Consider the following 144,179-nt stretch of genomic DNA (forward strand, 5'->3'; position numbering starts at 1 on the left):
GTGCAGGAACATCAGCTGGGAGGAAATACACCCTTATGTTTGACTGCATCCTCCCTCCAGCAGCACTGACAAAGAGCACCACAAAAGCTGGAGTTCTTGGAAGAAGCTTTAAGCCTTCAGAAAGCCTAATGAAATGCTTGCATTTAAATCCATAATATTTGTAGTAAGTGCTACAATAACAGTTAAGAAAACCCTGAAGCTGCTGCTGTAATAGCTTCAAAGGCAAAAAAAAAAACAACAACAAGAAAACCAAACCCAAACCACTCCAACTTCCATCTGAAAATAGTTCCACCTTGAGGATAAAAAGAGCCTCTCAAGTCAAACTACCATTATATCTAGGATGGTACTGACATTTTCTTTTGACGCACCGAGAGCCGTGGCAGTAGAACACTGTCGCCCTCCACAATGATTCTGTGTAGCAAGCCTTATGTCTGGAGAAAATAGCTACAGTTTCACTACCATGTTTGTGTTTCAAATGAGCTTCAGTTCCAGCATCCCGCTGTCTGCTGCCTGCTTCTTCCTTGTGGACTGACTCCATCAACCAGCTGTCTGTGTTGACAGCAGGATCAACCATTGTAGCATGAGCCATCTCCCTCTGAGGACTCTAGAAAGATAAAGAAATGCACTCATAATCTGACCTGATGAGGCATAAGCTAGCTTTAGGATCTTTCACTGTAAGTTCACGTGTAGCAACTGAAGTATGAGAATTAAAACAAGTTGAGGGGAGTTGAGCAAAGAACCCTTAAACAGATTCATTTCTGATAATGTTTCTGGGTTCTCCACACCTTCAAATGACCTTAAACATTGGCCTGGAATTATCTAGAGGGGCACAAAAAAGATCAGGACAGAGGAGCTCTGGCTGGAAGGCAGCTGCATTCCAGCCCTCACAGAGCAATGGGGCAAAGCTCGGCAGTAGCTGGTGCACATTAACCTCCTCCTTCCTGATCCTCGCCCGGTGCCTCATTCACAGGCACCAAATAAGCCACTAATGTCACAAAATTCTCTTTTGGCCTTTCATTCACAGAAGTGATACCTGTGCCCTGGCTGATGAGGCATTTTCATATAATTATGCCAAGGACTGCCCTGGTATGGAGGAATCCTTACTACGATCCTTACCTGGTGTGAAGTCTTTCATCTGACACTTTTTCCTGCCTTTTCCTCTTTCACACAGAGGCAGAACGTGGAAGAACTGGGCTAAACAACACCCAGCCAGTGTGACAGCGACAAAGAATGACAGCTTTTAGCTCCTTCCCAGGTCAGAGGATTAGGAATGCAGCTGAGAATGAAGTCAGAGAGTCTCCATTCTTTAAGAGCCATACATAAGGGTCACATCCAAAGCCATTAGTAATTTTCTGATACCAAGAACAGAAAACGTAAGCTAATAAAAAAGAAATTATTCACATAGCAGACTACATGTTAAGAGATGATAGTATGAAATGCTTTCTACCTTCTTAGGACCTAAAACCTCACTGTCCTCTTCCAAGCAACACTGAGCATCTTTTGGAAGATTTTCTGTCATCGAGCTCTTCTCTTCATTTTCTTCTTCCTCTCTGGAAACACTTCCTGAAGGGGAAATCCTCACTTCAGACAGCTGCTCTTCTATTTTCTTGCTGAGCTTTCCTTTACTCAAGCATGTTGCTGGGATGAAGGAATCTTCTCGCTGCACTTTGTGCTCTGTAGGCTGTGAGCTTTTACAGGCTGCAAGGCAGCAGTGGGGAACTAAGGTACACCTACAGCTGCACTCAGCACATGGCTGAACTGAACGCAGCCCCCCTGGCCAGCAGTTCAGCCCTGAGTGACCCCATCTGTAATGGCCTGAAGCTCTGTAACCCGGTGTCACAGTGTATGGGTAGTCCAAGCTTGACTCTGCCACCATCTGCCTGGCTGCCAATGGCATCTGCAGTTCGAGGATGATGCGCTCGCTTAAGGGCAGAGGGATCCATAGGGCTTGGTCTGAAGATACCTCCTTAGTTTGCCCATTCCAGAAATTCACAAGCACTCCCTCTCTATTGGGGGCTGAGCACATTAATAAAAAAAGAAGACAAAGAACCAATTAGAAACATATCAAGCTGTGCAATGTCTCTCTTAGAAACCAGGTGCTAAAAATGACTGTTTGCGTCACAGACAATTCCGTTACAACTTATATGAGCTTCTTACATTAAGGTTTAGAATGTGACCTTTTGAATTTCCTATGAAAAGATGCACAACAGCAAAACTCCCGCTAGTCATAGTGAGCCCGGAGCTCACTCCGCAGCAGCTGGAAACCAGACTAACAGCTTATCAGGTGAAACTCTCGAGGGCCAGGAATATTATTCTCCTTGTGTTGGCAGGAGCCGCCTCTCCTAGCAAACCCTCAGATGTTTAGGTTTCCATTCACAGAAGGAAGCAAAAGCTGGTGCTGGGAGCTGAAAAAGTTTGACGCTGAAAAACCAAAAACCAACCAGGAAGAGAAACCAAGAAGCAGTTGGGGATTTTTTCACAGCTGAGACTGTTCCATCTATTCTACATAGTGGCCAGCAACTGTGGCAAGACTAGTGCTAACAAGGAAGGCAGCACCCCATACCTGAAGGTGTCTGTTTGTCCTCCATAACCTTGAGCACAGTGCCTGGGCCAAAGCGCTCAGTGTTAGCCTCCCATGGGGCCAAGACTCTGTCTCCTGGAGCAAGGGGCCGCCGCGAGGCATCTTTGTAGCACATAATGTCGTAGAGAGGTGTTTCCTGCACACGAAGCGGCACCTTGCCTTTCAGCGTGAGACTTTCATCAAATTCAATTAAAAAACATTCCCTGGAGCCCTACAAGAGTAAAACATGCAGTTTGCAAGACAGGCATCTGGGTCCAATTAACGGCCAAACACAAGTGCTAAAAGGCAAATGGCAGAAATCCCAGGAAGCAGAATGTGATCTGTGAATGTAGTTGTCCTCTACCACCAGGCTTTTCACCATATTGTATCCATATTGGACTTTAAAAGGAATTAAAAAGCTGTGGCATAAGGGGCTTGACAGCCTTTCTCTTCCTTTCTTTTGGGACTTAGATTTTAGTAGGTTCACCTGGCTCAGAAGAACACAGTTAGCAAGCGCTGTGAGGAAGAAGCTCACCAGAAAAACCATCCATCAGAAGGCTAGCCAAAATAGAGTACTAGGTATAATGCAGCTAGTGACATAGCAAGCAATAGGATAAGAAATGAGTCAAAAAAGACCCACTGAGCAATAAGTACCTACCTTCACTTTTTGTGCGACGTGGCCCAGGTAGTAATAGCCATCAGCTTTTCTCCTTGCCAGCACACGAGCTCCCCGTATGAAACTGGAAGCCTCTGGGGATGAGCAAATGAAATTCCTTCTTGCTGAGGATATAAAGGGCATATAAAGGGAATCTGGGTTCCGTGCGCAAACAGGAAAGCTGTAGAAAGCAAATACAAGGAGACCCCTTAACAGTACTTCTGCAGCTTGCGGTCATGAAAACAAACCAAACCCACATGGGATCTCTCCAGCCCCCAACCCTCATAGCTGCCTTTGTTTCTCTGCATGTGACTCATCAACAGCTTTTGAACTTACTGTGTTAATGGACATCCTGGCAGCACAGAGCCACAGAGAGCTTTACTGGCCGTGTGACAACACGGGACATATGAGGTGGGCACGGAGGTTATCTGGAGGTGGGAAGAAGATGAAAGCACAATATGAGCAATATGAGGCTTTTGAACACTTAAATCCTTCAGCAGCAATGTTACTTATAAAATGGAAATTTGCTTTCCAGTGTGGTACTTCTCTCTGATATAATTATCACATCATTTCTTTTGCCATGCAACCAACCAAGGGCTGGCACGCGTGCTCTCCTCTGACACTTCTGGCTGCCAGTGACAACTCCTTGCATGTGCTTGTTGGCAGAGTTCCTTGGAGCCACACGATGGCCCTGCAGAAGCAAATACTGCTAGGCCAAGTTAAACCTGGATTTGACCCTACGTTTCTGTGACAATGTCATTTGCTTAGAAGCTATGGGGAACGTTCCCTTTCCTCTCAGACAAAGACTCCAGGTACAAGTAGTGTACAATGAGGGGTCAGAACTCCATGATCCATGAGGTCCCTTCCAACCCAGCTCATTCTGTGACTCTGAATGAGAATGGTGGCTATACCAACGCGTTGCCTTAGGCCACCGCAGAGATGCCAGATTTACTTTACTTTATAAATTACCCGGCAAAATAAGGCCACTGGAGCTCCCCTCCAGTCCTGCCAGATGAAATGCCACCCAATAAAGGCGCAATAACCAGCATGCACTGTACCTTCGCAGAAGCAGCAGGGGGGGCTCTGATCACTGGAGAGGACCCCCCTCTCTGTCTGGCAGCTTCCGCCATGATTTGTTGCTTGCCTCCTTCTCACACAGCACAGTGAGCGCGCTGTGGGTACTGCACACAGCCTGTTCTCCACAACGAGCTGATCATTTCCTCCTACTCCGCAAGTTCGCCAGCGAACAGCCACGCGGACGGGTGGGCTGCGGCTCCAAGCACCGCAGGTAGGCTGTACCTGCTCAGAGCAACGCAGGTTTACAAGGAATCCGTTCTGCAGAAGTTCCTTAGGCAATATGAGGAGCTGGCAGCACCAGGAGCTTCCCGTCCGCTCCCACAGAGCGTCCGCTTCCCGTTGCTGCGCGACCAGACGCCGTCGGCTGCACCAACTGCGTGTCCTGGAGGGGGAGAAAAGAACGCGTTGTTTCTTCATCTCCTTTCTCAAACGCTGCCACCGCCTCCTCCTCAGGGCAGAGCCAGAGGGCCCTCCTCGTCGCAGGGCCAGAAGGCCCCTTCCCACCTATTCTCTGTGGGAGATGTCAGCTCTGAAGAGCCGTCAGCCACCCCCGCCAGCGAGACGGTACCGTCCACGGCCCTCCCGGCCCAGTCAGGATGGCTGTTGCTCGGTAAGGAGAAGCTGACTAATCGGAGGGGCCGTTGTTGGTGAAGGCAGAGCGGGCCCAATCGGGGAGGTCGCGGGGCGATCGCCTTGTGACATTGGGGAGCCGCCATGCTGGCGTCGCTGGGACGTTCGGCGGGACGGCTGCTGCGGGTCGGCGGCGGAGCGGCCGGGAGGCGGCAGTGAGTGGGGCGAGAACGGGGGCAGCGAGGGCCGGGGTGAGGACGGAAGGGCTGGAAGTGAGGCGGCGGCGGCGCGTTTGTTGCAGTGCGGGCGGCGAGGTGCACATCGAGCCGCGATACCGGCAGTTCCCGGAGCTGACGCGGTCGCAGGTGGTGTGGAGCGAGATACTCAGCGGCTCCATGTGGTTCTGGATCCTGTGGCACTTCTGGCACAGCTCGGACAGCGTGCTGGTGAGGCCGGCGTAGCGGCGGGGGCCGGCGGGTTCCGTGGCCGGGGCGGGCTCTGAGGGCCTCTCGTGGCGCAGGGCCACTTCCCGTACCCCGATGCCTCGGCTTGGACGGATGAGGAGCTCGGCATCCCGCCCGACGACGCCGAGTAGGTACCGGCGGCACGCGGCGATCCGGCCCCGCCGCTGTTGCAGTTGCAGAAGTGGAGGTAGGGCCAGGTTTGGAACTCTTCCCCCCTGTCCCCTGCGGCTCTGTGTGGCTCCGTATTGAACGGCTACAGCTGAAGGCAGCTGAGCTCTTCCCTGCCCTCGGCTGTCCTGAACGTTCTTGGGAGTCAATGCGGTTCCTTGCAGGTCTGTGGAACTAAGGAGGCCCTGGAACGGACGCTTTGCTTTGCTCTGCTGGTCTCAATAAAGTGAGCTGTCGATAAATGTGTGGTGTTGTCGAATGCTGTATAATTGGGGTGCTTGAGTCCAAATGAGCCTGTTTAATCCTTATGAAGCATTTAAAGTGTGCCCCTTTAACTGAGGTGGTACGTCTTTGTTCAGGCAGTGACTTACAGCTGGCATCGACACACAGTAGGGAAGGACTTAACCATTCGATGTCTGCCAGCCACTAGAAGGGGCAGCAAAACTGAATTCTTTTCTACAGTTCTGAAAGGTTTCTTACTGAAACCTCGTCATCAGATCCAACCCTGGGGCACTTGTAGCACTTGCTGCAGGAACAGGTGCAGCTGCGTGAGGGAGAGGGGAAGAGGTGCCCAGCCCTCCTTAGGTTGAGGGGAAATCTCCTTCAGGTAGCAGAAATTCAGCACTAATGCTGGGAAGTAAATGTACTGAACACAGCCTGAGGAAGCAGCAGTCCCACGTAACAAAGAGAAAGGGAGGGGGGTTACTCTCTGGGTCCCCATTTCATTTATGGCCAGACTTATGTTCCAAACTAACCATACAGAAATCAACTTCTCCCATTAAGTTACCTCTGGAACAGCACAGAATCAGCACAGAAAGGCACGCAGGATAAGCCAGTCCAGCCACCAACAGTTCTCCAATGGAAGTGACTTGGGAATGATCTGATAAACAATCTCCTTCAGACTTTTCCATGCAGTCAATCTTTATTATAGCAGTATTCTCATATTCACATCAAGTACATAGAACTTTTTGCCTTTTATATAATACAGAGTTCTTTAAATAACTTTACACAGAAATAGTTTTCTTTAATCTGAATTCAGCTATCAAATTTTAATATGCTTTAAGTCTCCATGCTCTCTAACCAAACTGGACAATATTTCCCATTGTACAAATTTACATGAGAAAAAACTCCAAAATACAAATGAAGGGACAACGAAAGTAGAGGGGAAAGGAACAAACAAGGAAAATTAAGTTGTATTGGCAATTACAGGGGAGACTCGAGAGGGAAAGAAAGGGGGGGGGGGGGGGGGGGGGGTTTGCCATGACCTTCTATGTAACAGAAAGCTGAAAATAAACATTTTTGTTATGAATTACAAAATAAATACGAGTTTCAAAACAATGACTCCGTGGTAGGACTTGAAAAAGCAGCTATGGAAATCTGCTATTTCCAGCTATGGAAATCTATTAACACAGTTGCTTTTTTTTTTAAGTAACCGGACTGGACCTTTAGTTTTGTCGTCGTCAGCCCCTCGCAAACCTCTGGTGGTCAACAAAACACAGCTGAAAGGAATGTCGTGTTAGCACAGTTCAGATGGGTGGGACGTACGGCTCATTGCACTGAGAAACAAAGGAATCAAATCCGTGTATGAATTTCCCTTTCCTCTCCTTACTAGTTCTCCTCCCACGGACAAGCCTCTGCTTTATGAGGTAATGCCGATGTCTTGATCGTATGTAAAAAATAATGGAGTTTAAAGGATATAGATCTCTGTATCTATAAACTTTAAACACGCCAGTCCTTTCTTACTTCCCCACAGGGTCCGACAACCGAGTGCAACACCTTCCATCCCTGTTTAATAAAACCTATGCAGTAAGCCTCCTGCAGAACCCCCCGAGCAACACTGGTGCACCTTTCCTAATCTAGGAAAAGCAGCGCGTGCTCAAGGAAGAAAGAGACAGTGCAGCCAGCACACAACTGGTTACAAGCAGGGATACCTGCTCCTTCAAAACAAGGCAGAGTCGCAGAAGGCAACAGCTGGCCAATCTGCGTGTGTGTTTTGACAGAGGAAAACGGGGATCCAATTAGGCAGCTGATGACTGATGACTTCTTGCAGATGCTGAAGTGTCATCTGTCCAGCCCTGGGAGGCCGCCAGGAGAGCTGCAGCAGGGTGGGGAGTCATGGGCTAAGGGGGCAGCTGGAGGGACTGCGGAGCAGATGGGCTGGCTCCCTTACCTGAATGCTTGCAGACCTGCTCTAGCAGCACGGGCTCCCAGAGGAGTCTCAAGGCTGGCAAGCGGCAGGGAGCAGGACTTTTCCCCAGTCCCAGCAGCTGAGATGGGAAGAAAAGCAGCAGTGTGATTTGGGTTGCCAACACATGCAAGCTGGCTGCTGCCGGGTATCTGTCAGTTGAGAAGGGTGGCGCAGGAGAGGCAGGTAGGACACAAGGCTCACGAAGGAATGATGTGCATTTTTGTTTTTTTTTACCCCTAAAGGTTCACAGCTTTGAATAAAAAAGCACATTTATTGCACTTACATTTTATTTGAGACAGAGTTAATTTAAGTTATGCCCTCACGATCCCCCACCATCCCAAAATAACCCAACACCCCAGTTTGGTCCATTTTGCACCCCAGACCCAACACTTGTGCCCAGACGGCGGGCTTCGTTTCTCATTACGTTCCATTAAGCTCACGGACAGATTTTCTTTTCAACTATGGCAATTACACAAATGCAACACAGAATGACATTCAGCAAAACAAAAAAACAACCATTTCCTAAACACAAACGAAAAAGAACACGATCCTTTGCTTCTCTGTGATACTCCACAGCAGACGTCGCACAAGGCTTATTGTGAAGTACAGCTGCTGCAGATGCCATAAGCTGGACAAAAGGACTGGGCAGGGGCCTCGGCTGGCTCGTAAGGGGACTGGAGGAGCTGAGCACACTGCTGCTGTGATGCTACAAAGCAAACACCTGGGCAGTTTAGAAGTTCTGAACACTCCCATCATTTCCCTTCTGTTGGAAAAGATTGGGAAAGAACCTCCTTGTGATTTTGTATGAAAAAAATAAAGACAAAACTGCGTCTATGTATAATTATAGTGCAGAACTTCGGGTGAGTAAAGGATTTCAGATAGTTCCTGCAGGGTTAGTAAAACAGTTCTTAGAATTAAGACTTTGATTTCTAAGGGGAACAAAGAACAAGTTCAAATCAGCCTGATATTTGTTTGGGCTGTGCGTTCAGACGGAACTCTGCCCTTCACAGTTAGGCCCAAAGTCTCACACCAGAAAACTAAAGGGTAAGACCTGCAAAAGAAAAAGCACTAACGGCAAAATCCATTCTTTCATCCTTATGGACAAACAGGTCAATAGGACACCAGTATGTAGGTACTGCCAGAAGCCTTGGTGACCAGGCTGCAGTGTGAACAGCTCAGACTCTCACAGACTGGCTGTCCCTGAGCTGACAAAGTACCTATCCCCTCCCAGCGTCAATGCACACTGACACTATGTGTTGTTGCCAAACTGCAAGAGGCCTGAGGAAGAGCTAAGGAAGCCTGCTGCTATTTCATGAAACAAGATGAACTGCACCTCCAGGGCCAGGGAATTCATTGCATTTGATTACGTGAGTACTAGCCATCAGTTTCTCCTAATTTAGTTCTCATTTTTCACCTATTGCCTCATTCTAAGATACTGTGACCATCTAATACCTTCAGCCCTCTCTAAAACTTCATATTACTTTTCTATAACAGGATCCTTGTGTCTTTGGAGGGAAAGGAAGGCTTCTCTATTTTTTAAGTTAAATTAACCTCATTTAGCTTCCAGTAGAGCAGATGTCAAATAGCAGGTCTGCTGTCACCAAGTCAGTATATTTCAGTTCCTAGCTCTGGACTGATTGTTGGCATTTTTGGGTACGTTCCCTGCTCTCCTTGCTCCTTTAGAGAAGTTTTATCAACTCCAAACTGCCTACCTATATTAAACAGCTATATATACAAAACTACTGCATCAGAAGTAAACCAAAGCCACTGCTCCAGTTACAAAGCACCTGGTTTACATTCCGTTGTACTTTTTAGGTTGCGAAGGCACGTGATCATTTGGCAAACTGCAAAGACTCTTCTGGGGGATCTTTACGTAAACCACTGAACAGGAGGTCTTGGTATCTCTATTTTCTGAAGGAAAGGTACATGCCAGTTTTAAACAGAATTTGCCCTTGGTATCCTCTATATCCTGCAGCTTTTAGAAAGTATCCTCCCTCCACAATTTCATCCCTGTTTAGAGCTGTCTTTGTGCCGACTTGGTAGCATCATTGCTCTGCTCTTTTAATGACTTCATTTTCTAGGTAAGAAGTAGCGAAGCAATGCCAAAAAGATCTTTTAAATGTATCCCAAAACAAACACGGAGTGCAAACACACACCAGCACGGCTGCAGTAAACAAGAGTTTGTTTCATAAACTTCTACGCAAAACGAAGAACAGAAAACCCAGCACCTTCAAAGTGATGCCACAGCAGTCCACTCATGCAACTGATTTTCAATGGACGTGATTGTATCTAGAAGCTCTGCCTGCCATACTGTGCTACGGGTGAAACGTTTTTCAACAGACAGAAGACACGTCGTCTACAGTACTAGGAATAGTTTGTGCTACGCATGTTGTACTCACAGTCAAGAAAGGAATTACACTGACAGGCGGTGTACATGTCTACATGCTTCTTCCCTAAACCTAGCCCCTTCAGTTATCCAAACCTTCACATCCAGCTGATTGTAGGGTTTCTGAGGATCTGGCTTCTCCAAATATTCAGTAAAACACTGGAGGAGCACACAGAAACAACTCTATCTATGAACAGCCTCTGGTGTTTGTTTCTTCCCTCTCCCCTGTTCGTGGAATACATGGTATTTATCAACAGCCAGCATTTCATTCATTTTATGTTATAAAGGCCAAATTCTGCCTCCAGTGAGTACATACTAGTCCAGGTAATGCTGAGAGGCCACAGCAAGATGGCTCTGTGAGGCTTCAGATGTTCTGCATCACCATCAGCTACTTAAGTATCCCAGTACGAGAAAAGACTATTTTAGGTATACATGAAAAATACAAGGGGATTCATTTAATGGTACGCATGAATTTAAGGAATAATAATAAAACAAAACACTGGGCTAATTGTATCTGGGGCATATAGGATTAATTCATGCAGAAATTACTTTCAAAATAGCGAGGCTTTTGTGCTGATACTTTTTTGGCTTAAGCCTCCCCAGTGTTCCAGCGAATACACCCTAGGAAACAATCTCATACTGAACAGAGAGACCTAATGGCTCCCTTCTAACTGTTTGGAAAGGCGGGGAGGAAGGTGTGTGTGGTAAATAAAGACCTCGTGTGTAGCTGGGACTGGATACTGGTAGTTCTGATAAGTTATTAGATACTGCAGTGCTGAAAGCAGCATGGCTCTCTAGGTGTTTGTCCCAACATGCACGCAAATACGTGCGGTCATTTCCCACACTACGGTACGTGCTCGTGTTTGGGACGCCATAGAAAAGTGTAAGAAATTTGGTGCAGCTGACGTGAATCTATTTGTCATTTCATCTCACTTTATTTCCTGCATCCCTCTGCTAGACAGGATACTCAGTTCTTGCCTACTCATCTCTCCATTCGCTAAACATCCGCAGGGCACCTTTAAGACTAATTCTGATAGCATGCGAGACATCCATTCCAATTCTCGATAGATTTAAAAAGAAAATTGCAATTATTTACACGCAAAATTTCTTCCCAAGTTTTCCGTGAGTGTTACGTGGGACCTCTTAAAGAGAAAGCACAAAACTACAGCTATACAAAGGGAAACAAACAAAGGTGAAAACCAGTAGGAACGCATCCTGAAAGGACTTCTCTACACAGCAGCCAAACAACTTGCACATTCCTCAGGGAAAAATAAAAACAAACAAAGCAGAGAAACGAAACAAAGAAACCCCAAATAAGAGAAACAACCAATAAGACAAAGACCATCTGTTACTTATAAAGTGCTTTGCGTGGACAAGGAGAGCAATTTTCCTTGTGCTTTTCCTATGGGCTCAAGAAGCATATTGTAGACTAATGGGTAATGAATCTTCACAAAAATAAGTTCATTTTAAGCAAAGAAATTCCTTAACAGTTATATTTTAGCAGTTTTCTGCTAGCATGACCTTGTGGAAGGAAACTAGGGCTTTTAATAAGCTCTATGAAACAAATGACTCTCGAACTACCTGTACACAGTTGCTCAGATAATAGCTTCTTTCAAGAGAATATCAATTTCCAGTATGCCCTACGCTTACAAACCAGGCACTGCCTACACAAGGGCTGACACAACGCACGGGGTGGCTTTGCCCTCCTGGAGCTCAACCTGGGCGTGCTCCCGGCCTGATGAGCACGCGGCCCCGCACCGCTTCCACCTGGGCTCCGCACCATGGCTCACCTCAGCAGCTTCTCCGCACTGGGAAATGGCTATTGCTACTATGGAAGTTCCTGCCAATCTCAATAAGGAGAAAAGCCTTACAGCATCTGAAGACCCACAGCAGACAAGAAAAAAATTGTGCTTTTTTCTTTTTCTCTTTTTTTTTTTTTTTTTTTAAATGCATCCTGTACACAAAGTCGATTCTATTCATGTACCAACATGAATCGCTTCATTCTTGTAGTGACTATTAAGTCATTTACTATTGCTGTCTTGCTAATGTTTGTGGAATTAATATGAATACACAGTATTTCAGTTATAATTCCCACTTCAGATTAGTCGGGTCCCTATAACCCCGGTAAATATTTACTGACAAAAAGAACGGACTACCAACAACACCGCAGAACCCTGGGGCTTTAGAAACACATCCCACTACCAATGTGTGTTTCTCCCCTAGCCCGGGAGCAGCGTTGTGCAGACAGGAACAGTCCAACTCCTTGCGAGGGAAGGACAGCATCCTCGCCCCTTACACAGTTTAGTACGGACACCACATGACACGCATTTAACTCCTTCATTTATTTGCTGTGATTTTGACTAACACCCTCCTCTCCCCAGGAACCTCCCAGCTCGAGGTGGGTCAGTTCTCCTGCCTCAGGTGGGGCGGTACAGGGCAGACAGGAATCAAGTCCTGAAAACGTCTGAGCTTGAATTTCTTTCTAATGTGGTCTGACTTGCCTCTGTACAAATAATTTACACGTAATACCACATACCAGAGAACTCCGCAAACAGATCACATCACAAGATATTCTACTAGAGGTAAACAATGTGCAGAATTGGATGAGCTGTTTTCCCTGACTGGGTAACTTGTCAAAAAGCTACCGACCATTTGAAAACCAGGACTGGAGGACAGGAAAACAGAGCACTCCAAAGTAGATACCGCCACCGTCATCCTAGTTTGCAAAGAGTACAAAAGGGAAAGACAAACAGAAGGGAAGGAGATCACAGGGAAGGAAGCAATGTGAGGAGAAGTAATCAGCGTGGATCCAGCAAGTACCGTTTTGTTTTGATCACACAACTTGCCATTAGGACAAGATGCTCCACATTTACACGCACACTTATCAGAGGACGTTTAGTTAACGGGATAAAAATCCTTTTGATAAGACAAAAAAAAAAAAAAAAAGCTTCTGAAAGTACCAAAACAAATTATGGAATGTGTAATTCTAGGGGGTTCTCTATTTGTATTCAATTCAACCTGAGAACTTTTTTCCTCATTTATGAAAACATTACATATTGGTAAGGTACCTGGCATTAACCTGCACCCTCATTTAAAATAAAACTTTTAAAGTAGGTACATACACCATTCCCAGCCTGTATCAGGAATGTACAGACTTCAGATGCTGCGGCAGCATCTTTGATAAATATACTGTATCATATGATACAAAGCAAACAAAAAAAAGAAAGGACAATCTCGCTACATGGTTGGTTTTTTTCTTTAACTTCAGTTTGTTGCTGGACCAACAAAAGAAGGATCTACGGAACCCTTCCAGAAGATGTTATATATGCACACACCAAGAACGTACTGGAAAAGGAAAAGGTGAAGGTTGGTGGTTGTCGTTTGTTTTTTCAGGAAGTGATAAAGTAAATCTGAACAAAAGTGCAGCAGCATCCCCTTTTCCTTCTGATGAATTGCTTTGCCTTCAGACAAACACCGCCTCCAGCTCCCACCATCCCTTACTTCTCAATTTTACTGGAACAGAACCCACAAATTTAGATAGAATTAGGCCTTTGACATTCTGATACAGTGAAAAGGGGATACTGCATTGTCCACAAACCAGTGAGTACACCAGGAAAAGAGATCAGAACAAAGGATGATTCTTTTAATTAGCACTCATCAGATATTCAGCCTCTGATGATACGTTGTTAGAGGGAGAAAGCCGACCGGCAGACCATCCAAAGCAAGTCTCCTAAGTTGCAGCAGCAGCTCCATCCCCTCATGCCTGAGCACCAAAGTCAAACCACGAGCGCCCTCTCCTCTCTCCTGGGAATGATGCCAACGGCTCAGGCAGCCACTGCGGGTATCCGAATGCACGTGGTGTTTTGTGTTGAAGGAGGAACACTGGCAGCGGAGTATTCTGGTTCCTAAAAAGGTACTTTTCCCCATTGTGTTGGACTGGCAGTTCCATTCCGCTCCACTTTTAAGCTTATGGATATCTTTTCTAAATTACTTTAGGTTTGTCGGAGCAGAATAGAGTTTTGATGTTAAGAAACGGTAGGAACACAAGACTTAAATAACAGAGTGGGTGCTGCCATGGTGCTGTGGCTACTTGAACGCTGCAAATTCTCCTGTAGAGGGAGGACAAGAGCTTGGTTTAAAAAGTGATTTCAGTTGTGAGGTGGTCAGAGATTTTCTCCAGACTAGTTGAACATTAGGTCGAATGTAAAAGATGTTAAAAATGCAAACTGTTAAAATTAAAGCATAAAAGAAACATAGTGAAAGAACACTGAATACAGACACTACGTATTTTACCGAAAAAGAATTTCCCGAAAGCAAGCTATACCCATTCTTCCCAGGACAGAGGCAGTAAGTTCAAGCAGAGACTACTTCATCATGCATTTAAAAATAAAATACGCCAATTAAATTTCACTTTAAACTACCTATTGCACGTATCCTCCCAGGAAGCAACAACTGCAATAAATATGTCAGACTGCAAACTACTTCCCATCCTGGTGTTAAGCTGGTTTAGTAGCAAACAACTGCTTGACACACCCATTAACCTTTATAGACTATATATAGTAAAGTGCCTTAAAATTAAACCCGTACTAAAGAATGCTAGAAGCTGGTTCATAGACCAACACAGCAAACTACTATGAGAAAATGAAGACTGGTGAAACTGTCTACTTACTCCAAGAACAGAAATTAGGACTCACTAACAAACAAGGAGCACAAGAAATGAAACAATCCTGTGTTCACTTTGGAACTATTGAATAAGCTGTAATTCTACACATTTCTTCCACATGCAATCAATCTCATGAAACTCCACACGGTTTTAGTCTCAGCACACTACTGAGCAGACTGGTAGTCACATTTCAGAGATGAATGAACTATGGCACAGAGTAAAATTGCTGCCCGAGGTTCTTAAGAAATTACCAGAATCTTGAACAGAAACTAAAACTAAGACAGTAATCTCCTCAATACTGTGCTTTAGCCAAAAAATTTCCCCACCGCCCACAGAAACTGCATTCTACAGGCTGTGCAAAGATGCTTAACAAAAGGACTCTACAGTGGAATCAGAAGAAATGCACACATCACTTCCTCTTGCTGGGTTCCACATAAATTTTAAGTTAGTTTATGTCCCTTTTTTGACAGGACTCCTCAGAGATCTAACAATAAAGGAGTAAAACAGACAGAAGAGACCCAACAGAAGTGTGCAAACACTAATGCATCCAAACAACTGTTCTCTATCTTGGTGTCCTTCTGTCTTTCCAAGAGCATTGTTTTCATTTTACTCAAGAGTTTAATTTTGAATACTGGAAACAAATGGGAAACATCCCTGCAGACACAATCTTAGAGTGGCAGCACTAATTCCAAGGAATGATGTATGTTATAAAGAAAGGAATCAAGAAAATGATCGGCAGCTTGTACGTGGAAAGGGAAGTAATGGAATCCATGGGCCTGGCAGGAAGAGCTGTTAGAGCAGATATATGCAACAGAAAGCAAGTAGGGAGAGATGAGAGGACCCTATGCCTCACAGTAGATGAGAAGGGAGTGCAACCAAGGTCTGAAGTAAGAGAGCCGTGATGGATCTCAAGCTCTTAGTGTCCTAGTAGCCTGTGGTGATAGTTATAACAACATAGAAAACAAGACAAAACACCTTCATGATGAATCTAATCCACCCCCTCCTCCTGTTTTGTTTTGAATAAACAAAAAGTTCCACCAAAACATAACCCCCCATTGCTCTAAAATATGCTTATTATTTGATATTTTTGCTTCCTCCTCATTCTCCACACAATACCTTCTACTACCTCAATTTTTGTACTTCCCTCCCCACTTGTCCTTCTTTTAAGAGAAGGACAAAAAAGTCATCGAGTATCGCCTGTGAGGCCAATACTTAAGAATGACATTCATGCTTAGCTACGCTTTCAAAACATGCTCTACTTATTTTTTCAGCCTGCTTTCCTAAACTGCTGATTAAAGATCAATTTATAAACAAGAGATTGCTCCCTCATTACTCATCTTGCCCTTCTGCCCATTTCTGGTAATAATTCAGCTTTTAATAGTTGTACGGGGATTTCAGAAGATAAAAGATGAACCATTAATTAGGAAAGGGCAATGGAAAAACAGGAGAAGTCAGGAAGTATTTGAGACAGGATAATACCTTTAAAAGTTGATTTTCAGAATTTTCTTAGATTTAAATAAAAACTTAGTAGGATACTTTTTTTTTTTTGTTTGTTTGAGACAAGCTATTGCTAAACTAATCTCTCCTTTCAAAACAGAGATGTTAACCTGCTCTCAAATTGATATGTGACCAAGTAGGTAACATGTTCATCTAATAATGGGATTACGTACATTGAACCTATGTAAAATGTGCGTACCAGAAACAGCTTTCTCTAGATCAGGAACAGAGATGGCCATATCTATCTCTGAGGGCTGCTTCAAAAGCAATGCCTCCGATTTTATGTTGGTGATACGGCACCAGATGTTGAACCTTTCCACCAATATTACATTACGTGTTGTTGCCACGTGACAGATGGCAGCAGAAGGGCACTCTGACACAACAGTGTCTGACATGGAAATGCATATGAAGCAAAGGTGCTGCAGTATCTAATAGGATCTGGTCCATCTAGAAGTTACCAAGGCAGATTTTGAACTGAGCTGTCAGACACAAAAAGATTCAGACTGGGCAGGGTAGCAAAGCATCTTCCATCCTCCATTACCCCCAGAGTGGTGAAACAGGATGCCATATTCCTAGTTTTTGCAGAAGATGCAGCAGCCCTCCTCTTGCTATCTCCTAACATAAGCACTGCAGCCCATGCTAAACAGCACAGCCAAAGATTGAGAAGCATTCCTCTGGACTGTCTAAAATTAAAAAAAATAAAAATAAGAGTAAGAAGATGAAGAAAACAAAAATCAATCCTGTCTTAAGACAGGCCTGTCAAAACTACCAGAAAGCTGGGAAACAAATTTACTAAAACAGCAACGACTTGCATCCTTAATAACTATTTCCATAAGAGACAGATTTCAACAGATGAACGTTCTCAGCTAACATAAAGAGAAAAGTTAGTTCCAAAACTGTTCTAACAGAAGACCATTAGAATATGGCCAGAAAGTGCACAGACTGCTTACATTACTTTGAGCTCTTTAATTCTCCCATTTTAAAAAGTCCCAGTTTCCAGAAAGAAGCAGAAGGGAAAACCTTTGTGGACTTTCTTGATCCATTTCAAAAACATATGGCTAGCAACATGCAAGCTTCCCCTGTAAGTACGCAGTTCAGCAGCTATTAAGAACATTTCTGGCCATTTAAGTCCTACCAAGAGCAGCATTAGCTTGTTTCTGATGCAGAAGAATCTGTAAAGATGAACAGCTTAACAGTTTTAAACAAACAAAAACCACATAATTAATTTCAAATTATGCAAGAACTCAGCCGTTAATAACATTACTGCTTGTTTTCGTATCTGACATCAAAAACTGAGGTAACCTGAAGCAGTGCTCTGATGCACCCGTTCCACAGGAATGGTCCAGAGAAAAACAAAATCTTTCAAGTGAGCTGACAGGATCTTGATAAGGTTTCTAGCTTTCTCAGTTAGATATCCAGTCTAACCGGTTCAATTCTACTCAAACTAGCAGCTTTATATGGAAGTGAGAAAAACAATCACTGAACTGAACTATGTGCTGCAGTATTAGAAACAATTTTAAAGCAATTAAAAAATTCCAACTGAGCGGAATTTGTGGTATAATACTGATTTCCATGAAAACAACTACTTTGCAAGTTGTCTTTTCCTGCTCTCGGTGTTCGCAGCTTTTTTCTCTTGAAGTATTTGGTTATGCTCCAGACTTGATTCGTTTTTTGCTTTTTCACCTTCAAAATCGAAGCTCTTGCTAATCGAAAGGCAGGGGGGGCATTGCCAGTAATACTCCTGAATCTCTGCTTTTGCTGAGCTGCAAAATTTCTTCTGTGTTGCATTGTAATGGAACGCTTGGAGATGGTCTAAACTCTGACAAGTCAGAGCATTAAGGAGGAAATAAAAACTGAAAGAAAACAAAAATCCCAGCCCCCCTCCAAACAAAAACCAAAACACAAGCCACCACTCCTCTACGAGATATTCTCTAAACAGCTCTATTTTAAAACCTTAACTTTCAGAAGAATCACACATCACTAAGGGCTTTCTCTTAAGGCTACGTGCTTCTCCTCACTTCTGCTAACCACAAGATGTTCAGACCGCACTCAGCCTTGCAGCTGAGTTCAGTTCTCCAGCTGTTTCCCACACATGAGTAGCTTTATTAACTAAAAAAACCTAAAGCCTTATGCTCATAAATAAAGACCTCAATTGGAAAAATAGATATATGTTTTTTGAGTAGATTAACAATAAATATACTCTGAAGTAACCAATTCAAAACAATAAACCAGGGAAAATGACAGCCAACGATCTTTAGAAGAGCTTTGCTTATTTTGAAGCGACTTTTCCCATTTCTCTTTTAAGTAACCTTCTAATTCTTCTTGTGCCAGCTGTTCCCAAGACATTCCTTACCAGCACTGTGCTCAGGACATTCAATGCCCCATGTTAGGAAATGAGTCTTCATTCCCTCAGTAAACCTTAAAAAGTCACCGGTAGGAACTGAGAACGTACATACGTGTTGCACGCACAGGAACAGCACATGAGCAAACAGGCACATGCTTTCACATTTCTTTTCAGTGTACTGGAAACCCACCGTATCCCCCTGCTTGGATGGGCGTTTTTGGAGAAGCACAAGCATATAGACTAAAATCCTCGGTCTGGAAGCCAGCCCGGTTTAGTGACGGCTCAGATGCACTGCGGTGAATTTTTGGCAACGACCGGGCCAGAAGCTCAATGGAGGCAAGAATCTAAAACAAGCAGAAAACAAGCGACTGAATCCGTGGTTCTCAAGTTGCTATAATACCTTAAAACCAAAGGCAGTGCATCAACCAATGAAAAAAAAAAAATAAAAGATACTATACACAAATCTAAACAGAAACTTTAAAATATAGATAACTGCATTTCACTCTGGTGTTTATATTCTTATAAGCTCAAGAGGACATTTAGTGAAGAAACTGTCTCTTTCTACTTTAAAAGGACAGTTTGATTTTCCCCTCTAAGCATTAGGAACATTAGTTACTTTTTATGTGCCTCCTCCTCCTTTGTGCACTAGTATCCATACTCGTCATCGCTACAAATAAACTCAGCTTTGGAAGCTGTCTCTCTAATACCATTCACCAAAACGCCAGCAGGTGGAGCTCAGATTTCTTTTTGAAGTGCTTTGCTACACACAACAGTCAGATCCTCCAGTTCCAAGCTTTTCATTCCCCAGCAGGCACGATAAATAAAGTTTTATCACACAAACATCAACCACCTCTCATAAAGCCTCGGGGACAGGTAGGAGGGGAGTATACAGAGAAGAAGTTCTAGTTCATGTCTCTAACTGCAATCATTAATTTCACTATTTCCCAGGAGATTTTCTCCAACAAATAAACACTAAATGTACGTCATATTAATACCTGCTTTTTGAACTGTAAATAAACATTTCTAATTATACAGCTCTAACTTGCTACGGCTCTTATTAAATCTTGCTGTAGCACTAAAAAAAAAGTAACCTTGCACTAGTCATAAGTGAACTTCATTTTTCATATTCAGATTGTGAAGTCTACTGAGAACTAAAGAGAAACTTTCCTCACCTGTGGAAAAAGAGGCCTCTCATCTCTTTTCTTTTTCAAGCATTCTGCCATTAGTCTCTTCATAGCTTTTGGACAGTTACTTCTTACTTTACTGAGGTCTGGAGATAGATATCCTCGTCCCACCATAAAAATTATCTTTATTTTAGAGAAGAAAAAAGATGAAGAGGGAAGAAGATAAGCTCATAAAGTAAACAGTAGAAACAACAACAAAAAAAAGATGAATGTTTTTTTCCTGGACTATTTTATTTCCAGTAACAAATTTTCTGCTCCCATGGAACAGGATCTGAAATTGAAACGGCCAAGTTTGTTCCAGTGGTGTTAGCCAACCTATTCAGCACAGAGAAGAAATTAGACTTCTCCTCCTCCTTCTCTTCTAAGGGAGACTGATAAGAAACATGAACGCTATTAAATGGTTACTATTTATAGCAATAACCATCAAAAAGAACTGTTCTTCGGTGTCAAAAACTGTTACAAAACAAGAATAAGCTACTGTGGTTGGAACAGAGTTCCTAAAAATAAATAGTCTGCTTTATTCATTGAACAACCCATCCCTGGAGGTGCTCAAGGCCAGGCTGGATGGGGCCCAGGGCAGCCAGAGCTGCTGGGTGGCAACCCTGCACATGGCAGGGGGTTGGGGCTGGGTGGGCTTTAAGATCCTTTGCAACCTTAAGCTGTTCTGTGGTTTCATGATTCTAAAAAAGTAAACAGCCTATTTGATGTTTACATTTTTTTATAGCAACTAATGCAAAAGATTTACATTTCCCCTGAGGATAAAATTTAAGCATATAACAAAGTAAATTAATAGCAAGCAGGAAAACAAAGTACAAATTTGATCCATGTTGTTTTGGACACATTAAAGAACCCACCAAACATCGTCATGTCAAGCCAAGGTCAAAACTAATGCAGTTTGAGTACTGCAGTCATGCTGACACTAAAAAAGCCCCTTCAAACCAGCTAATCAAAGTTCCATTCATGCTGCAGGGGATAATCACTACCTTTTCTGAACAGTGAGACAGAGCCAGCAGGTGTATTATGCCTTATTTTTATCAAAGTGTGACTATTTCATATCTTGACACTGGCAAAAAAAACCCACAAAAACAAAACAAAAACCACACCTCAAGCAAACTACATCTGCTATTTATATTAACACTACTATGGTCCTTTTTCAACTTTGTGATTCAGATGCATCTGTGTTTGCATTAAAAGACAGAGCAGATCTCCCATATGGTTTCTTTAGGAGTTCCCAAGTATCGGAGCAAACTTTAATAGTAAAGGTTTTTCTATCTCATCCCTTACCTTGCTGCAGTGAGGATCACTGTCATACAGCACTTACTGTTTTCTACATAATTACACTACCTCACTTGATATTGTTCAGAAATTATCCGCATTGTTCTTTCTGATGCACTGCTTATGTAACGTAGGGATTGTTTATTTTTATAGTAATTAGAAAATAGATTATCACAACAGTAAGAGTTCTAATCCATCTACACAAACCAATAAAAGCCAGAAAAACTCCAGAAGGCACAAGAATGATACTTTGCTCACCAAGAGTGCCAGTTGTGACATAATATCTGCTATGTAAAAGCACCAACAGAGAGCAGGCAATGTTTGCATCTCTTTTGAAGACAGAGAAAAAGAACATTAAGAAACAAGGTCGCATTTGATACCTTGGCTTCACCTGTAATTTGTTTCAGCACTTAACTGTAGGTACCTACATCACTGGGGTCGTGACTCTAAACTCAAAAGGTAAAACCAAAATTGCTTCTAGAAGGTTACAACCATTAAGCCAGGAATCTGAATGTTTCCCTTTGTTTAAAAGTGAAGGGGGGACTGGGGGGGGGAAGAAGAAAGAAAGAAAAAAAGGAGTTGCTCCAAATCTGATGAATTGGAATGAAGTGTTCTGACAAATATGGAAGCAGCCTCATAAAATGGCATTCACACATGAACGTTGCTATGGTTGCATTTCTCAAGTACTGACAGTGAAAAAAACAAGGGATGTGGACACAGATAAAACATAAATACATCACTAGGCAGCTAAGGAATAGTTTACACCAAAGGTCTTGGAGGCATAGATCTTGTTTTCAGATTAGACAGAGAAATAATAAATCAGACAAGCCCTCCCAAACCTGCCTAGACTACTGAAACATATAATAGGTACGGAGTATCATTAAACTTATAGAAGATTTGTTCACAATTAAGTAATCTTCTTACAGGATTCAGACTCTGGAAAGTCATATGCTTCATCAAGGAGACTTTGAGAAATGCTGATACCCTGAAATTCAATTAGATGGTGCATGCATTTCTCAAGATTAAAATGATTATAAAGCATTCAGTTAAATCCATTTTGTCAGTCCTGTTCCTGAACTATTATTCAATGCAATCCAGGAGGCAAAAAAAGAAAGAGGAATAACTGAACATACGGAGAATTATTTCTCCTTTGCGGAACTATTCTAAACTAAACTACTATTAAGTAACCTGCTCTCTCCCTAATAAGTATCCTGGCAACCAGCTTAGAATCTGAAAATCTATACTTGAAGTAAAAAAAAGAACAAAAGAAAAAAAAACCCTCAAGAAAAGTGCGTAAATTGGTGCTGTGCGGCTGAGGCAGATCTAAAAAAAATAATGTAGAAACGTCATCTCAGAACATCAGAGTCAACAAATAAAGGAAATACACAAAGCAATAGTCGCTTCACAGAACTACATCAGTCTGGTTTGGACCACTGCTGACTAAAGGCAGTCCCTTCCCAAGCCCACGCTCTCTTTACCTGGTCCCTGTTGTTGATGTTTGAGTATGGTAACTGTCCAGTCATCAGTTCATAAAGCACAATCCCAAATGCATACACATCTGACTGAAAGCTATATGGGTTTTTGTCTTGCATCCTGATCACTTCCGGTGCCTGTACCATAAAAGGAAACAAATAGGTTTTATTTCACCACGTCAGACTGTACCTTCCATAGCAGAAACATGATATGCACGTGTCCAGAGTACAAAAGGTGCAAGGCTCCCCCTCATGGCTGTGTTTCTGTGTTAGAGTCTACATTACTGGGCTCTACAAAAGTGGCTGTTGACATGAGTCCATTGGCTCTTTTCAACTTGGTGATCCTTTTGTTGAACTATGACAGAACATCCTCCTCAGCCCTGGATTGACCATGGCCTGTCCGTCAGTTTAGCCCTCAGAACTGTGAAAGCAGACACTAAAGGTTTTTTGCTGACTACTGGAAAACACATAGCTAAAGAAAAATTGACACAAACTTATTCAGTACTATGTATTAGTGCTTGGCCTTTCCAGTCTCAGATGGCTTGCATATGTCCATGCACTGGAAAGATAGTCTTATAAAGCTTGGCCAAAGGCAATTAAATCAGTTAAAATGAATACACCACTTCCCTTTTACTTACCATCCATAGAATCGATCCAGATAACTGTTCAAATTGATGAGATCCACTCCATCGTGATTTCACTGTAGCCAGACCAAAGTCACCTATTTTTACTGTGAGGTCTTCATGAAGAAAAATATCTAAGGGATAAATGTTAAGGGAAAGCAAACAAACAACACTGGTCCTGTCCTACAAAAGACAATTAACAGCCACAAATGTGCAATTGCAAATACAACAGTTATAACCATTCACCACCATTAAAGATATATAATACAGGTCCTAGGAAGTTGAGATAATGGATTACGGCAGTTCAGGGTTATATATGTAATGACTGGACCAGTGTTGAACAGACTATGACCCAGGCGACTTTCTTTAAATGCTAAGTGTTCAAACACTCGAAGCTGCAATTACTCCACTAGCAAACTGGTGAAATCTTTCATCATTGATAAAAATCAACAATGTAAAAAATCTTTCTGAAACTACAACAAACCTTGCTATGTTCTTGGAATCACAGCAATAGACAGGGACTTAAGTCAATACTAGTTTGTGGCTTGCACTTACTGGGAGTTCCTTGATCGTGGGGAATAATTGCAACCCCTATAAACCAGCACAAATGGGGTTCAATGGGTTACCTGTGCCTGCTGGCATCAGGTAAGCACAAGCTGAGCCAGCCAGTGTACAAGCTATTTTGGCAGTTAAGAGCAGTATTTGTCAGATGTTCAACAGGCAAAGGCATTCTAAACATGCAATAGCTCCCAATAGAAGTTTGAAATTGCTTTCAGTATCCTGCTTGCAATAGTTTATTTGCACACTGCAGAAAAAAAATCAAGAAATTCTGCTATATGCCACTGGTCAAAAATAACAACCAAGGGATGCAACATACAAACTGACGGCAAATTATGTTTTTGCAAAAGAAAAGAATTTTTGAATGTAAAATGTAAAGGCTGGTCATGTTACATTCCAAAACCCACGTTGTTCTTTCTACAGGAATTAAGTTCTTTCTACAGATTAATGTAAGCATTACTTTCCTAATAATCATATTACACCTCCTCAACCAAATTTAACCTCAACAAATAATCATGCATGAAGAGCTGTTCTCTTCAATAAGAACATTTCTGGAAGGAAAAAAAGCAAACAAACAGCCAGGAATGCTGGTTCTACAATCACATCTCTGGAAAAGGATACTATTACTCTTGAGGTCTCTGTGGATGATTGACTTGGCATGCAAATAACTGAAAAGGAATATGACAGATTGGGTGGGTTAGATGTTATTCCACTAATCAACAGCTCAAAGTTTATTGTGTTATTGAAACAAGTTGTGTAAATATTCAAACTGCACACTTTCGTCAAGGCATGAAAGCTTCAGTTACCCAAGGCAGTTCCTGCAACAGTCACAGGAAAAAATAAAAACAAAATAAAGCTTAGATTTCCAGCTTAAACCTGGTCCTTCTAAAAAATGAAACAAATTACACACCAACCTCTGCTTTTCAGTTTCTTAAGTCAATATTCAGAATCAAAGCAAAAGAATTTCAGTCATTTTTGACATGCTGAAGGCTCTGCTTCCTAGCCTTGAAGGTGACTGTCATGACACGTTGTGGGATAAGTCTCAACATCAGGCAAGGTGTTTCCAAATTGTGGAACCTAGAAGTGCTTCCCAGGCTGTGTCCCCCATAAAAGAAGCTGACTGCTTTTTAGCATAGGACTGGAAAAAAAGATTGCAGACCAGATAAATGCACTGCAGGGAGTTCCAGAGGAAGAGTACTTGTCCCACAGCATAGACAAAGCCTAAACTAGGCAGTGAGTCTCCCATGGCTCCGTTGAATCAATCAGCAGCACAAACCTGCTGCAAGAGCCTCATTTTATGTTTCTACTTTGAATCATGCGCAAAAAACATTTTCTATGTCTCCACTGTATAGACAGGGCGCCTGGAAAGCAAGCAACGGGAGGCTGAGGCTGGTTGCTGCAAACACCTGCACTTTTCAACTGATAATATAATTGGATACTTGATAGAAATACTGAACAATTAACTGCAGTCATGACAGTGGTTTTCCAGTTGGAGGGCCATAATCTTAAACCAGTGTTCTGATTTTCACACACAGTATTGGGCAAGTTTTGTAAATTTTAACTCCACTGCTGTCTACGTGAGTAGGGATTACTTACATGCAGCCCTTAGAAAAAACAAGTATGTTTTCTTCAAATGCTGAAATCTATTACTTCATTTAGAGAGTTACAACACGTAGGAGAAAAGTAAGAGAAGCTGCGCACTTTCTACTAACAGAGCTGCCTGTCTTCTGGGTTATTTTAAAGGATGCTATCCTTTCATTCACATGTTTCTTTTAAATTGTGTTTTACCTCCTATCCAAAGACTATCTGCACTGTGAAGACCATAAAGACTAGGGCAGAAATCTTTGCTCACAAGATCAAAGATAATTACAAAGTGGTTAAACTTTCATTTAGTTTTCAGAGACCATATTACTTGATGGCATGTATTTTCCAGTGTTCCAGAAAAAGAGCACAAAAACTCTATTCAACTGCTCAAAATACTAAACACTACACAAAACACTTCAATTAACACAAGATTCTGGGCTTGGTAGACTGAGCAGACAGCATAGTATGAAGAAGGTATGTGGACAGGGTCCCAACAATCACTTGCAAACAAATAATATGATACTTACTCCATGCCTTGTGCAGTCTGTCGTGCAATATCAATTAGTTTGATCATTTCAAATTTGGTCTCAATTATGTGCAGATGGTGATATAAGCTGGACCCCTCACACCATTGTGTAACAATAGCCAACTGAGGTTTCGTTGAATAACCCATAAAAAGTAGGATATTCACATGCCGTGTTTTCCTGTTGAAAACAAATAGTATATACATACGTGTGTATATAAAACTCAGGAGGAAAATGATGAAAAGCCAACAAACAACAGGAACCAGGCAGAACTAAACACATCTTTCCAAACTGAAGTTCTTGGTTAGTCTTGGCTCTCCTCTGAATAATCTGTTTCTGTATCAAGGCTAATGAATGATTTCAGTCTTTAGTCTTCATTTTATTAACATGGAATAGCTCTTCTGGAGCAAGCACTGCTTCTTCTTGATTTTGAAATCAAACTAGAAGAGAAATGCTCAGAAGATGCCATCACCACTAAGTCTACATGGGACAGTGAATGTTTGAAGACAGGTCTGGTCATGAGTAACACTAGTTCAGCTATGAGATGTTGCTGCCTATCACAAAGACATTCAAAATGAAACTTCAGACTCACGGACTTCCAGAAAGTACAACACTTTTCTTCAGACAACATCAACATGCCTCTTTGGAAAGACTTCATTCTTAATTAGTCCTCTGTTTGATAACAACATTTTACTCTCTTAGAAGCCAGCATACAAACAAGGACAGAGATAGATGTGAAAACTGTACCTCAGTAAAGTTAAGATATTCTCAATGAAGTTGTTTCTAAACAGTGCTAGAATAGACTTAAGTTCACCAGAGATTTGGCCAAATCAAATCAAACCTCTTTCAAAGACACAGCAACTCCAGACACAAAAACTTCTTAAAAGAGAGTACTGAGAAGATGATCTCAGCAGACATCTCAGTAGATTCAAGGCCTGAAACAGTCTAGTGATATATTACAAAGTGCAAAAATTTCTCCTAATCCCATCCCAGGAAAAGCATTCTAATCACATTCTTAGTGTCACCAAATGGATATCAAGAAGAACTAGATACCTCCAAACATACCAAACAGAGATCACAAAAAATGTGATTTCTGTAGTCTAGCTTTCCCAGAGGCTGAGGCAAAAGACAGAGCTCTCCTTCCAGCAGAGCTCAGTACTGCAAGCAGTTTGTTCACTGCTTGATGAAACCTGACAGACCAAGCTTAAAACATGTGGCAGCTTTTTAAGTTTGCATGCTGTGCAGCTGATGACAAAGCATTTCATATTTTCTTATATTAAAAAACTAACATAGGAGCCTGCAGTGCAAACCTATTTGTTCCTTACCAATGCAGGCTACGACAGTAATAAACTATGTGACTGGACCTTTTTCAGGCTCAAGAATTCATCAAGTGATGCTGAGACTAACTGCCAAGTGAACAAAAATCAGTGCTTTCTTGCAAGTCTTTCCTCAAAGATAAGAAAGTACCAATGAAGTATAATGGAAAACGCACACCGACAAAATGATCAACAACAGAGAAGGCCTAGACTTCAGGTATGAGACCAAAAATATGCACACCTCTTCTAGGCAGCACACTCCTGAGAGCCTCTGTTACCACAGATGTGGACTTAAGAGCTTCACCAGGCATCTTACTGGGGACCTTCCTCCAGGACAGCATCCATCTCAACATGTGAATTTACCAAAGCCAAAAAGCTCCTATCTATTTCGCTACATAAAACAGAATTATGCTCAAAACTGTAATTGGATGCTAACGGTCTTCCCCAATAAATATGGTATAGTGTTGATAGATGCTCTGTTAAGAACTGAACACAAGACAAATACTTTACCTAATAAAGTAGAAGCATCAGACAAGAGAAAATAAAATCAAGGAGTGACTATGAAATGGAAATTTAAAAGAAAATCAAGGAGGAGTCAATGCTGCTACAAAACAATGGAAAACATGGGCAGAGCTATGGCTGGAAAAGAACAATTAGTTATGCTCTCCTTCCATCTCAAAACTTGGAAGAGAGCAAAGGTCCTAAAGTTCATGCATAAGTTTGACTGTCCTATGGGAACTAAAACAGCAAAACACAGACTTGTCTTGAGTGCTTGTATTTACCACATATCCAGTAACATCAGTCTACAGACAACATATGTGGACACAAAGCAGTGGATATAAAGAAATATTTTAAAATTGTAAGTTGTATTTTCTACCCAAATTATCACCATGAAGAAATAAGACCAATGTGATGTAATGGAAATATAAAACTCAATTGTTACAGAAACATAAATCTTCACAGATTATTTTATACCAAAAAATATTCTTACCTGAGCACTCCTACTTCATTTTTGAAAGCCTGTAACTGTTGAGGTGTGGGTGCTGTAACATTCAACATTTTCACTGCCACGTCACCTTCAAAATAGCAATCTTTAGTAAGTATCATTGACACAGATTCCTCAATTGAGAAAATGCTATATAGAAAATCAGAAATGTTGAGACTCTGTTTTCTGACTTTAGTGAAATAAACTACTACTATATTAAAATAAGTATATAGTCTGTAAACACGTATAAGTATTATTTTACTCTGAGAAATTCTAGCCACATCTAAACTTTCTGTATATGCATACATTTGAGATTCTCATTTAGCGAGGTGGCTACTTCAGCCTTTCTAGTAATTATGTTTCATCTTTACCCTAATAATTACTTCTGAAGAACACACAGGAGTCAAGTTTCTACACTGTTTGAAGCTCTAATATAACTTACTTAACCCATGATTCTTAGATTTAAATAGCCTTCATAGGTCACAGAATGGTTGAGGTTTGTTGGTACCTTTTGGGGCTATGTCACCCAACCCTGCTGCTCAAGCAGTTCACACAGGCTGATGTCCAGAATGCTTTTGAGCATATCCAAGAAGGGAGTCTCCACAAATTCTCTGGGCAACCTGTGGTACTGTTTGTTCACCATCACTGCAATGAAGTGTTTCCTTATGCTCAAATAGAGCCTCTTTCATTTGAGTTGGCAGCCATTGCCTCTTATCCAGTCACTGGGCACCACTGAAAAGAGCCTGAGTCCACCCCCTTTCCATCCTTACTTCAGGTACATATATATATATGTATATATATATATGTGTGTATATATATATATATATATATATATATATATATATACACACACCTATATATTTACATTGACAAGATCTCTCCCTGAGTCTTCCCCTTCTCCAGGCTTAAAAGTCCCAGCTCTCAGCCCTTCCTCACAGCAGAGGGCCTTTACTGGAGTCTCTCGAGTATATGTCTACATCTCTCTTGTAGTGGGGAGCCCAGAAATGGAACCGCCACTCCAGGTATAGTAGCAGCAGTAATGAGGTAGAAGGGAAGGATCACCTCCCTACACCTTCTGGTAATGCTTTGTCTATAACACAACCCAAGATGCCATTAGCCTTCTTTGTTATCAGGCATGTTGCTTAATCATGTTCAACCTGGCATCCATGAGGACTTACAGATTTTATTCTGTAAAGCTGCTTTCCAGCTGGGTGGCCCCCAGCAGGCAATGCCACTTGCTTAAGAGTAACTGTTTGCCCTGAATGCCACATACCATGCCACTTTCCCTTGTAGACTGTTCCGAATGATCCAGATCCTATCCTCTGTCCAACTGTGATCTGCCCATCTGGTATTTCCCAATCATCACTTGAATCTCGTCGACCAAGGGTTTTCTTTACATATTTACACAAATAAGAAGAAAGAAAGAAGAAAAATCAGCGATTAATGCATGTGAAAAAACATCCTTTATTAAAGATTCCATATTAAAATTTCACATAATTAAAATATTTTTCCTCCAAATATTGCTAGTGACATTTCAAATTAGGTATGTTCAAAACCTCAGCATAAATGTATACAAGTAATTTCCTGACAGGAAATACTTGCCACAGATTTTGGGCAGTGTTAAAACCAGTAAAAAATGGAGAATTTCCTCCCAAAGGGAAAGTCTCATTTATGAATTTTTCAATTCTTACTGAGTCGTAAGGTTAAACAGCGAATTAAAAGAATGCAGTCATTTTATCCATTGTTAAATTTCAGTCAACAGAGAACTTTCACTGTTAGTGAAACATGTTTAATTAAGACAATCTTCAAAGAGAAACTAGCATTATAACATAAAGCGCACCAAGACACTTGGGTGCAATGGAGGAAAAGTGAACACAGCCAATGACTTAAATGATTTTTTTTACTAGTCTCATGATTTCAGTATTCCATTATTTATTGGTTTACAGTCCTCTATCATTATATAATCACCTTGAAAATAATTCACATGGGTATGATGAAACTGAGAAAAACGTGGATGTGCGGTATTTCTATACCACAAGTATACCACACTGTGTACTGCGCGTGAAAATAACTCATCTTACCATTCGATTTCTGTCTTCTGAGGATGAGGACGATTTCCTTTCCCGCTGGGGGCCTGGTGATTTCTGTAATGCTTTCACATTGGTAAGTGACCCAGGCAAAGATGCGGGAGGTGTTGCAGACAAACCTGCAGCTGAACCTAAATTTCAGAAACAGGTTAATTTTTATCTATAAGAAGCCATGTTACACGAACGTACTGGTGTCAGGTGCAAGAATTTTGTTTTAAGATGCAGTATCTCCAAACAAATGTAAATGTTAAGAAGGAACAAACATACACTTCAGGACTATTGTATTAATACTAGATTAGTGCTCAAGTCTTAGGTAACAGAAAGAGACAAGTCTATAGCAAACATCCCTGCGTATCTGCTAGTCCTCAGCCTTTTGTTCTTGAATTAGAGGGATAATGTTTAAATGGAAAAATATATATATATGTGTTTTGTTGTTTTTAATTCCACCAGCCTCTTTGACAAGTAGTAGCATTTAGTTAGCTGCAGCTGCCTCTCAGATTTCTTGTACCTAGCGTTTTAGGGACCCAATAAATAACTGAGATACTGTATTTTGGAATCAAAACAGACTAAACGTATAAAAAAAAAAAATCATGTTTTTTTTGCTGAGTCTTCAAGTGCCACCTCAAAACCATTTGGCTGTTTTAAAGGTATCTCTTAGTAAAGAGCTTTTAAATAAAAGTAGATATTAGACCGCAGAAAGGATTACAAAGGAACAAGTACTTAATTTACCTATTTGAGGCATATTCTAATAAATTCAAATTAGAACACTTTCTCTCTAACATATATGCTGCCTAAACAAAGCTTCATAGGAAAATCACAGAGCTGTGTTTCAGAGCCCCAGTGCCTCCTTACAAATAGAACACTTAAACTAGACATTGCTTTTTAAAGTACACCTTAATTAGCAAGGTTATGCTGACCCTCTCTCAGTGCAAAGGACATAAAATAGGGTCAACTGTTAATTAAGTTCACCCTGCTCTGATAAATGATGTATGTCATTGTACAAGGCTTCCAACATGCCAGTACTTTCTCTAACATCAGTGGCGAAGGACAATACACCTCCTCCTGTTATTTCAGAATCCCCTTTACTACCTGCAAAGAAGACTCCTAATGCCAACTTGAATTCAAAATCCATTTTGTACCTTTTGTGACTGCTGTTTGTGTTCAGCCACTCTATGTGCTAATTTACCAAATAATATCTATCCATTGCTGCTTTCCTTCATTAAGCTAAAATCCATATATCTAGAAGTGGAAGCATATAATAATAGTATCAAAAATGGGATGCAGCATCCGTGAACTTTTTCTCACATGTTAAAGTAACAATAATGCATACTGGGTACCTAATTAATTTTGTTCCTATTCTCTGTCAATTTCATTTATGGTTACTATATTATTGTGCTTTTACTACATTATCTGTCTGGAAACAAAACAAAAATCAAATTAAATGTATGTTGTTTCCAGAACAAGAACTTTTTTCCAAAGTTTTACTGGCTTACAGATTTTCTCTTCAATATTGAAGCTGTACTTTAAGATACTAAAGGAAACACATTGTGTCTCCTTGAGAACTAACTGGAATCTCGTACTTAAATTTTAGTTCTGACATACAGCAACACTAGCACAACATTCACCCTTTAGTGGATATGGTTATAGCACATGGTAGGACATTATAGTTAATGTGTCCACAATAATACCAGAGGACCTGTTTTCCAAGTTGTCAGTGCTGTGCAATACTTTAGATAATGCTGGACTTAAGTCATTGGTCTGGACTCTGAAGTTGTATTTAATGTATTCCATTCTGTACACAGCTTGCTTGCCTTCTTACACCTCTCTCCATGCAAAAATTCCTGGAACAATTTTACTGTTCTTGATATGTTCTGCAATGAAAGTCTTTGAAACAGCCAAGATGGCAGCATTTGAAAACTACGCTACATGCACTTGACTATTCATTTCTAAATGTATACATAGATACACAAATATTTTTATTTCATGCTACAACTTAATAGTAGGTTTTTCCAGCATGTGAAACCCCAACGGGCATTTTGTGCAATAAAACAGATCCATTGACAGCTTTAGGCCTGAATTACTCAAGAGTCAGTGACGTGTGAGAACAAAAGAGTACTATTTTACATAGTTCAGGACACAAGCAAGTATTGTTTCACTGGAAACGTATAGATAAAAATTACATAGTCTAAACCATCCAGGGCCCCAGCATAGTATAACAAAAAAATCCTCAAAATACAATTCTTGTGGAAAGTTGACACTGCACATTGCGTGAAAAGCTTAAGACCTGACAAGATATCAATGGAAATGTTTGTAATTCACATTTGATTTCCTAGATTACTTTTCAAAGTAAAGACAATTAAATACATAAAAGTGTTAAAGCACTGAGCTGACTTAAACTGAACAGACAAGGAAATTCTAAGTTAAGGACATTGCTTTGTCTTTAAAATCACTGCAATGCAATCCATGGACCTCCGTTCAGAAAAAAGTTACATCTTGGTCCATATAAATACCTCAACTATGAAATTCCTTGCTTTAGAAGATTTAAGTCAGACTTTATAGTCATTTTCAAGCACATAAACGTGAAAGTGAATATGTGTGGAAAGCACATTCAAAGCATTCCAGCCAGGCCAAGCAAAAAACAGAGGTGTTTTGATAAACTCACACACTTACATACACACGGTGTGAGGGTGAGGCACAAACAGCATCTGTGGTTTTACTTATTTTGTTTGGGTGAAAACAAGAAAGAAGAGCCCAACTACCTCTGAACACTGGGCCAGGCTCAAAATCAAACACTATTTCACTGGGGACAGAATGAAGGAGGGGACTGGGAGTCCGGGATTGGTATTTCCGAAGACAGCGCATCAGCTGGTTCAAAGGGGCTGTTAGAGAGAAAGAGACGGGCAGGCAGAGACAGAAAGACAGACACATAGAAGAAATGAAAGAAGTCATGGGAAATAACTAGGATGCTTTGACTCCTATTCACAGTTTGCTTCTGTACTTTGAAGGACAAAAACGTCAATTACTAAAAACACCGTTTCAGGAATGGGAATTGCCAATTGTTTTCAGATGCCAAGCAGACAGTTTATGATCCAAAGTTAAAACCAACATGATACCACGACATTTAAATGCTGGACAAAATGGGTAAAACTGTGGAGAGCCACACCTACTGAGACGTACAAAAATAGCTAAAACTGGAAACTTGCAATTAGCTTGCAGGACACTAAAGGAAATTTCTTTTGAAAAGGTGTACGATTGGTGGTGTAAGAAAAGACAGCTCCCTCAACCACAAAGTGGCAGGTAGGCCCCATCCTACCCATGAACAGTCACAGATGGGCGAAACAATTAAGTGATAGCCCACGGTACAAAACATTAGAGTTTGGGGTGGACTGCAGTGAGGTAACTCAATTTTCTCAGGGCTGAAACAAGTTACAAGAAGTAGTAGATGACTGTGTCAATAACGTGGAGTTGGAAAATCTGCCACATGTCTACAAACCTTACTGTTTATTAGTAGTATATTCACAGGAATAAATACAGCATATAAGAAGCCCTCTCAGAACCTTGACAACCAGTGAGAAAAGTAACTTAACAGGCTTGTGCATAACATGTGAAGAAAAATTAAGCTATCTTCTGGCACTAGTTCTGGCTTAATTGTCAATTAGGGTTATATGTTACCAAAGCAAACATAAAGGGGCCTGGCTTTAACTTAAGGTCCTAACGACTTGGTTCCAAGATTAGCACAGGCATGCAGTATAGCAAAGCAGCATCTTCAGCAGGGGTAGAGGGGGAGAAGAACTGGAGCACATCATGCCGCTTAAGGATGCAGCAGTTCATATGGATGGTCCATCTACTGTGTTGATAATCTTCAAAGGAAACTACTGTTGTTTCCATAGGTGGGAATGTAACAACAGGCATAAAAATCTTTGAGAGCTGGAAAGCTGTAGCATAGCTGCGTGCAGCCATGTGAGTGAGCGAGTGTGTATGTGCGTGTATATGTGTGAGCGAAAGAGGGGAAAAAAAAAGAGTGCAGGATGATTTTAATACTAAAAGTATTACTTCAAAACTTTTTCTCCTCTTTCTGTCTCCCCCACTCCCAGAATGACTGGCAAATGACTCAAATCTTTGTCAGACAAATACTAATTTCATGGACAAGCAAATGCAAACTCATTTTTATATTCTAGTCATATTTTCCTTTGTGTCCGTGTTTTATAGAAGGAAGTAGAACAAAGGGAAAGGACAGAGAAACTGTATATTTAAATATAGCACAGTAGCTAGCTTAAACACCACTTACCTCCCTCTCCTCGTACACCCTGGTCTCTAATCAAGTCCTATTAAAAAAAAATAATAATTTGCATGTAAGTATTATCATTTACATTCCAGAATCAACTGAGAGCGATCCAAATGATAATCCATGACCTTATATGCTGGTCACAAAACAGAAGTTGTTTTCTATTCTGGCTTACTAACATCAGTGACTCCAAACTATTTATAACCATCATTAAACGTTTCCAAATCTCTTGCTTTAGAACGGCATCTCCCAGGAGTAAACTGAAACTAATAGCTCCCCCAAATCAATACTGATATAAAAATATTGATTTAAACATGCAGTTGGCCAAAAGGTACAAAGCAGTATCAAATCAAATGTTCTGGTTACAGTGTTCGTGATACAAATCATTTGAGTTGCCTTATCAGAAGCTGGGACACCAATTTTCTGTACTGAGGTAAGTCAGTCGAACGAGTTCTGCTTCATGCTTGTACCAACGCACTGCATTTGCATACCCAGATGTACTCTTCTCTTTTCAGAAATGACTAACTGCAAAAGATCTCCTTCACCTTCAATCCACTGTTAACTGAGTATCTTTTACCATATATCCAGACTATAAGTAACCAATACCAATGATTTTCTTAACACAAGAAAATTCCAATGGTTTCCTCCCCTGAGGTGCATTTTCACAATCAAGCTTTTTTTTTTTTTTTTCCTATTTAATGGCTGCATAATTAGTTGCACTACTGCTGAAAAGCACCCGTCCTGCCTCTCAGCTGCACCACTGCCATATGCAAATGTCTGGTAAGCTGCTTTCTTAATACACAGCTAACATTTCTCCTTTCACTCAACTCACATGTAAAAACAGATTTTGCGTCTCAATGTCCAGACAGACTTCAAGACCATTCACCTGACAAATGACACATTTTTAAACAGTGGATTCAAAGGGAAAATATAGGCTGTACAGATTAAGAAAATTAGAAAGAGACCCTCATGATCCAAATTGTGAACGATGCTAGCTGCTCTTATGTTTATTATCACCTATTATTGGTAAGTACTACAATTCAGCATGTGGAAAACATGTTAAGTGTAACAGCTTCTGAACACTCGCATTAATAAATACTGGGTTCGTAGAATGCTAACCAACACTCATTCAAACTGAGCTCAGATAAATGCAGTAATGTCACTTGTAATGTGAACTCTAAAAGAAACCACACCAAAAAACAAAACTCCCCTGCACGCCAAGACATTTACTTAATGCATACAATGGTCTGCAAGGATGCTTGCTGGTCTTTACATTCTTATTGCTGTACAGGTAGCAGCATGAGCCTTAAGACTAATAATAAAATAGAGAACAGAAGTAGCTTGTGGTAAAATGCTTTTTTGAAAACTAAAGGACTGAACTGTAAAAGGCAGCTCCTGTTTGTTGAGAAAGTTATTTGTATTCCTACAATAGCAAATTCCTCTCAATAGCAAAAACTTCTGCCTTGGAATCTATGAAGGTTCTGACAGACCAAGGATTAGCTTAAAAATAGAGTACTTGTGTGTGCACATGATATATTTAGCACCTTGATATTCATAAGGGAAACACCAAATCTGCTGTTCACTATCCAAATGTTATTAATACTTACATCAATATTGACTGGCTCGATTGTATTGATGTGAACATTGGGAGCTGAAGAGGATCGGTCACGTTGCCCAAACTGATTCCGATGGTCTTCATCTGCTGGTCGGAAGGGCTGTGGGATTGGAATGGATTTTGAAGGAGAAGGACTAGGGAGAATTGGTGGTCTGAGAAACAAAGTCAAGGAAAAAGAGGATTTAGGTCTACAAATGGCTTCAAATGCTGCATAGTGGGTGTGGTAAATCCTTTTCAACTATAGTAACACATACATAAAAAACAGCTGGTCTAAAGGCCTGCATAAAAACAATTTATAATGAATGGTCTCTGCTCCCCTAGGATCAATTGCAACAACTCTCTGCTGCACAAACTATCTAATTACATCGCTGCAAAGTGTTCCAAGTTCAAAAAACAAAACAAATCCTAACACACCATATCTAACTAGTAATATTAATTCCTGATCTAAAACAATTAATATAGCTCAACATGCACTGCAGATATTGAAACTCTCTAGTTTCTTCACTTCAAAGTTAATGCAATACAATCTTTATGACAGCATCTCTTTCAGAAAGAAAAATGTTTAACATCTCATGCCAATATTGAAATCAAATTATGTCATAAAAATCATATGGATGGGATTACTGTGCAATGAAGAAAGCTGATTAAATAGTTGATTAATAAATAAATGATACTGTGGCCAATGCATTAATAATAATTGATGTTAAAAATAAATATGTCACCTGTTCACCTAAGGTTTTAGGAAATAAGCTTGAATATTGAAACATCCCCAACATTACAGTACTACAGTTTGGCAACAGAAGAGATTTCACTTCAAAGATCAGTGTTCAGACTATACAGACAAGTTTTCTGAAGTAACACAACTGCTATCAGTCATGAATGTAGATACAAGTCTATTTAGTATAATTAACCAATACATTAATAGACAAAACATCCACACACTCTCTTTGTTGTTGTTGTTGTTCACAAGAAGGCAAAATATCACTTATTTGGTTACCTTGTTACTTGGGTAAAGTAGAATAAGTAGGCATTTATCTCTTACTCAGATCAAGTTTGATCACTTTTAATTCCCATCATTCAATTTAATGGATATAAGTTGAACAAGAAATCTGTCACCTTCTTCAGAAAAAAAAACATACTTAAAATATATTTCATAGTTGATAATGAGGTTTTAGAATTTATACAAAATGCAACTCCTAACAGAGTAACAGAGTAGTCCCTCAGCTGTTAAACTACTCATGGGTTACCATGCCCACGTAGGCAATGCCCACAGGGAGAAGCTTCAGAAATAAACCATAGGGCAGCCTGCTGCAACAAGAAGCCATGGCGCTGTCTTCTGTATGTAAATGGTCCCTGGCCTCTCCAAAGATTTTCAGGGGCAACCAACATTTTAAACAGCATCCCTAATGTTTATTCCAAAACAAATATGCTTTACAGGAGTCTATTACCTATCTGCCATCTTACATAGTTTGGCATCAATCTCAGAACTCAGTACCTGCCATATTTCCTTCCCAGCCTACAGTCTCACTATCAAGAATGGTCTCACTCTCAAGATCACTATCAATCAAATACAACACTTGCCAATGAATTCAGGTGACAGTGTAGTAAGCCTTACAATAAAATACATAGCTATCTCCTGCTCAAACCTCCTGAGGAGTTTGAAATAGTGAAACCAAGGAAAACGTGTAACAACAAACACCAGATCATTGTATTAAGGTTGACTATATGAGAGAGCGTTTAAGCTCTGCTGCGCAACTAGAACAGCAATAATTAGAGTTGCTGTGATTCTGACTTAGCCAAGGGAGATAAAAAAAAGCCCAAAACAATTTCAGAAATGTTGTTTCAATTAAATCTTCCTCTGAGTCATAAATGGTCATCTGCTAAAAGAATCCACAAATACGCCAGTGTTTCTGGACACAGGTCATCAAGCCTACCACACTGCTAACACAGATAGCACGCCACATCATATCATGTTTTAAAAACAAATTGAATATCTTTTTCTACTTATGGAATTCTGGAGGCAGGCCAGATCTTTAGGAAAAAACCTACAGTCTGATAAAGAGCTCTCTTCTTTAGCTTTGCTGTTACTGGGAAGATAGGCACAAATGAATCAAGACACAGTCATGTACGCTACCTATACAACCAGGATTTCATTATTGGGTGTTTTTGGGAACACTAAAATGCAGAATGTTTTTTGCTAAATGTAGACATTGCTTTAAAAAGGTAACTAGTGAAGAGGAAGACAGAAAAAGTTTGTTAGCAAGGGTGGCGTAATGAGACCACAAGCTTGGGAGGGATTATCAGCAGCCTCCTCCTGTGTGCAGTAAAGGCAGTATCTTGATCTGCCTCTATATTACAGGAGAGGCATCATCGCAAGGCATACAGTGATCCTCCTAGATATCATAAGCCCATGCTTACATAGGCTAACTTAATTGTTGCAGGAGAATGGAAGGGACAAAGCAAAAAAGAATGGCTATTTTAATTTGTAAGAGGGTGCTCTAGACAAGTTACGATGCTAGATCTGCAGGCTGTGTTGAAGGATTAAGTGCCAGCAAACAAACCAGGGAAAGAAAACAAGAAGAAAACCAACTAGAGCACAGCTCTGCAAAGCACTGTTCACTGGAAGCAGGCCACTGGCTTAGAGAAGCAGATAAGTTTAAATACGAGGATCTGAGTTTCTGTTGCTCCTGCAGCCTCTGAAGCAGTTGGCAGCCAACTCCCTTGCTAGAAGAGAGCTACAAATAAGAAGGTCAATATTCGGACTTATTGAAAAGGTTATACCATACTTTCTTCCAGCCACTTAAGTGTGGGCATTCCTGTAACAAATGACTCTCAGCTTCCCAGGCAACAAGCTAATAGAGCTGTCAAAATGAGACCTTCTAAAAAAATAAATTATAACCTTTCTTGGCAGTACGACAGAATGTACCTTTTCCTTAGAACGTGGATTTGGGATAAGCACATTGTTCCCTTCCTTTTTATCAGGAGGGAACAAAGAGGTTTTGTCACTAGACGAAAGTAAGCCTAAATTACCTAACTGGAGCTGCTAATTACAGACAGGTGCAGCTTTTTACCCTTTATCAATGATAGCAAATGTCAATACGTCCACAGATTCACTGTCCTACAAAACTGGGTCCCCTGGCAAAAACAAGGGTAACTGAAAAGTGTCCACACATTCTACTTTACGTATAACAAACTCACATAGGATTATACACAGCATCTCTCTTATATCTTAGAACTTACAAACTAGTGCTCTTCAAGAATATGAAAGAATTTAATACAAATGACCCTTGATTTTCTTTCACTCGCTTTCCATGTACTCAAGAGCTGGTCTACTCAGGAAAGATTTTTCTCAAAAAGAGATTTTGGTTTGAATTTTTGTTTTGCTGTAGTTAGACAAAGATCCTGATTGAAAATTCACATTAACACAGTTTCAGTCGTAGTGTATGTGCCACTTCCCTTGTGGAATGACAGCACTGCTACTGGAAAAGGATCGTTCACCCAGGAGACTGCATCCTTACCAGAAACTATTATAAGTCAAAGTGCATGTGGGACTACCACAGCATTTACATCACAGTACAGGCTTTGTCTTTTGTTACGACTGTTAATGAGGAACACTGTGCACTTCCATTTTTAAATAGTTCCTACGCAAGTAACAATCTGGAATAAAACAATATTTCAGCTACACTAGCAACAGTCATGGGACAGATCTTCAACAGGCAAAGCTTCAGATGGACTAGTGCACTTTTTAATATCATGATAACTTGTCCTCAAGCATGTCACTTTGTAGGTGTAAAATCTAATGATCACAATGGTATGCATTCATACTCGGCTTTGAGTCCAGACCAGAGCTTCGCAATGTTTTTGTAAAACTTCTGACAGCTGCATCTACAAGAGGCTATCCAGAGGACCCACAGAGCTGTCACTAGTCCTCCAAGCCAGGTCTCAGGTCACTTCCATGCTCTTGCAAATGAAGTTTTGAGGATCAACAGGTTTCCCCCACTTGCTGCACAGAACAAAGATGAACTGTTTAAGGATTCTAATACCAAGCCTTTCCTGCTCATCAAGGCAGCATATCACGTTTGACATCATAGGAAGTTTGCTAACAGTTATATGGAGTGGCTTAGAAAAGGTCTGGTGGCAAAAACCATTCTTTTACACAGTAAAGCAGCTTCAAAATGGCATGGTAATACTAAAGTGCAATCTCGAAAGAACGTATCTTTGTTTTGTTGGCTTTTCAGAAGCCTTTCTAGACATTTAAATATCTTCAGCTGAGGCAGAATGATCAGTGAACATTTGGAAGACAGAAAGGAAAGCAGAGGTGTTTAATCATAGGTTAGAGTCTGCTTTAAGGCAGGAGCTGGCAAGCCTCCAAGAACAGTGCACCAGACAGTCCCCTCTTCCTTCTTCAAATGTAGAACATTAATGATGAAGTGTTGTTTGTCAGTGAGCGAAGACTGAGCCAACTGCTCACCAGCAGCATCCTACCTCAAGCAAAGCAGAAACTTCCGGCTTCTATCAAGTCCAGCCTGCCTCCGTGCTACTCAGGTCTGATCATACAGCCCACCACCCCCTCATTCTACAAGTTACTTACCCTGCCATAATATCTGCCTCATGGGTTTGCTGAGTTTTGCCCAACTTCACAACATCTGAGAGAATAGATGGAAGTAGAAAAAGACAACTTTGGAATATTTTGAACAGCTAATCTCTCTCCTATTCATTTATATATAAGATCCAATGAACTGGATTCGGAGAAATTCAGTGCTCATGTTTTACGAGCATAGATGCAGAAGAAACTTTATGATAGTGGAATGAATAAAATGAATACAGTTTATTATATAGTTTATGTACTTCAATTTTATTACAAATGGCTATCACCAGGGACACCTACACTTCAATAGTTCTTTCCAGTTAAGTCCGGATTATGACTAAAACGTCTGCTTGGGCACAACACAACAGTGCAAATTGAAAGAACAAAAATGGAACAGAAGACCTGATGTGGAGGCTGGACACGCTTTTGTAAAGGGTTCAGAAATGTGCAAGCAAGACTGTATGTGCTCCCTTATCTTGGGGTGGAACATCTGCCTATTCCTTACATTTGGAGGAATGGAAGGCTACAGGACTGGATTGATTTAGGATGTTACATGTGAATGAAGTGCAACAAAGTTCTCCAGAACATTTATCAGCTTTTGCACCATGTCCAACGTTCTTTTCCTGTATGTCCCTTTCTCTTCACAACTTCTCCATTTGATCCCTTGTCCACTTCTCAGCATGTCAAACATGCTCTGCTCTTGAGCTTGCCTTGCAACACGAACTCTTCCTTTCTTTGGACACCTTCCTCCTGCTGGAATCCCTTCACAAGGCTAAAGATGAAGGATGTTTGCCTCCTCTTTCCTCAGGTTTACCAAAGAATTAGTATCATCCCTTCCTCTGTGGGCTGAGCCATGCTATAAGAACAGAGAAATTGAAGGAGCAGTTATTAAACTAGTAACAGTGTTAATAAAGCACTAGATTTTCATATTTTCAGTCCCACTGCACAACTCTAAGTAATTTCACTATTTTACTCTCTTCCCAGTAAAGACAACCTCGAATATCAGACGTTGATTTTAGTTCGGCTGCTGCCCCATGTTGTACTCTTTAACAAAAATCGCATCTATGATTTTGTAGAGAAGGCCAGTATTTGTTCTTTACACTTAAAAAATAATCACTGAAATTAGTATTTCCACAATTACATCCCCAAAAAAGCAGAGAAGTATTATTAAAGAATAAAAAAAAGATAACTGGAGAAATGCACAGACAGTCTATATGCTCATCCAGTAGTGTCTGAGTTGCTTCTGGAAAGAAAACAGTACCAACACAAATGATTGGGGAAAAAATGCATGTCTTTGTAACATGCACACTACTTTTTAAACAACTCATAATCATCAACCATTTTCAAAAGAACGTGAAGGCATTCTGCAGGCCTTTTTATGTTTTAACAACAAACTGTACAGCAGAGGAAAAAAAACAGAAAGGTGTGGAGCTAGAAACTGTTAACAGCTCCTGCAACCACAACTATTTACAGATACAGGAGCCTTAAAGAACACAACAAAATATCTTAAAGCAAACACAACAAAAACCTGTTATAATCTAAATCAGCAAGTAAATTTAACTTCTCAAATAGAAAACTAAAATCATTTCAAAACCTGAAGGTATTAATCATCATTTATTTCACTTTTTCCGTTCAGTTTTTATTTCACAAAACTAAGACTGTGTGTATAAATTAAAGTAATTCACCCTGTTGTGTCCTTACGAACCAGTTAGAAATTATAATTGTAAGGGCAGAGGAAACTGTAAAGCAGGAAAATTTAACATATACAACAGTACTAGGACTGGTGATGTATAGTTCCTTTGGTCTTCACGTGTGTTTAACACATTTGGTGCAACCAAGCTTCATCACAGATTAATAATTCTGGCTTGGTTTTAATTTCAGATGTATCATGACAGTGCCAAAGCATGCTTAGCTTACAAGACTGTCTCAGCAGGCTTGCCCACAATCTGCTGTACTAACCTACAGTATATAAGGACAGTATTTCACTATATAGAAGAGGCAATTCCAACATTTTTCTGAAACTTCACAACTTACTACAGAAAAGAATATTGTCTTTCTGTCTACTTACCAAATGAAGTTCCTTCTGCAGCGCTGTCAATCTATATCCTGGGAGGTATCATCTTTGAGCTTTCATAAAATAGTCTCAGCTGTTCAGGGAATTTTTCTTCCAATCAGAGTCCTCAAGTGCTTGTGCAGCTTCCAACTGTGTTTCTGCTTTAGTCAGGCACAATGCTCAGTATTCCAAGACAGCCTCTCTGCCAAATTCAGTTCATCTCCACAGAGTACCACATGTCCTAGGAGCATTTTCCTGAAGGCTTTTGTCTCTGGTGCTTTAATAAATTCTCATCACGATTCTTGACTTTGATACACATCCATGAATTGATCTCTCCTGGAGATCTGTTCCACTCTCTAATGTTGGCAGTCAATGATCTCTTAACTACTAGGATCACAACCTGAACATGATCCATTACCTTTTCACAGAGAAAAGAGCCAGAATCTTTGTTGGAAATAAAGGGGATGGAGGCTGTAATCAATTTGAGGAGTCTAATTTTACAAAATCTGGATTTGCAAACAGATACTCTTGGAACATCCCAATATCTAAATAGGAGGACACAGTGTGTGTGTAAAAAAGCACCTTGACTTGGAACCTACGCATATCAATCTTGTAGTGCTGCGGCTTATTCTGAAACAGAGGTTGGTCACTCCAAGGCAAATAAATTATAACTTCATTGCACAAACTAAACAAATCTGTAAAGAAAGCGTTTTTAGTTTGCACTGATTTGAAGAATGAAATCTTTCCAGTTTAGACCAGGTCTCTGCTGCCGTAGAGAAGAATTCTCTTTATCAGGTAAGGCCCCAGTTCTACAAACACTTAAGCACACGCTTAATTTCAGTTTGAATATTAATATATGTCATTCAAGTGAATGAAAACATTCACTTCTTTGAAGTTAAGCACAAGTTGATGTATTTGCATGACAAGCAAGCTTACAAAAAAAAATGTAGAGATGGTTGCAGAGCAGTATTTTGAAAGATTCTAAGCATACAATACTGAAATGATGTGGTATTAAAGAGCAGGAATAAGGTCATACCCAACAGAATCTGATGGGGGCACTGAGGGGTACGATCCTGATGCTGGGGTAGTCTCTCCTAAGGTGGTCTCCTCCTGCGATATGGGGTGATGTTCAAAGAACTTGGAGACAAACAGCAAACTGTGAGGCAAAAACAAAACAAAAACAACCGAACTTGTGCAAAACCCAGAAGATTCCACAACACTCAAGAGACTGGAAAAAAATTTATAATCCAGCACCGATTAAATTCTAATTGTTAAAAATGAAGTCTACGCTTACACCTTACCCTCAAAGTTATTAAAAAATAGAATTATTTACTTGACAAAGGATCAAAAGATCACACCTTGAAGGTATATTTTCAGAAAGTAATTTTTTAATCTCTTAGTTGAAATTCTAAACATCTGGTTCCTTGAGAATATACAACTTACACACTGAAGACCTAGTCTGACTGTTTGACTGATGCATTGCCAAAATCAAATGTCAAAAAAACAACACCACCAAGTTAAGTATGGGTAAACTATGTTATCCATAAGCCTTGATCACACCTTCTAGAGGTGCCTCAGGAAAGAGCTGTAAATATCAACATAAGCAAAAAATTAAATACATGTTTGAAGGAAAAACTAGCATTTTAAGTGATTGTTTTAAATTAAAGACTTCTTAGCCTCTGCTCAGACTTTGTCAAAGGCTTATACAAATCAATAATTCAATTCAAGAACACAGGAACACTTGGGGCATGTTCTTTTATGCTTATACTTAGGCAAACTTGAATAGATTTATATTCGATTGCAATGAGATCAAGTTAAATTCACACCTCTCAACAATTTTTTTCAGGTTGAAGAAAATAAATCCGCATCTAAACATTTAAACAAGGCCCTAGCCATCACATAATAAAGAACCAGTTTTGATTAAGAATTACATCCGTGAACAATGAGAAGTCTGTCTCAAGTGGTCAAGTGCTCAGCCACTCTATTCATGCTTCAAAGAAAGCATTTCATAGACCAGCAAAAAATAAATAAATATATGAACTGGTTGTCTGAACCAGCATTGACAGAACATGAATTAAGCAGTCTCCAAAAGACAGTTGAACTCCTATATTTTTTCAGGCACCTCCTCTGACTTCCTGAATTACAGATTTAACATAAGGAATAACTGAGCTATTAGCTTAATAGACGGCTCAACTTGAAAACAAAATACGATTACTTACTCGAGTTGGTCGTAATTAACACACATCAGTGGCACTTCTGTACTACAGCGCTGGTGAAATTTGTAGCCACATGTCTGGCATCGGAATCCCTGGAAAAGCAGCTTTCGACAGAAGTCGCAGAACGCTAACGTGAAGAATGTTTTTCGTACCTATGTTGTCAAAAAGAATAATTAGATAAAAGCCTATACTAGGCTTACAGAAGAATATTTCTTCTACCTGCCTCAAATACAGACCTCTTTTTTTGACAGTGAGACTAAAATTTTATATATTAAAACAAAAAAGCTGTCTCTGAAATTAACTTCATTGCATTTGAACTGTTCTTGAAATCAATACATCAGTAGTCCTAACAAAAACAGCAACAAATCTGAAGAAAAATGGTGTATTATCACGCTAAAGACAAACATTCAGAATTCAACTGGAAACAACCTGTAACAACGAAAACTGATGAAGGATTATCCTCTGACTTTTCCAGGAGCTAAGTGATATTTCTATCTAATGTCTACAGCACTGGAAATACACGGATGGCTTGTAGCTACGATTTCTCATTGAAAACATTAAGATTGAAAGAGGGATAAATTATAGGGAAAAAAAATCTTTAGTTTCATTTTCAAATTCAGCAATATTTGACACATAAATACGTATTTGAGTCGTATTACTACGCCTAATAAACAAGATTTTAGAAGGACATTCAGAGATGTTATATGTTCTAAACTTTAGCTAGCCAATGCCAAATTAGCTTGAGTAAAACAGCTTAAGGTGCTCGCACAATAGAGTTTTGGTTATTCACTTATTTATTTAAATAAAAGGTCGGTCTTCTCAATGTGAGAAGCACTGTTTTCAGTATTTTTTATGGAGCTGGAATGGTGTAGATGGATTCTGTTTAGCACCTTCCATTTACTTGGTGCCTTATCAGGTCAAAACATATTTGTGCACTAGCATCACTGGTGATGTCAGCACTGCTCTGGGAATAGTTAGTTCATTAGTTAATTGCTGCTGCAGAGTCAGCACAGAGGCCCAGAATACATTTTATAGATACAGCAATACGAAAATAGTAGATTATTATTACAGCTCTGCAATGCAGTGCTGATTTTAAATCACTACATTTATACATTTTAGAGGGTATATTCCATCTAAATTTGAAAGTTTTAAGGGATATCAAGTACCCTTTATCAGCACTTATTTCAATTACAATTATAACTACATAACACAAGCTACTGTGATTAAAAACTTCTGCAATCCCACCACTTCCCAAAGATACAAAACACAACTCAAGGTAATTCATTTGAATTCGGAAGTACAAAGTTGGCTTAATTCAACTCAACATTTCATTGAAAAAAGGTACATACAAAATTGTGTGTTGTGAGTGGCACATTCTCCAAGACCTCCACATGTAACTCCTCTCCGGTTAGCCAGGAAATGTCAGTGTCCCAGCCAATTGGCTTCTTCTCTCTGAAGCATAAATAAGGCTGTCATTAGCACGAGCACACAAACCCCTGTAGGTCTCTGGAAGTTTACTATCCATTCTCTAACTGCAGGAAACTTTACAGACAAGACACTAAGTTCATCACACACCAAGTATATCTTCCCCAGACTAAGATCATAAAAGAAATTCACTTCTTTTTTTCCAGCTACATTCAGTAGTGGCTGACTTGATTCCCAGTGACATACACCTTTCTGATCAAATGAAGCGTGTGTGAAACTACCTGTCCCCAAAGAGACTACTAATTTTGCGCAGTAAAACAATCTAATAACTTTTTAGGGTAGGAAACTAAACATTCAGCTAAGGTTACATATAACCAGATCAAAGAAAACAAAAAACTTTACAGAACTTATTTTATACTTGCTCAGCTAGCCTGAATTTGAGTTTTGCCAGTCTATTAGGACATATTACACTGCATTTCACCTATCCTTGAGGGAATTAAATCATTTTCTCGGAGTCTGTCATTCTTTCAGACATGTTCATAAGGTACAAATTATTTTAGTGCAAAGTATAATATAATTCTGAACTTTGAAAACAGCTTCAATGAAGTTGGATAGAAGCGGCCATGCTGAATAACGCCAGCAAGAAATTTTAAGAGCAAAAACCACCACACACAAACCATACCCATCCTGTATTCTGTAAACAGCACAGCATTCTGGAATAAGACCTCTCATCATCAGAGCTTTCTTGAGGCTGTCTCGGACTGTCACCCCACATCTTGCCGGAACCTACATGCCAAATAAGTAAGAAAGGAATTAGAACAAATTCCAACTTCTCAAACTGATGCAAACATTTTGATGCTCTAGCGTTAGAACCTACTTCATTACGTTTTAAAGAACATTAGGTAAGAATTCCTCAACCTCCTTCATACTGTTTTACTGGTGACTAGTATATAAACAGTCTCAGCTCAGCTAGAACTGAAAACAAGCTCTGCATTTCTACTATAGCTTTGAATGAAATCTTGACCCACCTCTAAAAGATGACCTTCCAACTCTCTTTACCTTGAAGAAAGTAGATACAGCACACAGCTAATAACTATGTATATGTATGAAAAAATTCAGGCCAAGCTGCAAGATTAAGTAGGGCAACATGCCAAAAGGGAGTTAAAGTGAAAGAACTAACAGCTTGGACTGCCCTCCAAAAAAACATAATGAACATTTTATTTTTGAAATAGAAGATAAGCACGCAAATCAGAGAACACTATCACCTGAGACAGGCAGACCAACACCTCTGTATTTGCAACTCTACACATATTTCCCGTTTTTCTCCCTTCATTATTCCCAGTGTTGCCACCAGGAACAAGGAAGTGATCCTCCCTCCGTACTCAGCTCTGGTGAGGCCGCACCTCGAGTGCAGCATTCAGTTTTGGGCGCCTCACTACAAGACAGACATTGAGGCCATGGTGCAAGTCCAGAGAAAGGCAACAGAGCTGTGAGGGGTCTGGAGCACAGGTCTGATGGGGAGCTGCTGAGGGAACTGGGATTATTTAATCTGGAGAAGAGGAGGCTCTGGGGAAACCTTATCGCTGTCTACAGTAATCTGAAGGGAGGTTGTGGAGAGGTGGGGGTCAGCCTCTTCCCCTGTGTAACTGGTGATAGGATGAGAACAAAGGGGAGGTTTGGGTTGGACATAGGGAAAAACCTTTTCTCCAGAAGAACAGTCAGGTGCTGGAATGGGCTGCCCAGGAAAGTGGTGGAGTCAGCATTGCGGGAGGTGCTGAAGAAACGCTTAGGTGTTCTACTGAGGGACACAATTTAGTGGGGAATACTGGTGATAGGTGGATGGTTGGACTGGATGATCTTGGAGGTCTTTTCCAACCTTGGTGATTCTATGATTCTATGTGAAGAAAAGCATTCCTCTCTTCTGTTTCATTATTTGAAAACAGTGGATGGATGGAGACGTGCACTAGAGCTAGCCAAACAAAGAACTGGAAACTATGCAAAGTAAAGATGCTTTTTCTTGTCTCTATTCTTAGTTGTAAGAATCACTTATAGGATCATTTCAGTTCATATATACCCAACAGCCTTTCCTAAACTCACACACAGCATGACATACCTAAAGCACAGAAAAGCCCACAGCTCTGACAAACCAAAAAAGTCTGTATGAACACCTGAGACTCAATTATAGCTTAGAGAAGCCTAAGCCAGAGCCCTGGTAGCCAAAAGAAGGCTCTTAATCAGCTTCAGCTGGCTTTGGATCAGAGCCGAGTTTTTGCTCCTTGCACTTAAATTTCCATGAGTACTTAGGTACCATATGTCCTACTTAAGGATGACAGTGAAAAGCAGCAGCCTATTTCAAGTAGCTTTGTGAATACCATTTGAGGTTACACTATATATTGCATTCTTAGAACTCAAACAAATGCTTTCTCAGAACAGACAACTTATAGGAATATTTTGCTTCACATTCCTCCTCCCATTAGTAAGACAGACATTCTTACGTGGCATTTGGGCCTTCCATATTATCAACATGTAAATATTTAAATCAAAATTTCTATCAACTCATTGGAAAAACCATCCTATAACACACTGCTTCATTATCTTAAACTGACTTTGCTTTATGTAGACCATTAATAAAATCATGTATTAAGACAACCTAAACAACTCCTTCCCATCCTATAAATTAACATTGTGGCTTTCAACCACTTGCAGAAATGGGTCGCTTCTCCAGCATAAAGTACCCGTGGATGTTACTAAGCACAGATATAACAGGAAGCCTGGAGCTCCTATTACTGTCAATATTGTCAACAATCCATTTTAAGCAACAGAGGACTGGAACTGACATCTCCACCAACTTACCCGTTCTCATTGAAACTAACTGCTTGTAACATATTTCTCCCTGCTTCCAACATACATATTTACAAACAGAAAGTAAGCATTTTTACAAAAATCTTGGAGGATTTCAGATGAATGCTCCAGCCTTCCACATGACAGGACCAACCAAGAACCATCTCCACCCAACAAAGGTGTTCTTCAGCTTGGGGGTATTTTCCCTGTAAATACAGGTCTTGCTGGATTGAGGTCGAAGTTCCACAGAAGCCTCAAGTTTATCCTTCCAGCACCCACACTTATTTCACCGTGAATATCCACCCACAGTGGTCAAAGAAGAAATACAAATACAGAGAGGGTGACAGATTGACTAAGAGAAAAAAGGAGAATCTGTTTACATGGATGGGTAGGGACAGGACAAGAGGGAATGGTTTTAAGCTGAGACAGGGGAGGTTTAGGTTAGATATTCTGAGGAAGTTTTTCACTCAGAGGGTGGTGACGCATTGGAACAGGTTGCCCAAGGAGGTTGTGGACCCCCATCCCTGGAGGCATTCAAGGCCAGGCTGGATGTGGCTCTGGGCAGCCTGGTCTGGTGGCTGGAAACCCTGCACATAGCAGGGGAGTTGAAACGGTATGATCATTGTGGTCCTTTTCAATCCAGGCCATCCTATGATTCTATGAACACGTAGAGGCAGGAAAGCAGCTGATCATGACAGGGAAATAGAAGAAGGGAGGCAGGACAACTCAAAAACTGGTCAGGAAAAAAGCACATCTAAATTGGGAGATGGGATTGGCATCGGTAGATTAGTAGGAAACAACCAGTAAGATGGAAGGAAGACAGACTGAACGGCTTAATGAAGCAGAGGAAGGGAAACAAAAATAAGATTAACTACTATGTAGGGAAGAGCTGTTTAAAACATCTGGGACAACACTGGGAGCACATACAGAAGCAGCAGCTTTCATGACATGATTAAGAAAAAAAAACTCAGTTTGGACAAGGAACACGGTGGTAAAAAAAAAAAAAAAAGGAAAAAAGAACAAAAAGAAAAAGAAAAAAAAAGAGAAAAAGGAAAAAAAAAAAAAGAAGAAGAAAAAAAAAAAGATGCCTACAGGAAGTGTTAGAAATAATCAGAGAGGGGGAAAAACTCTAGCTTAGGAAGAGAACCTCCAAGAATTAAGTGTAAGAAGAAACCAGGGTAGTAAAATGCAGAGCTGGGTAAGGGCAAGGAGAAAATGCCCAGCGGCAGAAGAGCAACTAGCATTAAAAACAGGAGGAAGAGAAAAAGATAAAGAATCATCTGCTCGTTAGAAGACATATTCTTCCTCCAGCACTAAAGGAAATAAAAGCCATCCCACATTAAGAAGAGCATGCTGCAGCACCTTGGGAAACAAACGGCTGCATCAGGAATTTGAAGAGCTCCAATTCTATCAATAAATTACACTGGTGTAAATAATGCCACCTCAGGCAGCTTTTTATTAATTTGAGTTGAAAACAAGATTATGACATTACAGGCTTCCTTTTAAGAGATCATTAAGATCAGAAAGGTATGCTATAAAAATTCAGGTAGCACGAAAGTTGCCCACAGCTAAGCAAACATGACAGGATGATGAAAAAAGCATGCATTAACTATCTCCCTTGCTTATCATTCACTGTTCCTCAGTATCACTGTCCCGAGTTCCTTCCATTAAATTCTGAACCATATTTAGGCATCTTGCAGTCAGAATCATAGCCAGAACATTTGTTCTCTTCACTGCCATTTACAAAGAAGATCTAGCTAGAAAACAGTGTTTTAATTACTCTTAAAACCATCAGGATCCTGAGTCAGCATAACATTTAGAACATTCTCTCATAGAGCTCATGAGCAAAGAAACAGAAGGCTAAAGAACTAGGTACTTGAATAAATCTCTCTATTATTGATTAATCATTTTCCCAGACTGGAACAGTGTGGTCCATCACCATCTGTGCATGTAGCCCTCCAGCCCCCTCTTACAGTCCACACCACAGACTGCAGCGAAGCAGAAATCTCACTGTGCAAAGAAGGCACATCAAAACCTTCCTTCCATGCCCCCCCCCCACCCCCCAATCTCTTCTCACACTCAAATGGGAAAAATTATGTACCATGAAAGTGATATGACTCCATTTTAAGAAACCAGCTGAACTCTTTCCTTCACCCAATGGACAGACAGGAAATCCAGAGTGGTTGTTTGGGAGCGGCAGCCATCTGCGTGCCAGCCAAGGGGCCCCAGTGGACTTCCAGTTCTTTCAATGGATTTTGATAGGCTTCCCATAGACTGCTTTGACCAAATCACAGTGGCACTTTCTTTTTTAATTTGGTTTTTTGTGTGTGTGTGTGTGTGATAAAAATTGTTCCCTGTGATAAAGCTTTTGATCTGTTCCAATATATACTTCCTTATTTCTGTAATCCAGTAAACTGGACAATATTTGTGTTTTGTTGCATCAAATAAAGAATGCTTAATACGTCAAATCCTTTTTTGTCCATGTCCATTCATTATCTTTTTATCCCTTTATCTTGTAACTAAGAGAATCCAGATGTTTCACATCACTTACCTCTTAGGAAATCACACTAGTTCTAGTTAGGGGACCTGGGTCCAACTTTTAACTGTTGAGGGTTTCTTTAAGTTATTCAAACTTCTAATGTTTGTAAGTCAGAACAGGTTGATTTATTTTAAGAAAAAGCTGAACAGCTGATTTGGCAAACTGTTTTTCAGAAATGAACACCATGGGCTATACAAAGCTAAGGAATAGCAACAAAGCTGCCAATATGGACAGCAATATGTATTAACTGCATAGCTTACTAATACACCACAGACAGTAATCTACTCATGCACCTTGAATTAGGCAAGTAGTGATTCAGGAGGACATCAAAACGTGCACAATTTTGCAAATATGAAGTCCCAAAGAAATGAACAAAAATGATTCTGGTGCCTCCAAAAATCTTCAAGCCAATTTTGCCACATAAAGAGAGTGAACAGAACCACAGCACTTAATTTCCTTTATTGTCCTCATGTAAACTACTTCCATGGACAGTAAGTATTCCTAAAACTATTGCTGATATGCATTTAACACTGCATCCACAAGCATTTAAGGAATGCATAATACATTTCTTTCTGTAAATCAGGTCATTCCTGACTCAGTAAGAAATTCAGGGCTACATCCTTAAATAACTCTTACATCACTCACGCAACATCAGAGCAGAAACTCAAGCCATAACCTCACTAACTTAAAAATGCTTCCTTACTCTAGTGCGGCTTCCAATATTTTATAACAACAGAGACCAGCAAGCACTTCAAAATCAAAACGAAGGTATTCTCTGACAGTGGGCAGGCTGTGCAGCTCCAAACAGCATTACAACTCTCAAAACTAGTTTGCCTATTCAGTTTTTTCCTCAGCTTAGTGCGATATTTCTGTTCACTCCCATCAAGTGCTATGCATTACGATACCTTAGAGTTTCACAAAGATTCTCAACAACTGGAGCGCTAGGTACAGTAACCACAACATTTCACGCGTGATTTTGAAATATCACTTTAGAGTACTTATCTCACCTCCAAAGATCGCATTTTGTTTTCCTTGTTACTATCTTTATGATTATACATGTCAGCCACACGCTCACAGTATTCAACTGCGATGGGTGAGAAATGAACTAAGCTGTTGTTCTGTCAAATAACGATAGTTTTCCCCTTGTACATGCAAGGGTCTCAAAAAACCAAGCCTGAATTTCACAGCTTCTTTTCTTACATGTGAAGGCCAAATGATTAACCAAATCAGCCAGATAAGACTAACTCCCTTCTGCAGCAAAGTGGACTTAAGATGATGCTGAATAGAACATACTCAGTACAATGAAAAGCATGGCTTTCAAATACTGCTGCTGTTGATCTCAGGGCATGATGCTCTGACTAGCTTCCAGAGGAAATAAAACAATTAGGAATATTAATCTTAAACGTATTAAGCATATAAAACACAAGGGAGACAACTACACTGCACTACATGTTGCTTCCAAGTGAAGTTGAACAGAATTTACCCATTTACAAAGCTGTTGCCATTCCATCAAACACATCATGCTTAACTTGTGTAGACATCTGCAACCAGCACCCGCACCTCTAATGTCATTAGAATGTACTCATTTATAGAACACAACTGATTTATGTCAACACAAGTGTTTGATCAAGAGTACGCCATGCCAAAATCACACTGAATCAGATCTAGTGTGTCTTCTCAACAGCAGCCTTCAACTACAATGTTTTCAAGCATTTTCTGAACACAGTCTGGGATTTACCCTTCAAAACACTCACTAAGAAGACCATAGCAGACATCTGGATCTCCACCTTAAAAGCTTCATTAGGCTGAATGCCAGTGCCAGAAGATGTGAAGGCTGAGTGATCCACTAATAAAAGGAAGTTCTTATTTAGGAAAATATCCATAGGCACTGTATGAGATTCAAAGACCCAGTGATCTCTGCTCTTCAAGTGATGAAAAAGCCTGCTCAAACCCAAAACCAAGATGCATCAGAAGTTTAAAGTTACAAAACAGATTATTTAAATCCTTCTCATAGGCCGGGCCCTGAGCCCACTTGTCATAACATCCTGTCTTAAACAATCAAACTCTAAACACAAAGATAACGGAAAGATATTGTACCATGGAAAGCTTAGAAATCACATCCTTCTCTGAACTGATTGTAACAGTTCCCAAAAAGGAGTACGTCCATACCAAAGTAGCATATATACTACCATATATTGTTAAAGCTTTGGTTGATTAGTTTATGTAAATGACACACGAGGCAACATACGGTACGATTTACCAGAAACTAAACTGAAACATTTCTGGTTATTTTCAGACCTGTGATTTTTATTCCGTTTCACCAAATGCCTGCCTGCTACATTATGGGCTGGAAGAAACACTCCAAACAGTATTTTTTGTAACACTGATTTACTTTATACGGACAGACTTTCCATCTCTTTAAGTAAGAAATCTTAATTCCATAACTGGCCTTTTGCTCAGCTGTCACCACACACTCAACAATCCATACTTGAGGAATACCCCTATAAAAAGCAATGACTGATGTTGTACAAGGCAAGTCAGATGATGACAAGCCATCGATTTTATAATGAGAAGCTTTCCTTATTTTTGCCTTTGCAATATAAGACTGTGTCAATAAAATTGAAGTGGATTACATTATTCCCTTTGAATTCAACAACTCTGAGTTTATCCAACACAGTTTGATTTGCACGGTAGGTTAACCCCAGCAGGCAGCCAAGCACTACCTAGCTGCCTGCTTGCTCATTCCAGGTAAGAAGGCGGAAAAGAACTAGAATAGAAGTGAGAAAACTCGTGGGTCGAGATAAAGACAGTTTCTTTATGCGAAGGGAAAAATGAAGAAAAATTAAAAACCACACCAAAACATTCCTCTCAGGCAACGCAGAAGCAGCTCCATCACAGCTAAAGCCAGCGCAATCTGCTATTGTACCTCTGCTCACCTCGCTTCACCCACCAGCTTCAAAGAGGTATTCTTCTGGCTTCCGTAGATACAAAGGACAGACTTACGAGCAGTAGTAAAGTCCTGTTTCATATTAAAATTTTGGTTGCATATTTGCATTTGGTTTAACTGCTTCTCAATAAAAACAGGTAACAATGTCTCATTTGATTCTGTCTTTCAGTAATAGGAGAGGTAGGCCAAGCGCTCTCCCTGATGATCCAAGTATTTTAAATAAATATATTATCAGTAATTTTTAGTTGAAAGCCAGTGATTCATTCTACCAGTTCGTTCACATGACGCATAAAATCCCAAAGCATTCACATGCATTCAGAAAGTATTCACTGGCACAGGCTGCATAAACTGCTTTCAGAGCATTCGATAAGACGTGGGAATTTGTAATTGTTTTTGATTAGAAGAACCTAATCATGTTAAACCAGGTGTGTAATTAAAAGCCAAAAACTAGTTTATTCAGCTGCCTAAACGTCCCCTCTACGAATTATCCTTATACTTGACAGGTGAAACTGGTAGGACAGCTTGAAAGCCTATAGAAATTCAATTCTTACACATCTGTAAGCTTGAGGCACAAACACACACCATTACCTGCAGAAAGTAAGGTGCAAATATTAACTCAGAAGAAATGTTATATTTGTTAATCTGGTACTCATTGCATTCAAAGGAATCCAGTTGCGACTGCATGATAAATTATTTTTACCTTACCAAAATTGTTAGCATAAATTATCTGATTCTCCTGGTCTTCAAGACTGCAGAAAAGACTATATGATTGCTTGTCTAATTAAAAGGCAGATGTTCTAATTAATGAAGGAGTGACAAGAGTGAGAAACCTAAATTAAGAGTTGTCATCATTTACAGCATTCGCAATCCTTAAGTTCTGTAAGACTTAAAAGTACAAATCTCATGAACTTTCAAGTATGTATACACTTGTGACCCTTTTATGATACGTACCATGACAACAGTGAAGTGACCTTTTCCGGCCCAAATTCATGCTGACTTTTTACACTAATAATCTCTAATTGCTGTTAAGCGAGACCACACAATCTTCTACAACACAGGAAGAAAAGGAGACTCTTTTGAACAAAGCAACACGGTTTAGGAGCTGCCACTGATAGTTTTCAGACCTCATGTTTGGTAAAACGTACATGCTGACTTGATTCTACTGACAGTGTGCCGACAGCTACATCACTTGATGGCCACTTTCTGAAAGCAGGAGCAGCATCTGCAGCCTCGTTTTTTTCCCTTAGTTTCACTGTCTCTACTCAGACCACTAAAGGCAGAAACAAAATTCCAAACAACTGAACTCAACTTGCTCATGCTCCCAGAAGAGCAGATACTGCAGAAAAGGCCGCCTCTAAACTCAGAGCCCAGCAGCAGAGACTATCCTTGTGACAATTCCACCAAGGAGATCAGACAGCATGAGGCAAACGTTTCTTCTGGAAGCCAGCAGTGCACAGACAGCAAAAGGCCACAAACAGATTAAAAGGAAGAGCCGTCATCACCTGACACCTTTCAACTACCCATTATTTCTCACACCCACCAGTTCTTCTAACTTCCCACACTCCAGCATACCACCGTTCAGGACCGCACATCTGCTTTCAGACTGTCCTCTCACACTACTGCTATTTAGCTGGAAGAGATTTCCTTCGGTAATCAAGATCAAGTCAAGAGCGTTTATTTATAAGCAACTGAAATCTTTTCCATAAAGCACCAGAGTTCTAGATTGCCCTAACCATGTTCCCTTCTTTCCTACTAGAATTCTGAACACTGACAGAACCCTAATGCTCACTGCAGTTATGATGAGTTTTAGCCATTTGTTGTTGCACCAGTGTCTTGTATTAAACAGCTTTACTGAGAAAACTGTACCTCCTCCAGAACGAAGTGCAAAGCTAGAGATCCTGCACACAGAAACCAAGTCCAACACTAAATACGATTATTCACACAACGTACAAGCATGCCAATGGAATCACTTACCACAAGACAAACTTCCAGCACCTACAGCACAGGTTTAGTGGAGGCTGGACAATGGTTTAGCAAACAGAAAACACTTCAATTAAAATTTCTGTGCGACAAACAGTTCGTACTCAAAAGAACACTCCAGGAGAATATTACACACGCCTGCTCTGTTCTTGTACTCTCCCAATAGGCATCCATTTGTGACCACTGATGGAAGAAACAGGGCTACGCCTTAGGTCTGATGCATTATAGATGCTCTTAAGGCTCTTACACATTCCATAAAGATATTCCAAAAAGACATTTTGCTAGACTGAAAGAACTGCTAGGAAATGACCAAAATCAACACGAGCAAAATTACGCGCACAAGTATGTTGCAGCTCAATCCCAATTTTCTGCCTCAGTAACTCCTTCTGCCCTAGACAGAGGTTCAACATACTTGCCAAACATATGCCTACTGAATGCAGTGTTAATACAGTAGACACGTAATCTCGTCAGTGAAATTCCTAGGCAGTTTGTAACTGTGGGTTGTCAGCATTTACAGAGAAAGGCAATGCAAAGTAATGCAACAGCTCTAACAAATGGGAATTGAGATTTTTTTCCTTATCCCAAGCCTATCAGCTTAAAACCCAAAACAAGCTTAAATTCATTTTCCCTAAATTCTCCTATACAAAGTTTGGATAAGTCCCATCATTATATTTTTTTCCTGCAAAACAACTGATGATGTCAGACAGACTCTTACCATCTTATGTTCTTATTACTTCAAAATCCTTTCTCTCTGGCCTAGAAAGCAAGCAAAGAAACAAACAAGAAAAGCCCCACAGAAACTCATCCTGATCACAGCTATGCAGAACACTTCTCCAAAAGATATTTAACATGCAGGTTGAACCATGCCACTGATAGCAGAGGAAGCACATGTATTTCTTTGAAGGACTTACATTCGTCTCCCTGCATTACAGGGGATGAACGCTTCCTTTCTTTCGAGAATCACAATCTGTTGACTTTTCTGAGAGGTTGTTCAGACAGGGAAACTTCATCTCCTCCCAAGCCGACTACACAGGAAAACAATCTTATTTCTGACACTTGCATGTGCGTTGCTCCCCCTCCAACTAACCAACCCAGCTACTTGTTTTTGCTTTCATAAATGTTCTATTCTAATTCTGCTGTGCTGTCAGCCAAATCAAGATGCTGACTTCAACTGCTAATTAATCAGCAGCAGTAGGCTCCACCACTTACTGGTTAAGTTTTTGACGAAGCAAATTCAAGTCTCTTCCTACATTAGGATAACAGTTCCGTCAAATGCTCTGCTTTACCATTACACATACAAAGAAACCTCACATCAGCTACACAAACTGGTCAACATGGTCTTGTTTCCTTGTACTCCATCAGTTTCCTCATTATATTTCTAGGTGGAGCCAAGCAAAACAGATGTATTTGCTTGATCCTACACACAAACAATACCACTCATAAACACAAACGTAGAAACATCTTCAGTATTGAGGCAGTTGCTGGTCAGGAATGTAAGCAGCTCCCCTCCATCATTTCCTGCATTTCTCGTAGCTCTAAACAAATAACAGAAGACTGTTGTTGTTTTAAAATATAACCAAAGATAAATAAGAAGGTTGGGCTCTCCATTACTGACTTAATTATAGACAGTTTTCATAAGGTCAGTTTAAGAAGTGTAACTGTGTTCCTTGGTATTAGAAAACAAAGCTTCTCTTGTATCTGACAAGCTCTCTCAACTCCTGAAGTGGGTTCCCAGTTCTACAATTCCATGTGATTGGTAGTAGAGATCGTAGGATCCATAAATATTGGAAACAGAGCAACTACATTAAGAGTTGTCACACAAGAAATTCCTAACATGCTCAGTAATGTCTGTTTCACATTTCACAGACATGAAGTTCAACTTCAAGACCAATAACGTCAACACCCAGGGTCCCTATAAGCACCAATTTCCAGTTCTAAAACAGAGAATTCACTACGTCTGCTAAATACACATTCAACTTAGTAATTTAAGTAGATCCAAGCAAAGTGCAAAACTGAATTAAGAAGCCAGCTCTTATGCGCATATATTCCTAATTGCTTTTTTTTTCCAACCAAAACTGAGTTGCCCCAAACAGACCAGGAGCTGACTTCCATCTTGCTACACAGCATATGAAGCAGGGTGAAACTTCTGTACCACAGACACCAGGCAGTAAACAATGTGGTCTAAAGTCTGTCCCACCACCAAAGAGGAGCTCCCAAGAGACAGAGCCCGGTTACATTTCTCAGGTCTAGCCTCCTCCTGTTGTCAGCTCCCTACTACAAGTACCTGCTGAATTTTGTCAACCTCAGCTTCCAGCCAATGAATCCACAAGTGCATCTCATTCCTCTTTGCATCTGCATGCACCTGTCTGTTGATTTACATAAGCACAGCTGCAGACACACACTAGATATGAGACTACGGAGACTTGTGCCTTCCCTCTACCACTTGGCTGTCTCCTGTTCTTTTGTTGGTACAGGTGAGTGGCGATACGTGTGTGCGGGGGGAAGTTGTTTTGCTTGCTCTGCAACAAGAGACTACAAATTTTCATGAAGCTATGCTCAGTGTCCCACATCTGGCAAGGTGGAAACAACTCTGGGAATGCAAATAGTGCTTAGACTCCAGTAGAGAGCAGGAGATAAGAACAAGAGCCTCTCCCTGATTAAATATCCAACTTATTTGCCTCCTATAACCAGAAAAAGCACATAGATATAGCGTTGGAAAAACTCTTCTTCCCTTGAGCATCACTGCTAAGTTTTGATCACAATTCCCTCAAATGACAGCACATCTTCAAGGTAGAAAGTTAACTCCTAGTTAAGACACTGTCAGAGACAAGCTGGTGTTCTTGAATGTGATCACTTAACTAGAGCAATTAAGTCCATAAGCTCCTAATGAGCATGACCAGTGCTGCCGAATCACTATGTTCATCAGAAACCTCAAAGCTTAGGGATTAAAGTGAGAGGAGCCTGGGGAAGAAGAGTATTGCATACTTCAGAGCATACCACGCTAATCTGTTACTGTTACTTAAAGCCCTAGAGATGCACTGGTTTAAGACAGCTCATTTTACTTTGATTAGAGTGGGCTAGCAACACACATAAAGCATTCTCAGATGAGGCAAGACACTTCTGTACTGACCTAAATAACCGCTTGTAACTGAATTTCAGTATGAGCTACGTGATACCTCTTATTCCTCAACTCTAATCAGATTTACATATTCAGAAAGTGACTGAACTTGTTTGTGCAAACAGGACACCTAAAAGAAAGGCCAACGATATTCTCGGGTGATCCTATTTGTAGTCTAACTCAAACTTGGTGAAACACACATTTATAAAGAACAGAAAAAAAGACACATGCCTGCAAGTTTGCTGCAGTGTATTGCATAACTATAAGCTCTTCTTCATACAAAATGATCGCTTTAAAAGCAAAATAGTTCAGACTTGCTAAAAGCCTTAAAATATTCCTCCAATAAAAGGATTGAGGAGGAAGTTAAAAAAGAGGAGGAGGAAAGGAGAAGAATACTGCATGTGAGGGGAAAAAAATAGGAGTAGAAACATTTTATACAGCTTAGAGAAGAGAACGTGCAGAAACAAGAAATGCACAGAACAATGCAGGAAATGATACACTTGTGGACAACTTGATCACAGGGTTTGGGGCTTTAACAGCCAGCCAGACTGGACAGAACACGCAGAGAAGAAACCACCGTCTCTCCAAAGTCCAGGCAGCACTATGTGCCTAGCCAAACCTCACATGCAGACAACAAAATCAGCTTGTTTAACACTACACATCTGTACTGTGCTACAAAGTGGTTGTAGTTTATATCAAAAACCCCTCTCTCCAGGTTAAAAAAAACAACCAAAAACTACTTTAACACTTTAGCAATAACCTGAATTATTAAGCTGTCATTAAAACAAGCAAACAAACAAACAAAAAACAACAACAACAACAAAAAAGGAAGTCTGATTTCTGTTGCTCTATGGGAGAGAAGAAAGGAAAGTAGTAGGGGAGGAAAAGAACATGCCTTCTAATGTCATCTGTGTTTTCACCTCTTTGTTGGCAATGAATTTCCACATGCAGTCACAGTTCAGTGATAGCCAATTTCTGGCTGCTATGAAAACAACTGCACAATCATTCCAATTTCCACTTCCACTGGGACCACAGCTTCCCTTTTAAGTGAAAGGACTTACAAAAAAGAGCTTAGAAACTGCTGACAGTCAATGTTTGCTGGTCAGCGTATTGTTCAAAAGCACATACTGAGACTGTTCAGTAGGTATCATGCTTGTAAAACCATCACACCTATAAAAGCACAGTTAGATAGCCTGCAAAAAGTCAACTCTATTCCTGCAACCCCAGGAATCACTGCAACATTGCCAAAACTGATAAGCAGCAGTTTTCAAGCAGTTAGCAGGCAACACGAACACAGTAACGCTTGCAAGCTCCTATTAACAGCAGCAGTGTTCACCCCAATGTCAGTTCACCACACAGCACCTGATAGACTCAGGCTCCCATCACAAAGCACTCATCACAGTGAGCTAGGAGGGAAAAAACAACAAAAGCTAGCAAGCATTCTGCACAGCCCTCCATAACTGAAAGAGGTTGCTCCTAGCTATCAAGCATTCACAGCTGCTGGCAACTTGGACTATATGGAAAACATCAACTTCCCCAAGCTTGTCCTTTTAAACTAATCAGTAATTCTGCATATTACAAGAAACAGAGCTTCCTGGCCTCCCCTATCTGTTGAAAAATGGTAGAATACTATTCATTTAAGAGAGCTGTTTTTAGGCAAATACTCGAGTTGCTTCAGCTCTTATAGAACTCCCGAAAGTGTTGTTCACTACTGTGGTACAGAACACATCTTTGTATTAACACTGTAGAAAATAGCCAACACATCAAAATAACTGAGTTTTGCAGAGCACAAATACGGCTGTCTTTGAGGTCCCAAATTAAGCATGAAGAAGACCACAGGAAATACTGAGGTTCTGAGGACGCTGAAAGAAATTGACTTACCACAGTCCTTTGCTTGTTGGGCAGGAAGACTCTAACAATAGGCTTCTGTGGAGACTTAGGGTTATTCCGTGACATATCAGTAGGATTTTGATAAACTGAAAGGGATGAAGGTGCTACAGAGAGGCTAGAGGAGGAAGATGATGCAACTGTGTCCGTTGAAGCTGAACTGGAGACAGAGAAATCAGTTCCATTTCCCATGGATTCCAATAACTGCTGCTCTCTCTGCTGTAGAGCATCTAGTTTGCTGGTGTACTCTTCATAGGCCTGTGAAGGAAGAATCGCTACTTTAATGATGTAGTAACCTCAGATAAAAATAGAAGTGTAAACTGAGAACAAGAAAAGCAAAAAGCATTCTGAACTAATTTGTATTTCCCAGACATGTGAACGAAATTGTCTGGTCAAGGACAGGAAGCAAAGAACTAATGGCTTTCAACTCAGGTTAAACTTTCTGAATTAATTTTAATCCACGAAACAGATGAATGGATACAAGAAATCATAGATCATAGTTATAAAGCACCTGCACCATACAGTCTAATTTAGAACTGCTTTAACAAACAGCAATCTTTAACAAATGTTGTCAGCTGCATGCGCTAAAGCTAAATGTATCATTCTGTTGGAATGTAACACATCTTACACAATAATTAAGAGAAGCAATTAGAAAACAACTAAGCTTGCCCTGTCGCACATGAACACGCCACAGTGATTCTTGCTTTTTTTTTTCCATAACTACATGTGATTAGTTTGATTTTCCACAAGTAGAGGTTATGCAAGTCCGTACCAATCAAATTCCTTTAAAAAAGTTCAGCACTGCTTGTCCATGACGTTTTAAACTAATATGCCATGAATACAGATCTGTAACAGTATATATTGTCATTTAAAGATGGCTTCCATTAACTTTCTTTGTAACAAGACCATTCCAATCTGTATCCAGAAGTATTACCAGGGCTGCTCCAAAGGTAACCCCCCCTAGTTTATGACCTTGGCCCACAGCATCAGAGGCAGAGGTTGGTGGGATGGCAGGACAGGCTGAACCTTCCCACCAGATGCCATTACACATTGTTGCTGTGTGACAGATGGCAGTCGAAGGACAGACTGCCACAATAGCATCTTACATAGAAGCGTCCACGAAGCAAAGGTGTGTCAGTGAATTCCTCCATGCAGACAAAATGTCACCCATTGACACTCATCGACACTTGCTGAACATTTCTGGATACCAAAAAGGGGATATGAGCACAGTGAGGTGGTGAAAGTGCATTTCAGTACTGGCAGTGACAGCGGGTCACCTCCACTGGTGTGGAATTATTTTTATAAGAGTTGCATGCAGCTTTTGCTCATCACGGGCAAAAATACGCCACTAAAGGTGGTGTTGATGTTGAAAAAGTGTTTCATAGCTGCAGACCTGTTCTATCAAATAGTGCTGTTGTGCTCTTTGTATCTGTTGAAGTTTCCATGAAACTTTTGCTTCGTGCCATATAAACATTTTGGTGTTAACCAAGGATGTTATATAGATCATAAGAAACAAAGATGCCACAAATGTAATATCTAAAGAGTAATGAAGGGAATTTCCTACTTAGATCTCCAGCAAGACTGAGATTTGTCAGGTCACATATTTCAGGTGTGACAAGGGATATTTCAGGTGTGCCCCGGTGGCGCAGCGGTAGAATTCCTGTTTGCAACACCAGAGGGCCTGGGTTCAAATCCCCCCTGTGGTACAGGGGGTAGAAGTGCCGCTCTGCTACACAGAGGGCTCGAATCCCGGGAGTTGGACTTGATGATCTCTAAGGTCCCTTCCAACTCGCACAATACTATGATTCTATGATTCTATGATTTAGCTCAGGGAAAGGTACATTTCTATTTACTTGCTTTACTCCAGTTCTCTGTGCATAACTTGTTTCTAATTAAAGTTACAGAATTAAACTGACCAAAATGTCTGCAGGAAAAATATTTTTAATGGGAAAAATAACTATGCTTACAGTTTCGGTGACACTGCCATAAATACTGCATTTACAATGGATTTGTTTGTCCAGGGGAATATGTGCAGCTTTAACCAAACTCAGGCAGTTTACAGTAAGTAAACAGGGATTGGCCTCTCTCTTTTTAAGAAGGTTTAGGATCCCTCAGGATAGACTTATTTGCAAAATTCATTTATCGTATCAACTGCATTAACAAAAAGAACAATAATTTGACAGTGGAGACTGAAAAAGAAAAAGCTGCCTAAAGGGTAATGGTGAAGAGCACAATTCTGAACCCTAAATGTTGCAGGAAACTGAGAATTGCTTGTAATTCCTTTTACGAACTGAAAGTATCCAGTGTTTCGTGAGTAGACCACAAGCTCCGTGACATAAGGCCGAAACATTTTCCTCCTACCGTCAAAAGTAAATTGAAAGTTACACAATCATAAATAATGGCATTTTTTGGTGGTACAGTAACATAAGCATCTCACTCTTACTTCCAGGAATAGCTTTTCATGTAAATTCCTGTCAGAGTTCCATGTGCCGAGAACTGTTTTCAGTAAACAAAAATTCATAAAAGTCATGAAGCACTATCATTTCACCAATACTTTCCTAAATACTTACTTCCCTTTCTCACGAACATTGCAAAAGATTGTTTGAATTAACACATGCAACGTTACATCACTTCCGGATACTTGTGGGCTTAGTTCCTTCACAGAGTGCCAAGCATCTTTCAAAATGCCCTGTCCTACAATGTTTGTATTGGTAGCTTTATCTCTCACTAATGCACACTCAAAAGTCATATGATTTATCTTAAGTGCATAAACACTGAGCACAGAAAATTGGGAACTGTAGCTGGGTTTGGATTCTATACCACTGAACTCCACACAAAAAGCTATTTTTTCTTTCTTTTTAAATGGGGATGAATGCTCCGAAGTGTTATGTTGTAACTCAGTGTCACAGCAGCAGATCTTGCAACAGACCACCAAGAAACTAGAAATCTACTATTAACCTTTAAATATGTTTTTCTCTTTTTCAAAAGCACAATTATTTTTACCTAGAAGCTGCAATAGTTCATGTATCAGGAAAATAGCTTCTGTGAATTTCATTTTCAAAAATTAAGCACTTTGGTGAGACATCAGTACCAGCTGATGACCAGCCTGCACAGAGAACAGCACCAAGTCAAAACAGAACTGTGTGATGAACTTCAGTTTAAGGAGTGTAACAAAAATGAAGATGATCTATGGCAAGGTATTTCTAGCTGAAAGAAGTTTGTGCCACACAGTTGGCCTACTGACGTTAGAGGCCATACAAGCTGACATACATCAAGTCTTCAGGTCAGGTAAGGTCCTGTGGGTCAACCCTGAGGCAGATTTTTAACATCACTAGTATTTAAAATACAAATTTAGTTAGTTAGTTCATACTTTATCTACTGTAGGAAAAAAAAGATGCTGAACATTCTCATTATTTATGGAATGAAGGATTTTACTGGCGTTTCAGAAGTAAAGGTGCTATTCAGACACTCCATTCCAGGCACAAAATTCCAAGTACATCTGTTGCTGTTGTGCTTGTTGCTGCCATTGGGCTTCTGTTGGCTCACTCCAAAAAATAAGTGTCTTTTATCATGTATATTATCCACAACAAACATGTTTGTGCACTGTATCACTAGCAGGCTCACAATTTTATGTCCATTTCCAGTATTTCTTTAAGTTATAGAAAAGATATATCCTAAAAGCTGAACACTAGATTTAAACTGGTGCATCTTTTAAATTTACAAGCAACTCCACAGAGTTCTTCCTTACCAGAAGGAAAAGTTGATTTTCATTACATTGCATATCAGTATATATGCAAATCACATGCTTTCATAAATGAGAGAATACTCCTGAAACTTTAAGTAAAACATACAAAAGCCTAGTAATCTGCCAAGCTCACTTGAAGCATAAGAACTTGGCATGCCTATATACAATGTACATACATGCCAAAGGATGGCAACTGCTTGCTCACAAGCCACAGAGCTGAAAAAAGAAATAAAGTTACTATTTAAATGTTGTGACCTATTGATAGAATTAGGACTGACCTCAGAACTCAGTGGAACCTATATTAGGATATACAGCTGCGCCAAAACAATATCAACAAGGGATTTCCTCAAAAACATGAGTATTTTTATATTATTTATTATTCATATTATATTTGCTTTCTCCGGCCACAACCAGGCTATACAATCTATTTAAAACATTTAAGGAAAGTAAAAATAGCAAGTCAAATATCTTTAAAAAATTAACCTAGGACAAAACCAGGTAGCAAAGTATGGTTTCTCCCTCTCCCTGCCCACATCACACCTGGTTAGAAATCTAGCCTAAACTCAAGGCCACCATTCTCTCCCTCAATCATTTTTCAGGTGGCATCCATACATTTTAAGGATCTTAGAAACCTAAATGACAGCTTCCAGGCTTCCGGAAACTAAGACCGTAATTCTATTTAAAAGATGTCTAACCTTTTAGACTGTTGATCAAATGCAAATCCCACTAAAGTTAAATAGGAGCTGAAGATAGACAGCAACGTAAGTCAGGATTTCTGCATATAGTAAGATGCCTAAATCTGTTCTTAGTCTAACTTTAGACACTCCAGTTTGGGTCCAACACATTTGATTAACATGTGCTAGGAGCCCAGTGAAAGTTCACATGAATCTTTCCATGGAGCCACTGTTAGTATTTTCTTTGAATACCACAAACAGTTTGAAACAACCAGAGGTTCATCAATATGATCCATTTCAGACTGTATCTGTCTGCTGATGCAAAAAACACACTTAAGATCAGCAATCTTCTTTAATAAATTTACAGCAATGCAGCAACAAGGAATGAAACACCCTCTTGAAATTCAACAGCTGAACTCTCAAAGATGGCAGCAGCAAGGCCTCTGGATCAAATTTACTTTCCCTGGAGTATTAGATGTAAACTAGAAAAACCACAGCAGTTAAGGATAAGCATCTCTCTAGTACTATCATTCTCATGTTCAATTGCTTCCAATAGCTAGGCTAAGAAAGGAGAAAATTCCTGTAACCCTAAAAAGCTGACTGAGTTCTGAAACCTATTTGATATCACTGTCATTCCATCTATGCATTTGTACGCCGCTTCATTTTGCATAGCACCTGAATGCCAAAAGGTCAGGCAGATTGCTCTTGTACTGTTAGATGAAGGAACGCAAAGGCACAACATGCAACCTCATATTGTGAACAGCTGTTCCCAGTTTAATGGGCCAATACTGCTAAGTTAAGTTCTCAGATTTGTCACAGGTGATGTTATAACACAATAAGATAAGAAAGACACAATATTTTGGAATTTTAAATAAAGCCTTTCAAACCATAACTGAGAGTCTATAACAATCCAGTTTGTTAACCTTTACTTCTCTCTGTACAGGAACTATTGAGTCACGGCCTGAGCCACTGATTGATCACCTGGGCAAAGGACCAGGTCAGCCGAGGGAACACAGGTAAAGGCAATTCAGCTGTGAGACAGGAAGAGGTGGAGCCTGGCTGCACTTCTCCTAGACCTCATTTAAGGGCTGACTGTCACTAGGAACAATCTCTTTCATGAGATCCCTTCTTGGTGAGGTTTTCCCCTGTGAACCTAAAACCTTCTGATATGGGCGAGTAATCTTCTTCCCTTCCTTTACAGCACCTTTCTATTGCAATGGTCCTTCTGTCATCACACCTTTGTTATAACACCTTTCCCATTGTGTTGGTTTGTCCAATTGCTGTACCTGCCTTTATAAATTATAAGCCAACTGCTTTTGACCACTTTGTATTTATGTATCTTGTTTCAGTTTACAAACAACACCTACTTTCACGTAGCATTAGGAATACCCAGATCTTTATTCTTTTTTCTGTAACTTACGTTGTTCTGTTCATCAGTATTTTGTTGGTGGAGATGAAAAAGGCTTATTTGATGGCCATTATACAGTGATGTGCAACCTCACATTTTAGGTGTTTGCAACTGCAAGCCAGGACTTCCCAGTATCATAGTATTCAAGTTCTTTGCAGTAAAGATTTCCACTATTTACAGTGCTTAGATAAATCTTCAGGAAAAGGGTTTTTCCACAGTGAATCACAAACTGTATTTTGGGAAACATAATCTCAAGGACAGATATAACACAGTGAGAAAGTATGTGGGAAGATAAAAATCATTGATGTTTTCAGCTGCTGCAATACAGAGTACTTCCAAAAATGTGGTGAAATCTATCAAGGAGCCCCTACAGCCTCTTTTCTATAAGAAGAGTGTTATTAATGCTATTTCTACCCGTACTGAGTCAAACAGTTATTGCGAATGTTTGACAGTGATTTCCAGGGGTCTGTGAGATCTGAGAGAGAGAAAGAGAGAGATCTGAGATCTCACACACAGGCAAAGATGTTAAGAGCTATGATTACCTAGGAAAGGATTTTATCTACGTTCCAGAAGCCATACTTAGCTTTTAATACAGCCAATGCTTAATCCATTAATTATTTCTTCCATCTAGAACAAACAGAAATGCTTTTCTTGTGCTCATATTAGAAAGCCTTGATAAGATGTCCGAAGCTATTACTAATTACAGCCATTAGAAGAAAATTGTATGGTTAATGAGAAGTGTTCCTTTCTATTATCTGTCCACTTAGTTCCCTACTCCTCTATCACACACAATGGTTTTACTCTTCTTCCTCAGCCCTTTCTTTCTTAAGAGAATGGAGACAAGGTAGGAACTACCCTAGAGCTCCACGGTGCTTTTTCCACTCCTAGGTGGCTGGACACAGAGTAACACATACAGGTTTGAAGGCCCTACACCAGGTGCTCAAGAGTCACTTTTTTTAAGACCATCACCAAAGAGTGACAGATCAAAGCAGGGTGAGTCTGAGTATCCCTCTTGCAGGAGTAATTAAATATATGCTGTACTCAATGTAACGCGTGTCAATTACTTTCAATATTTCAGGTAATCCATTCTTCTTTCATAGTCAATTGACAAATCCTGAAGTGAAGGTTGCAACAATAGCTGTCAGTTTTAAAATTCTTTTTATGTAAAACTCATCGAATTCCATCCTCCAAATTAAAAAACCTGTCACATTTTTGTGTCTTCTCACTTGCTGAGACAAGCACAGAATTAAAAGCTCGTTAGCACCTATTTTCCTGAGCAACTCTAAAGCACAAATTCATTTTTATTTTTAAACAAGGTGTAGATCTTGCATTCAATGCAGAAATTATTTCCCTAAACCCTTTGCCTGTTCAGTTTCCAGAATTGTTTTTATTCAGTTCTTCAGCTTTCCTATGGGTGTTTTCTACCCCTTTTATTTCTTTTAATTGAAATGCTCTTTTGTTACCAGGTTCAATTACAACTTTACTTGACAGGTCTATAGAGGCGGTAGCACCACAGGCCACAAGCCAGTATACCAGGTGCTTTAAGTCCTGTAAAGTTGAGCGGGTGCTAGGAGGCATAGGAAACAAAAGAGGAGCCATAGGAGCATTCAAAAGAACTGAACAAATCCTACGGTACTGAAGCTCCGCAGATCAGAAAAGTGTCAGCTGTCAGACCTTCAGTAGTTATCAAAAAGCCATGGTTTTGCAGAAAGCAACACAGTAACAAACTAGATGTTTATAGCATTGAATGGCAACATGGGTGAAAGCAGAAGTGTTCAGTTGCAGGTTCTTATGTAGCAAATTACCTTTGGATAATTCCATCTTTGTCTAAGAAAAACAGACAACATTGTTACTGCTAAACACACTAGAGATGATCAACCGGCACAGTCCACAGCAGTCCTTAAGTGCTACTCACATTTTACAAAGAATCAAGAGATGATCAGAGCAATGCAAGGAAACAGATGACTAACATCATCAACATGACAGACTGGCAAAATTACACAAGTATATTTCGGTGAACGTAAGGCACCATTGCATTCCACAGACAGAAATGAGACTTCAGCAAAACAATATATAACAACTCAGAAGAGGCTGTACTGAGGTGAAGTTACAGTGCCTTCCTGTGACAAGGCCAAGGTGTGAAGCTCTGGGAGAAGGTGAAAGTCATGCACAGAAGTCAGTGGTGATACCCAAGTACGGAAACTGAGCAAAAAACCCAATAGCATCCAGCAGCTCTGCACGCAGGTAGTTTGCTAATTCTAACGGATGTCAGAAGGATGAGTTATCAACTGAACTGCTTAAGCTACCCACACGTGTTCTGCATAATTTCCTGTTCTTTTTATGCATATAAAGACTACTGTATTTTCTTAGTTCTGCAATTTCTGGAAGGAAACATGTTGTTCACTGCTTTATCAAACTACATTCACAGCATTTTACATACAACTTCATCCTTTCATCCCGCAGCCAAGATTGGCCGGGCTTTTCTTCTGATAAGGAGATAAGCGCAGAAAGTTGAACCATTAGCTCTAGCAGTGGCAGACTACACCAACATAAATGGCTGCAAAGTAAATTCTGAAAAAAGCAACAGTCTTTGTTTTTGGTCAAGCCAAAAAGACTGGAAAGGCACAGAAAAGCTGCACCAGAAAACTGTTGCTCGGCAGAAATGAGTTGTCCCTCTCTCTCACCTTTATCTCTAGGCTCTTGGCTCACAGCTGTAAACTATTCCCCTTCACAAATCTGAGACTAACGGGACTTCACCATCATCACATTCAGTATACAACTGGATGGCAAATTCAGCAAAACCAGAATATTTTCCTCTTGGATTAATGACTCAAAATATCTTAGGTACTGCAAATACATGAGTGAGGGAAGCAGAAGCAGCCATAGAACAGAGTTGGGAAAAGAACATCAAGGCTTTTCACAGGTTCTTGTTCATAGAACTGGCTGTTTCATGGGATAAAATAACTGAAAAAGTACCAGCATTACTTGTCATGAGACTCCTGATACAGCACAACTCACTGTGGCAAGGAAACACCACGGCCTGTTCTGCAAGGTTTGTGTAACTCCACTGATGAACCTGAGTTGCTGTTTGGTCTTAGCTCCACAAGCAACCATCAAACTCAAAAAGCTACCTTAAGCTTGACATTTTGCTATCACTAAACATTTCTTATTCTTCGTGTTTTCTGAGTAAAGATTCACTACTGTAAATGCCCTCTATCATCTCAACAAGCTATAGAACAATCTAAAGTCCAGTGGAGGGATCTCAGATTTAATTCCTTACAAAAAAAAAAGGGAACAAACTAACCTTTTCATTACCTGAAATCCAGACCTAGTAGAGATTAGACTCATTATTATTCCACTTTGATCCATTATCAAAAAAAACCAACATATGTGCAGCAATATTAAATCCAAAGATAGGAAATAAATGGGCTCATGTGAAAACAACAGGCATATTTACAGAACACCGTGTGGTTAAAATAGTGATCAACACTCATTCAATACTTCCATTTCATATCAAATAAAGGCAGTATAGAGGGTCTCATTTGACCTTAACTGTTAAGGACATTTTGTCAACATTTGTACAGTCATGTTATTGTCCTGCTCTCACATGTTACAATAAAAGCTAGAAATACGTCAAATAATGGGATCTTTAATTACTTCACGTCTTTAGGCAGCAATTACAATTAAAGAGACTGAAAAATAAGTCTGCTTGACCTCCAGTTATTTCAGTACTTGAAAGAAACAAGAAGAGGGCAAGTGATACTCATTCAATTCCTAATAGATGTAACTTATGCATATGGTCTTTTATAGGCTTTTTATGGTCCTTAATGGACTGTTTCATGTGTGTCATGAAATTCAACACAATTTCATGAATTTGGAGTAATGAGAAAAGATTTACTCTGTAATTAGTTTATAAATTAAGCACTGCTGAAAACTAATTCTTCCACCCTGCAATTCTATAAGAAAGGTTCCTTCTACCAATAACAACTTTTAGATTCTACATAACTGTACTTTGAATGGGAAAAAAAGGAAGTTAAGTGCTTGAAAGGCAAAGTTAGTTCTACGCTTTCACATGAGTACAAAATCACAGAAGCACCAAGATTGGAAAAGACGCCTGAAATCAACCGTCTAACCCTCCTCCAACAGCTCCCACTAAACCACCTCCCTCAGTACAACATCTAAATGTTCCCTGAACTCCTCCCAGGGACAGCGACTCCACCCCCCCTGCACAGTCCACTCCAGCATCTGACCACTCTCTTGGAGAAGTATTTCCTAACATCCAACCTCAATCTCCCCGGTGCAATTTGAGGCCCTTCCCTCTAGTCCTGCTGCTAGTTACAAATATGAGTTGTAACAACAGAATGTACATTTCTGTAATATAAAAGCACACATATTTTTCCCCCTCGCACCAAAAAGGATGTCTTACATTTCAGTTGCACAAACGTAACTGCTAGAACACGCCACTGATCTTTCCTTACTGATAAATATCAGAGGGAATTGTGTGGGATTCCTATCTCCAGGGAAAGAGAATTAGGTTTCTAGAAGATGAAGAGAATGTAGTCTTACTGCAGGTATATTTACTTTCAACATAAGATACTTTATATAAAGATGTAGATATCACACCAGGAATCTGACCACATTCATTTGCGCACAAACTTACCTCTAGATATATTGATGGTGGGTTATGCTCTCCTCCAAACTTGTCTAACAGCGCTTCTATATGTTCTTGTGTTAATTTAATCATCTGTTTGATATTCCACACCTAAAACAGAAAATTAAATATTTTCACTTAATTAAATCCTGGGCAGTCTACAGAATCAGCACTAACAATCTGTATCTTCTAGATATTTAGTAACAGAAACCCATAAAATAATATTAGGGTATCAGAGTGTACAAAGCTATTCTGATCATACACTGCCAGTAAAACACAGCTTGCTTCCCTGATAAATGTTGGTTTTAAAATTCACAAACCATTGAACAAATAACTTCTGATGTTTTATTTTTTACCTTTATCAGAACGTTATTAAGTACTTCTCTTGCAAGACTCTGTAGTACGATAGAAGTTGGGTTAGAAAGCTTAGTGCAGTTCTCCTTTTAAGTTGTAAGTACTCTGTGTCAACAACATTCACACAATTCAGGCCTAGTGTTTTATTTGTTGATCATAAGCTCTTTCAATACTGTCAATTGTACATTCCTCCACCCTGCAAGTTGTTGGGTTATTTTTTTTAATAGAACCTGGATGTGATTTGAAAGAGACAGTTACCTCCAGTGCTCAGGGAAGACTTACGGCATTGCGCTATGAAATAGCTCAGCTCATTACATACTTTTCAATGTCTTCAAAGAGTCCATTCCAGGACTTGGAGTCTAGCGTAGGGAAATCACAACATGAATCCTAATCCTAACATCTATAAGGGCACCAACGCACTGTTCCATTAGGTAAAAAAATTACGTGACACACATTTAAGAATCTATCTCAGCCCAACCAAACTCAAAAATTTATTGGGGGGAAGAGGGAGAAAGAGAGAAGGATTTCTTCCTCACAGCACTGCTGTTCAGAAAATACATTAAAAAGAAGAAAACAAAATATTATCAGTACTTATTGGGCCCAGAATTAAAAAAACAAACAAACAACTACCCAAAAAACCAAAGCACAGTGCTTAGGATTCCTAACATAGCTCTAAGTTTAACTCATACATACCTCATGATTTATAATACACACACACTCAAGACTGGGTCTGGACATACAAATTATGACAACGTATCTCTTCAAAAAGAAGATGAAAGCATGTACAAATAACAGGGTCCAACTCATGTTGGATCAGTACAAGTTTCACTATGTAGCTTGAGATGTTCACCAAGAAACTCTAAATTACAGAACTCACATATTGAGCATCACATCTATCACCCAAGTAACAACATGACTGCCTGCTAGCAATTCACGGTCTCACCACCTGCTGACTGATGCCCAGCAACCCTTAAGCAGCAGCCATTCCCCAGGCCAACTCCCCATGGTTTTACAGCCTACTGCATGTAGTAGTGGTACGGAATGTGGTATGGAATAGCTGTTGACCTAATTTAGCACAGCTGAACACCAAATAAAGAGTGCGATATTCAAATGCTCTGTGGGTAAATTCACTTAAGGCAACTCTGGAAGTCAACTCAACTCTCAACTTAGAATCAACATTTGATGTTGAAGCTAGGATTGCCAACCAGCAGCTAACAGTAGCATTTCTGCATTTTGCTGATATTTTTTTCAAAGATGGCAAGACTGAATACAAAAACAAATGTAACAATGCCACAAAAAAATGCACATAGGAAGTGTGTTAGTTAAGAGAAGTTCGCAAGAAAGTCCAACAGCCTCAGAGGGCAGAAATTTTCCTGTTGAATTATTACCAGGACAAGAGCGAAAAGTTGCCCAGAGTGGCTGGGAATGGCGCCCTGAATTACCTACTGTGTTACCTGCCTGAGCACTAAAGTAAGAGCCTTTCACAAGTGAATCTTGCAGGGAAACTTAGCATGGATTTCTATTATCTTAGAAAGGCAACTCACAGTTAGGAGTACACTGAAATTCATCAAAGTCAGCCATGGCGCTGAATCATTACTCGTTGCTCACAGAAATGGAAAACCTATCTTAAGTGCCATATTCATCAAAAGTCTTTTGACAAGCCAAAAAAACTCTCACAAACCTCGTACTGACCAGCATGCACAAGCTGTAACCAGGTATACATAAGAGCATGTGACATAGCAAATTTCCAACCTTCACTATTTCCCTGTAAGTTGTAACATAAAGATACCTTCCAGCATCCTGTATGAGTGAATATATTTGTTATTTGTGGTCCAGAGCATCCCTCATCTAGGTAGTCAGTTCTCCTTCAGACTCAACACCCCTGCATGCATATTGCATTCTGTTATGCAGGACCTACAACTCCAATTTAACTGAGTGAACTTAAACCTTTCTCTGACTGCAGTTCAGACCTGCTGCCCTGTGTAACTTACCTGCTATGACTCCAAGATGTCTGCTTCTGCACACCACAGCACCCCAACTTCCTCCTCACAGGAACTAAGCCACTAAGGGCTACACTTGCACAGCCAGCACTCTTCTTTCCTTCTCGCAAACTTGCTTGCTTAGATGTCCTATCCCAGCTCAGTCTGCATCATGCACACTCAGAGACAAGAGAGTTTCGCATACCATGTCCCCAGAATACATATCATACAGATGTGGAGTTTTACCACGAGCAAGAGAAAAATAACATCTATTCTTTCTTGATGGCCAGCAGATCTCAGCAGTTTTCTTCTATTTCTAGAGAAAGCATGCATAAAGTGCAGATAAAGGGATTACTATGAGAAAATTACTGCCAAGTATCTTGCAGAAATGCAAAACCCGATGCCAGGTTAAGAGACAGTTGCTAGAAACACTGATGTATTGTGAAGTAGATCTGCAGCGCACCTGGTATTGTCCATGTGCAAGTCCAGCCACAATCCACAGAAAACAGCAAGTTGGTTTTTGGAGACACACTGTTTCATTACAGTTCCACAAAGCAGTAAAGAATCCTTTACATGTAGGATAACCTGATCTTTAAAAATATATATATCTCTGTCTTCTTTGGTAGCATTAGGTTAAAGTTATTCTCTATCACAAGATGAGATTTGATTCTCCTTGTAGTGCTGCTGACAGAAAGAAGCTGACAGAGGCTGACAGGGATACAGACAGATAGAAGACTGGAGATGTTCCAGATACTCTGGAATACATCAGCTTATATCTGCCCATTGTGGATAACCGTGCATTAATTTCGCAAATAAGCACTCTCTTGCAATGTAATGAAAAGATGACAACCTATTTCAAGCCAGAGGCAAGTCAGATACAGCAGGAGCCCAAATCCATTCTATTCAGCAAACACGACAGCTCTGCAACGTCAAAGACTGTAAGCCATGAAGTTATTTTTGCATTCTTTGCTGCTTGTCAAAATATGCACTGCCCGAGACAGCGCAAAGCAAAACGTCTCTACCTTTTGCATCTGATATCAGAACTCAAGTCTTGCAGCACATCCCAACTCCAACCTCTACACTCACATTCAGTAGAAGACACCAGGAAGCTTGAATATATTTTGTAAACAACAGCAACAAAAGTCATCCTTTGCACAGAAACTGTATGTCCTGCTTCTGGATTATCACAATTAGCAGTGATGGATGGTACTTTAATGGGACAAAGCAGGCGAAGCTATTGAAGAATTTATTTCAAAATGGTTTTACAATGAGGACAGAATTCATTAACACCTATCCAGTACTATTCTAATCAGCCCCTTCAGGCTTCTTTCTCATAGAATCCACACAATTGTTTAGCCTGATGGGCTACTACCCACTGTCAGAAACTGCTTTAGAAAGCTGTCATTTCTGAAGTCACTCTTAACTGGACTTCACTAGCTTGAAAGTGAAGGGTTGGAGTGTAAGAAAGACAATGGGACACAGGAATGGGACTAACTCAGAACCCCACCTTAGGGTGTGCATGACAAGAGAACTTGCATCTTCCCAGTTTATGAAAAACTACTGCTGCCCCTTTCTCATCTTTTCCTGAGATCCCTTCTTCCCTCAGCATCCTGGAGCAGTGCATTCTCCCTTCCTCTTACAAAGCTCATTCTCCGTGTTCTGCACTCATACACTGGAATGTAACGTGCACATAGAATGGGCAAGATAGTCCTTCTCTCCAGTTCTAGCTTTACTCCATCTCTCAGGAGAAGTTTCTCTTAACTCACACATCCACTCTGCTCAGTTTTTTTCTTGCTCTATTGGCTCCTTGTGCTTATCATATTTTCATCAGCATAGCAAGAAAATCTCTTCTTGAACAAGCAAGATGACAAACATGAGCAGTGCAAAAAAATTCACTGAATTTTACATGAGGTCTGTAAGGGGTAGATCCTGGCTCCACCCCTTCTGGTCACTGAGGTGCACTGCACGCACCTGAGCTGCTCTGGGTTGGCCCTGCCTTCCACCAAGTGCTCAGTCATTGGTTCAGACCGTGACTCAGCATTTCCACTACACACCTGTAAGACAAACACACTCAGCAAAGACTTTCTTTCCTGACCAGAAGACTTCCATCACATCAAAATTTGGTATACTAAACATTTAGTTTTTACTTAATATCCTGACATCCCTCATTTATTTGCAATCCATCAGTTGCAACTGATAGCGATCTACGACTTTTCCTTTGTTTAATCCTAAAGGCAAGTGGCACCGCTCACCACTGAGCTCTACTTTTAAAACACAATAAACAGCCTTTCACTCTGTCAGGCCCTCCCCTTTCAGGTTGCCTCCTCTTAAACAAAAGGAATTCAGACTTCAAACGTTCCTAATTTCTTGTGAGCATTTAAAAATAACATTTGAGATATGGCGACAACTTGTAAAAGCTGAACCTTGATGAAGTTTGTGCTTGAAACATAACTAAACAGTTTCTCTCTTAAAAAAAAAAAAAAAAGAAAGAAAGAAAAAAGAAAAGTTTCTCTGGAGCCTAAATCTTTGCCCAAACCATCTGAGTACACTAAATGAAGGAAAAGCTCTTCTCTGCACCAAGGTAAGTTTTGTGCCACTCTAGCGTGCTGAAATAGCTTGGCAGAGGACCTTGTGACTGCTACAGCTGCTACAGTCACCTTCTCTCCCCACAGCCACGGGTCAGTGGATGGAAGCTAGCAGGAAGCAGCAGCCTTCCTGTTCAGCTCCAACTCGCACTCGGTCCCCCACTTCTACATCACCTTTGCTGCTCGCTGCTAAGTAGCGTTTGCCTCCAAGCACTGCAAAACGGAAAGTCAATGTGTTTTCTACCACAGCAGAATGCAAGAGTGTGAGAAATAAGAGGTGTTTATAGCTGACATTCAAATCGTTAACCACCAGTTTATGACGTCTTTCATCAAACTTAATCTCTTATTCCACATTCCTCCAGACTTGGGTGCTGCAATTACTATTAGTCCCATTTATTCCTCTTGCTATTACTGAGCTAGTCATGAGGATCACACAGATTTTGTTCTAGCACAATTCACTGTATTTACCTTTATGAATTGTAAAACTTCTCCCAAGACTGTCAAAGGCCAAAAATTAAAAAGGGGGTGCGGGGAATAATTATACATAACTAGCAATGGCTCTGGGCAGCCTGGTCTGGTGGTTGGTGACCCTGCACATAGCAGGGGGGTTGAAACTCAATGGCCATTGTGGTTCTTTTTCAACCCAGGCAATTCTATGATTCTAATTGAAGAATGCAGTTTTGTTCTAGAACGGTAGCTACCACAGACTTGCAACAAATGAGAATCCAGAAGTGAATTTAAAACAAACTATCGCGCATCCACCAGACTACTGCTCTACATATGTTAGCACTGAAGACAAGTCATATTTGTGATGGAAAGCAAGCAGCCAACAACCAGCTAATTACAATAATTGGATCTAAGAAGCAAATGCTAGCCAGGCAGGGCTCTTACATAGGCTGGGTCACATTAATTAAACTGACAAAACAAAGTCTCTCCTGAACTACAGAACCTATTCTGCTCTCTCCTTGCCAGAGCACACAATTCATTAGACTACCTAGAGAAGATAAACAGCACCTATTCAAAAGTTCCTGTTATCAATCCATAAAAATCATCTGCTATACTCTTTGCAACATCCAACCATTAAACTGTTATGACATGGTGCACGTGCTTTCTGCTAGCTGGCCAGAGAATGTAAAAGAGTTGAAATTATCAGTTGAAACAAAAAACATATTCGTGTTAAGTGTGGCTGTGATCCAATAAAGGAGCTGAGGTATCGCATTTTTATCTTAAATGGATCTTAAAATTATAAAACCAAACCAACACAAAACAGGTGTAAGCAATTGGCCCACAGTCTTGGAAAACAGTCACAAATAGAAACTGCCATAGAAACCACGCTTTCCTGGATGGCACGTAGTGTTCAGATCAGCAGACCAGGCTGCCTAATTCCAACAGCGCCGTGAAAAATGAAATAGCTTCCAAGGTAGGATTGGCTCCGTACCATTCACTGCACAAAGAGTTTGGAAGGTTTTAAAAACAAATTAATAAACAAGATTTTATTTCATTCAGTCAGACTTCAGCCAGTTAAACTAGAGAAGTGCTTAACACAGAAAACCTGCTGCAAGATCTATAACCTGTGACTGTTCAGTCTAGAGACTGGGACAAGTTATATCAATTTCTAACTAGCAGAAAAAGCTTAATATCAGTCACAATTATTTATTATTACTAACAATTAGTATTCTAGTCAAATTATGAAAATACTGAAAGAAATTCTTCCTGAAAACTACCTCAGATGATGCTCAAGACTCTAATTTAAATCCACGTTACATAAAACTATAGAGAAGCTTTGACCTATTAAGATTTAATGAGTAAATTTCCAATACCAGTTCAAAGGCTGAGGCCACAAGCACACATTTTCCAGATCCCTTCCTATGTACCGCAAACTTCTTCAAGTCATAGTCCTGTTTTATTTCATGCTGATTTTATGGTGCTTTTCAAGCATTATTAGTAAGTAACTTGCACTAGAGATGGAAGGGAACTAGGCATGCTGCTATTCTACATCTACCCTCAAAAACAATCCCGTTATCCGAAACAAAGCGGTCAGAAAATGCCAACTAAACACAACGCAACTGCATTTGAGAAGTATTTTCAGCTTTGCAGTAGGTTTACCAGCAGCTTTACTACTAGCTACGCTGAGAGGCCTCACTACACAGCAGTGAGGATATTACTGCTGATATCCCCCTGCTTTCAGTAAGAAAAAAACATCCTAGCAACCTCATTATGCAGCAGTTTTAATCATTAGCTACGTATGCTTGCCTGCCTCCTAGGTGCAAGATTTTAAAGAAAACTGGTAACTCTCATGTAGAAATTCCATCTCCCTTTTATAGTATATGTTGTGCAGGTATAGTGGGAGAATATCTCCCATGGTCTGAAACTTAGAAGAACAAACACATCCTTCAGTGCCCAAAGACACTCTTAGATCTCTTGACTACAGTCCCAATAGTGTGGATAATTTACTGTCACCAAGCACTATGCCTGCATGGTACAAGCAGATCCATTTTGAAGAGAGCACAGGTGCCAAATTCTGACTCTTCTTGTTCATAGGGGTCAGAATTCCCAAGGTGGGCTGACAGCATTGCTCCCTGACAGCTCCTGCCTGCACAGACAGCACTTCTCTGGACAATGGAGGTGGGTTAAAATCAGACCAGACCATCAACTGTTTCCCTTTTGCTAAGGGTCACAATTAAATAATGTCATTAGAAAGAACTGAAAAATCCACTGCTGCCTATATGTAATTACTTTATATATATATATATACACGCATATATATATATATATATATATATATATATATATATGCACACACACACACACACACACAAAATACAACACGGAGTAACAAGCCCAACACTTGCAGCAAGAAGTTTAAACCGGAAAAAAAGGCATGCAATTGTGCATCAAGCAGCCACATATAAGTTCAGAACTGGTGACAGGAGAGGAAACTGGTTGCATAAATACAGATTTCATCATTTTGGAAAGATGCTGCGTGCGGGAGGACAGATGATTGCACTGTAAGCCCCAAAAGCTCAAGAGCAACTGGAAGGAGGAGACACATGGACTGTACACATACTGCTGTATTCTGTACAGGCTGTGATAAAGTAGGTAATTTCATGGGACAAAGATGACCTTAAAACACAGGGTGGAGCGCAGCAAGAATCAAGCCCACCACACCAGCACTACTCTACCTAACCACATTCTTTTTGTCGCTTACTTCATAAGGGACTTCAGAGCTCACCAGATACCTTGCTGAGCTCATTAATCTTGCCGAAAACAAACCTACCCAAAGTGATGCTAATGTTCTTCAGCATTAGTGGATTGATTTCAGAAGGGTGCTCACAGTACACATCTGGCTGAGCGCATTGGAGGAGGCACACAAAATGGCCACGCGTGCCCCTCTGGGTGGCAGGGCATCACCTGATGTACTGCAGCCATAGGGAGCAGCGTTAGTCACCCAGGAGTACCGTTCTGACAGGGCATTTCTACTGTACCGTTGCTCTTCAAAAGCAGGTTGTTCATATTGAAACGTGCTACACTTAAAAAGTGTCTCCGAGAAAAACCTGTAGCTTCTACGTAAGGCTAGACTTGAATTATCTGTTTCACAACGTGAAACCCCCTTTTATTTCTTTTGCAAGTACATATAAAATCCTGTTCCCTCCTAACTGAAATTCACCCTCAAATCTCTCACGCAACTTTTCCATCGGCACAATAATGAATAAAACTGAGCTATAAACTTGTTAGAAAATAACAAAGCAAAGCAGAATAGGGGAGCTCTCTCATCTGGCCAACTGCATGCAACAAAAGAACTGCCTTTCCTGGCTACAAGCAGCGTTGTAAGATATTATTAGAACAGCATTAAAAATGAGACACTTTGCAGTTTAACAACTACTACAAGTAGAAAAAGCCCAAGAGCTCAAGCACTAACACACATTCACAAGAATACAGGCAAACACTTTGTATCCAGCCCATTTGTGGATATCCACACAGATAGAAAGCAATCCCTGAGACACCAAAGCTTTTCTGAATATACTCATCTAATAAGCAAGTTCTGTGTAATCAAGCAAACTACCACAGGCCAGAGCTGCTAACCCTAGTGCCTGCCAGGGGGAGAAAAAAACAAGCCATCATAAGCAGAAATCTTTTTAACATCCCCACTAAAGTCAAGTATTTCAAGGTTACATTCTAACATTCAATCTGCCCTGCCAGGGGTGAACCATAAAGGTCTATGGAAGAAGACAAGAGGTTATCAGAATCACTGCCTTCCCTGCACCTGGATCAACCCCCCCCCCATCACTCCTGAAATATACTTCCCTATGCAGGCAACAGAATCTACTAATGGGCACTTCTATAAGTTCATAGAATCATAGAATCACAAAGTTGGAAAGGACCGACAAGATTATCTGGTCCAACCATCCTCCTATTACCTTTGCTACCACAAGCCACTAAACTAGATCTCGTAGCTTAGTTAGCTAAGAAAGCCTGTGTTCATGCTTCTGTCCCCAGCCATAAAGAAAACAGCGTGTTAGTAACTCACAATGATGCCCTCTGTCACCATTTAAACACCCTACTTCTAGCAGTAATAACCATGAGTCTGGGGAACAAACTGCTGTTTTATTATTTTCCATCAAATGTCACAATCCCCATTCCCTTTAAAAAAACAAAACCAACCCTCCGTTCTTCAGTCTTCCCCCAAAGATCCGATCTGCCAGACCTCACATCTCCCTTGTTACCCTCCTCTACATTCTTCACAGCTACAGCATCTACTTCCCCAAGCTGCAGCCTGAAGTCAGACAGCACACTGCGCTGAGGATTTGCTTCTGCTGTGCAAAAACCCACCGCACTTATCTTTTGAGATATACTCCTGCAGAACATTGGCTGGAAATGAGGCATCTCGCAGCCAAAGTTTAACCTGCTCTCACAATTAAATAGAGCGCCATTCACCTACCATAAAGCTGATCTGTCACCAAACACAAAAGCAACAAAACATAACTGAGATAGAACAGAAAACATATTCTCAAAACTACGAAAGTACTGAGAGAAAACATAACACTGACTTTTCTTAGTGTACCAACATGATTACTGCAGGAGAGCCCACCAGTTATTTCATTTCAGGTTAGAGGCATCTTCTTCTACATTTCCTCCTTCCTCTTCAATCTGCTTTGTCAGATTAAGGTTTCTGAATGCATAACTGATGTTCACGCCGGGTAAACTCCAGCACTGTCACCCAGAAAGCCAGCGGTTGCCCAACAGCTCAGAGCCTCACTTCACAACTTTCAGTCGTTTTTGTCTTCAAAAAGCACTTGAGGGCACAAAGCTCTGAGTACAGAAAATCCCATTTGAATTATTTAATAACGGTGTAAATAATCTCTAGCAACAAGAACGGAGCCTATTCTCCCAGCTGTCACGCACACTGCTGTATCAACAACCCTGCAACACTCGGAAAGCCTTCCATCCAAACAAGCTCTTGTACTGAGAATGCATCACAGGGTAAGAGCCAGCCCGCACGCCCCTGGGTGCCAGCACTCCCCCCAGGCAGAGAATGGTGAGCAGAAGAGAACCCTTGCCCCCAGTTCACTTGTCCCTGCTCTTACCCAATCCTTAAGCCGCTGCAAAGGACTCATTCCCTAAACGTACCGTTCTTACTTCTGCATGTGAAACTACTCTTCCTAAACTCGGATTCGATATAGAAAAAATGCCTTTGCAGTTACTACACTGTTACGTAACAGCTTCATTATTTGAAAAATTTTAGTATCAGCAGTTGGGCTGCAAGGGCAGCCTCTGAAGCACCAGAGTCATTATTCAGCTCTAAACTGACCACAAGCCGAATGATATGCCATAAACTGGCTTGTTGCAACTCCAAGCCTTGAACTCGTACGTGATGCTGATGTAGTTTTAACCAACATTCGTTCATGATCTTGACACAGGGCAGCTCCTTTACCACACGCTTCCAGCTGACACGTTTGTGTCTGCCTGCTTTAAGGTCTATCAGAGATTCTCCTTGTCCACCCTCCTCTTACAGCTACAAACTTAGCGTAGAATGGAAGGTTTTCCTCTGGGAAATCAAGACTGTGTTTCCTTAAAGACTGCAGAGGGAACTGTGGAACTAAAACCCTTCCAGGTGCCTCCTCTAAATACGTGAACTTGTGCTCCTTGATGCACTTCCACAGCAAGGTTACTTTTAAAGCCTAGATTTACATTCCCTTGAAGGGAAACAGAACACCAAAACACGCATTTACATGAGTCAGATATAAGTACTTCAGCATTTTCTGACTTATGTCACCTTGCATCTGTATTACGGTTATGCTGACTTGTTTTTGTATTAAGAACAGTTTTCACTTTAACTCGATCAGCAATTATTTGAGCTCACGCTTTATTAAAACTGGGTTTAGATGGCGTAATATCCATAGTGCAAACAAAAGGTAATTACCTACGACATGAGGAAGAGCTAGCTAACTGACGAACAAACCCACATCAAAAAATACAAACTCTAGCACCAGCTCTACCTCAGACCTGCGTGTTCCATTATTTCCAATGTACAAAGAGCAAAATCTTGGAAAACAAAAACACAGTAACAACAGCACACTCCCTTAACCATGCATTTATGCACCCGTACTTGAGAGGTACTGAACCCTCCAGCTGGCAAGCACGCCAGGCAGCAGCCTGCTTCTCTTTCTTTCTTACAGAGATGTAAGCTACAAAGGGGGGAAAAACACAAACCAAAGCAACCCCTCGCTGTGTAGTTTTGCATTTGGACTGAAACCTAATGACCTACACCAGCAGTTTTAGTTTAAGTGACATCTCTTTGGGGATGAGAAAGAGATTCGAATAATTCTTTTATAATGCCACTGTTTTCCTCTCTTCTCTCCCATGCACCACAGTTTATTTGCCCCACTCAGCTGTATTACCATGACTGAACACTGGGCCACAAAATAAATCAGTTACTGTAATCGCTGATATTTACATTATCTTTATGGCGGAAATAACACAGCAATTCATTTCCACGTAGAGCTGCACCAGCACGATCAGGGCAATAAATGCCAGCGAGATGCTTTTTAAACTCATTTTGCTGCTGAAAAAAGGCATTTATTAAAGTCCAGTCTTTTTAGGTTTCTCAATCAGCAAAGAGTTTCTCCTTACTCAGGAAAGCTAACAGCGGACTTGCATTACACAAAGCATTCAATCACCCTGCTGTTGAGGTGCAAAATATGAACACAGTGCTGAGCTTTGCCTGCCTTCACCAAGGTGAGCAGGTAGCTCCTTAAGACAGCCAAGTCTTACCTCCCAACAGCATCACCAGGGGAAGCCTCCTTCCCTTTTCTTCTCTCTAGCCACCTACTCAACATGAGCTCTAGTGCTTGCCAAATTTCTCAACGCATGAATTCTATGCTACTCCACAATGCTATTAATACAGAAGAAGCATTATTATCCCGTGAGCTGGAGTCAAATGGACCTCTTGGTGAGCCCAAGGCCTACTCACCTCTCTGAGCGGAGGTAGGGGCAGAGAAAGGCCTGCCCCAAGGCAGCAGGGAGCTCAGTGCTGCTCAGGGCTCAGAGAGCTGCATGGATCACGCAGACCTGCTGAGGAAGGTTGAGCTGAAACAGCCTCCAGTGACCAAAGCCCTGAATGAGGATGTATTGTTGTATTTACCTCTAAAACAGACTTGACATACGATATGTGGCAAATCGCTGAGACTTCGGTGCCTACAGTATTCAGAACTGCAGAGCACCCAGTGTTGGTGCTGCACATCGCAGTCCACTTCCTGAGAACGGTTCACAAGTGTCAGCGCCTCAGACTTTAACCCATGCAGAACAGGCAGCACTGCCCCGTAAGGGATGGGAAGTTCAGTCAGGTGCCCCGCACCACAGGAAGTATGTCACAGGGCTGCAGATGGGGCCCGGCACCCCCAGCACCCACACAGCCCCTGCACATCGGCGTTTCTTAACGCTCCTCGCGCAGAAATCACAACCCAGGCCAAGAGGCGCAAAACAAACCCCTCCAAACCCTATTTTTTCAATGCTTATTTCAAGCGCTTCAAAACTGCCCGGACCAACCGATTATAAAATAGCTGCACAAACGCGGTGCCGCTCAGGTAACTCTCTCAGCGTGACAGCACGGGGAGCTGCGCCCCCGCCGCCCTCCTCCGAAGCAGGAGGGCGGGCGATGCCCCCGCTAAGGGCCGGGGAAGCCCCATCCCGCCACCTCCGCTCCGACAGGCAGCCCCAGCCCGAGCGCTCGGTGCGGGGCGGCAGCGCGGAGCCTCCCCGCCCCGCGACTGCGGCGCTCCGACCGCCACCGGAGAGGAGGGGGGAGGGCCGGGGCCTCCCCCGAGCGGGGATCCCCTCCGCCGCCGCGCGGGCCGCGGCCGCCGGGTCCGGCGAGGCGGGAGGGGGGCGGGGACCCGCGGCGGCCGCCGCTCGGCCTTACCTCCTCCGGGATGGCCGGGTCGCCGCCGCCGCTCCCGGCGTAGCAGGCGCCCAGCACGGGCGGCGGCGGCTCGGGCTCCATGTCCCCGTTGAAGAGCGAGGCCCCCTCGGCGCTGCTGCCGCTGCTCAGCGCCGCCATCTTGGATCGAAGCTCTGGGGCGAGGGAGGGGGAGGGGGGAACCGCGTCCCCGCCGCCGGGACGCCCCCAGCCGCGACCCGTAGCGGGAGGGGGAGGGGGGCGAGCGCAGATCCCGGCCGGTTCCCAGCGGCCCGCGCCGCCTCACGTCACGCCCGGCCCGTGACGTCACCCAGAATCGCCGCCGCGCTCGTCGCGCCTGCGCCGCGGCGTCACCGGGAAACACCCTGACGTCACGGCGCGACCGCCCGTCGCCCTGGGAACTCGGCCGTGGGCTCGCGGCACGGCCCCCGCCCCGACAACGCCGCAGCTCCCCCTAGCGGCGGGACGGCGCAGCGCCCAACCACCGCCGGGCCGAGGAGCCGCATTCAGGTCACGTGTGGACGCGAGAAAACGACCGCGGAGTCCACGGTAGTGAATGTCACGGAGAGAAGGCGTGAATTCAATGGGGGGTCTCTCCTACACAGAGCTGCCCAATAGCTGAACACAAATGAGAAATGAAATCATCTAGTTAACGCCTAATAAAGGAACCTGGGATTTCTTACGACACACGGCCAGCCGTGCAGTCACCAAAAAGGCTGTACGAGTCTGTAAGAACCACATGTATAATATAAAGGTAATTATCAGCACTTCTTGCTATCGGATGAGAGTTGGTATGGCAGTGAAAAGCATGTACAGGCTCAGGAACATGTCCAGGGCATAACCAGCAGTAGAATCTATAGGCTGCCATCAACCTGTGTCTTGCGATACCTTTACCCCTGCTCTCAGGAATCTTGCATCCCTTCATTCTTGAGCTCCTGCTTTATTCTTTCCCCCCAGGAAGATCTGCATTCATATACAACACATTTGCTAAACTCTGTAGTTACATTTGATGTTCTTACCCCTGGTACTGAAAGTTGATTTCCAAAGGACCATGGCAAAGAGTTACTACCAAAAATGTCTACTTTTTCTATACTTCCCTTTGTTTGGGGGAACCCGGACCTGATGGCAGATGGAGTTCCTTACACTTCTACATGGTGGAACCTTTCATCTCTGTGCTTAACCCATCATGAAGGAGAATAAACCATTTTGAACTGTGACTGTCTCTTGATGGCAGGGAATCCTATCTGATGAGAATCGATACCATCAAAATCTTTCACCTGGAATGGCTTATGTTGTCTACACAGATCCAAATCAATCTCATTATAGATCTAAAAAACTATTTGCTATCAAACTCGCAGGCCACTGAGGACACTGCCTAGTTGATTTCTACAATGCAGCGCAGCCTGTTCATCTAGTGTTGCAGCAAGTAATGGTAATTCATACTTGCAAATGCAAAACCTGCCACCTCTCATCAATCCTGTAGTTACGCATCGATGTTTAACCATCTTCAGAATTATATGGTTCAGATCAGAAAAAAAATGGGCTGTTCAAAGGCTGTTCGGCTGCCTTGCCCTCCACAACATCTTTCTGATCTAACTAACACCTGAACCTCCAGAAAAGAATGTTTCAGTGATTCGGTGAAAATCAGATGGTTATCTGACGGCAGCCATCTCCTTGTGTGCGTTTGAACACATCTCTATCCTTTCCTCCAGAAAGCATTAGTTTCAGTGAGATGCCCCAGAAGAAGAATATCCAAAAGGGCTGTTAGATAAAAGTTCGTCCTGGTCTTATTTGTAATTCGCTTTCCGTGGATGACAGTGTCTCAAAAACAAACAGACAAAACAACAGCAACGACAAAAAGAGGCCCAGTTATCACTAGCACTCATTTAAGCATCTTTTGCAATCACTATATTTGAAGATATACTGTACATCTTTTGGTATTTCAAGAGAATTCTGTCTGATTGTTCCAAGGTGAGGCAACTGAGAATGCATAGCTGATGTTTTTACTATTTCTGTACATACAGTATGTATTTTTCCCTTTGGTAGCCTCTTGCAAGCTTTTAGTTTGGGACATTTCCCATTCTGTAGCTCTGCTGACCCTCAAATTGTCATATCTTCAGTGAAAAATCGGGTTATATTCAGATGGTGATTGAAATTTGGCAGCTGAACAATCTCGTTGTCCTTTTTTGGTTCTTTGCCTTTGAATGAAATACATTGGCAGAAATGATGAGTGGAAATGAAGGAAAAAAAAAAAACAAGGTAGGGGGAAGCAGAGGAAAGTATCAACCCACAAGGTTCTTAACTCAGCCTTCATCCTACCATTAAAAGCAATGTTGATATACCAAACTTTCTTTCATGTGTAATTAAAATATTCGGCATTTTCTTGTAATGATGTTGGACACATTTACATAGTTTTAATTTGACTCCAGCGTATTTTTTTTAGAGCCATTACGTTTTGCTTTGAAACCAGTGTGTGAGATGGCCTGGGGCACGGGACAGGTGGAAGGACCAGGGCAAGGGAGTGATTTTGCATGTAGGTCTCTTTCATGTCCTGCTCAGCATCGCAAGAGCAAAATGACAGCCTGCTTCTTTCCTTATGTTAGCGCTGACATCAGGGTCCAGAATTATATGTACCTCAGCGTTCTGCCTTTCTGCTGGCTTCCTGCCCTTGCTTGCACACAGGCATGAGGAGCTGAGAAAACAACACGTTTTATTGAACAGCAGCATAACTACGGATGGATGTGGCATAGGACGGACCACCGAGGGAGAAGAGGAGCCCTGAAATTGCTGCTAAGAGAACAGAAGTAGCAGCCTTTGGAAATGGAGACGGAGGGATGGGATGAAAGATCAGATGGAGGAAGAATGAAGATGAAATCGACGCTGGAGGAGATGCTACTCTCCTAGGAAACACAGGAATAGGGAGTGCTGATTTTCCTGCCTGGCGTAATTTACTGAACCCAGGACCAAATCTCAAGTTTGAGAGAATTAGTCAGCACCACCGTGTTAGCTTTGAATCTCTTACCATGGCTTCAATGTATTCAGCTCACTCAGATATCTGATTTCTGAATCCTTTGTGTTGGACAGTGATAAGCTGATCAGCTTTAAAGACTAAATAGATTTAGATTCCTAGCTTTATTATTCCAGTGTGAACAATCACATTTCATAACCTAAAACCATCCCATTTAGGCACAAAAGAAGCTAATGTGATTGAGTGAGCTCCAAGAAAGGGAAGAAAAGAATCCCATGTCAAGCAAGTTATTTTGCTGTTCAGAAAATGACTATTCAATCATGTTCCAGCCTTAGGATAATGCCCAGGCTAGCTGAGATCTTCCAGCCTGAATAGCTGCTGTAATTTGATTCTCCAGTGCCTTACGGACAAGTTGGTAACTCTGCATCTTTTATCTAATAACAGTTTAGTTAGCACATGCACTTGCACACTCAGTTTATTCTTTTGGTGTCTAGCTAATCTTCCCCGAGATGAAAAAAGGCCCTTAGGATTTGTATAAGCCCAGAGTAAGGAAACTTTGAGAGTCTGAAAAGGTAGAATCAATCATTTGAATCAAATGTAGAAAGCACAGCTTTGACAGAGGACAGTGAAAATATGTCACCCAACCAATAGGAATTTTTGTAATATTGCCATCAGAGAAACTGGGAACGTGGTTTCTACAGCAAGCTCTCCTAGCTCAGCTGGAAAGGGAGAACTCTGTGGCTACTATGTGGTTATTAAAACAGCAGTTTGGATGCTGCCTTAACTGTTTCTGGGGGAGGAGAGGGAACATTTCTGTTCCATTTCACCATCTCTTCTGGATGGCTCACTGACCCTGTCTCCACACCGTGTTTTTTAATCAGAATCTTCTCACGTAACAAGTCGTTGCATAAAAATGGTAAACCATGTAGACTCTTCTATCTATCAAGGAGTAAATATAGACTTTGCCAAGAAAAAAACAAAGAAACAAACAAAAACCCCACAAAACAATGCCAATGTGAAGTTTTCTTCTTCCTTTCTTCTTTCCTTCCTATTTTTAACAGTTCAGATGCTGAACTCTTCCCAGTTGTTACTCCTTGCCTGCCCAGTTTGGTGCTCCAGATTTAAAGAAGCAATGCACGCACCCTCAAAGGCAGACCTTGCAGGGAAATCTCACTGTCTTTAACAAGCCCTAAATTTCAGAGGATGAATAGGAAGCACAGTGAGGGAGGAGCCGCATTACATGAGCAGGTTGTTTCTTCTGCTACAGAATCCCTATGTCCCCCATAGAACACTGGCAGAAATCCAGGGTTCAGGACGTGTTTGTGCCACAGCACACCACCACAAGTTGAGATTTCCTCAACACACTGCAAACCCTTTGCTAGAAAGGTGAAACAACTGAGCATTGTTCTATCTATCTTCGCTGTTCCCTATCCTGGCTTCAGGCTTTTCTGTTTTTATTTTTTAGGGCAACACCCCACGTTGTTAGAGTTTTAAGAGTTATTCTTTATCTGAGATAGGTCAAACAAGACAGGCAGTCCTTGTACAGAGAGTGCTTATATTGGAATTTACATATGTACATCTTATTTGGGTATTTAAAAAGAAATTCCTTTTGCTGACAGAGTAGCACAGTTAATAATCCGTGTTTGTCTTTCAATCCTCAGTGCCACTGGAGCACTACGAGCCTCACAGGCATTTAGGTTCTCTTAAAGAGGCAAGTTGCTTTCCAAGCCTGTGGGAATTAGGGCAGTCTCTGAACTGCACTGCTATATGCTCGTCATTGCTGTGAGCGTGCACTTGTCCAAACGCAAAAATTCTGGTGCAGCATTCAATGACCTCTTGAAGTTTTTGATGCTATGGACTGCTTAAAGCTTGTGGTTGTGCTAAAGGCCATAGGGCACGGTTATTCCTTTTTAATATGACATGACTTCTGTTTCCAGAAAAATGTCATGCATTTCTTTCGGTATATAAACACAGATTTTGTTACCCCCTCTGGGAGACTTCTGCAAAGATCCAGCTTAGATCTTCCTTTTATTTTTAAGTGGTTTGCATGCCTAGTCGATACCCTACTTGTTCTCCTCAGAGGGCATTCATGTTTATTAATAAACCCAACCATACTATCAAGCAATTTCAGTTTGCAGATATAGAGACATCACTGTTGGCTGCATTGGTGTCAGGCAATGGAGTAGGATTTTGGTAAACATCACAGTATATAAACAAAATGACTAAGTGCAAGACCAAAGGAAAAAACAAAACAAAACAAAACAGAGGCCACAGAGCGTCACTTTCTAGCTGTCAATAATAACTGTGACATTTCATAGCCCAATTAATTATTTATGGTACATGCCATTAAATTTACAAGTGTTTGTGAAGTTTAGGGCTTGTCAGCAATGCTTACTGCTGTCAGTTGTGCCAAAACAGAGGATAGACACCGAAGAAAGAAGACACAGCACCTCACACATAGCCTGTGTATCGATAGCATCCCATCCTTTCGCATAGAAATGTCATCTGACCAGGTGATTTCTGCACTCACTGCCTCAGTCACTGCCTCTCTGATATGAATGTGCCAGCTTCATACTGCTTCAGGTTGGAGTCTTCATATAGATGCTCCTGTGCCTACAAAGTAGACACAGTGCTTTGTAACATCAGATGAAACAGCAGCCTCACCTCAGTTTCTTAAATAGAAAGTCAGCATAAACTCTGGACTCCCAGAAATACCTGTGTGTACAAATGCACACATGTGCTTCTTATGCTATGCAGTCCCATACAGAACACATATCCTTCTACCATTGGGATGACCTCAGTCATTGAAACAGCTATTTATTGCATTAGTAGGCATGACACAGACTCTAGACTCCATATTTCATCAGTCCTGTTCGATAGAAACCACTATCAATCAAAAGCAAAAGGTGACTACAACTGTATGCTGGCATAGTATTTCCTTGCAGTTACCCAAAAGCAAGCACGCATTGTAGTAGTAAGAGATGCTGGATATTCACACAGTTTCTAAAGTTAGACCACATCTTTCGGTGCTTGAATTTGAAATAGCATTGTAGACATCCACTTTTGAGTCTGGGCTCAACTGACCACGTTCATTTTCATGCAGGCAAGACTGCAATGAAAATTCAGGAATGCAATGCACTTCCAATTATGTATTGGAAATGACGCAAGGTTGCACATAGCGGTGTCATGTTTTTCAGTCTTTCTGAAGCTCAGCTGTTTTTTTGCCCCTAATGCCATTCAAAGATCTACTTACTGAAAGAGCCCATAAGACAAACATCAGCCCTGCAGAAACAACAACTGAAGTGCAAGAGACCCCCTGAACTCTATGAAATATTTACAGACAGCTTTAGGAGTGCTAGGATAAAGTAAAGTACTTTCAAGTGTGGGCAGAAAACATAATGGATATCAAAATGCTTTCGCAGCCCTTGGTGAGATTTGTTTCCACAGACCTAGCTACAGTATGAGAAAATGTATGAGATCATCCCATCTGCTGCTGCTTCTTCTGAGAGGGAAGTGGTCCCTGGGCTCTGTTTTGTAACGCTTCACTCAGCCTAGCTCTGACTGCCTCTGATAAGAAAACCATAACCCACCTCTTGGGAGCCTTCTCAGTTTTTCCAAACATCTTTCCTTGTGGAGTTTTTAGCAGTATCCCACCCAGAACGGTTTAACGTGGTATTTATAAAGATACTTCAGTGTCAAGATCATTATCCTGTGGATTTCATATTTAGCACCGTAGACAACCCTAAGTAATTCCCCAGCAAGTATGCTGGTCATGGCCCTCAGGTATCTATCTGTTGTGGCGTTCCTCATCGTTTAAGCACACTAAGGCTGTGCTTTGCTCTTGCTGAGCCTTCGTAAACAAATTCTTTCTAATGTTTTCAAGCCTGTTCCTTCCTATCTGCTCTTAAGACATGTTATTATTATACTGGTGGAAAACCTAAGAGGAGAACGAGAGTAAGATGTCTTTCATGCTATCGTGCTATCCCAGATGTGCAGGCATGGAAAGATCCATTTAAAATATCTGGCCCATTTGCAGCATTTCATTCTCACCTCTAGAATTTATGATAATGCTTCCACCCCCCCCCCCCCCCCCCCCCCCGCCACACACACACTTCTGCTTCCTTTTACATTTCTAATATGTTCCTTATCTCAACATCATCAACTCTCACTGAAAAAGCTCTCTGAAAGATAGCCCTGAAATGCACAGTGGCACAAAGTCCTGCTATGGCAATACTAAGCTGCTCTTAACGCGAGGCTCTCCTGGGGTAAATTCCCATCCCAAATTCAGTTTACCATCATGACACCATTGACTAAGTGATCATTATTCTAATTTTACTCTTGAGGAAATGTCTTATTATCAGAACCCTTGACTTTTCCATTGTTATTCGGGCAGGTTAGGGAAATGCAGCTGCCTCTAGCAGAGGTTAAACAGGAAAGCTTTCTGCTCTCACGCGTCTCAACATCAAGATGACAGAGTCTCCTGCAGGTTTTGTTTCCATGATTTGCTCCCAAGGGACCTTACAAACGTCACAACTGAACAGCCGTGCAGGAGAACTGAGTTTAAAGGACCTAATCTGGCATCCTCATAGCACTTGTTTTCTTTGCATATTGTCCCTTTTGCTTTAAGGGGAAAAAAAATAATAACAAAACAATGCAAAACCAAAACCAAAGCCTTTCCCTCATCAAAACAACCTTCAAGAATCATGAAGTGTTCCTAAAACATACAGATTACTGAATGTTGTGGGGTTATTTTTTGTTTGATTTGCTTTCTTTTAAGAAAAAAAAAAAATAAAAAAAATGCTAAAATGGCCTTCAGGTGGTGGAGGAACACGTACACGTGCTTTAATATTTCATAAATACTTACAATTCAAGAAGAATTATATTTAAACTTTGTGACCACATTCATTTACCACAGCTTATTTGAAGCCCTAACAATGTCACGGACTACACCAACTTTCTCGTGAATCACAGAATTGCAGGGGTTGGAAGGGACCCCTACAGATCAAGTCCAACCCCCCTGCCAAAGCAGGTTCCCTGCACCAGGTCTCACAGGTAGGCGTCCAGGCGGGTCTTGAATATCTCCAGAGAAGGAGACTCCACCACCTCCCTGGGCAGCCTGTTCCAGTGCTCCGTCACCCTCACCTTAAAGAAGTTCTTGCGCACATTCGTGCGGAACTTCCTATGCTCCAGTTTCTGCCTGTTTCCCCTTGTCCTGTCTTCACACACTGCTGAAAAGAGTCTGGCCTCCCCACTTTGCCCCCCACACCTCAGATATTTATAAACCTGGATCAGGTCCCCTCTCAGACTTCTTTTCTCAAGGCTAAACAGACCCAGCTCACTTAACCTTTCTTCATAAGGGAGATGCTCCAGGCCCTTCACCATCTTTGTGGCCCTCCGCTGGACTCTTTCCAAGAGATCCCTGTCTTTTTTATACTGGGGAGCCCAGAACTGGACACAGTATTCCAGATGAGGCCTCACCAGGGCAGAGTAGAGGGGGAGGATCACCTCCCTCGACCTGCTGGCTACGCTCTTTTTAATGCACCCCAGAATGCCATTGGCCTTTTTGGCTACAAGGGCACACTGCTGGCTCATGGCCAACCTGTCATCCACCAGGACACCCAGGTCCCTCTCAGCAGAGCTCCTCTCCATCCCCCAGCCTGTACGGGTGTATGCAATTCTTCCTCCCTAGATGCAAGACTCTACACTTGCTTCTGTTAAACCTCATCCAGTTTTTTACTGCCCAGCTCTCTAGCTTGTCCAGGTCTCGCTGAATGGCAGCACAGCCTTCAGTTGTGCTGAAAAAGCTCTCTGAAAGAAAGCCTTGAAATGCAAAGAGGCACAAGTCCTACTAAGGCCAGACTAAGCTGCTCTTTACACAAAGTTCTCCTGGGGTAAATTCCCATCCTAAAAGCAGCTTACCATCATGACACCATTGGCTAAATAATCGTTCTAAATTTATCCTTGAGGAAATACTGTCAAGTAAGACCATACATTTGTCTAACTAAAAGCACAGCACAACTCAGCAGCAGACAGGTGCATCTCAGTAAAACTAGTGCACTGGTTTAGTAAGCAGAATGAACTCCGTGTTAGGAGAAACTGTCTTCAAGTTAGTACTTTCCTGAGCAGAGCGGTGCATATTTTAGCACACTACTAAGTGTAACACAAAACACTGCTTTTGTTTGTTCCGCTATTATAAAACATGTTGACTTCTGCTGCCGGCAGGACTTTCAAAACTAACATGTCTTGCAATAGCTGCACTCCCTATAGGATATATAGCATCTGGGTTAGTTTGTTTACAAAATAACTTTTGATTATCAAGGTAGTTAGTAGTAGATAGTTTGTTTTCTAATGCCAATACCTGTCTAAACTCAGGACTTGTACTCCTGTCACAAACCAGCTGCAGCTGAGGGAGCTAAGCTGGCATCTGAGAGACAACATATAATAAAGAATTTCCCCCTAATATCTAACCTAAACCTCCACTTTTAACTTAAAGCCATGCTCCTTTGCATATCTTCTGCCTGCTCTTGCTCACCTTTCATAGAAGGCAGCAGTGGCACTTAATTAACCTGTTCAGGCTTCAGAGCGGTTAGGGGTAAGGCTCTCAGTTACTCCCTCAGAGATCACTTATCTGGACTTATTCAGATCGAGAATTAGAACATCCATCTAAACATTTGCCAAGGACCGTCAGCTCGTAACCTCAGGAAGAGTGAATTCCGTTACAAAATACAGAGACCAAATGGTGAAAAGAAGAATTGTAAAGGGAAAGCAAAAATAACATTGAGCTTTATTATCAGTACATGAAATGGATATGACGCTCTACTGACAGTTCTAAGAAGTTCAGTTCTCTCATCCTTACTCCTCTGAATACGGGTGAAACTCTACTTCCCCTCTTTAGTACACACACTGGGTTAATACCTGTCATGATGTTTCAAAAGTGAATTCCAATTTGTGGGAGTGCTGTGAATCACAACAAGTAGTTCTTTTCAAGGCAGCATCTATTATTAAATAATAGTGATAGTTAGAAGCTAGCTAGGAAAGTGCCCATCCCTGTCTCACCCATGGAGTGAAGAAAACTGTATGTTCTGGAACAGAAAAGTTGCACTCCCAGCAAGTAATGAGATTTCCTAATACTGGGACAAACTCAGCAATGCTGAAGCATCATTATTCTGATAGTCTCAGAAGATGGGAAACAACCATTACTTGAAAGATGTAATTCTAGATAATAAATACCGCAGAAGAAAAATTACCAACAATTATGCAGGGGAACTCTTTCTGTACTCACACAGCTTTTTCCTTTTAAAGTTATGATTGTTCTTCACTCTATCCGCTTTGTTTTCACAAACACTGCGGAATGCGGACGAAGGCCAACAATTCATTGCGTTTATTTCACAGCTGTTCACTTCATGAGCCTTTATGGACACTTTGCTGCTTCTTCCTAAAGTATGCTCCCAGTGCAATGCTTTGATTCCAAGGGTAGGTTTGCTCTGTCAGGTTGCAGACAAAGGAGCTCATTATAGCTAACTAGACCAGCAAGGCTTTCACTTTCTCGTGCATGACAAGAGCTCCTTACAATCCATAAATAGCCAGGTGGTTTGAGCAGACAAGGGAGAACGGATCTGATCCTCAAGTCCAATTAGTATTACACTGCTGAATCCATACCTACATCTAGCAGACACAGAATAGCTGTGGCATTCACTGCTCTCTGTAGGCTCTGTAGATGCTGAGTCCTTAAACAGACTAAACGGAGATTCAGAAGGATAAGCACAGCAGATCTATTAGGCTGTCTAAGCATTTTACATGTCATACTCAAACAGGTTTCCTCACATGCCCAGAGTTTAAGACTGGGTATACTTTACTGGAGCAAGAATACAATCCGTTTTTGTTGTGTTCATACCTCACTGTGTATATTTATACATTCACAGGAATGCAGAAGTTGCTGTTGGTGTTTTCCTCTTTAAAATGCAGAGAAAACATTTGATTTTCAGTTTTATTTATGAAGGTGCTGAATCCTGGCCGACATAGCTGCTGCTACTACAGGCGCCAGCAGTCCACAGCCACCACAGTTAATCTGACCCTACAGCATCTCCATACAGCCTTTGACACAAATGGCATTAATTGAATTCATAACCTTGGTGAAGTAAAAATGTAAAGCTATTACAAATTTATGTCGATCCATCGATTTCACCCATCAGACAAGCCCCTCTCAAAACACATTTCAACAAGCTTGGTTAAGAAGTGGCCCCAGGTCAGTAGTTACCTGCTTTAGAATGACTCTGTATGCAAAAATGAAGCACACCCCAAGCTTACCGTGCAACCCTTTCTGCCCCAGTCATTCTAAGGTTTGAATAGCTCTCCTTCAGCAGCTCAGGGCTGTTCCTTTAGGTTCCTGGGGCCTGGAAATTAACTATGTAGTTTCAAGGCACTTCTAGGCAGGATGTACGTGTGGTCACACAAAGCAGCAGAGTTACATTCTATGCTTTGTGTTCCCTGACAGTGAGTGACAGGTAAACATGGTATATATACGGAATTATTAACAACACTGAAGGAGCACAACTATAGAAAACACTTAGTGTGTATCTGTAAAATTGTTTTGTACCTTTTGAAGCATTTTTCATGAGTCCTCTGGGCAACTGGAATATATTCAAAATCCTTTTACTACATTATGTTTAAATAATGTATTTTAATTAGTACAGGGCCTTGAAAGCAGCTTCAGCTCTCTTTCTTCAGTTGTTTCTATGGCAGTGTCTAAATATTCAAGGTACAATGAGAACGCTGCAGGCAGGCAATGGAACATCAAGGATTACCCAGTGCAAAACCGCAGATTCTAACAGCAACTTTAAAAAGATAATCAACGTTAAAGCTACCTGCAGCAAAAACTCAACCTAATAGGCAAGATAACAAGCAGCAGAAGTAGGAAGCACCTTTTCTTTTTGTGTCCACATGCAAAACAGCATCGAGAGCAATGCAAGAACGTAAAAGAGGAAAAAAAAGAGACATTTCCCAGATCCACAAAAACTGGAACTTGGCTGCTGATGTATTTAAGAAAAACACCGAGACTTTTTTCTTTTCCAACTCTTGTTGTTACTATTTGGGTACAGCAAGGCTCTGATAATAAACAAATGTGCTACAGCACATCCAGAATATTTCAAACATAGGAATTAACAACACCCAGCAAAACATTATGACCCAAATGCACTCCCAAGGTGGACTCCGGTATTTCACAGCGTGTTTCTTGTGCTCCAAATGAAGCTCACATGCTAAGACCCCTCCAGCTAGGAACAGAATCTGTGGGTTGCAGGTGTTCCTCAGCGTTTCCACAGTCGTTATATTGTCCAAGGGGCACTATTTCTTCTTGAGAGCTCTCTTTCCTTCACCCTTCTTTGGTTTTTCCTTTCCACGGAGCTTTTTCAACCGCCTCATCTCCTCTTTGAAGTCTTGATGCTCATCTCTAAGTAGGGGAGAAGAGAAAAAGTTTGCTCTATTTCTTGGAATGTCTAGATGGAAAAGCTTCTTTGAACCACATGACAATGTGGTTCTTTTCAGCAAGAAACAGAGTGTGTGTGTGTGTGTGTGTGTGTCCATATTCACACTTGCGTGCGTATGCAGTTCTTACAGTGTTCTTACTCATTCAAACACATGGAAAACAACAACAACAAAGAAGAGTGAGGATGAGAATTTCCCTCTTAGCATCTAACCCAGCAGTCTAGCAATAGCACACTGCTTTTACACACTATACACTGAGTTCAGGACATCAGCTTCTGAGGAGAGAGGGGTCTGTGGAGCAATAATTAGTACATGACTCTGTTCTCGGGCGACTACAACAATGAGTTATGAGGAAAGCATCAGCTCCTCTACAACCTTAACAGGAAAATAAAACAGAGGAGGAGGAAGGTGCTGACTGAGATAATTAACCTTCAATAATGTTATAATAAATTCTATTTAATCTCTGTTACCAAATTCTCCTGCACAAAGTTATTTTTCAGAAGTGGCAGCTGAGTTCAAAGTGGCCTAAAATGGTTGCACTGCTATTTTTAAATGCAATTTTTCTAAAAAAAGAAACAAAACGCTTACAAATTATTATCAGGTCCTTCTAGTCTACAACCCTTTGTCACAGGTTTCCAAGCAGGAAATCTGATTCTCTACAAGCTCTCTGTAAACACAGCAGCTAGAGAAGGAACCCTGAGATTAGGAAGGGCAGAAGAAGGGCAAAGTACATTATTATGTCACTGAGGCTTTCTACGTCAGTATATGATAGTGTTCACGCTCACCAGAACAAGGAGTAACCTGGAGGCAGCCCTTCGCAGACCAAACTGCAATGCTAGCAGTAGAAATTAATCTGTTTTGATTTTACAATGTTAGCAGCCAGGTTTTTAAGGCACTTCTTCAGTGTTTCCTGACTGAAGTCAAAGGATTGCATTTGACACCCGCTGATGTTCATTAGCAGAGAAGATTTTTTTCTACCCGAGAAGTGTGGAAATTCATGAAGAAAGTACACAACTGCTTTTGATGCAAATGAAATCAATAAGGGTACTTAAGTCTTATTTGAATTTAATTTACTTTTAAGAATAAAAAGCTCCTCCAATCAAACACAATATGTTTGATCCATCAATACAGGTTAATGTTGTCCGAGTGCAGTTTCTATCTTAAGACGGTCACTTCTTTAAAGCACATTTCTTTGGCATACCCAGAACCAGACCCAGCTCTGCTCTACAAAGCAGCTCTCCGGTCATCATTGTGATGTCTCAAGTCTTTCTCACAGAAGATTCCATGCATTCAGACATGAAAAGTTAGACAACATTCATATATTTTGCTCTCCCTGCCCTCAGTACAAAAGCCAGTTTCCATAAGCACCACATCCTAAAGTGGGCTTTTTTCTACTCCTCCTGTCCATAAGGAAAAAATTGCAACAGAACTCAACACCGTTTCCTTCTCCAGTCCTGCTCCCAACCCATAAGCAGGGCGCTTACCTATAGAGACCAAGAAAACGGAGTTTCTTCATGAGGGCATAGTAAGTGTTGTGAGGAGGATACCAGTTGTAGACCTCTTTCCTTTTGGCTATAGGCTGCTCACTGAATAACTTCACAACCTTCATGGATTTTGAGTCAGTCGGCCTGACAACTTCTCCAAATATCTGAGCACTCAGACGGGCCATTCGAAGGGCGTAACTGGAAACGTTGGACATTTCCCAAAGGTGAGTGAGCACACATACACACTTGGATCTTCCTGCAAAAGGAAACGAGATCCACAGTTCTAAGATGATTGGGCACTGCAAGCTATCCCATAATTAGGGCAATCAAACCAACTCGTTGTACACAGCACACATCTGAAATAATATATTTCTTCTACAAAATCGGCCAAATTTCAATATATACACAGTCTTACGTATAAAGAATATGCCAACAGTACCTTGCACTCTATCTAGTACATTACAGAACTACCTATGCTGAATCACCCTCACACCATGCCTAGTTTTTCTTAGCAGTTTTCAGCAGCCTGCTCTAGGCACAGAAGCAATTACAGAGTAGACTCTGTGACAAATGGTGCCCAACTATGATGCTTCTGTCTTCCACAAAAGCACAAGACACACCATAAATATACTGAGAAAGCAGCCTGGAAGTTTTGCTCTTGAAAATTTCACACTTCATTTAAAACACTGCATGAACTTTGCTACAAAAATGGCCTATTAACTGCACAAAGAAATGTGTTTCTCTTAAACAGTCTGAACCACCAATTGATTAAAGACTTCTGTCCCACCTCAGTTCTATATTCTTAACTATTTCTACCAGCTGTCTCTCCGTTTTCTTTGCGAATCTCCTTACACCATTTCAAAAAAGGAAAGAAAAAAGCTATTCTAAGTTAAAGAGAACAACGGCAAGAGCAACAGAAGGGAAGGCCAAGTGTCGGAGACGTCAAAATAAGGCAACCAGCCTAATGGGAAAAGACTGCTCTCAACCGACAGCAGGGTGGCACTTCAGATTGTGCATCTCTTACACAGGGGAACGACCGCTGACTTGCTAAATCAATCATTTCAGCAAATCTAGTCCTAATTCCTACACACGGAGATAAAACAAATCATCCCCTAACTGACATCACATCACTGCTCTGAAAGTATTACCAGACTGCACTCAAATGCAAAGCTTGCTTAATCTCTTCCAATTGCAGCCTTAAGATTAAAATACCTCGAGCCTCTACATGACACAGAGCAGTGGGCTGGGGACCTGCTTTGCACTTGGAATCACAGAATTGCCCAGGATGGAAAAGAACTTAAAGATCATTAAGTCCAACCACAACCAAACCATACTACCCTAACAACCCCCTGCTAAATCATGTCCCTGAGCACCACATCCAAACGGTTTTTAGGCACATGCAGGGATGGTGACTCAACCGCGTCCCTAGGGAGCCTATTCCAGTGCTTAACAACCCTTTCTGTAAAGAAGTCTTTCTTGATAGGCAACTTAAACCTCCCCTGGTGCTACTTGAAGCCATTTCCCCTCATCCTGTCACCTGAGAACCCCTAAATGAAGCCAGACTGTGCGTGTAGAGTTGGAGGCGTTGCTTAATCACTGTCAGTCCAACAGCATGTGAGAAATAAGGCGAAGGCTCCACTCCGTAACACCCTGCTTCAGGGTGACCTCAGACTGAGGCACTGCTGGGTACACAAGCCGTGTATTTCCAGCCCTATGCATCTTTTCTCCCTAACACAGCAGCTTGCCTCAGACCACCTCCTTGCGGCTCAGCACAGGCCAGAATCAGCCCTTTCCTCACATTCCCACACCCAGGGACACACGGCCCACCCCGGGAGCGCGGTCCCCACGAGTCGCGGCCGACCCAGCCCAACCCCCAGCAAGCCCCGGCCGCTCCGCCGCTCACAGCCCCTCCTGCTCCCCGCAGCCCCTCTCGCCCAGGCGGGGGGCTCGGCCTCAACACTGCAGCGCCCGAGGAAGCTCCGCATGGCAGCGATTCACCGCTCACCCCTCACAGCCCCGCACCGGGCCGGAAAGCGGAACTCGGGGAACTCGCCAGTGCGCATGCGCGGTGCTCATCCCGCCCTAGCGGGCGGTGCGTGACTGTTCTCCTCCGCTCGTCCCACCTTCCTGTCCAATGGTCACGTTCTTTAAGCCTAATGAATCCCAAAATATTTATTCCATGTAAACCGGAATTAGAAATTTTATGTCAAATATGTTTTAGAAACTCCAGTGAGACACTTCTGCTGCCCGTGTGAGGCACTGCTCAAGACAGGTCAGGCAGATCGAGATTGCTGATCCTTCCCCTCTGCAATGCCGGACTGTAGGGAAGGTGCTTTAGCAGGGGGCTGGGCGAGATGAACTCCAGAGGGCCCTTCCAATCCACAGTGATTCTGTGATTGTTTGTAATTGTAATTTATTTACATGTTTAAAAGGAGAAGGGTAGTCTTGCTAGTCCCACCGAGGGGGCGGCCTCTTGCAGGGCGGCTGTGGGTCCTGGTCACAGTCGGCGCTCCTCTTCGGGGCCCGCCGGGCCCTCTCCGGCGACTGTCCGGGATCGGAGGGGCTGCTGCCCTGGGCAGACGGAGCTGCTGCCGCCGCCGGCTCCATCTCCTCGTGGGGCCGCTCCGCTTCCCTCGCCGTGTGTGCGGCGGGGCCGTGACTGGGACCCGCACGAATGTCAGCCCCTGCCGTGCCGGGCTGCTCCTCTCTGATGGATGTCGAGGGGCTGCCAAAGAGTCCGGGACTTGCTGGGAGGGTCACCTGAGGGGAGGCTGCGGGGCCAGGGGCGGCCACACGGCTGTCCTCCTGCCCCCGGGCTGCAGGGCCCTCCTCCTGCCCCACAGACACCTGGGCGCCCCGCAGAGGGGTCGGCCTCTTGCAGGGCGGCTGTGAGTCCTGGTCGCCGTCGACTTTCCTCTTCGGGGGCCGCCGGGCCCCCTCAGGCGAGTGGCCGGGAGATGAGGGGCTGCTGCCCTGGGCAGACGGAGCTGCTGCTGCCGCCGGCACCATCTGCTCGTATTCCGCAGGAATGTCTGCCCCTGCTGTGCTGGGCTGCTCCTCTCTGATGGATGTCGAGGAGTGTCCAAAGAGTCCGGGATTTGATGGGAGGGTCACCTGTGGGGAGGCTGCGGGGCCAGGGGCGGCCACACGGCTGTCCTCCTGCCCCCCGGCTGCAGGGCCCTCCTCCTGCCCCCCAGACACGTGGGTGCCCTGCAGACCCAGCAGTCTGTGGGCCTCCTGGCTGCATTGGCTCACGGTGGTGTCGACGAGCTCCTGCATGAACGGCTCAGCTTCATCCCCCAGCACAGGCCGTATCAGGTCTGCCAGCCGCTCAGTATTCAGTCCAACGTCACACAGGGCGTTCTGGATGAAGCTCTCTGCTGCCATTGCCGGCACCCAGTATGCGCCCAAGAGGGTTCTCAGCCTTTGGCGCAGCCAGGGCAGCACAGGGGCCAGGATCTCCGGGTGCTGCCTGAACAGCTGTGCCCAGGTCTCAGTAAGGAGAAGGCCTGCTGTAGGCTCCTCCTCGTCCTCCTCATCCTCCTCCTCAACAGCCTCCTCACCTTCCTCCTCCTCTGCCTCCTCATCCTCTTCCTCATCTGAGAATGGCAGAGGAGACAGAGAAGGGGACGAGGAAGGGCTGTAGCTGCTGAAGGACTGAGCAACGCCTTCCTGGAAGCAGGCAGGTACTGGTGGTGCTGGAGGCCAGATGATGAAGTTGAGGTCTTCGTCATCATCCCACTCACGGACCTTGACCACCTCCATGTCCTTTCTGCAGAGCGGGCAGCTCTTGTTCTGCTTGCCCCAGCGCAGGATGCAGCCGAGGCAGAACCCATGATGGCACGGCACCGCGTAGGCAATGTCCTTGCGCGCATCATGGCAGATGGGACATACCCATTCCTGCTCCGCTGCCATGGTCCTGTGAGGATGAGGCGCTGCTCCTCTTCACCAGAGACTCAGTGGTGAATGTTGAGCACTGCAAGAGGGAAAGAGGCCGCGGTCATTCTCCATCCCATGGACTGACAGAAGAAAAGCCCAGGTCCCTCAGCAGGACACACTCCTGGTCCTACACCAGGGCCACGCTATGCTCCATGCCTTCAGAGGTCTCTCAGGCTGCAGCCCTGGCCCTGGCAGCTCCCCAGATCCCAGCACTCCCCCATTCTCTACCCTGGGGGACATATACCCTGTGGACCCAGCTCACCTCTGATGCTGTGTTTGCACTCTGTGGTGCCCCGGCTGCCTGAGCCAGGCAGGCCAGGGAAATACAGGTGCTGGCTGTAGGGACGGGCAGCGAGAGCCGCTGCCAGCAGTGCCCAAAGCACAGCCCAACACCCAAGAGAAATGCTCGCTCCACTTCCAACCTCGCACAAGCGCTCGGCAGGAGTCCAGGCTCGAGACTGACTGGGCCAGGCTCTGCCTGCAAAGCTGAACAGTGATGGTGCTGCAGTCACAGTGCATCTCTTTGTGACATCACGGCCTGGGGCTCAGTGATGTCACTGCAGTCCTTCTGCCCCCACAGCATCCATCTGAACAGCACCTTGAATTCATGTATCTGTACGTGCATTTGGGGTGACTGCACGTCCACTTCCAGGCACTGCCACTCCTTCTCCATGTGCTACGTGATCCGTGAGAAGAAAATAAATTTTATAAACATGATGTTCATTGGTGGGGGAAGATAGCAGCACTGCAAGTGGCTACCTCAGCTCTGTTTTAGGTAGAACTGAGACTTCGTGGAAGCATATGTCTGGGCAGTTGGGTGTGGGGGGACATTTGAGTTTCAACGAGGGCAAGTAGAGTCGTGCACCTTGGAAGTAATAACTGCATGCATCAGAACAGGTTAGGGAAAGGAGGTGGAAAGGAACTCTGTGGTGAATAACCTGCGTGTCCTGGTGGGCAATAGGTTGTCCATGAGCCAGCAGTGTGCCCTTGTGGCCCAGAAGGCCATTGGTATCCTGGGGTGTGTTACAAGGGGCATAGCCAGCATGTGTTCATCCTGTTTGTCCTGAGGAAGACTGAGAATCACTGGAGAGAATGTCTCATCACTGTTTATAAATCTGAATTGTTCGAGCTAAATGAGTGGGGCCAGTCTGTACTCAGTGGTTTGCAGTGACAGGACCAGAAGCAACAGACAAAAACTGGAACACACGAACTTCCATACAAATAGGAGGAAGATCTTCTTTGCCTTTGGGATGATGGAGCCCTGGAACAAGCTGCCTGGAGAGGCTGTGGATTCTCCTTCTCTGGGGAGGGAGAAGTAAGACCCCTCTGGATGCTTTCCTGTGTGAGGTACTGTGGAGTAGGTGCTTAAGCATGGGTTTAGACTCGCTTATCTCCAGAGGTTCCTTTCAACACCTACAATCCTTTAACTCTGTTATTCTTCAGAGATCCAGTGTTGTTGCCTCTGGCTGTGCAAGCGTGGTGCTCCAACATGGCTAACATACATGTACAGTTCTGCATTAGTTTGTTTCTTCTGCCTTTTTTTCCTTAAAATTATGTTGTTCCTCTTGTCAGCAGTGTAGAAGCATGCAAATATTAAGCCTGAGGTTTAAATAAAAATGTACTCCCACAAGTATGTATGTTCATTATAACATTAGTGTTAATGCTGGGGTTCTGAGGAGAACTGTATGAGAAGCACCCAGCTAGGATTAGCATGTTAGCCAAGAAGGCAGCACACTTGGATTTGGAAAGGTGTATCAAGGGTTCAACAGTCAGCAAAGCCACAAATCAACATATGTGGAAATTTGCAGAGGTGAGCACAGTCTGGACTGCAATCTACATAGCCATAGATGTTCTTGGACACTCATCTGAGCCATTTGTATCGCACTCCTTCATCTCTGTGCAGCTTACCCCCCATTGTACTAGTGCAGAACAGTGAGGTGGTTATGGAAATGAGGTGCATGAGAGCTAGGCCTCCATCTCTGCAGACTGCTGCACTGAGCCACCTGTCTGATCAAACCAAGTTAATGATATCTATGTAGCACTGGAAGGGTGCCTTGAGTCTTTGGGACTCGTAAAGCAAACGTCCCTGCTCTGAGGATTCCACAGCCCAAATTAGACTTGACATGCTAAGGGATGATAATAACAGGGAATGGAAGGAAGCAGTAGGGGCTGACAGCAGGAAAGGGCTTGTGATAAGCTGAATTTCATGGACGCATTGCTGGAGCCTCCTGAGGTTTTTGTTGTAAATAGAGCAGAGTGTTTGGACTTGTCAGCAATTATTTAGGAGCAGATCAGTGGCAGACAGGTGAGCTAAAATGTTGAAACTCCAGAAAGGAGTTAAAAGAGAGTTGAGTTGATGTGGGGCTTAGAAGCAAAATGGGTGTTGTGAGCATGGGGACTATTGTTAGGAAAAGAAACCAAGGGAGGGAAGAGCAGGGTAGATCACAGCAGAGCAGCAAAAAGAGGAAGTGGGCTCATGATAAAGACCTCTTTACAGATTGTTGGCAATAATTTGGACTGGAATTATTTTGTTTGATCAGTAATGATCTGGAATTACTTGTCTGGTTAATTCACCCTGTGTATATATTTTAGTCATAACTGAGCGTTTAGAAACCTTAAGGTAGGATTTTGACAAAATGCAACACAAGCCTCTGTTATTTTGTCCCAAGAAGACAAATGTATATCCAGAAAGGAGAATAGACCAGGATGAGAGTTAGCTCACTGGCACTTGTCTATTGACACTTTCAAGGAGAATCTCAACTTACTTCATTTGATCTTGGAAAAGGGACACTGGGGTGGTTCCAGTAATGCACAGTAATCAACTTCACTCTGAAATCTCATGCTTGAAACTATTATCTCATGCTGTAAGACGATTTCTAACATCCTCTTCTTATAAATATTGATATGACAGAACAGAACAGTCTTCATCTGAGTCAAATGGAAAGACCCTCTGAGCGTTTGGTAAAACTGCATTGGCTACATATGTGTCTATTCATTTTTTATGTGATCATGATTAATTTGTGAACTTCAGTTGTATTATGTTGTGCAGTGATTCAAGCTGAGCCACGGAGATGTCTAGCAGTGCAAATCCCTCTGGAGACAACGTGTTGCATGAAGAGGCTGGCAGACTTTGGGTGGGCAATTGAAGGGTATTTTGACTTTAAAATAGCTCATCAAACTAATGTCTCAGAGTGAAATCTACAAAGACGCAGCTATTAAATGCTGCCGCTCCAGATGTCTAATATTGGAAACACTTGGGGAAGAGATGCAGCAAAAAAAGAAAAACAGAAATTATTTGCATCTTGTGCTTATTGCTTACCCAGGCAGCTGGGCTACTGGGGCAGCTTTCTCACCTCCTGGGGAAACAGAGCAAGTGCTCTTCTTCTCTCTATTTTGTGATGCCTTCGGACTGATGCCTGAAATGGTAATGACAGTCCTCCAGTGGAGCTGCAGCGTGTCTCTTTTAATGGCAGATGAGCTGTTCGGCATAGCAGGGGGTGCACGAAGCTGAACAGGCGAGTGAGTAGATCTCCACGCATCTACATGTTTGTCATTTAGACTGACTAATTTGTAGTTCAACAGTATGTCAGAATAAATGATCAGTGATAGATTTAAGTGAAGTATTTAAGGCGGAAGAGAAGGAGTTTTTCTTTGTGGTTAGACCAAGAGGCTGGGAATGAGCATTGTTCAATCTTGCTTTATTCGTAACTCCATCACTAACTCGCTGAATGACCTTAAGCAAGTCAATTAACCTACCTGCCATTTTATTCCTCTGTAAACTGAGGATAACAATGTTTCCTTCAGAAATGAGTTGTGAAGAATAATTGAGTCTTTGAAAAGGGTTCAGCTTCCCCTGGTGAAAAACTTACCACGCAGGTAGAACATTATTGTTACTTTACCAACAACATACATCATATGCAAGAAACTTCTAAAGGCAACAGGAATAAAGGCACATTTTCTTGGCTGGAACAAAGTATTAAAGGGAGGAATGAAAGAAAAGAAAAAAAAAATTAAATGATGGAATCAGCTGAAAAGAGGAGAAATAATGGAGACACCTGGCTTACTGCTGATAAAAGCTCTGGTAGTTTCTCTCCCATCATCTGTTGCAGAACTCATCTGAAGGGACATACATCAAAGCTTCAAAAGGGGAAAAACCAGCTGTCCATCTCTAACTCTGTTTGACCAAGTGTAAAAAAGAAGAGTGAGTGAGAATGTCCCAGCAGTAAATTTCTCAGGAAGGCAGCCGTCTCTTAAATAGAAAATGTGGGGAGATCGTTTGAGTCTGTTTGAGTTCACATTTCTGTTTCTGCATGCTGAGATGGCCTATTCTTGTCAAGATGCAGTCTTGGATCTAGATCACAGAGGGTGGTGACGCACTGGAGCAGGTTATCCAAGGAGGTTGTGGATGCCCCATCCCTGGAGGCATTCAAGGCCAGGCTGGATGTGGCTCTGGGCAGCCTGGTCTGGTGGTTGGCGACCCTGCACATAGCAGGGGGGTTGAAACTCGATGATCATTGTGGTCCTTTTCAACCCAGGCCATTCTATGATTCCATCAAAACGCTTGGGTTTGTGTGCTGTAGGCTCCCCTGATTGTTTCAGCAGGCACTGATGTTTCATGTCCCTTTGACCTCTGTGGTGCATTCCAGACGAGATTTTTCTCTCTGCTTTTCTGATTTGGTCTCTCCCTCTCTTAGTGTAACCTGACCAACACTTCCCAGGATATCATTAGCTCTCTGGGAACGCTTTCAGCGCCCACTCCCTGACTGCCTCTATTTGCCAGTCAGCAGGTTTTCCAAGATCTGGTTGGACCCCCCAGGTTCCCAAGTCATCTCAGTGGCACTCTTTTTAGTTCTAAATGTTATCAAACAGCCTTTCCTTCTTCTAGCCATGGAAACCAACAGTCCCCTTGAGGATCTTTTGTTTTAGTTGGGAGTTTCTTCAACCTGTGAGAGCATTCTTCTGTGCAGTAGCTGGGTACTTACTTAGAAGTATTCAAGGCCTTTCTTCCCGAAGGTTGTGGATTGTCTTTTCAGATGCAGAAGGTTGGTTATTGTTTTATCTATTTATTTTCCATTCAGTTCAGTGTTCTCAATGGAACAGCTTCAGAGTGTAAGCCATAATGACTATATTGCATATGACTGAATGTCCCCAGAATGTTGTCAAAAGCATTTTAAAGTCTTCATTTTCCCTTTCCGTGTTAGGTAGTCTGCACAAACTACTCTGTGGAGGCATTAAGATCTTTTGTTGTCATTTGCTTGTCCTAAGTGGCTGAGGCTCAACACCGCACTATGAATGGCCTCGTTATATTCAGTGCTAGCACAGTATTCAAAGCACGGTGAGGTTTGCTGCCCTGGTCTTAGAGATGCCATCCTGCTGAGCCATCATTACTCTGAGCTTCCTGGAAGTGCATGAGGTGCCTTGGAGAGCTCTTCTTCCATCGATTCAACAGACAAGCATCAAACTGCTAATGAGCTTCAAAATCCTACTGTATGCAGCCTGGCTGCAGCAGCCCCAGTCTGCCCAAGAAAGGAGTGAGTTCTGCCCTGAACAGGATTTCTGAAAATGGCAACCAGATGCCTGCAGATCTGAGCTTTCCATTCTTTGCGACTGTAACTGCTGCCAGGCTGCCAATCCCTGGCCAATGGTCAGCTGCTACGTAGGGCCTCCAGCCATTAATCTTCTTGAACTTCAGACATCCCTCTGGCCTTAAACCAGGCACGTGGGAAGGAAATCGACTTTCTATCCCACCTGGATACTCCAAGCAGGCATTTCCCTGAATCACTTTGTACCTACAGAGTTTGCATCCACTCACTGCGCTGTAAGCATCTACATCAATGCCGTAAAGCACTTTAAGATGCCCAGCTTCTGAAAGGTGCTTTAGAAGAGAGACATCAAGCTGTAGGTTTCTGTAAATGCTTCGTTTTGTGTGTCAGATTTAGTAGCACAGCACACTGGATTGCGGTATTCAATGAAAAGATAACAATGGCATGTGAAACTAACCATTCCTGTGATTTTAATTCAGCGTTGACAGAAAAAGAGCAGTCATTAAGGAGCTGCTGCCATCTCTTAGGAAATGTGCACTGGTAGCTGTTCTGCTGAAATGTATGGATTTTCCTTTCCTTTATTCTCTGTTAAGACTAACAAACCAATGACAATTGCATGGAAACGAGGTCTTCTATAGGAATTCATCCCTTCCTGCTGTGTGTTTCCCACCTGGAGCTGTAAGCCTCTCTTTGTGACCGAATCAATTCCTCAACAACTAATTGTGATATCACAGGGCTGCAGTTTCAGCTGGGAAAATGAACTGCAGAAACGGATGAACTCTGGAGAGCCGGATACTTTCATGCAAATATTGTTGGTAATATTAAATGAGGAAAGGTAAATGTAAAGCTGTTGTGGACAGCAGCATATATATATCTAAAGAAGGTGTTGATCACCCAAGATATCTGCTGCTTTTGTGTAGATGCACAATGTCTGTACACTGTATGTACCTTTATACATATCTACACTCTTATTTTGATTCTAAGTAAGGCTGCTCAGATAGGGCTTTCACAGCCAAATGAAATACATGAAGATTGAGGTCTCCTGTGTCATGTTCCAAAATGGGGAGGTGTTTTTAGAGAGTAGGATCTTTCTAAGCAGGTACTGTTTTGTGGTTTGGTTGCTGGTTTTCTTTCCAGTCTGTCCTGCGATGATTATTTATGATCTATGAATCCTGATTTTTAACCGATCCTTGCTCTTCATTTGTGACTAAAAGAATTAGCAAATTGATTTGTCACTCAAGAAACAATCACAGGTATGATTCATTGCCATAGGCTATATTAGACCTCACCTCTGTCTTTTAGGGGATTAGCTGACAAACTTCTGCTGATGTAACCTGTGTCCAGAAATCTCTCTGGGCACAAAGAGCTCTGATGTCTGGCAGAAGCTTAGGGGAGGTTGTGTACTGTGATTTGCCACGTGAATTAATAGTACTATGTGTGCACCTGTGCATAACACTCCATGTGTGCACTAAATATCCATGAACTACAGTAAAATCAGACTTATTCAGGCTTTCATGTACTGCTAACCAGTGTGTTAGGTGTAGCTTTAAGAGTAAAAGTCACTTGTTATAAGATATTGGAAGCCAGGAGTTCTGAGATTTTGCTCTGAGTCAGTGCTTTTTTGCCCCAATATCTCAACTCTGCCACCTTGAATTCTTCTCACCGATTCTATAATGATCTCAAAATTATGAGTTTTAATGAAAAATAGGATTTCCTGTTTTCAGCTGAGCAGAAAGATGGAGATGTCAGAGAGCCTTCTTTCCTTGGTAGATGGCTTTATGCAGCAAGTAACTGTGCTATTGAACTGCTGCATTCAGGATGTAGTCTTCATCACTGCAGTAGGCAATGGCTTTATCCTGCAGCAGGATTATGGGTAGGAAGCCCATAGGGTAAGCTTGGTGAAGCATGCTGTGAACTGTATGAAAGTAGTCCTCCTAACAAGGGAAAAAGGTCTGTGGGAGAGAGTTCGTGTGTAACCTGTTCCAACTCAGAGGAGAGGAAGCTGGAGAATATGAAGATGTTGACTGCAAAATTGGCAAAGCAGTAAGCGGGAAGCATAACAGAATGCCTGATATGATCACAAGGTGCACTAGGGTGAAGCTGAATTTCTGCTTGTGAAAACAAAGGTGAAGATGTATTTTTTATTGTAAGGAGATAAAAGGGACAGAGCCGATAGGGCCAAATGTTGCCTGTGAGCCCAGCAGAAAGCAAACAAAACTTCTCTTGATGCATCTCTGGCTCTTGAAGAACTTCAGTGTTTCCTCAGGACTCAACAGAGACAGGAACAAAGCTGGTTTTCATGAGTTGCTTTAGTGTTTGTTTCTGAGCGTGGCGTATGTTTAGATACTACTGCCTGGCTGGAAAAGATAAAACGTATGGGCCCAGCTTTAAAGACAGAGCAGTAAGCTCCACAACATTCTGCAGTGTATCACTCATGAGAGTTCAGTCTGTGTGTAGGTGGCACTGGGTCTTGACTTCAGTGGGCTAAGTTTGACTACTGGGTCCAGTTTTCAGTAGCTTACAGCTGTGCTCAACTTCAGCTGGTTGGGCTGACCTTTTCCAAGTGGTGGTGTCTGCTTTGGGTAGTTTGGGGGAAATATTTTAATTATTACTTGCTTTGAAAAAAAGTTCATCCTTGTTTTGCCGGAGTTTAAAACTATTCTCGGAGTTGTTCAGATGAGAAGCAGTGGTTATCATACAGGTAGCTGTGTCTGCAGTGTAGGATTAGGTAATTCATAGTTGCGTGGCTTTGACAGCTGACAGCTAAATACTGAAGAGTAAATTTCACAGAAGGAAGCAATTTGAGTGGAAAGCCTCCAGTGGTGGTTTTTATAAATAGATCTTTTTTCCTTTGTCTTTGGAAAAATAATGTCGTACTGTGGTTCTTTTTAGTTGGGTACTGTCTTTTACCTGTCCCTGTGTGAAGCAGTTCGGTGTTGGCCATTCCCTGAGTTATACTGAAAAAAAAGGTACAGAACCACTCACCTACATGTCTTCCTGCATTCTGCTCAGCAGTTCATTTTGTTTCCTCCATTAGAAAACTCATCTTTCCATGCTTACACTCCATTTGACTCCTGACCTCCTCGTTTGTTCTGTCTCAGCTCGTGCATGGCTCTGTTCTTTACAACTTCAGGTCACTAAATCAAGACCTTAAGAAAACACCGGAATGTCCATGAAATGTTGTTCATTTTTGTTCATGAAATAAGATATGTGACTGAATCCTGCTTTTTCCACCAACTCACTTTCCGTTCATGCCAAATGGCTGAGGAATTCGGGCTTTGTAGCCCAGGTCTGGTGGCTGTTTGGTCAGCAGTTTGGAAGCCTAGCAGAGGAATACAGCCAGGAAAAGTCGTAGGCTGAGAATTAAGGTAGCTGGGTTATAAATTGTAATTGGGTTTTATTTGTTCCTTTGCTGGAGTTGCCGATATGAAGCTGAGTGAGTCAAAGAATTGTCATTCTTCACAACTACTGTCCATGTGATCCATGTTTTCTATGGATTCTGTTTCAGGTACTCCTGTACTGATTGGTAGAAATACCGACCATGGTGTGTGGAGTCAAAGAGATTGGGAGCTGTTCTCTAAGGAAGGGAAGTGCTAAGTACTCTGAAAGTTTGGGTTCTAAGCTGCTTTAATTGAGCACCCCAAATACCCTGACATGTTTGGACATATTGGCTTTTATCTACGTTTCTCAGCAGGGAACTGGGAAGACAATTTCATCAATGTTTGTAAAAAGCCCTGCAAGCATCAGGATGAGAACACCATTATAGAGAAGCCCATGAGGAGATTAATCATTCTGTATTCAGTGCGAGGTCTGGATGCTCTGTGGTAAATAGTACATGCGCCTCACGTTGGGTGATAAGGCTAGGAGAACATTGGAATAGCATTCATTAAGTGAGCAACATCCATCCTTTGTACCAAAAAAAGGAGAACCTTACGAAAAATAATGCAATGAAAGATTGTAGCATAACGCGCATGTGTGAGAGGTGAGTTAATGTTGCATAGGTGGGTTTACATCCAGTGCTCACTAACTTGCTTAGCTTTGCAATCCAAGTGCTTTTAGTGGAGGTTCAGCAAAGCAGGAACCTGTGAGAGTTGTCAGGGGGGAGGGCAGTTGATAAACTTAGATGGAGTTTTGAGGTTTATATCTACCTTTACAGAGCCTCTGCTTGGTTCTCAACCCACTCAGCACCCCGCAGTCTGTTGGGTTGATGGCTCAGCTGTTTGTAGGAGTTGCTATGGGAAGCTTCTGTGTGAGAGGCAGCATTGTGTAGGTCTGTGTTGGTGTGGCTGGCATAGTGGGGATTCACTCACACCGGTATCCAAGGTGCGTTTGAACGATAAAAAACATTAGTAGTTATAATTCATCCTATCTGTGTTTGGTTTGATTGCTGTCTTGCATTTTACATCCTGTAATTAGAACAGTGAAGAGCCCCCAGGGTCAGCGCAACTCCAGGTAACACAATAGTAGCGGGAGCTCCTTGTGCTCCAGCAGGAGGCTCATTACAAAGAGGGAAGGACGGAACCCGTGTAAATGGAACGTCACCTCCTGGGAAATGAAGAGCACAAACAGAAGGGGAATGTCGTGGATCATCCCTCCCTGCTGAATAAATCCAATCTGTGGCACTGATCCCAAGGATTGTGGCGGCTTGCTCAGTCCCCTCCCCCACTAGATGGCACTGAACCCATTTTCTTTAATAGAAGAACAAAAAAATAAATAAATGAGAAAGGAGAAAAAAAAAAATATGGTGGAGGTCATTTTGATGAATTATAATAATAATAACAACCCGAAGAAAAGCAAATTGCGATTGCTTCTCCATGAACTCTGCCCAGCACCTCACCTGCCCGCACCTCCCTACCGGCACTGCTGTTTGCAGCGGAGGTTTGGGATTGAGGGGCGAGGGAAGCTGGGGGCAGCGCTAGCAGTGCCGCCAGGCCGGCCTTCTCTGCAGCACAACGGCAGCGGTGGGCACTAACAGGCTGCAGAGCTCCTCTCCAGCAGCTGGATCCCAGCAGCCTCACCGGGCACCGCTTTTCTGTCCCGTGCCGTCAGGCGTTTTCCTGTGCACCCATGTGCGCTGCCTTCCCCTCTGCATCACCGACATCGCAACCTGCAGAAAGCAAAAACTGCGCATTCACAGCCCAATTCATTTAAGATCAATGAATTAAGTCCCGTTGCCAAGGCATCCTTAATTCACTGCAGGGCGAGGCTTCAACGTGCGTGTGGACTTTTTTATTTAAACGCCTTCCTCCCCGCTTACATTCATCTGCAGATCGACAAGGATTGTTTTTACCCCCCCGTGGCGAGGTGGGTGTGGGGTGGGAGGAAGCGAATCTCGTAATGATCTGTTTGCACTGGGAAGGGGCTGTCGGGAATAATCCCGAGGAGAGGCAGAGGAAGGGTTGGTGATGCTGCATCGAGCAGCGCCGTGCCCCTCCTGGAAGGAAGGACATCGCGATGGTGAGGGAGAAGAGTGTTTAATCCTAAGAGTTAAAGTGGAGCTCGCCTGAAACCCAACACTTTCTCCTACATTTGTGTATTTAAGGTGACATGCAGGAGGATGTATCTTGCCAGCTGAGCAAGCTACAGAAACAGGCAGAAAAACACAAATGCATGGAGACTGCCGCTGAGATGCCTTTTCAGAGAAAAAGGTAAAACCTGGAAGTGCAAGCCCTTACCCCCAGACTTCCAGTTCTGTAGCCTAAATGGGGAGTTAAACCCTCCTGCACCTACTCTAAATCCTGCCTGACAACACAGCAAGAGAACCGTTAAACCATTAAACCAGGACCTGCTTCCTGCTTCTTTGTGGATGATGGATTCTTAAATCTGAAGTCCAATCATTCCATCAGCCAAAAGTGTTCGGGGAAATCAGGCTTATTCTGTGTTCTCAACCACCGGCTTGGCTCCTGATGCTGAGGACTGACAAAGAAATCCAGGTGCACCTCATAGACTCATAGAATGAGCCGGGTTGGAAGGGACCTCAAGGATCATGTAGTTCCAACCCCCCTGCCTAGCAGGGCCACCAAACGTACACCTTTACTAGATCAGGTTGCCCAGGGCTCCATCTAACCTGGCCTTGAACACCTCCAAGGACAGGGCATCCACAACCTCCCTGGGCAGCCTGTTCCAGGGTCTAACCACTCTCCTAGTAAAGAACTTCCCCCTGACATCCAACCAAAAATCTCATCTCTGTTTGGGTGCCATACAAGAAACCTGTTGGCCATCTGCTTATAGGATCCTGCAGCTTTTTGACCACATAGCTCTGTTTTTTTTCCCTAGCAGAAGATAAATATGGCTGCTCCAAGCTCATGACAAAACTTAGTTGGTTTTATGTATTGGCATGCAGTTGCTTAAAAAATCCTCTTATAGAAGTTGATCCACCTGAGCTGAGCTGTTTTATTTTCTTTTATTTTTTTAAGACTCGGACCTCTAGAAATGCACCTTTATTGTGAACCACAAAGGGAAGTTATTGCTAAACGTTTGTGAACTGGTGCCTTGTTTCAACAAGTCAGTCAGCTTTATCTGGAGCTTTCCAGGCACAGTTAATACTCATAACATAGCGCTGAAATGTTGCAATTGAGCTTTTTTAGCAGCTGCACTCATCACTGCATCTCTGGCTTGGCCTTGCCTGTGTGAGCTTCTCAATCTCGTTGGGGGCTTTGACAATATGGCACACTTGAGAAGAAACATGGTTTAGTAGGAGAGCTGCCCTTACGTGGCTGGAATGTAAGCTTTTGCAGCACTCAGTCCTGGGGAGGCACAAGACTGTGGGCTTCTTGGTGCAGTAGGAACGACTGTGAGATTTGCTGTGTTATGTGCTGTGGGAGTCAATGGGTGCAGTGGGACCCTGCTGCCAGCCCAGGGATGATGTGTCGGTGCTTACAGAGCAGGGTGTGCCAGGACACAGAGCTTGGGATGCAAGGGAAATGATGGTGCTTATTTCCTTTTTGTACAGCACCATTTGGGGTCTGAAGGCCTCGGTTTTCTGGATCACACAGAATCCAGGTCTCAAATCCAGGGTGGGCTCACGTTTCCAGTTACAGAGGAGGTGGGGTTCTTCGGTGCGGTCAGAAACAGCCACGGATGTCTTGGGTTTGGGTGACACAGCGTAGGGTCTTGTGACCGAGAATGAGCAGGATCCGCTTAAATCCAGGTTTTATATTCTCCCCTTGTAAGAAAGTAAGGCTTCGACATTTCCTGTCTGCCAAGCGGTGCAGTTTATCTTTAAGGAGGCCAGAGAAATAAGAAATGAGTCTCACGTTGCATGGGTGACATCACTGGCTTTTGGCTCGGCGCTCTGTATTCTCTGTCTGTAGGCTTTAGCCAAGGCTGCAGGGCTCGGTGTTTGAACAAGGAAAGATTCCCAGGTGTATGGAAGATTGGATCCACTCTTATTTAGGTTAAAAAACGGTGAAATGAGATTTCTAAAGCTCGTGGACTCCGGCGCGCCTTCTGTTGCTTTTGATCTCTGCGTGATGGGTGAGTTATTCCCATTAGAGAGAAAGGGAGAGGAAATTTAAGGAGAAGCAGAAAAGATGTCTGAATACATCGCTGCTGATGCCGAGGATACGTCTCACGTGAAGCCGCTGAGCTAAAACCCTCGGCTCCTCCGTTGGAGATCAGGCCATATGGCAGAGAAACGGCGCAGACCCAGAGCCGTTAGCAACTGTTAGGGGCTGCCTTCCCCTCCCCGCCTAAGGTGTGCGGCGCTTTTTTTTTCGCCCCTGGTTTGTTTTGGTTCCATTCCCCCCCCGAGCTCCCCGCCCCGCTCCCGAGCATCCTTTCAGCCCTACGTAGCCCTGCCTTCATCCTGCAGATGGTTCACGCGCCCGTGCGTTAGGAAAGCGGCGCGCGACAAACCGAAGCGGCGCTGACGAAGGAAGGCGAACGAACGCCGGCGGAAGGGGGTGGAGGAGCGATGGCGGGGCCCAGGACCCGTGCCGCCTAACGGGAACCGCCTGCCCGCCGCCGGGCGGTGCGTCCGTAGGCCCCGCGGTCCCTCGGCGCCTCCCGCCCTGCCCGGGCGACCGCTGCCACAGCCCGCCGAGCCGCCGCTCGGGCAGGGCTCAGGGCTGCCGGGGCCGCCCGGTGACGGCGCAGCCGGCGGGACCGGGCGAGCGGATGGCCGGGCTGGCGGGGAGCAGCCGAGGAGGTTCGGAAGCCGGGATGTCGGCGGCCGCGAGCGACTGAGCGTCTGAGGGACTCGGGCCGGGTCCGCCGAGGGAGAGACGGACCCGCGCGCTCCTGCGTTGCCAGCCGCAGCCGGGGAGCCGGCGCTACGGCCGCGCTTCGAATCGGCGGCGGTAACGGCTCGCCCTCCGCCTCGCTCCCTCCCCTTCGAGCCTTCCTTAAACCCCAGCCGGCCGGCCGGATGGTGCCCGCGCCGAGCGGCTGACAAAGAAGAGACGGGTCACCCTTCGGGGCCGGGAGAGCCCCGCTTCTGCACGGGAGGTGTCCGCCCGCTGAACTTTCTGTCCTGCGGGGCCGGGCTGGATCTACCGAGCCGAAAGCCGTCGCTCCCGCGCCTCCCAGCCGGCCGGACCGAAAGAGATTAACCCCCCCCCGGGGTTCGCTCGTCCAGCCTCGCGGCTCGGCCGCTCGTGGCGAGGGCAGCGGGACGTCGGCACGAGCTTCTCCAAGCCGCGTCTCCTCCTTAGGGGCAGGGAGGCCGATGAACCCCCAGAACTGCTCCCGGGGCACAACTTGGGAGCGCTCCGGGCGTCCTTCCGCAGCGTGGATGTGAGCCGCACGAGAGGGGATGCTCCGGGCTGCCTCTGCCGAGTGACGGCCGGCCGCTGCTCTGGGGCTTCGGCGTGGCCTCGCGCTCAAGGGCTTTGCCTGTGGTGAAGATGTCCATGGTGTTCCCGTGAAGCTGAGGTATGGCTGCTGGAAGGTTGCTGCTGTATGCTGGCCTCTCTTTAGCTCTGTGTGCCCTGGGCATGCTGGCCGTGGCGATCTGCTCTGACCACTGGTATGAAACTGATGCCAGGAAGCACAGGGAGAGGTGCAAGAGCATCACCACTAAGAGAAATGATCCTGGCTTTATTTACAACTCCAACAACAACCTGCCTCTCAGGGCCAGCAGGTCGAGGTTGGACCGCTGGGAAGGGAAACTCCTCTTGGCAAGGAACAGGAGGCAGATCTTTGCCATGAGCGCGGTCGACGAGTGCAACAGACAGTACAACTCAACCAACATGGGGCTCTGGAGGAAATGCCACCGACAAGGATTCGATCAAGAGCTGGAGGAGCTGATTGCCAAAGGTAAGGTCTGTTTCTACCAAACACATGTGCTGGGCCCTCCCGAGCTGAGTGGGGGCTGAGCAGAGCCATTTGGGCTCCCAGGTGAAAGTGAGCATCCCTAGCCAAACCCTCTCCTTGTGATGGGTGAAGCGCTTTGGCTGGGTGCTGCTTCCCAAGGTATCACCAAGGCATGGTGGGCTCTCCTCCATAGAGATGTGGGGTTTGAGAGCAAAGTGGCAGTGGGGTGAGAGCAGACACACCTCAGAACGTCTCTTTCATGTCTCTGTCTCTGTAAGCCCATCACCATGGTATCGGAATACTCTCCACGCAGAAGCAAAATGTATGAATAAAGCAGAGCCTGGGTATTTTTTGTTTGATTTTTAGTTGGAGCCTGCTGACTCAGATGAAGTCTATAGTATTTTACGAGACGCTACATATGTCTGTATTTCGTCATTCCCAAATACCCCATCGCTCCCAAACGACACCATTAGCAGTGCTCACATGTAGGCTTCTATCCTCATATGGAGTGTAAACAAAGAGAAATGCTAACAAGCTGGAGGAAACCCAGCTTGCTGTTTACACTAAGCTACGTTTAGGAATATTTTCAATACCTACAAAAGGTTGCATTCATTCTTTAGGAGTGTTAGGAATCATTTTCGTTTAGAGCAGAGATGCATCTGTCTGCCTGTAGCATTTTTGTGCTGTTCTAGTCTTCTGGTCCTCCTCTTTCTGTTCTCCCCAAATGTAAAGGCTGAAGACGATGGTCAGTTTGCCTCAAATGTCTCTTTGATCTGAAGTATAGCAAGAGGAGATACGCACAAACCCCTGTGTATACATCCCATCCACCAAAGGGTTTTGTTTTTGTGAGGTGGCTGGGATTCACTAAAGGATGACAGCGTCTTTGCTGCCTACAGCGTGGTTACTCCAAACAGCAAAAGAACATTTCCCTCCCATGGTTCTTCTGTGGCATTCAGATGGTTCTCTAGGGATTTATTTCCATCACAGTGAAATCACTGCTTCTTACACTGTATTCTCTGTGCTGAGGTCCATTGGTATCCTGTGTTGACTCCCTTTCCAGACTGTGCATGTAGAATTATTGCTTAAGTGGGGTATGCTCTCACATGCACTTGCCAATGTATACATTTAGTTCTGTGTGTGTTAAAGGTAGTCATACTGGTATGTAGCGCAGTAGAGACCTGCACTGAAGCAGCGCACATGGGTGATGTAGTGGGAAGTCTTTCACCCCTAGATCCTCTCTGTGTTACCAGTGACCCTTAATGTCCAGTTCTACTTAATGACCTCCATGGGATGCATTGGTAGCTTCAGTCCTGCTAGCAATGGACAAGGGTCTGCGTCCTGCCACCTCACTGCTCATGCCAACGCCAAGGGATTTCCACACTCTGTCTAGCTGAGGGCGTGGGCTTGCTGTGGATCACTCTACCATGTGGCACAATCTGAGAACTTCAACCTTGCCAGTGGGCAAACATCACACCAGAGAACTCTTCTGCCAGATAGAGTTTCAATTACTAGAGAGATTATTTTGTGTTGAAACAAGTTCACCATTCCTCATTCACCGCCCACCTCATCCTGGACTCAAGAATATCTGGAAGCTGGTGAGATTGCTTGGTGATGGGTTAGGTGTAAGGGTAGTCTTTGGAAGATGCTGTCACCTCTGTGTGTGTGTGTGGTGAGCCACCCTAAATGCACACCGCTTCCTGGGCTTGGAATCTCTGGGCTCCTATCTCTGGTTGTATGCAGGTGGACAGAAAACCACTGCTCGGGGCTGGTGCCCCAGAGGCAGGAGAGCACAGACATCGGTGTCTTAGTTCCTTGCCTTCTCCGAAGGCTTTCTGTGGATGCTTTACAAACAAGTTCATAGTACGTTAAGAGAAACTTGAAAGGAGGGTCAGTCATAATGCTCAAAACCAATGGCGGTCTTTTTGGAGGAAGGGTAAGTTTCAGTTATGCTGAATGCATGTTTACATTAGTGCTGTAGAGGTGTGCTGCTTTGGCATCTTTGGGTTAAGACACGGAAGAGCAAAGATAATGTCAGCTTGGCAAGTGACTCGCTCATGTATAAAACCAAGGATAGCAGTGTTATAAGATTGCTTATCCACTGTAAGTTAGCAGCTAGATCAAAAGGAATGAATGGATTTTACTCTTCCTTTACCAAAAAGTAATGTAAAATAGCCACCTATTAAGAATGCCCATAAGCTGGAATCTCTAAACTAGAAATTTGATATGTGTGTGTTGGAGCTGTCTTTATAAGGGGAAGCAACTTGTGTCCCTGTTTCTTCCTAAGGACAGACACCAGACATTCCTTTATGATCCGCAGCTGTATGGTGACAGTGAAATAAGTGCATCTGCTGCTGCTGTCAGGTGTTGAAAACAGTTCTGAGTGGCAGAGGAGGCAGGTGTTTGTGGTTCATCTCGGCAGCACCACGGTGCTTGTCTCACTTGCCTTCCATGCCAGACGCTCATCTGGAGTTGGAGATTGCAGGGGTGGTGTTTGGGCAAAGCATGCCTTATGTGAATGTGAGGAACTGTAGTCATCAGATACCCTGACTGGAGTGCATCTTCTTGCACTGAGGAAATACCTCTCTGTATAAAACCAGAGCTCCAGGGCAGGTGGTCATTGATACGCGAGCCTTTTACTCTCCATCCTTTGCCAGCTGCTAATTTAATATGGCACACCTCTTACAGGACTGTATAACCTAATGTGGGTTCTGGCCCCAAATACCGCATATAATGCTACATGTAATTGAATGGGGATGCTATTAAGTTTTTTTTCTTCCTTTCTTTTTTTTCTTTCTTTTTAAGCTGGACAGAAGCTAAGTGATCCGTTTACTCAGAGACACACTTTTCCCTAGGCAAAACTTTCCGTTTTGAGAATGGTAGATTCGTCTACCAAAGGATAATAAAAAATAGTCATTAAGAGCCTAACTAGCTTTGCAAATACCCTGCAGTTATTCTGCTTGCGAACTCTGCTGAAATTAATACAAGCTGCAGGCAACGGCTCGTGGCAGGATCAGGCCCTGTGGTATTTGGCAGGATTCTGATGCCAGTGGTTTTAAAAACCAGTTCTGTTTCTGAAGATTCTGGGTCACTACTGGAATTCTATTCTGTATTTATGAGATTTCTCGTAATTAAAACATCTATGTTAGCAACACGGTTAGACAAATAGCCAAGTGAGCGTACCTGGGGAGAGGCAGACAGAGGTGAGAAGCCAAAGTCCTGGAGGACATTCCAGCACTGCCTCAGAACCAGACAACTAATTTGTTCTCTTTGCTATACCTGAAAAGAAAACAAAACATAGAGAAGATACGTAAGCTATGATCAATAAAGAAAGTTCTGGAGCCAAACATACAAACCCAAGGCTCAGTCTTGCTAACTTTAACTTTTACTCTCTTGAATAATGTTCATTCCTGTGAACTGGCTATTTAGACTGAGGGGAAGCGCTCATGTAGAGGAGGGCCAGCCAAAGAGGAAGAGCTTATGGGGCTGATCCTGTGATTCTGCCTTGACCTTCGATGGAACATTTTAACATCTTGGGACCAGAGTTTTGTTCTTAATAGCTGAAGCCCCAAGCCAAGGAATGCTGGCCCTGGTTTTGTTCAGAGCAGTGCTCTAAGCTTCTGATACTCAGATGTCCGCAAGATCTCCTCAGTGAATGGAATAGCCCTGCTGCACAATGTCCTTTAGAATATAGTGTTTTCTATACCATGCTCGCTGCCTTTCTGTCACTGAATTTCTAGCAAAAGCAGCATTCCGTCACCCCACCAAAAAATCCCAGGGGACCAAGCACCTCCAGCACTATGCATAGAGAGGTTGGAACTGCAGGTAAGCATCCATTCACGGCAGGGGGAAGGAAGAGGTTGTTTCCTGTCTTGGCAATCACCAGCTCACAGTGCCTTGTGTACAACTTGTAGTGACCCAGAAAATAAACCTGCAAGCCACACGGCCTGTCCTCACCATTGCTTGAATTGCAGCATTGCTTGGATGCTTTCCTGTTCTAGTTGAGAGGGAAACAAGAAAGGATAAAAAGAAATTCCATCATTTAATTACAAAGGTACAATCAAGTACACAGAAAAGTTGCACAATAACCAGAGACTGTTCTATTTAGACAATTATTGCTCGGAGGACCTTGCATCTCTCTTCTGGAAGACTGCCAGTTAAACCTGCTTGTATGGGGCTCTGCTGCTTGCAACTGGAATCCAATTTTATTTAGAAAAAAATTTACAATGACCTTATTATTTCAACTCCCTGTTTGCCTTCCTTCCTTCCCAAGGCCCGTGGAAGTCATAGTAAATCCTATTTTTCAAGCACTTTATTGCACATATACTCAGATGCATGCCACCATCAAGAAAAAGAGAAACTGATTCCTGTGCAACCAATCTCCAAACCGAATAATATGCAAGATTTCTGGGATGAAAGCCTTCTCTGTTCTGATTGTCAGATGCATGGCACAATTGAGGAAGAAAGGCTTAACGAGACTACTCCAGCCGTCACGAGGGATTATTTATACACAATTGGGAAAGCCTGAAGAGAGGCTACTTGCATCTAGCTCAGATTTGCTTCTGTAAAAGTACTCACAATACCTTGCAGTTCCGTAGATTTCAGTTTTTAAAATGCAATGTTTTTGCCAGACAAATTGGGCCAGCCGTCTTTTTGCATATGTTCTTCACACATTTAAAGAATGTAAGGGAGTGCTTAGTTTATGTGTTTGAAATCCCACTGCATGTACACTTGATAAAAAGGATCTTTTTATTAAAAAAAAGAAAAAAAAGGCCCAGAGACCTGGAGCCCCCAGTATGAGAAAGATGCAGAGCTCCTGAAACGAGCCCAGAGGAGGGACATGAAGATGATCAGAAGGCTGGAGCATCTCGCCCATAAGGATAGGTTGAGGGAACAGGGCTTGTTTAGCTTGGAGAAGAGAAGGCTCCGGGGAGACCTCATTGTGGCCTTCCAACACTTGAAGGGAATGTACAAACAGGAGGGGGAATGGCTGTTTACATGGGTGGATAGTAACAGGACAAGGGGGAAGTTTAAAGCTGAGACAGGGGAGGTTTAGTTAGGATATCAGGAGGAAGTTTTTCACACAGAGGATGGTGATGCACTGGAACAGGTTGCCCAAGGAGGCTGTGGATGCCCCATCCCTGGAGGCATTCAAGGCCAGGCTGGATGTGGCTCTGGGCAGCCCGGTCTGGTGGTTGGTGACCCTGCACATAGCAGGGGGTTGAAATACAGCGATCATTGTGGTCCTTTTCAACCCAGGCCATTCTATGATTCTGTGGTTCTGAGACTTTACTGAAGTCTTGGTTCTGATCCTCATGAAGTCAATAGCGAATGTATTATTGAATGCGGTGATGCACCAAGTTCGGGCCTTCAGTGTTTCCTTTGAGGTTAAAATGGTCCCTGCATAGAAAGGCCAGCACAAGGTCTACATTCCATTCTGTCACAACAAGATTCTGCTGGGGGGACTGGCTAAAATTTAATTGGAAGGTATGATTTCAGTTGCACTTTAAGCTAACCAAGTACTTCTCCTCGCCATCTTCAATGACACTGCTGTTCTTGGTCTGTTAGCACAGAAGGAACAATTCATTAAGAAGCATTTTTACCACAAGTAATGAGCACTTGACGCGTTCCTCTGACACATCTGAGACAATTAGTTTGATAATACATATCTGCTAAAAATACTCAGAACATACATGTAATTTATCAGAGCCGCGGCTGTTTTTAGTCATGCTGTTTTAAAGAGGGAGTTTCACTCAGGCTGTTGGCTTTCAAGCAGAATTGTCAGTGAAGACAAATGGAAATTTTGCCTGAGTAAAAATGATGGGATCGTGCCCTTCTCAACAGAAACTGCTATTTGCAGCTGCCTACAGGACTGCATGCTTAATTCCCGCTCACTTAACAGAGCATCCCAATCCTTTTGAGGAACCTCAGCATTGTTATCCCTTCTGCGTGTTGGTTAAAAACTTTTAAAACACGTGAGGGAAAGACTTAATATGAGTGCAGATGTGTCCCATTTACTGTAAAAATAAACATATACCACGAAGGAGTATTTAAATAGAGAAGAAATGATCTGAATTATTTTCTCAGCTCCAAAAATCCATATTAATATTGCTTTTACTCATTGAAAAAGTCTTTCTGTGCACTCAGAATAGATGCTGAAGACTAGAGTGTGTTCATTAACTATTGCAGAGCCAATGAAAAGGTGTGGGAGAAGACTTTGTATCTCACATGTTCTGTCATTTATAATGTAAATTACTTAATGGCTCATTGCTAATCAAGTGCTGCTGGAACCCTTGAGTTGATATTCACATCTTTAAAAGGAAAAGAAAGAGGTGGTGGCTTTTAGTTTGTTAAGGTATAAATAAAGTAAGAATGTGGATTCCAAAATCCAAACAGACTGAACAAATCATTCAAAATAACATCCACTTAAAAAAAAAAAAAAAGCATGTAAATTGACATATTTTCTCTGCAGGAGAGAAATTAGGTTATAAAATAGACATGTCTCCATTTTCTATCTTACAATGCTTAATTCTTCCTCAAATAAATATCCAGCACTGCCCAGCTAAGCCAGCTGAAATCACAGTTCTTTGTAGTTAACAGCTGACACAGGTGAAAAGAGGTGGTGCTGGAGTTAAGGCAGGGCTTATGAAGCCAGAATTCAGTCCAAGCTCTACCATAGTGTTTCTTCATGACCTGGAGCAAATGACTTAATCTCTCGTACCTCAGCTTGGCAGCAGTATAATAGGGATTCTGTTCATTATTATTAATACCAGTTGGAGTTCTACCACAAGATTTATGAGCCTTAATCATGGATCAGAAATCACGGAGCAGAAAAATGTCTCTGTCCCTTTGACATGTTGCTGCGCTTTAAATATTGGAGAGTAATGCACCCTGTGAGATAATACAAGGAGATGACAAAGTAATTATATTCAGCATGGCTGGTAGTGGTTTTAAAGCATCAGCAGGCTACCCGCATTTCTGTAAGCACCACAAAATGCAGGATTCCAAGAAGAGCTGTAAAAAAGGATAATGAATAGGAGGTACAGATGCTTACAAGATTGTCTTCCAAAGACTGAGGGATGGCACCAACAAAATCATGGGTCATGTCTTCTTGAAAAATTAATCAGTAGTTGATGGGGACTGACCTCTTTGGCTGGCTGTAGGAAGGAGCTGACATTTCCCTAATGAAGACAAATAGATTGCACTAATGAGATAGACAGTTATTGGGATGGCAGTCTATGGCTGCTAGGAGAAATGACCTGGTTAGACTGGGGGGGCTGGAAAAAGATATTTCTAGCAGCATCCTGAATGGTTACATGGAGAGCATTTGTAAAGGTCAGAGAAAGAAATATTGCTGTGATAAAGACATGAAATGATGACAGCCTGAGTGGAGAAAGAATCTGCAAAAGGGATGTCTAAGGACATCCCTTGGATCCATGGACATGGAGATATGAGATGAATATGTCACACAAGTTCATCAGAACAAGAAAGGCAGTAACACATTCTGCTGTGCTGATCAAATGAAGAATTACTGAAGGGGACATATAGTAAAGGAAAAGAGACAACAATATCAGGAACTTTCTTTTAGTTATTATATGTTATCTCTATGATGGAGCATTAGAGAGACTGTGGGTGTGGACACATTTGTGTGAGAGGAGTGAATTCTGTAAAGCGCTGCATGAAGATGGTAGTGGAATCCACTTTTAGGACAGAAATTACCAAGGAGAAAAATAACAGGGGGAGAAAAATCTCATGAACTTCACTGACGCGTAGCAGAGCAGGAAGCTGGGGAAGAAAGGTGTCTTCTGGAGAGTGTTCAAATGAGCACCTTCAGAGGTGGTGCAAAAGAAGTGAATAATGTCATGATAGCTGATGAAACACATGATCTCAGCCTGGGAGAGTGCTGGAGGTAGCTGATATGCCACAGCTGATGAGAACAGAGGATTCAGAGTATGCTGAAATTGTGTTGGCTAAGTACAGACATTGGCAGCATCAGCTTCAACGGAGGGAAAGCTGCATGGAACTGGGAAGCTCAGACTGGGTGTGGTGAGGAGATCCAGATGGGATCTGAATTTGCAGAAGAGAAAGCAACACGGCATTCAGAGAGAAAAAATAATTGCTTTAAGGTGAGAATACTTCAGGAAGAAAGAGATTGAATGGTACTTGTGTTATGAGAGCAAAGAGGCAAAGGGGTGTGCGAGGTCAAGGAGAAGAGAGAATGAGAAAACAAGAATGACCAGAAGGAAGGTCAGGAGGTAGGAGGAGACTGACTCAGTGGCAAACAAATTAAATGAAAGAGCTGCATAGGAGGTTTTTCATCTATGGGAAAGAATAAGGAAGGAGTGGTAGGAGGGGAAGAGGGAACAGAAGGCAAAGCTACTGGAAGAAGATCACAGTCATTTTTTTTTGTATGTGGAAGAACTGGATGAAATTCTGTGCAACAGCTGAAGCGGGGGCTGGAGAAGGTGGGAGGGTCTGAGGAATGAGCCAAACGTGGCAAAGAGGTGACGATGACTGCGAGGCTGGGATTCAGCTGAGTTGAGCTGGAGCAGTAAACTAAGGGGAAGAGCAGAACTGAATGGGAGAAAAATGCATTTATAGCAGAGAGAGTTAGCAGGCAGTGGGATTCCCATTAGTGATGCTCTACTGTGTGAAATGTAGCAGAGAGTGGCCGGTATGAGTCAGTAGGTATTTGGGATGGCAGGGTAGAAGTAGTTAGGGAAATGCAGAGTAGAAGGTCTATGAAAGAGTGCGGCACAGATCAAATCAGCGTGTGAAGAAAGGAAATAAATGTTACAGAGGGTGATAGAGGTCTGAGAGCAGGCCGGAAGTCCTTAGTACTGATCTGAGGTGATATAAAGGCCAAAGAGGTTTAGTGTGAATGTGGTGACCACTGGATGTTGCAGAAGGAGTCCAGATGACGGTCCAGGTGGTGGAGCAGGAGGCTCAGGGAAAGTGAAAGGTCTGGTGTGAAGCACAGGGCCTGGTGTGAAGCCCTGTGACTGAGTAGGTCAAACAAGGATACTGGCTGAATGGAAGAGAAACTAAAACGTAAATATGAATGTATGGTGCTTGCCTCTATGTTTCCACTGTTCAGTATGCGTCTTTTAATATGTTAAAAAGTCTTTATAAACACAAAATGTGAATATTTTTGTTGGTACTTTTGCATTTTGTTCAGTGGTCACTTAATGATGTAAAAACTACAACCAACCAAGATACCACAATAGCAGTAAAAAGTTCCATCAAGTGTTAAAGGTGCAAATTAAGGTCACTATGCTGGCTTCTAAGGAATGATGCTGATTGGTGGTAACTGATGATCTACTACTTCGGTGGCTTCCTGTGTGACAGCGTCTGAGTACTGCATGTTGTGATTGACCATAAAGAGTGGGATTATCCTTGTTTTACACAGAGGACTGTTGTCCAGCGACGTAAACATATCTTGCAGGGCTAAAGTTGACACTAGAAAGAAATTTCCCATTACTAGTGCCTTTTCTATTTACCAGTCCTCATGATTACCCAGTTCTGCTCACTGATATTCCATAGTGGTTAAAGAGATAGGCAGGAACTTTATGCTGTTCAGAGAGATAAAGTAGCCAGCTACCAGGAACAGGGGAAATAGAAAAAACTCAAGTACCTTAATGGGCTCAAATTGGGAAGCTGGATAATTTCCATCTCTGAGTACTGAAAGATGTGATATGTGACATTGCAGGCTCACTAAAAAGGATTTTCAATAAATCTGTCTTATTAAGATGGTACAGGAGGAATGAAAAGTAGCAAATCTATATTTAAAGAAAAAGGGAAAAGTTGTCTGGGCCACAGAGGACCTTTTAGTTTAATCATAATAATACTAAACAGAGCTTAAAGTAAGTTCTAAAGGAAAGATTAATTAAACACGTGGGGGAAAAAGAAATATGCATGCAACATATGTTTTTGTATGTGAGGTGTGCCAAAGTACCCTGATATATTTTGCCAGGAAGATAACCAGTTTTCCAGAACAGAAAATGCAGCAGACCTAACATATTGGGATCTAGGGAAAGGATTTTATATTCTACCCCTGAGGAAACAATTCATTACAATGGTAAGGTAATTAGAACACAATTTACGGTGTGTTTAAGGAACTGGCTGAAGGAAGCCAACAAGTGTGGAGAGAGGGAGTATTAAGATGAAGGAAGGTTGTTTAATAATGTCATCAATGATACTGGAGCAAAGTTTGCAAGGTGATATCTCTCATTGGCCTGGATGCAAACAGAAGGATGTTTGCTGCTGCCACAAAACAGCGTGACATCATCAGGAGAAAGGAGACCTGGAATTTCTGTGCAAAAACCTGGACAATCTTGAGGATAAGTTGATAGTAAGGATGCAAAATTTCATACCAAGAACCAAGTAATGCAGTAAGAGAGTAACAATATGACATTTCTTTTCAGTGTGAATGTTTGATCCTTAAGAACAGGTTTATATTATTGTGCAAATACACCCCATATTGCCTGGTACCCCAGACATCTGGACTGTGGGAGTTCTGGAGCTCGGGTGGGTCCCTTCCTGCCCAGGTACTGCTGTGGATTTCCTTCAAGGTGGGAAAGGAGTGTGCCTGAATCTCACCCAACATGAGAGTGAGATGTGAGCACAGAGTACAAATTATAGTGGACAAGGGGCTCATGTGGGTGCACCTGTCCTGCAGTGTGGGCACAGTGGGACAGCCATGGTCAGAGCAAATCAGGTGTGGTTGAAGAGCGGTGCTGGTGAGATGTCTCAAGTAAGGAAACGTTAAAGTCATGTTACAGTCTTCACTGTTCAACCACCTCTGAGAAAGATGAATTCAGGGTAGGAAGGATCCTATCCTGATCTGAAGCAGATCCAGAGTGAGGTTGCTAGCTTGAACAGAGGGATGAAAAGTCTATTGTACAACAGTAACTGTTACCCAGAAGAGAAGGGGTTAAACCGCAGGAGAGGGGAAGCTGTGTTTAAGCTAGGGACATCAGCAAGAAAACACTGTGTGTGAGGACTGTGAATACGCTGAAAGCTGTGCTGAAGTGGGATTCTGGAAGGAGTGATGAGGGCACAGCACTTCTAACAGGTTTTAAGGATGAAGATGGATATATTTAGGAGGAAGGATTATATGATATACTTTCCTGCTGTGCAAGAAAAACGGACACAGATAGTCCTTTCTAGTATCACGTCCTTGTGAAGCATGTCATAGGACTATGAAGGATTAATTTGTTATTACTGTTAATTCCTCTTTTTTCCCCCAAGGAAGGGCATATTCAGCTCTACATCAAGCAGGATGCGATGGAAGGAGTGTTTGTCACTGGGTGTCTGACACCAGCCATGGTTGCCTGGTGAGTGGGAAGGGACCCAAGACAAATCCAGCTGCATCATACCAGCTGCTTTGTCTCTTTCACCTCAGTCTGAGCTGCACTCCATTTCCTTCCAGTGGCAGCCCTCACATCCATGAAGGATCACGAGCACTTAATGTATATATTTTTTGCATCTTTCCTTTAGATTACGCAGTTATTAGAGTCTTTGTTTCCTGACTCCCTCATCTGCTCTCGGATCCTACTGCCTTAGCTTAACAACAGCAAAGTCCTGCCGGATTCTCAGCCATATGTATTCATAACTAGAGGAATGCAGAACCTTAGACTTTATCCTTTAAATAGTTTATGTAATATAAAATAGAAGCTATGGTGTTTTCGTACTATATTTAAACACCCAGGATTGCTGGCAGCAGTGGAATTATACTCTTATTTGCACATATTTAAATTACCACGAGATGCGCATTTCAATTCACCGAATGTTCAGCCATTTGGCTGGCAGTGCTGGGTTAGCTTCCTCATAGTGAGAAGGATTTTGTCAGGGACTACACGGGTTTGTGAGGGCTAATGGCACCAGCTCCTGGTTGGTTGTGCACCTGTGTGTGTGTGTTTCCCCTTACGGAAAGGGGACAGAAAGGCACCAGAGCAGTAAAAGATAGGGAACATCATTGGAATTTCATTTGGAGGTATAATTCTGCTCCTAGAAAAAGGGAAAAAATGGCTCCGTCAGTCAGGGTGGAGCAAGACAAACTGGGATGCTCAGTGTGTCTGAAGATCTGGGGACCTTGCCCTGTCCAGTAGCAGAGCTGTCCTCTGCACTGCTAGAATAAACCGCTCGCTTCTGGAAGCCTCGTGTTTGTGGAAGGGAGATGCTGCTGTAAGCTACTGTGTGCTGCTGAGGATTGGAAGCAAGGGGTTTCTGTGCTTGTTGATGTTGACTTGAGCTGTCTGTCCTTCTGATGTGAAATAGTCTTGTATCCGAGAGAGAAAAGGACTGCTTTATACCTGGTATCCTGAGGATCCTGCAGTTCCAAATATAATTCATTGCTTCTGGTGGGGAATAGGAAGGGTTGCCACAGACTGCCAGGGGTGACTTCAGGCTTGTGAGGATGGGAACGCTGCTGTACAGCCTCACATTGACCCCTGTCAGCTCCATGTTTCTCTGTGATGACGTGGCCGCAGACTGGGCTTGTGCAGTGTCTTGGCCTCAGGACTGTGAAACTCATTTCTGGGACAAGCACAGGAACTTGTTTCAAATCTTAGAGAATTATTTCTAAATGAAGCTTCATAGGCAAAAGAGAGGCAACAACTTGTTTATGTGTCTTAAAAAGAAGTCAAGGAAGGCTGCTTGATTGACTGGCAGTAGAAGAGATGTAGCCAGTGTAAGGTCTGGCATCATGTGATGGTACTACAGAGATGGCCTCTGTTTCCTCCCAGCATTTCCCTCTTAACCCTGCAGTGAGGAACCTGGTCCTGTCCTCACCAGTGCTCCCTCACACATGAAGCTGGTGGCACGTCTTTCCTCCTCTTGCTCATCAGTTACCGTTTAGCATCTCGCCTGTGACGCAGCAACTAATTGCCTTGTCAATTGCTTCAAGTGAAGAAGGAGCAGTAGGAGCAGACAAGCTCCTCAGCAACAAAGTTTTTTTTTCTCTTATTTGTGTTTCTAAGAATACCACTGCAAAGAGAGAGAAAGGGGAAAAAAACAGCATTTCTCTTGGCAGAAAGTTGCCCACAGTGCTGAGGCGTGGACTTTTGGTCTTCAGGCTCAAGCTCTCCTTCACTTGCTGCTGTCCTGGCCTTGAACCAAAAGCTTGTGGCATCCCAGCCATTTCTATGCTGCTGAGTAAGGTCTTGCTACCATATTTCATATGGAGTGTAGTATTTATCTGATGGGAATCTTTAAAGATTCTCCCCTCATTTGAATGTAGGTCATTACGTTTCGAGAGATCCCGGACCTGCATTTTGAGGGCTGTTACTTGATTGCTGTGGTGTGAGATTGGTACGTATGCTCACCTTGCTGTCTGATCTGCACCCTTCCTTCAGGACAGGAGCATATCGCTCTGCATGGCCTTGGAAAAGGCCACATAAAGTTTCTGAGAAGTTGGTGAAACCTGGTTAGTGAACAAGTGGAGAGCTCATCACATGTGTCCATGACCCCATCAACATGACACTGTATTAACAAGGGCCGTGGAGGTCCACAAACTATGCTGTGCGATAACGCAGTTTCACAGCTGCAGCATTTATCACAGAATCTAGCCTGTAAGGCAGGTCGGTGCTCCTGAGTTCAAGCTTTCATTTGAGAAAGTTTTGCTATCCATCACAGTTATGACGATGACCTTCAAAGCTGACATCACAGTTTAGGCATCTGGCGCACAGATATTTGAACCAGACTGTAGAGCTCTAAAAATCTGGTTGTGGATGGAGGAAAGTGGTGAGAAGTTCTCTCTAAAGTCATCAGCAGTTTATTTTACCATCAGCCCGTTCCTTCTCAAAGGCTAAGATCAGTTATTTTTCCTTTATTTCTAAAGGCCTGGGAGCAGAGAAGTTACTTCTCTGACATTTCAGGATATCGCTGTAAAAAGTTTGGGGAAAATATTTAGATGAAACATACAGCTGCTAGAATTTACCAACCATTTTACCCACCATGAGTATCAACGATGTTTCAAAGAATTTAAGAAGGCATATTCTTTTCCTTGCTGTTTGATATTTTTCTATTGGTACATTGTCTTTGTAGCTTTATCACCTACTAACTGATATATGGTTCTATACAAAGTGTTTCAGCTGTGATTAAGCTTTTTGATAGTCGCAAAAAGTGATTCTTATGGTCCTCTTTAAAGGTTTAGGAAGGCAGGACAGAGGTACTTCTGTAGTTCTCATGGCTGTACAAATACCTTTGCTGAAGTGGTGTCTCCCTGAGCATTCCGGCAGCTTGAAAAAAAATGGCTTGGCAAAGAGATCACCGGAGTTGTGGCTGATCTCAGTGCAGCATCGCAGAACGTGAGAATTCAACCTCAGTGATGAAGGGGAGATCAGCGTGGGAATGAACCATTGGGACTGAAAGCCTGGAGCTGTAAAGCAAATAGCACGAAGACAAAACTAGAGGAGATTCACGCAAAGAGAAGAGGAAGAGAAGAAGGGAAACACCAGTGAGCAGAGAGAGCGGGAGCTGGAAGGGAAGCAGGTCTTTTGTTGAGATTTAGCCTTAAACAAATATTGAAATTTTAGCGGATACACAAAGACCGTATTTCCCTTTTGGCACTTAGCAAATGGCCATCCTGATGGCATGTTTGGGGAGGGCGTGGGGAGACCCTGACCTCCAGCCTTGCCTGTGAACCAGACGTGCTGTGAGCTGAGAGCACTCTCGCTGTAGGACGAGCAAGAACACAGCAGTTACTTTTGTAAACCTGTGAGCAACCTTGTGATTTTTGAAAGGGTAATTTCGTCTGCTGCTTACGGCTGTGCTGAGCTTCCTTCAGGGCAGGTCTTTCAGTAGCGCGCTTTTGATCAAGTTTTCCTCTAGAAACTGCAACAGGAGCCGGAATCCTTCAGAAAGCCCTTGGTATAAATATCTTGTTTAGTTAGTCTAATAAAAGTATTACTAACAGCACTGCTTTGAGGATTTATTGGGGGATTTCAGTAAGACAGTGTTAGCAGTGGAATTATAGTCATTCTCTGGTAAGACCTTGTCAATGCGAGAGAAAATAATGTTGATCCAATCAGAGATATTTTGCAGGATCAATGTAATATTCCTCCACATAATCACCACTGAAGGATTATGGGGCTGTACCGAGAGTGACAAAGGATCACTTGACAGATCGCAGCCTCATTTGTTCTCCTTGTTTTAGCTGGTAAAGCATAGGAAGGTTTTAAGTGTGCATTTATAACCCTGTATCTTAAATAAACCTGGGCTCTGTCTGAAAATAACAGACATTATTTTCACTCTATTGCTTTTAAACAATATTTTAGGCTATTTCTGCTTTTTTCCTAGCTGAGCCATACAGAAGCATCTTGGTGTGACCTTGAGACAATTCCCCCTGCACTGAGGTGGTCTGTGTGCATGAAAGGGAAGAGGAGGCCTGCAAGGAGGCAAGGAGGAGAAAAAGGCAAATCGATACACAGCGTGAATCTTATAGCCCAAACCTCGTCAGGAGACCTAAATACTTTGGTGTAATTGAGCTTTTGGTTAACCCAACAATTCTTAGAAGGGGAAATGAGCATTACTGATCACTGTGAATTCAGGCTCAAGAATGTGGCATACTGGCAATAATTGTTATAAAACAAGACCTCCTCATTGCTCATGTTGTAATCTTTGTGTTTTTTAAGATCCCCATCTTGCTTTATTGCTTTAATGACAACTTCGTCACATGTGGAGATCAGTCTCAAATTCCTCTGCTGGTTGCAGGTGTCTCAGTGTTCCCTGACTTTGGTCGGGCTCCTCCTGCTGAGGAAGTGGAGCAGTAAGTTTGATAGCATCACCACATGTGACTGGCTGTCTCCTTTGGGCTCGCACGTACATCTCAGTGAACGATAAAAAGGGAAAACTGTGGCCAAGGTGCAGAACAATGTCTCAGCTCACTGATAGTATCAGAGGCCATTCAAACTCCCATCTTGTGCTTCCAGATGACTTCAACTGCAGGGCTACAAAAATCATTTGAGGAAGAGAAAATGGCTATTACAAGTGACACATAGAATTAGGTGGGATGCAGCTCTGGTGAAAATGTGGCAGGGATCAGCTTGTTTTTGTTAGAGACAAGGCTAGATAACTGAGCAAGTCTCTTCTGCCATCATAAGCAGGACATTGCCTGTAGCAAGGCAGATAGCTTTACCAGTCAGGCTGTGGCTAGCATGGGATGTGAGAGGATGCAAGAGCACGTTGGAGTCAACCCCTTCTCAGGAGCCTAGGCAATGGACAGCACCTCTGCTGTTCTGCTGATGAATGTTTTCACAGGACCCATGAAAATCTGCCCTGGGAGTTGCCACAGGTCTGGCACCATGGCTGGCACTGACACAGGAAGACGGGCTCAGCTCGCCAGCATCATCAAGTGCCATTATTTTTGCTTCTTGCTGTCTGGAATAATCAATGACCAGACTGCTTCTTCAGAATGCAGAGCTGAGAAGTAATCTGTTGGAGTAATCATTTACTGTACCAGCTCTGCCCACTACAGCCTTTGGATGTATTTATATCCTCATAATTCATGGCTGCCACTCAGTTGTTCTGTTGGTGAGCATGTAAAAAACCCATATTAAAAGAATGTTGAGGGTTCTGACTTAAGCCTGGAAAAGCATGACAAATCAAAGTAAACCTACGCTGATAACCTGTTCTTGCTTGAATTCATGACGGACCCTTATCCCACATTTTCACTCATAACTCTCAGCATTGTGGCTCTGGTGAGATTCTCAGACCGTTGATATTTGTGGATCATGCATATTTCCATGTAAGGGGATACATAGGCATGTGATGAGCATGCAGATGTAATTTACATTTTAAAATAATCTTAAATGAACTCTCATGTCTGCAGCTGGGTTTTGAGAGGATCTTGTTCCCTGGAGTTAGCCCAGGGCACTGTGCTGAAGATCACGCATCACTTTTACTCTGTTCTTGCTCAAGCAAAGCTGCTTCAAAGTCCAGGAGAGCAAAGCCAATCTTGCTGACTTTGGAAGCAAGCATGCCTTGGACTTCGGTGGGATACAGATTTTTGCTAAACATTTATGCTTCCTTGGAAAAGACCTGAAATAAAAAATGGAGAAAGGCCTTCTGGACTGTGCCTCCCAGGGGCTCACCAATCAATTCTTGCACGGGTTCACTGCCATATGAGTCCCTTGAAATATTTTGTTGAGTTGAGCAGGAGATCTGCCTAGAGAAAATGACCTCCCTACAGTGCGAGGGGCATGCAACACTTGCAGTTAACGTTATATTTGTTGGTGTAATAAAAGCGTGCCACCAGCAGTCTTGGCAAATTCCTCTTGCCTGTTTGGCTGGAATATGTCTGTTTTCTTGAGGAGAACATAAAATGACGGTTGTTTATTTCTTTACGGTACTCTTGGCAAGGGAGTAGATTTTGTGCCCAGGCCAATACATTTCCAAGTGAATTTTTCAGGGCCATGACTCTGAGCCATTGTTCAAAACATTCCAAAGGAAAATAATCGGAGACTCTATCAATTCATGTAACTACGTTTCCAATCGAGACTTTGCTTAAATAATCCAGTGTTCTTGTAGTACCTCTGTCTCTGCAGAACTTGTTTCTTCTGGAGAAGCTGCAGAAGTCAGTGTTCCTTTTCAGACAGTCAGCCTCAATCACAAATAAATAACGCAGCTCTTCCTCGGTGCGTGCTGTGGTGACCAAATGGTTCCTGTTACCTGGTTGGAGATGCATGCTGCAGTGTTGACCTTGCTGGAACCTTTATACCCATCAGTGCAGCCCCTAAACACAGACTTGCCCATCTTCACAAGGAACTGCAGCTCAGAGAGTGTCTGGAATAGATAAGCCGCTATGTATTATTAATTACCCAATTGAAATACCTATAGTAATGTTTGTACTGTGACCTCTGCAGCTTGATTCCCCTCCTTTTTAAAAACTCCATTTGAATATTACAAATTGTTTTAAGCTGCTCAAGCCTGGAGGGACTGAATCCCCGTTTCACTCAGCGAAAGTTGGCCGTTTGCACGTGTGCAGCCTGTGCCACTGTGTGGGATTATTGAGCAAAATGGCCGATGCAGGAGCAAAACGTGTAAATCAGCGAGTGCTGCAAGAGGAGCACTTAATTGAAGCTTTATCGAGGGTCTGCAGAGCTGACCTCTGAGCAGCTGGCTGGACCGCAGCTGGGATGGGCGGGAGCCAGCAGCCGTTGTGATGCCTGAGCTCATGTGTGCGGAAAGGATTTGCTCGCACAGCTCAGCTGCTATGCCCATGGGTGGCAGAGCAGAGTGTAGCTGGGGGTGACTTACTTAAATCGTTCGGTTTAACTCACTTAAATTGTTCCTTTCAGCAGAAATCCATAGCTTGAAGTGCACTTTGATGGCTCTGTAGCTGCATGCGCAGGACTGGAGCTAAATGCAGGACTGTGGGCCATAGGGTCAGCGCAGTGCAAGGGCAATGCTGGGGCGCGCGGTGACATGATGGTGAGTGCAGGCCTGAGATGTTTTGCTTTTCTCACCAGTCTTGCACTGAAAGAGTCAATCTAGGCTGTTGCCTACTCAAGCATCTCTCTGTCCTGCATCTCTGCAACTGCACAGACAGACATGGACAAAGACAAAATAGCTGTAGTTATTTGTCTATTGAGAAACGGATACCACTAGAGGATGCGAGCATGCTAAAAAATAGTGTACTAAAGGCCTGAAGGCTGAAGGCAGAAGGAGAAAGAACTGCATAACATTTCACCAAGCTGCAAATAATGAAAGAAGAAGTTAATTTGGAGATAAAACCTAAACATTCCAACAGATAATTGGGAACGTACTGACAGCATTTTACTGCATGTCTGCAAAAAGCCGTGGTGCCAGAAGTGAGAGAGAAGACCATACTGGTAAAACCTACAATAACTTTGCTGTGAGGGGAAGTAAAAGTAGAGGAAATAAAAACAGTGAATAGGTGATGTACTGAAATATCTCACAATTAGAAACCCAGAACTGTAAAATCTAAACAGGAGAAGAAGGGCGAGGGAGAAATGCAATGTCCAGCAGAGTTTGTACAGGAAGCCATGCACCAAAAGCTCTTAGATAACAGATACTCTGCAATAACAAAGCATATTAACAGTAGAAACGCTAACGACAGTATTTGTCTTTTTACCAAATGGAAATGATTAAAAAAATAGCGTGGAAGTAAAAAATATGTTTAATAATTATTTTTATTCTGCTTGAGGATCAAAAGCTGGGTGAGTTATTCTCACCATCCAATGACAAAAGAAATATTTTATTCTCCAGCAGCAATTCAGGCTTTTGGAGCACAGTTAATAAAGTCAGTCATTTTAATTCAATAGATGTGAATAAATGGATACCGAGGATACATGGATACTAAAAGAGCTGGCTAAGGAAATTTCCAGACCTAATTGATATCAATGATATAAATGGTGGTTTTTTCATAACTGATGAAACGTCAAAGCTCTAGGAGAAACCCAGTATTATTCAAACTCTTGAGAAGTGTAAATATAGCAATACCAAGGAAAGTTATGTGGCAGCTGATATAATTCATTAATACGTTAATGTAGAATCAAATGCAGATATGCTAACTGGTGCTAATCAACATGCATTTATAACAATAAATCTCTAAATTAAACTAATTTCTGGTGATAAAGGCAGCGGCGCTGATTGAATATTCCTTCTCTTCTTTCAGGCACTTGACTCAGTACCAGATGACATTTTGATTAATAAGCTGCAGAAATCAACACGATGCACATTAGATGGATTAAAAAGCTGACTGAATTGCAGAGCTTAAAATGAAATTTTCTGTAGATATGAAATAGATTTCTAGCAGGCTGTTGCTTGTTACAGCTTTTTGCATTAGGTGAGTTACCATTCATTTAAGAACAAGAAGAATATGTGACAGGGTTATCCACAAAGTGTACTGATAATTGTTTGGGGGGAGGTAGATCAGTAAAAATGAAAACCAGCTTACTCATTAGAATTGGCCTGGATCTCTTTGCAAAGCAGACAAAAGCAATATGTACTTTAGGTACATCTGTTTGGGATGTCACAAAGATAAAACTGATCTATTTTAGCATCTGTAATAGACGCAAATTATGCACGTTGGCTGTGTCTCAGATGACAAATTGTGGTCTGCTGTTGGCCCAGACATCATCACAAGGCTTAAAGAGCTCGGTCAGATGAGTTTAGCATAAAGAAGATCCATGGGTGAGCTCCTTGCAGCCTGCAGGACCTGCTTGTGCAATGGTGGCTTGCAGAGATGGCAGTCCTGGCATCTCACAGGCACTCGGCTCACTAGTATAGGCACCAAGGGTTCAGCTTTCATGTGTGTCAGCCAAGAGTTTTTCTGGCTTTTCTGAATGTGGGGTGAAACTTGTAGTGTGTTTTTTTGTGCGTGTCAGTACATGCAGTCATAAACACATCCACTTCAAAGCATGTTTTTCCGTAACTGATAACTGGGTAGATTCAGGTGCAGCGATGCAGTAGTCTGGGAGTCCCTGTAATAGAGGGCTGTGTTCTTTTGCTGCCCTGAGATGAGGCTTAGAGGATTTTATCAGCTCCATCAGCATCACACTGATGTTACTGCAGCATAACTCAGAGCTGAGTTTACCCTGACAGTCAGCATTGCTACCTGTCTCACAAGAAGGGATGTGGTGGGTGATGATGGGAGCAGTCATTAAAAGGGGGAGAAATCTATGAGAAATCAGTGAGGAAGGACAGATGGAGGAAAGCCGTAAGGAACACGATGGGGGCTAGAAAACACTAACATGGAAATGCTGTATTTCAAATTGTATTTTTGTGCACATAAGGAGAAAAAGGATCTTTTTGTCTTATGAAATGCAAGAGAATTGCTGGACTAAAGGACAGATTCAAGAGGGGAAGACTAGAAGAGAAAGCGTGTAAATAAAGGCTGGGTAAGGGAAAAGGAGAGGAAAGAGAAACAGATTTGTTGGGCACTGTGACCTTCCGTTACACTCACTGAATTATTCATTCTGATATTTGCTGGTATCTTCCTGCCAGCCATTTAGTGTCACGATATAAATAAGAGCAGAACCCCGTCACTGCTGGAACCGGAGGGATTTTGATGTTGAACTGCAGTGACGCACCTCCCCCCGTTGCCCTGCCATTAGGTGATTATGAATTGTATGCCGAGTGCCTCTAATAACTGAGGGGAAAGGGCTGCTCAGCACATTTGGAATGTAAATCTCATTTTTTTCTCTTTTGTAGGTCATGAAATGCAGCCCTCTCCTAAACCCCTGTGCTCAGATCACAAGCTCCCACTGTACATAAATTCCTCAGCCCATCTTCCGCTGGGGTAACAGCTCACCCGATGCTGAACCCCTCAGCATCCTGCAGGCTTGAGATAAGGTTGTCATTATTACTTTAAATGCGGATATGCTGCATCACGTCACCAAAATTTCTATGTAAACGTTATACTATGCGGGAAGGCAGGCTATTGAAAAACAGAGATCGATGCTGTGTTTCAGTTAATAAGCAGTAACTTAATTTATGTTTTTTACCAGCCTGCAGATAGTCACAAGATGCAGTTTTCAGGGAATCAGCACTTATGAGACAAAACTTCAGAAGCATTTACTGCTTGGCCCCTCTGAAGTAATCCAAATAACTATGTATGTAACTACTAACTACATACTTGATCCCCATCTGCATCTCCTGTGCTCCTGCATCTCCTGCCTTTGGTACCTGTTTTGCAGGAGCAGGCTCTGTGGCGTCCTCTGGGGAAGATAGAACTGTGACCGTAATTTACCAGAAGTGAAAGGGAGTGAAGAACTCTCTCATTTCAGGACACAGATGAGCTGAATTCTCTGTTTAATGACTGGAGCCGTTCAGTTATCTTTCAGGTTATGGAGGCCATCATTTGTTTCATATGATACTGACGTTATTACAGACTGCCCAGAGAAGCTGTGGGTGCCCCATCCCTGGAGGTGCTCAAGGCCAGGTTGGGTGTTGCCCTGGGCAGCCTGAGCTGCTGTGTGGCAGCCCTGCCAATGGCAGGAGGTTGGAGCTGAGTGAGCTTTGAGGGTCCTTCCAACCCAAACTGTCTTATAATTCGATTGTTCTACTTTGAGACATGTAATTCCATCTTCATTTCAGAAGACAGAGCAATGTCAACAGTTAAATGGAGAGAAGGGGGCATAATAAGTAAAAAGAAGTTAAAATGATGCGTTTGTTTAATTTTATTTTGTTTTGGGATATGCACTGTCTGTCTCTGAAATTTGCTTTTCTGCAGCACATAAAATAGAGTTTGAGCTGACATGGCACTGAGGCCAGTTCCATCTTCTTGTGCTCACTCAAAATGTTTGTAGCCCAGCTGAGAGTCACATTGTCTGTCTCCCTACGAAAGCTAAGAGATATCTCATTGTTCACAAATTAAGTGTTCCCTGCAAGCTGCCCTGATACTTCAGTTATAAACCACTAAAGAAGGGATGTCCTGTGGGATTCAGGACAAACCATGCTGTCTTGTCACCCATGGGTTTTCATTTGACCTTGCTTGCTTTACTAGTGACCAAATGTTATTACCATAAGTGGCTTACGTGAAATGTATTGGTCTGAGTCAATTATTAGCAGACAGTTGTCTGCATTACCAAACCACCATCACAAATGGTGCTTTTTTGGGCAGTCTTAAGCAGAGCCAGGGTCAGTGCCGATGGACTGAAACCTCAGCAAAAGTGCCCAGAGAACAGGCTTTAAGTTTTGTGCTTACTCATTTTCAGAAGAATGAAAATAACACAAGCTGTAAAATAGCTGTAAACGCTATTTTGGGTCTGCATCAATGAGAGCAGTCTCTGGGGCTGTGTGTGGGCTGCCCCACTCCTCAGGAAGCCTTCATCTTCACCAGATGAAGCAGAAGGCCCCTTTGGCAGTCCCTGGTCCTGTCTGTGCTGAGGCAGGGCAGAGCCTGTTTGATGTGCACAGCAGATCAGTTTTTACTTAGCATGCTCAGCTTTGGACTACACTGGGAGCAAATAGGGCTGGTGTCCGCCAGGCCTTCCTGAGCCATAGAGCGCCATCCAAGGAGGTACCTCCACTGCGAGGTACTTGGCCTCCCGGGCCAAGTGAGATGGGTGAGAAGCAGAGCCTTGGCCCAGGAGGAGGGAGGGCAGGTGGGCCATTCTGTTTGGAGCAACAGTAGCAGATTTCCAGGCTGGGGAAGGCTTGCAATAATTAATCTGGAAAGTTGTTGATTTTTTTTTTTTTTCAGAACCGAAGCACCAAAAGTAGACATTCAGTTTGAATCAGCTGTAAGCCCCTGTTTTGGTAGCTGAGTTATTTCATTTTGATTTTGCTTTATTTATTCATTTATCTTGGTAAACACAAATAGCCTCCTGCCTGCTGCTAAATCCCCAGGGCCTTCCCTCCTCCGGCACTCACCTCACCCGGAGCCCTGACAGTTGTTACCATGCTTGAAAAGTCTCTGTGCACAGCTATAGGAAAACAGCAGTGGAAAGTGCCAAAACCTTAATCTTCTTGGAGGCTGACCCTTTGTCGTTACTTAATCATCTCTTTACAGCTCTCCTTACATCAGGGAAAAGCTTTGCACTGTGCCTGCACCCTGCTTGCTTCTGCAGCTTTGTATACTGCTGCAGTTGTGTGTACAAACTGGATCCTGCTATTTGGGCACCCTGCAGAAACACCCCTGCATGGGAGTGGTTTTGAGTGCAGAATGCCTCATGTAGTTTTCCATGTGGGAGCACATAGGCAAGGCTGTCTTAGCCGTAGCTGACTGGCCTGCTTGGCACTGGCACATGGTGCCAGGTGTGAGCCCTTGGGGTGCAGCTCATTTGGGCAGCTGGGGCTGGGAGAGCTGAAGCCAGTGGTACTTTCAGCATAGGAGAGAGGTGTTGCCATGCTGGAGCAGCAGCAGCAGGAGCTGGGGAGGATGCTGCCTGCTTATGGTAAGCTCTGCTGATGGGAAAATAAACATCTTCCACTCTCCAAAACCAAATCCCCGAATAAAATAAATCCATCCCAAAAGCTCGAAAATCCAGTTTTATATGGCATTTTCCCAGAGGGTCACAACAGAAGACCTAGTCCCCTTTTCAGACCACGTATCTAATTTGAAGAAGAGTAACATGATATGGAAAATCGCTGTCTGGAAGCATAAGATCTAAACAGAACAAGAATTGTTGAACAATTCTGTTTTTCTTGTTTTGCCAGGAAACTCAGGATGCTTTGTCCACCATCCAGAAAAATCCTTAGATAGGGTTGGAAATGTGTCCAAATAGCTTGACTCTTAGTCTTACGCTTTAGCCATAAAAGCATCCTTCCGTCCTAAATAGCTCAAGTAATGCTCTACTCTTGTCTCCAGTATTACAAATCCAAATAAAGCCTCAGGTCAATGTAATCAGACATATGGAAAAAAAAAAGGAATGATGTCTGTATGGTGTGGATGAATTCCTGGCATGGCGAAGCCGGTCAAAATAGTCTTTTCATAAAAAAAACAAGGTCAGCAGTTTGGGAGAGAATCAAACGCTCTTGTGCATTTTTGTCAAATATAGCAAATAGTGTTAGAGGGTAAGGAAGGGTCAGAGGAAACCAAGGGGTGAAAAGCCTTTTATTTTTCCTGCATGAAAAATATCATTGCAGAAATGAGTTTTAGTATTCTTGAAAGAGGCTTTCATTTTCTAAGCGAGTATTTCTCAAGAAAAAAAATTGATCCAGTTAAAAATATATATATATAAAAGAACTGAGTATTTCATTATGGTTCGACTGGAACATTCTGGGTTGACCTAAAATGATTTTTTTTTGTCTTAACGTTACAGTGAAAAGCTTTAAAGATTTTATTCAGCTTGACTGAAATTTGATTTTTGCTGATTTTTTGCACTTCCCCGGCTGTAACTGATGTATCGCCCTTTGAGAAAGCCACGTCTTTACTTTTGCTTGCTTGATCTTGCACTATTCATTTCCCATTAAACGTCTTCTTGGTTGGCAATTTATGGCTTGTATTTTTAAAAGGGAAGAAAAAAAAAAGGTAGAAATAATTAGGAAAATAAATGCATTAAATTTTCATAATGAATAACTTCTTTATATGTCTGTAAATATTTCATTCCACTTTGGGTCCTTTAAAACATCCTGCAGCCCATTGACTGTAGCAGCGGGTCAGGTAAACATCTTGACCTCTATCAACTCAACTTAAAAATCCTATAAATAACTTCCATTGGGTTCTGTCCTCTGCAGCTATATGTAGTGTCACAACTAAGAATGTCATTGTACAACACTGACAATTATCTTTGCCTTTTGCTTTCTTCTTTTGTCTCAGCGTCACTCATAAATTGAAAAAAAAAAGAGGAAAATTAAAGAGGAAGGCCTTCAAATAAAGGTAAAATGCTGCTGCAGACAGAAAAGGGACTTTGGAGAAAAATGACATGACTAGGTTCCATACTTATTCTCTTCAGTGGCATCCGGATCAAATTTACTTAGTTTTCAAGGTGATGTTTCTAACCAGCCAGCCCTTAAACCTAACTTGGGTTCTGAAAGTCAAGCTGTGTCCTCTCTGACTCATGCATAATCATCCTTAATAAAGTTTCTACAGACAGGATTTAGCTGACAAGTCGGTGTTTATTATACATAAGACAAAAAAGATTAATCCAAGCCATTCAACCATAGCTAGGCTGACTCTTCATCATTAATTGGTTAAATGCACACTCTCTGCAAAGCAAGCCAGAACAGGATGTTTTGAAGAGCAGACCTGCTAGGACAGAGTAATTTTTATGCAGTGCTTTCTCCTACCACAAGAGCACCTCACCTTAGTAGAATATTTCACAGATAAACCCATTGGTGTACAGTGGGCCATTGTGATACTAAGCCTGAAGAAATCTCTTTTGCTATCGTTCCCCTGTCCCACATGCCCGTCTGTTGGCTTCTTAAGCAAAAAATCGCTCGTGGGGTCAAAACAGAGGGGAAGAGAGGATTACACAATGCTCCAGCCCACAGAGTGGTCATATGGCCAGTAGGAGATGTGGTCAGATTTTGGAGTTCCTGGCTTTTCCGTCTCAGGAGCTTTCCTTGTTGAGTTCGGGTACTATGTGAGGTTTGGCATGTGGCTGAATGCCCTC

General features: G+C 42.5%; 4 protein-coding genes and 1 long non-coding RNA gene across 8 annotated transcripts in view; 2 read left to right on the forward strand and 3 right to left on the reverse strand.

The window, feature by feature from the left end:
* Positions 1 to 483: 483 nt before the first annotated feature.
* LOC140247451 (uncharacterized) lies at positions 484 to 3,041 on the reverse strand. The gene is made up of 3 exons (XR_011902661.1): positions 2,564 to 3,041; positions 1,448 to 2,016; positions 484 to 604 (listed from the first exon to the last, which is right to left on the reverse strand). It is a non-coding gene; the product is annotated as an uncharacterized lncRNA (long non-coding RNA).
* A 1,861-nt stretch (positions 3,042 to 4,902) lies between these two features.
* NDUFB2 (NADH:ubiquinone oxidoreductase subunit B2) lies at positions 4,903 to 5,527 on the forward strand. The gene is made up of 3 exons (XM_072327160.1): positions 4,903 to 5,077; positions 5,164 to 5,308; positions 5,383 to 5,527. The coding sequence occupies exons 1-3, from the start codon at positions 5,007 to 5,009 to the stop codon at positions 5,455 to 5,457; spliced, it is 291 nt and encodes a 96-aa protein (XP_072183261.1). The 5' UTR covers positions 4,903 to 5,006; the 3' UTR covers positions 5,458 to 5,527.
* Positions 5,528 to 14,038: 8,511 nt separating this feature from the next.
* Positions 14,039 to 85,806, reverse strand: BRAF (B-Raf proto-oncogene, serine/threonine kinase). 2 transcript variants are annotated; one of them, XM_072327158.1, is made up of 20 exons: positions 85,490 to 85,806; positions 72,162 to 72,263; positions 61,669 to 61,932; positions 47,045 to 47,148; positions 46,287 to 46,389; positions 44,941 to 45,089; positions 43,758 to 43,877; positions 36,073 to 36,232; positions 34,469 to 34,505; positions 32,940 to 33,059; positions 30,175 to 30,311; positions 29,367 to 29,484; positions 28,100 to 28,184; positions 25,796 to 25,972; positions 24,306 to 24,352; positions 23,142 to 23,260; positions 22,510 to 22,641; positions 19,745 to 19,879; positions 18,763 to 18,916; positions 14,039 to 14,177 (listed from the first exon to the last, which is right to left on the reverse strand). In XM_072327158.1, exons 1-20 carry the CDS (start codon positions 85,625 to 85,627, stop codon positions 14,155 to 14,157), a joined length of 2,424 nt encoding a protein of 807 aa, XP_072183259.1. In that variant the 5' UTR covers positions 85,628 to 85,806; the 3' UTR covers positions 14,039 to 14,154. The 2 variants fall into 2 exon arrangements, with proteins under 2 accessions (XP_072183259.1, XP_072183260.1); XM_072327159.1 differs by lacking the exon at positions 32,940 to 33,059.
* Positions 85,807 to 97,122: 11,316 nt separating this feature from the next.
* Positions 97,123 to 101,540, reverse strand: MRPS33 (mitochondrial ribosomal protein S33). Of its 2 annotated transcripts, none has more exons than XM_072345065.1 (3): positions 101,427 to 101,540; positions 99,422 to 99,677; positions 97,123 to 97,902 (listed from the first exon to the last, which is right to left on the reverse strand). In XM_072345065.1, exons 1-3 carry the CDS (start codon positions 101,482 to 101,484, stop codon positions 97,797 to 97,799), a joined length of 420 nt encoding a protein of 139 aa, XP_072201166.1. In that variant the 5' UTR covers positions 101,485 to 101,540; the 3' UTR covers positions 97,123 to 97,796. The 2 variants fall into 2 exon arrangements, with proteins under 2 accessions (XP_072201166.1, XP_072201175.1); XM_072345074.1 differs by having other exon boundaries at positions 97,523 to 97,902; positions 101,325 to 101,440.
* Positions 101,541 to 117,461: 15,921 nt separating this feature from the next.
* Positions 117,462 to 144,179, forward strand: part of TMEM178B (transmembrane protein 178B) — a 228,672-nt gene continuing 201,954 nt past the window's right edge. For both annotated transcript variants that reach the window (XM_072341573.1, XM_072341562.1), the window contains exon 1: positions 117,462 to 118,161. In XM_072341573.1, the coding sequence (XP_072197674.1) occupies positions 117,780 to 118,161 (382 nt within the window). In that variant the 5' untranslated portion in view covers positions 117,462 to 117,779. The remainder of the gene's footprint in view (positions 118,162 to 144,179) is intronic.

This window comes from Excalfactoria chinensis, chromosome 1 (assembly GCF_039878825.1).
Source record: "Excalfactoria chinensis isolate bCotChi1 chromosome 1, bCotChi1.hap2, whole genome shotgun sequence".
In the NCBI taxonomy this organism is placed as follows: domain Eukaryota; kingdom Metazoa; phylum Chordata; class Aves; order Galliformes; family Phasianidae; genus Excalfactoria; species Excalfactoria chinensis.

Excerpts from the sequence above, each read along its gene's own strand:
- NDUFB2 (XM_072327160.1), top strand. The coding sequence starts at position 5,007 with ATGCTGGCGTCGCTGGGACGTTCGGCGGGACGGCTGCTGCGGGTCGGC. Across the intron at positions 5,078-5,163 it reads GGAGCGGCCGGGAGGCGGCA|TGCGGGCGGCGAGGTGCACA; the intron begins GTGAGTGGGGCG and ends CGTTTGTTGCAG. Across the intron at positions 5,309-5,382 it reads ACAGCTCGGACAGCGTGCTG|GGCCACTTCCCGTACCCCGA; the intron begins GTGAGGCCGGCG and ends CTCGTGGCGCAG.
- BRAF (XM_072327158.1), bottom strand. The coding sequence starts at position 85,627 with ATGGCGGCGCTGAGCAGCGGCAGCAGCGCCGAGGGGGCCTCGCTCTTC. Across the intron at positions 47,149-61,668 it reads CCAACAAGCAAAGGACTGTG|GTTCCGGCAAGATGTGGGGT; the intron begins GTAAGTCAATTT and ends TTTGGCATGTAG. Across the intron at positions 25,973-28,099 it reads AATGAAGTAGGAGTGCTCAG|GAAAACACGGCATGTGAATA; the intron begins GTAAGAATATTT and ends TGTTTTCAACAG.
- MRPS33 (XM_072345065.1), bottom strand. The coding sequence starts at position 101,484 with ATGCGCACTGGCGAGTTCCCCGAGTTCCGCTTTCCGGCCCGGTGCGGG. Across the intron at positions 99,678-101,426 it reads CCGGTGCGGGGCTGTGAGGG|GAAGATCCAAGTGTGTATGT; the intron begins GTGAGCGGTGAA and ends TTCCTTTTGCAG. Across the intron at positions 97,903-99,421 it reads CGTTTTCTTGGTCTCTATAG|AGATGAGCATCAAGACTTCA; the intron begins GTAAGCGCCCTG and ends TCCCCTACTTAG.